Source organism: Coptis chinensis, chromosome 8, assembly GCF_015680905.1.
Source record: "Coptis chinensis isolate HL-2020 chromosome 8, ASM1568090v1, whole genome shotgun sequence".
NCBI lineage: Eukaryota > Viridiplantae > Streptophyta > Magnoliopsida > Ranunculales > Ranunculaceae > Coptis > Coptis chinensis.
In genome coordinates, this window is record NC_141463.1 from 89,484,972 (window position 1) to 89,598,412 (window position 113,441).

Sequence of the window (113,441 nt, forward strand, 5' to 3'; positions counted from 1 at the left end):
TGATCACTTAAAGATTACTAATATAATACCAATTTCTTGAAAAGCAGGGATTTACGCACAATGCTCAGTGAATGACATTATGGTTACTACAACTCCAACTGAAACTAGAAAAAAGGGTCCTGTTACGACAGTAGTTTACGTGGTGACTATCAATAACAATTGTCGGTGTACTCAACTGAACGTCACAGCTGCTTGCCCTTGGATTGCCAGTATTATTGATATTGACGAATCTGTCATCACCGTTAAGGATCACGAAGACTGCAGAATCAAGCCGGATCGCCCGTTTTATGGCTTTGAACAACTTCAGTTCAAGTACGAATGGTTAGAGCCTTGGCCACTTACTCCGAAAAGCTCTCAAGTTTCTTGCTAATGGCAGTGATCGCGAAGGATCTTGACCTTGACATGTTCAAATTTTGTCGAATCAACATATAAATAAATTTGCTGTCAAGCTTATTCAGCAGTTGTTTATGTGCTATATTCTTATTTCCCTTGTTACTGTTGTCCCTTTTTTGGAGTTCAGAGGCAGAAAGCCAGGGGATAGACCCACGGTGATGGTGAAACAACAGGGGCACAGGGCAACTTTAGGCCGCACTCTAGGTGAAAGTCACATACCTTACAAGCTGTGTTTCTTTCCGTTTGTTTTTTGAAAGCAAGCTAATTGTTTCAGCTGCGATTTACATTCTATCGTATTATACACCTACAGCACATACCGTTCATATTAGCAGCTGTTAAATTAGTCGAGCAATAGGGGCAATATGCTTGCGAGCTAGTTCTTAGGCGTTACACTCAATGAAGCCACTTTCAACAATATATAGTGCACCTTTCGACTAAAAAGCTGAACATTTCTCACTACAAACCTTAAACAACTCCCCCATAAACCATATATACACAAAACTATCTTCACTTTTGGCTGCCCAAAGCCCCAAACAACACTCCTACGAGAAATCTAATTTGCAATTGCACACATATTCATCGAACTTCCCATTTTTTTTCTTTTTTTCCCCCCCTTGAGAACTACTATTCTGTATTCAAAATTGTTGGAATAAACCGTTAGCTACCCATTTTCCAAGAAAGTTCATCTCCAAGACTAGCATTTATATCGTGCAATAACGCAGACGTCCGTGGACTGTAAGTTCTCCAAAAAGGTACTAGGTTTTTCCCATAAGAAGTCATCAGGCTCTACTTCATCAGAACTGTCAATCCACTCATCGGTATTGTCTCTGTCCTCTAAATACAAAATACGCATCTTTAGTTCATCGAGAAAATTGTGAGGCACAGAGACCCCTTAATAGCTGTCAAGAGATGACAACGCTCTTGAACCATTGGAATTGGATCCGCCCAAATTGGTGGGATTATCGTGCTTCTGAAATTGCCCGTTTCAACATTTAAAGAAACTAAAGATCTGATTGGAACAAGTTCCGCTAGCATTAGCTTAAATCAGATGATAGTGTATAGATCTTGATTGCTACTATTCCTGTTATACTCCAAAAGGCTTCCATTGGTACGATCAGCCACTGCATGTGCTGTCCTGGTTACCAGTAGCTATAATCCTGCCAACCGGGTGCCAAGCCGAGGCAAAGGAATAGTCCAAATGTCCTCTAAGACTCTCAACCACCTGCAACGACTTTCTCGGATACCACCATAAAAATACTAATTAAGATTATACTAGCTGATTATGCAAGTATTGCGCTAACCTTTACCCGAATGGGCATCAGCAATCAGGCAATTCACGTTGTCACCGAAGAACAGCAAGCAGCTTTTCGTCAGGGCTAACAGAAGTATTCTACAGCAAACAGTAAAGAGTTGGCAGAATATTGTGAATATGACAGCAAGTTGCTTGCCACAAATTGTGTTTAAGTGGATGATGCTGCAGTGTACTCACATTCACGGACCAGGGGAAGGTGAACAGACCAAGGCAAACAAAATTTTCAGTGTCAAAGACCCATAGCAGCATCATTGTTTACCATCATCAGTCTTGTTGTGCCGCTGCAGGAAAACAAGTTAGATAATGGCAGTAAGTTCTATTTTGCATACCGTGCATGCAAGAGGAACTTAGAGAGGGGTAGAGGAGAGGTGGTGAACATGTTCTCACTTCGCAGCTTGGTACAGGTCAATAGCATTGGCGACAGTTTTTTTTTTTTTGATTGGCAAGCCTGTTTTAAATGAGATCAGTAACTCTTTGGGGTGGGTTCGAGCCCCAGACCTCTGGTATCATCACCCAAAGGTAAAGTTTTACCGACTTTGCTAGTCGGCACCCGCGAAAGTGACAACATTCTCACCATCAGTAATTTTTGTACAGAAGGCAACTCCAGGATACTGGCAAAGATAATAAATCGACAACTAGAAAAAATGTAAGCTTGATACATGCCTAAATTATTGAATTCTGAAAATTCTAATACATTATAAATAAGTTCCCCGTGGAAACCACGAGCCACCATTAGATTATCCTTAACAGCCATGGATCCAGCACGTCTCTGTTGAAGTACCATTAACCAAATCACTTTATGGATGTCTCAATAGAAAGGAAGATTCCAGTGTAATATGATCCTGCATACCATGGTGGGCACAATCAGTCCGGCTGCATTGAGTACTTCGGAGCAGAGATGACCAATGCATGACAGAGTTGTTCTCTATCAGGTATGCATCATGCTTTGATGTTGCCCACAACAGATTCCTTAGCTACACATGAACAAGCATCATTGACAGACATATCATGTACATCTAATTACATAAAATAATTGGTAGTAAAAAAAAAACCATATACAACATCCCTAGTAGATCAGTACTCTATTTGTTCCCTGCTTTCGTAAGTATTATGATCCAACCAGATACTACAAGTTCCACAGACTGCAATAGTTAGCTAAGTACAACTAATGCGGTTTTATTAGAAGACTGCATTTTAAATCAGTTATGCACAGTCATACCGGTCTACAACTGCAGTCAATTTTTCATATATTCATCTCTGTTCACAGTACTAAACGTTAAAGACATTACATACAGGCAAAAATCTAAACAAGTTGTGCACTTGTGCACCAACTGCTCAAGTGCTCAATATGTAATCACCATCCAAACATACACTATTAGAGTGCCAGTAAGTTTTATCTTTTTGTCTGTCCACTATCAGTAGTTCTAAGTTCTAACAATTAGAGCTCCTGTAGCAGTCAAAGAAATATTCGAGGTTCCACAACGAAATTTAGAAGAAGAAAAAAAAGGTACCAGCAACCCATATCATCAGATTTTGGTACCGCCACTACTGCGTAGTGGAAGCTAGTTCAGACTTCAGAGTACAAAACTCCCAGTTTGACATAGCCATAGCCAAAAATCCAACAAGAAAGAAGAAGCTCTTAACAATGGTGGACTCAGTTTGACATAGCGAGTTGACTCGTTGTAACTCGTATATGGGCCTAAACCCGTTCGATTGGGGCCTAAACAATTAGTTTATGGGCCTACAGTTGTTGGATATTTTGCAGCCCATGTTTCAGTAAGGTGAACAACAATTTGATGGCGCATTTCACAGTTCAGGTCTCATTAGTTCATTTGAGAACTTAAACGTTAATTAAACTAGAGTGTTCAGAGACATTGAATAATTGATTTTAATTTTTGATTAAGGGCATTTCATGGTAGAAAAAAGGTTGGTCTAATTTAAAGGTCCATGTTAATTATGGTATACTATACTAATAGAGATGTGATGCAAAAAGTGCACATTATTGTTTCCTCCTAACTAATGTTTTTTGGTCCCTTCTTTTACCTTGTAAAATTGTTTACAATTAAATACAAAATCATCTTTAAAAAAAAATATTCAATTAAACAAGGAATTGACATTGTTTGGTAGAACTTGTTGGTGCATTTTTTTTAGTACGTATAGTATTACTCAATAAATAGAAGTCTTGATTCGACATTGAGAATACAAGAAGGCGAGCACGGATGAGAAAAGGGTGGCGAGGAAACTGTGTAAAATTTTATTGATTATTGTTAGAATCTTTCTACGTGAACAAACTATTTTGAACAAACTCTAGAGAACAAACTGACGTGGCAAACAGAGAGACCTTGATTGCAGTATTTCTTGGAGCAATACACACGCACCCTTGCTTGATGAGTGCCACATCAGTTTGTTCAAGAGAGTTTGTTCAAAAGAGTTTGTTCATATAGAATTTTTGTTATTGTTAAGTTGTAAATAGACATGCATGATACATGCATGATAACTAAGGCAGGCAGTTTTAATCGAAATAAAACAGTGTTAATCGAAATAAAACATAATCAATTTGTATTCTTTTCATAGGTAAATCTATGACCGAACTTAGAACAATGCTCGCTAATTTCTGCTATTGTGTTCGCTGCGTTTTTACAGAAAACGCATCTGTATTCCAAATGCCGATGAATCTACACAAATAAAACAAAAATAATTTAAAAAATAAATAAAAATAAAAACATATATATATATTAAAAAAAACAATAAAAAAAGTTTTAAAAAAAAAAGTGTTGACTAACGGTTGATGAGTGAGTGGCTACATCATTTGTGGAGTCAAAACGTCTTGTTTGGGTACAGACTACGCATAGCCACGGTCTCTCGGCGCCAGGGACCGGAATTTGATCCGCCATTTGTGTTTTGAAAATATTTGTTTTTGACTCAGAAAGGGTGCGACTGATGGTGCTTATATAGTGACATTATGATTTAAATTCATCACACAATTACCTTCATCACACAATAAGGCAGACCATGCTGGTCATCTTTTTCATGTTGATTACAATAACGTAAGAATGAATAAAAGAAACAGAAAGCAGTAAAAACAGTCACATAGATAAAAATATACAATGTACAAAGAATGAAAAATTGATTGCGATCAAGAATATCCCTCGCTCTCAAGGAAGAAAAACACCAGAAGTTAAAGCATAGATGTGCACCGACATACATAGCATATTCCCCATAATATTCCTGAGGTCATGTTTAGTTTCCTAAAAGTTGCTATTTCAAATGACAAATATATTGAGACATATAGCAAGAAACTTGGAATATAAGCCCAGTTACCACAACTATTCACAGTAAACCCTCTTTACAGAAAAGAACACATCTCTTTTAATTTTTATAATTCTAAACAAAACAATAGAGGAACAAATGACATAGAATAGCATTGTTAAGAATCATCATGGTAGGTGTGCCAACCGGCCCACAAATGCACTTACGATAAAATTATAAAAATCCCTTATTGTTTGTAATGTTAATAAAAATTATTTTATTTTCCAAAAATAAACTATATATCGTATGTTGACTTTCCAACAATAACATGTTTTACTACATGTACATAGATTGTTTTACGAGGTAAGTTGAAATAAATTTTATTTCTCAATAAAATTAATGTCATCAATTTTATTTATTATCTTAGAGTAATTACTTTATTTAATTTGTAGCGGAAAAAAAAACTTTATTTAATAAGTTAACTTTACTATGGATTTGTTAATGATAAATCTTTCGCTTCCTGATTGCAAATCTTATATGTGGTATGAAAATAAATTAAACATATTATGATGCAACATTTATATGAGAGTAAAGGTTTCTGCATGCAACGTTATTGAAAAAGAAAATTAAAAAAGAAAATTAGTGATGTTAATATGTATCACCATCCAAACTTTTGTTAGACATGTACTCATACAACAACATCTTCTATTCGTTATCAATATAAAATCCTAGAAGCCTCACAAGGTCTCTTCACTGCAATCTCTCAACCGTTAGATAGCTTATCTGAAGAAATATAAACTAAATTTATCAATATATTGTTGAATAATTTAAATAGAATTGACTTTACTTGGTAGAATTGATGTTACCCTGTAAACATGACCATATCACCCTTGCCCAAGTCTTTACTTGAAGTTTTTTGTAGCTATTGAAACTGCATTGAAGTCTAATGATTGTAGTTATGAATTACTATTTGGAGTTGCATCTTTTGCCAAATTAATCATCCCATTACTGTTATCTACTGCATCTTTATTATGCCTATACTATGATCTGGAAAATACTGTTTCATTCGGCAAATTTAAATCAACCATATCACTGATGTATAATTATTAGATTTATTAATTTATGCTCTGGATACTCATACCAAGGATATTTTGATGCATGAACACAATTGTTAGTTTATTTTGTTCATTTTAGAAGATAACAGACTTGAAGTTCCTCTTGTCCATAGGAAGATGGTTACACAATAAGAGTGAATGATGTACATGGTTAGCAAGTCTCACACCAGCATACGAAGAAAACTCTAGCATTAAATTGACTTGAAACCCCGAGGGCTAGCGGTCCAATGAAAAAAAAAAGTTTATTGTATAGTTTATTGTACAAAATAATACACTGACTAGTCTTTGCTCTCACTCATCCACCCTGCCGAGGTATGTGGAATTTTGACTTGAAGGTATCTTTTCTACCAGTTGAGGGTCCTCTTTTACAGTCCTTTCTATTTAAAGGTTTTCTACTGCCTCCTGTCCGCCGGCCCTCTGGCGTGCCCAAATGTTACAGAACTTTCACAAAGATACACAACATTTAAATTGTGTCTAAGCAACATGTATATAACAAAATAAATTCCAAAACTTGGAGAACTCACTTTTATCACTTCCTTTGCTTTGCTTTGCAACAAAATCAAAACAGATGGAACCAGCTCTGGTACCAAGAAACATAAACTACTATTTTTGTAAATCAACAATGAAAGTGCAGCAACTGCTGCACTCTTAATGGGAGGAGGTGCTTCAGAAAGATAGCCCAGTATCTAAAGAAAGGCAAAATATTAGAACGGTATTCTGAGAATATTGAGACACAAACGTATAAAACATCAAATATCCAGAAATCACCACATACGTTTTTTAAATAATAAATAACAAATAGCAGTAAAATACCATATTGAACAATTCTTGATGAGGTGAGCCAGATATGGTCGAGGACAAGGCGTGCAAGCTATCACTTATGTTGAGAAGTACATCATAAGCCGCTTTTCTGGGCTCTTCATTGCACTGCAAACTCAAGGCATTAGTAAAAACTCATTTAGCATGATTCATCATTCATCAAGTTGGATATAATGGATGATAGTATAATTCATTAGTGTAAAATCATTTAGTGTGATAAAGCAATTTGAGAAAGGACATTTATATCAATGCGGAAGTCGGAAGTAGTAAGATATTTAGGCAAGTGTAGATCATGTCCTCCTCCAAAGGACGGGCAAAGGAGAGCAGGAAGTAATTAGGAAACAGAAGAATTACGTAAACAGAAATTAGGCAATAGAGTAAAGACGGCGTAGAATTCCAATGTACTGGAAGGGTTTAAATAATTATATACTTCACTTCTAGTTTGACCAGCTTTTTAGCAAGAATTCCTGTGTGCAAAAATAGGCTAAAATCAGTCCTTTCACCGAAATTGCCTTTATATGAAGATGCCAGGCGCCATGTTTTGTTGCTGACATGATTTTCTTGTATGTGAATTTTGTTACACAAAGTAAAACTAGTAAGCAATTCATAATTTGCATAGTAGAAATACATTTCAAATTCTACTTTTTATGGAAAACAAAATTTTGTGTAGTTTCTTCTAATTCATTAAGCTGTTTGGCGGTGTGTTCCTGTAGTGTGTTGCCATGATCTAGCTGTGTCATGCTATGAAAATTAGAGTTTCTGCTATGAAAACAGTACATGAACTAGTTTTTCACTCCCAAGAAAGACTAAGAGAACAGACATAAAAGAACTAGGAAAAATGAAAAGAAATCATATAAAAATTTCAGTACTTACATCCTTCAATGCCAGTATAATCTCGTTGAGAATAAGAAAAGCTTTTGCAGTTCTATCCTCCAGATCACTCTGCAGAAAACCTTGAGTAGTTAAATTTAAGACATCACCTGAATCTAGCAATGTACTCTATTCACAATGACATCAATGTTAAGAGCCTGAAACATCAATAGTGCTGTGGCTAGATACATTTATGGCATGAGATATTTTCCTCAAAATATTTAAAAGTAATGAATAACTAAATGGCTACATGCTTGACTGCAGGCACAAATTATGTATCATTAACAGTTCCTCTTGATGCATATCGTCTCTTTGTGCACTGCAAATTTTTTCCTAAATAATGTTCTCATATGACAATACTATACAAGGTTGCAGTAAATATTAGAGTAAAGAGGGGCTCGAGATATCCTGGAGTTGAGCTGTGAAATGTGACAATTGGGTAAGCAGGTCCAAACTAGTTGTGATGTCTACTATCTATATACTAAAGCAGAGACTTTTAAAGGAGGATTTTCTCTCTCCTATGTGGCACTCTAATATGAGAGTTAGTCTTTTCTTTATCCTATGTGGCATTTTAATATCAAAGATAATATTTTCTAATAGCCTATAATCCCACGTACATTGAATCTCTTTGGACAGTTTGAGTGTATTTCTAATTTTTATATTTAGAGAGTTTGAGTGTATTTCAAATTCTTATATATTTGATCAAATAAAAAAAAAATTGCTAAAAAATAGGTGATTTGTAGAAAATAATTTCCTATTACGAATCAAACACTTTTAGTGTTTCAATTCTTATATATTTGATCATATAAAAAAAAATTGCTAAAAAATAGGTGATTTTTAGAAATTAACCCTATTACAAATCATACAATCTACTATCTATATACTAAAGCAGAGATCTCTAATTGAGGATTTTCTCTTTCCTATGTGGCACTCTAATATGAGAGAGTTAGTTTTTTCTCTCTCCTATGTGACACTCTAATATGAAAACATAGAACCTAGAGTTTGAGTGTATTTCTAATTATTATATTTGGAGAGTTTGAGTGTATTTCCAATTCTTACATATTTTATCAAATAAAAAAAATTGCTAAAAAATAGGTGATTTGTAAAAGGTAATTTTCTATTTTGAATCAAACACTTTTAGTGTTCCAACTAGCTTTCGAACCCGTCCTACGAACGGGTGCCGTTATATTAAATTATTGTAAAAAATATTAGCAACTATGCATAGCTATGAGATATGAAAATTATATTAGTCAGTCATTCAAATTTCTTGCACCACTCTCTATAAAAAGGAAACATCAACTTCTTTTTGTTGTTAGGTTTAATAATAGAAGTTTGATTGAAGTTTTGTGAGAATGCCTAATGTGACGAAGATAATATTGAAGCTACTTGAATAGCATGACATTCTTAATCATAATAAAACAATTATGATAAACATTACTTAAAATGCAAAACTATATTTGTCGAGACATTTATTCCCCCTACATATAATACAAACATGTTTTAGGGTTATTAGTTCAATGCATTTGCATCAAGTTTCTGATTTTCCATTAATTATTCTTTGAGGTTAGTTCAATGTAGTACATTACATTCAGTTTCCAATTTCTTATTAATTATTCTTTGAGGTTAGTTCAATGTAGTTGCATTAAGTTTCCGATTTTCCGTTAATTATTATTTGAGATTAGTTCAGTGCAATTGCATCCATTTTATAATTTCCCGTTAGTTATTCATTAAGGTTAATTCAATATAGTTGCATCCAGTTTTTGATGTTCCATTAATTAGTCTTTGAGATTAGTTCAATGCATTTGCATCCAAGTTCCAATCTCCGTTAATTACTTTTTTGAGATTAGTTCAATACATCTCAGATCCAGTTTCTAATTTTCCGTTATTATATTTTGAGGTTAGTTGAATGCAATTGCATCCAATTTCATATTCCGTTATTTATTTTTTGAGATTAGTTCAATGCTGATTTTGCATCCGGTTTCGATTTCTCGTTAATTATTATTTGCGGTTAGTTCAATACATTTGTATCCAATTTTCAATTTCATGTTAATTGTTCTTTGAGGTCGGGTTTAATGCATTTGCATCCAGTTCGATTTCCAATTAATTATTCGTCGTGAGATTAGTTTAATGCATTTGCATCAAGTTTCCAATTTCTCGTTTATTATTTGGTAAGATTGCATTTGCATCTAGTTCGATTTCTAGTTAATTATTGTTTGAGGTTAGTTCAATGAATTTGCATCAGGTTTCGATTTCCGTTAATTATTTCTTGAGGTTAGTTCAATGCATTTGTATCAAATTTATTATTTATGCATTGAGATGAGGTTAGTTCGATACAATTACATCCGGTTTCTGATTTCCCATTAACTATTCTTTGAGGTTATTTCAATGCATATTTGCATTTAGTTTCTGATTTCCCACCAATTATTTTCTGAGGTTAGCTCAATGCAGTTGCATTCGATTTTTTATTTTCTTTTAATTATTTTTTAAGTTTAGTTCAATGCATTTGCATCCGGTTTACAGTTTCCCATTAATTATTATTTGAGGTTTGTTTGATGTATTTGCATACCATTTACGATTTCCCATTAAATATTTTTCAAGGATTTGCATCCAATTTCTAATTTTTCGTTAGTTATTCTCTGTCGTTAGTTTAATGCAATTGCATCCAGTTTCCGATTCCTAGTTAATTACTTTTTGAGTTTAGTTTAGTTTATTGTATTTGCATAAAGTTTTCGATTTCCCGTTAATTACTCTTTGAGCTTAGTTATGTATTTGAATCCAGTTTTCTATTTCTTTTTAATTATCTATTATGGTGTGTAATACCAACTTCTACTGATCCATCTGTAGTGTTCTTGCAAACATGACATAAAAAATAAATTATATTTGATTTATTATGTTGGATCATCAAAGATTATCCAGTTCCCGATTTCCCATTAATTATTCTTTAAATTATGCATGACTTATTATGTGGAATCTGCAAAGATTATCTACGAATGGGTATTGTTATATTAAATATGCATAACTATTATATATTAATATTATATTGATCACTCATCCAAATTTCTTATAATGTAAAACCTCACTTTCCATTTAAAAAGAACTCACATTTGATAAAACCCTTCAATTTCATTTTGTTGTTTAATAATAGAAGTTTGATTGAAGTTTTGTGAGATTGCCTAATAAAGCGAAGTTCATATATATTGAAGCTATTTTAATAGCAAGGAGTTACCAATCATACGGAAAGAGATAAGATAAACACAATTTTAAATGCAAAACTATATTTATCGAGACATTCTCACAACATATAATTCAACTATGTTTTGAGATTACTTCAATGCATTTGCATCCAATTTTTGATTTTCTGTTATTTATATTTTGAGGTTAGTTCAATGCAGTTGAATCCAATTTCCGATTCCCATTTTTTTTTAGGTTAGTTCAATGCGGTTGCATCTAGTTTCTGATTTCTCATTAATTATTCTTTGCAGTTAGTTCAATACATTTGTATCCAATTTTCAATTTCCTGTTAATTGTTCTTTGAGGCCAGCTCAATGCATTTGCATCCAGTTTCTGATTTCCCATTAATTATTCGGTGAGATTAGTTTAATGCATTTGCATACAGTTTCTAATTTCTTATTTATTATTTGATAAGGTTGCATTTGCATCTATTTTCCGATTTTCCGTTAATTATTGTTTGAGGTTAATTCAATGAATTTGCATCCAGTTTCCAATTTCCCGTTAATTATTTCTTGGGGTTAGTTCAATGCATTTGCATCCCGTTTATTTTTAAGATTAGTTTAGTATTTTTTGCATCCGGTTTCGATTTCCGGTTAATTATTCTTTAAGATTAGTTCCACGATTTGCATCATGTTTCCAATTTATAATTAATTTTTCTTTTGAGATTAGTTCAATGTAGTTGCATCCAGTTTTCGATTTTCCATTAATTTAATCTTTGAGGGTTAGTTCAATGCATTTGCATCCGGTTTCGATTTCGACAATTATTTTTTATATTAGTTTGATGTATTTGCATTCAAGTTTTGATTTCCGTTAATTATTCTTTGAGGTTAGTTTAATGCAGGTTGTATCCATATTCGATTTTCTATTAATTACTTTTTAAGATTAGTTTAATGCTTGCATTTGCATCCGATTTTTGATTTCCGTTAAATATTATTTTGAGGTTAGTTCGATGCATTTGCATCCAATTTTCGATTCCCCATTAATTGTTCTTTGACATTAGTTTCATTCAATATTATATATGTTTTAAAATATTTGTCATTATTGCTTTGCCATTTTTTTTTCTTCATTTTCTATTATATATTTTGTGATGTTATTTTCTCGTATAATTTAATTTTCCACATGTAATTTGTTTTGGTTTGGTATATAATTTATTTAAGCCCAACATCCACACTTTTAATGAATCTCAAGTTATTCCTTGAATTATATATATATGAAAATTTATATAGTGTTGAAAATTTATAAATTTAATTGGAATATGTCGTAATTATTGTATTTAATTGTGATTTTTTGAATCCTTAACTATGAATAAATGTTTAAATCCCATTATGGATGGCGATCAAATCGAAAGGGGTTTAGGAAAATCGTTTTCGGTGGAAACTATTGTTTTTAGCAATTTAGTTTTTTGTCTCATATTTTTTTTTTTCGTAATTAGCTATATTATTTAGGAAAAGTTGGAGACTCTGTGAAACTCTAGATGAGATTATTTTTTTGTAATTAGTTATAGTGTTTATGAAAAGCTAGAGACTCTCTAAAACTTTAGATGCGATTGTTTTCTTATTTATATTATACTTTTTTATAAGAAATAATAGAGTTTAAAAAACCTGGAGTGCCTGCGAGTGTTCAAAAAATAGATTGGTGAGGGGTATAACTATAATATATATCTAAGGAATTGAAATATGTCCGTGAATTATGATTTTTGAATCTTTAACTGAATAAATGTCTAAATCACATGGCGCATAAAATCGAAAGGGTTTTAGGAAAATCATTTTCGGTGGAAATTATTGTTTTTAGCAATTTAATTTTTTCTCTCCTATTTTTTTTTCGTAATTAGCTATATTGTTTAGGAAAAGTTGGAGATTTTGTAAAACTTTAGATGGGATTGTTTTTTCGTAATTAGTTTAGGAAAAGTTGAAGAGTCTGTGAAACTCTAGATGGGATTGTTTCCTTATTTATATCATACTTTTTTATATTTAGTAATAGAGTTTAGGAAAAATTGGAGTCTCTATAAGGGTATAACTATAATATATATCTAAAGATAAAGATAAATATTTGTTTTCTATTTTATCTCCTACTTTTTCTTAATTAGCCATGACACGTGGACACTCTAGAAACGCTTTCTCAATTGAACAGGGTAGAGCTATAATATATATATAAAGATTCTTATATATTTGATCAAATAAAAAAAAAATAGGTAATTTGTAGAACTCCTTATTACAAATCATACAATTTTAGTGTTTATGATAAAACACCGATTTATTTCGAATATATTCTTAACACGGCCTTAAAACATAGTTAAAAACAATTATACAAAAAATAACATCACAAAATATATAATAGAAAATGAAAAAAAAAAAAAATAACGGCAAAGCAATAATGACAAATATTTTTAAAAATTGCTAAAAAATAGGTGATTTGTAAAAAGTAATTTTCTATTACAAATCAAACACTTTTAGTGTTCCAATTCTTATATATTTGATCAAATAAAAAAAATTGCTAAAAAATATGTAATTAGTATAAACTAATTCTTTACTACAAATCATACAATTTTAGTGTCTATAATAAAACACCGACTTATTTCGAATATATCCTTAACATGGCCTCAAAACATAGTTAAAAACAATTATACAAAAAATAACATCACAAAATATATAATATAAATTTTTATTTTAATATAAAAAAAAACGGCAAAGCAATAATGACAAATATTTTAAAATATATATAATACTGAATGAAACTAACGAAAAAAAACAATTAATGGGGAACCGAAAACTGGATGCAAATGTATCGAACTAACCTCAAATAATATTTAACGGAAAATCAAAAACTGGATGCAAATGCAAACATTAAACTAATCTTAAAAAGTAATTAATAGAAAATTGGAATATATATGGATACAACTGTATTAAACTAACCTCAAAGAATAATTAACGGAAAATCAAAACTTGGATGCAAATACATCAAACTAATATAAAAAAATAATTGTCGGTAAATTGAAAATTGGATGCAAATGCATTGAGCTAACCCTCAAAGATTAAATTAATAGGAAATCAGAAACTGGATGCAACTGCATTGAATTAACATCAAAGAAAAATTAATTATTAATTGGAAACATGATGCAAATGTGTGGAACTAATATTAAAAAATAATTAATGGGAAATCGGAAACCGGATGGAACTGCACTGAACTAATCCCAAAAAATAAACTTGATGCAAATGCATTGAAGTAACCTCAAGAAATAATTAATGGAAAATAGGAAACTGGATGCAAATTCATTGAACTAATCTCAAACAATAATTAATGAGAAATCGGAAACTAGATGCAAATGTAACTTTATCAAATAATAAACGAGAAATCAGAAACTGGATGCAAATGCATTAAACTAATCTCACGGAATAATTAATGAGAAATCAGAAACTGGATGCAAATGCATTGAACTGACCTCAAAGAACAATTAACATGGAATTGGAAATTGGATGCAAATGTATTGAACTAATCGAAAAGAATAATTAACGAGAAATCAGAAACTGGATGCAACTGCATTGAACTGATCTCAAAAAATAAATAACGGGAATTGGAAATTGGATGCAACTGTATTGAACTAACCTCAAAATATAAATAACGGGAAATCAGAAACTGGATGCAAATGCATTGAACTAACCTCAAAACATAGTTGGGTTATATGTTGTGGGAATGTCTCGATAAGTATAGTTTTACATTTAAAATGATGTTTACCTTATCTCTTTCGGTATGATTGGGAACTCTTTGCTATTCAAGTAGCTACAATATATATGAACTTCACCTTATTAGGCAATCTCACAAAACTTCAATCAAACTTCTATTATTAAACAACAAAATGAAGTTGAAGAGTTTTATTAAAAGTACATGAGTTATTTTTTTTTAATGGAGAATAAGGTTTTCACGTTATAAGAAATTTGGTTGAGTGATCAATATAATATTAATATATAAAAGTCTTGCATATTTACAAATATTTTTCAAAATAATTAATATAACAACACCCGTTCGTAGATAATCTTTGAAGATTCTATATAGTAAGTCATGCATAATTTAAAGAATAATTAATGGGAAATCGGGAACTGATAATCTTCAATGATCCCACATAGTAAATCAAACATAATTTATTTTTTATGCCATGTTTTGCAAGGAAGGACACTGATTGGATCAGTAGAAGTTGGTATTATACACCACATTGGATAATTAAAAGGAAATCGGAAATTGGATTCAAATGCATAACTGAGCTCAAAGAGTAATTAACGGGAAATTGGAAACTTTATGCAAATGCAATAAACTAAACTAAAAAAGTAATTAACTAGAAATTGAAAACTGGGTGCAATTGCATTAAACTAACGTCAGATAATAACTAAAGGGAAATTAGAAATTGTATACAAATCCTTGAAAAATATTTAATGGGAAATCGAAAACGGTATGCAAATACATCAAACAAACCTCAGATAATAATTAATAGGCCGAGAAATCGGAAACTGGATGCAAATACATTGAACTAAACTCAAAAAATAATTAACATAAAATAAAAAACCGAATGCAACTGCATTAAACTAACCTCATAGAATAATTGGTGGGAAATCGGAAACTAAATGCAAATGCATTGAAATAATCTCAAAAAATAATTAACGGGAAATCAGAAACCATATATAATTGCATCGAACTAACCTCAAAGCATAAATAATCAGAGACTAGATGCAGATGTATTAAACTAACCTTAAAGAGTTATTAATGGGAAATCGAAAACTAGATCCAAATGCAATGAACTAATAAAAAAAAGACTAATTAACGAAACATTGAAAAATGGATGAAACTACACTGAACTAACCTAAATGAATAATTATCGGGAAATTATAAATGTGATGTAACTGCATTGAACTAACCTAAAAAAATAATTAACGGGAAATCGAAAACTTGATGCAAATGTATTGAACTAACCTCAAAGAACAATTAACATAAATTCGGAAATTGGATGCAACTGCATTGAACTAACCTCAAAGAATAATTAACAAAAAACCAAAAACTAGATGCAACTGCATTAAACTAAAATAAGATATTAACTAACGGGAAATAAGAAATTGGATGCAAATGCATTGAAATATCCTCAAAAAATAGTTAACTGAAAAATTGAAAGTCGAATGTAACTCAAGATCGCGACTAACCTCAAAGCATAAATGTCGTTTTTTTTTAGCCTTCTCACATGAGTAATTACGAGTAATTAGGAACCCAAAATGAAAGTGAGTTTAAAAAAACAGACTCTTACATGTATGCAAACTGTATAGAAATTGTAAACTATCGAACTAACCTAGAAAAACAATTAATTGAAATCGTAAATTGGATGCATGATGTATTGAACTAACCTCAAAGAGTAATTAACGAGAGATTAGAACCGGATGCAAATTCAATAAAGTAATCTCAAATACTAATTAACGAAAACATAAAAACTGGATACAACTGCATCTTTGAATTAACCTTAATGAATAAGTAACGGATATTATAAAATGGATGCAATTGCAATCGAACTAACCTTAAATAATAATTGATGGAAATCGGAAACTTAATGCAACTGCATTTAACTAACCTCAAAGAATAATTAATGAGAATTTGGAAACTGGATGCAACGTACTACATTAAACTAACCTCAAAGAATAATTAATGAAAAATCATAAACTTGATGCAAATGCATTCAACTAATAACCCTAAAATATATTTGTATTATATGTAGGGGGAATAAATGTATCGACAAATATAGTTTTGCATTTTAAGTAATGTTTATCATACTTCTTTTATTGTGATTGGGAATGCATTGCTATTCAAGTAGCTTCAATATTATCTTCACCAAATTGGACATTCTCAAAAAACTTCAATCAAACTTCTATTGTTAAAACTAACAATGAAAAGAAGTCGATGAGTTTTATCAAAGTTTGATGCTTCCTTTTTATAGAGAGTGGTGCAAAAATTTAATTGAGTAATTAATATAATTTTCATATCTCATAGCTATGCATAGTTGCTAATATTTTTTAGAATAATTTAATATAACGGCACCCGTTCGTAGGACACGTTCATGTGATAAATCTTTTCAAGTGGGAGTAGTGTATTCTTTGAGGATATGGAAACAATCAATCTATTTTAGTGATTTGTACACATTAGTACGTAAGCTGAGCGGTGATGATTTACCGTTAAATCACCATAAATCTAATAAAACTATTATACAAGCTAGATCGAGTTTAAGATAATTCTATTTGAAAATTACGGATTAATATCCTAAACCACAAAGTGAAGAGGCTATCTCAATTTGATCCCTTAGTTTCCAAGTACTTATACACCATAATTGCTGCTCGGCTATCTCAATTTGATCCCTTAGTTTCCAAGTACTTATGCACCATAATCGCTGCTCATTAACGTATTTCGGTTGATTTTCAATAAAAATATATTTTGATTTGAAAATTTGCTGCTAAATCACCATAAATCTAAAAAAACTATTATACAAGCTAGATCGAGTTTAAGATAATTTTATTTGAAAATTATGGATTAATATCCTAAACCATAAAGTGAAGATGCTATCTCAATTTGATCTCTTAATTTCTAAGTACTTATGCACCATAATCGCTGCTCATTAACATATTTCAATTTATTTTCAATAAAAATATATTCTGATTTGAAAATTTGTGTGAGACATTTTATAAAGCCTTTTCAGCACACAAAATATTTAATAGATCCCGGGCGTATGCCCGGGTCCAAAATCTAGTTTTAGTGTCTATGATAAAGCACCGACTTATTTCGAATATATCCTTAACACGACCTCAAAACATAGTTAAAAACAATTATACAAAAAATAACATCACAAAATATATAATAGAAAATGAAAAAAAAAAATAACGGCGAAACAATAATGAAAAATATTTTAAAATATATATAATACTGATTGAAACTATCGTAAAAAAAAAACAATTAATGGGGAACTGAAAACTGGATGCAAATACATCGAACTAACCTCAAATAATATTTAACGGGAAATCGAAAACTGGATGCAAATGTAAGCATTAAACTAATCTTAAAAAGCAATTAATAGAAAATCGAAATATGGATAGAACTGCATTAAACTAACCTCAAAGAATAATTAACGGAAAATTAAAACTTGGATGCAATATATCAAACTAACATCAAAAAATAATTGTCAAAAAATCGAAAACTGGATGCAAATTAAGCTAACCCTCAAAGATTAAATTAACGAAAAATCAGAAACTGGATGCAACTGCATTGAACTAACCTCAAAGAAAAATTAATTATAAATTGGAAACATAAAACAAATGTGTGGAACTAATCTTATAAAATAATTAACGGGAAATCAGAAACTGAATTCAAACTCATTAAACTAATCTCCAACAACAATTAACGGGAAATCGGAAACTAGATGAAAATGTAACTTTATCAAATAATAAACAAGAAATCCGAAACTGGATGCAAATGCATTAAACTAATCTCACATAATAATTAACAGGAAATCATAAACTGGATGCAAATGCATTGAACTGACCTCAAATAATATAACAATTAACAACAGAAAATTGAAAATTGGATGCAAATATATTGAACTAACCGAAAAGAATAATTAACGAGAAATCAGAAACTAGATGCAACTGCATTGAACTGATCTCAAAAAATAAATAACGGGAATTGAAAATTGGATGCAACTGTATTGAACTAACCTCAAAATATAAATAACGGAAAATCAGAAACTGGATGCAAATGCATTGAACTAACATCAAAACATAGTTGGGTTATATGTTGTGAGAATGTCTCAATAAGTATAGTTTTGCATTTAAAATAGTGTTTATCTTATCTCTTCCGTATGATTAGGAACTCCTTACTATTTAAGTAGGTTCAATATATATATGAACTTCGCCTTATTAGACAATCTCACAAAACTTCAATCAAACTTCTATTATTAAACAACAAAATGAAATTGAAGGGTTTTATCAAAGGTGAGTTCTTTTTTTTTAATGGAGAGTGAGATTTTCACGTTATAAAAAATTTGGTTGAGTGATCAATATAATATTAATATATAATAGTTCTGCATATTTGCATATATTTTTCAGAATAATTAATATAACAACACCCGTTCGTAGATAATCTTTGAAGATTCTACATAGTGAGTTATGCATAATTTAAATAATAATTAATGGGAAATCGGGAACTAGATAATTTTCGATGATCCCACATAGTAAATTAAGCATAATTTATTTTTTATGTTATGTTTGCAAGGACATTACAGATGGATCAGTAGAAGTTGGTATTATACACCACATTAGATAATTATAAGGAAATCGGAAACTGGATTCAAATACATAACTGAGCTTAAAGAGTAATTAACGGGAAATCGGAAATTTTATGCAAATTGCATTAAACTAACTATAGAGAGTAACTAACGGGAAATTAGAAATTGGATGCAAATCCTTGAAAAATATTTAATGGAAAATCAGAAACGGTATGCAAATACATCAAAGAAACCTCAAATAATAATTAATGGAAAACCAGAAATTGGATGCAATTGCATTGAACTAAACTCAAAAAAATAATTAATATAAAATCAAAAACCGAATGCAAATGCATTGAACTAACCTCATAGAATAATTGGTGGAAAATCGGAAACTAAATACAAATGCATTGAAATATTCTCAAAGAATAGGTAACAGGAAATCAAAAACCGGATATAATTGTATCGAACTAACCTAAAAGCATAAATAATAAAAAAACTAGATACAGATGTATTGAACTAACCTTAAAGAGTTATTAATGGAAAATTGAAAACTGGCTCCAAATGCAATAAACTAATCTGAAAGACTAATTAACGAAACATTAAAAAATGGATGAAACTGCACTGAACTAACCTAAATGAATAATTAACGGAAAATTATAAATTTGATGTAACTGCATTGAACTAACTTCAAAAAATAATTAACGGGAAATCAGAAACTTGATGCAGTGCATTGAACTAACATCAAAGAACAATTAACATAAAATCAGAAATTGGATGCAACTGCATTGAACTAACCTTAAATAATAATTAACGGAAAACCAAAAACTGGATGCAACTGCATTAAACTAAAATAAGAGATTAACTAACTGGAAATAAAAAATTGGATGCAAATGCATTGAAATAATCTCAAAAAATAGTTAACTAGAAATCGGAAGTCGGATGTAACTGAATCGCACTGACCTCAAAGCATAAATGTCCACTATTTTAGCCTTCTCACATGAGTAATTACGAATAATTAGGAATCCAAAACGAAAGTGAGTTTATAAAAACAGACTCTTACATGTATGCAAACTGTATAGAAATTGTAAACTATCTAACTAACCTAGAAAAATAATTAATGGGAAATCAGAAACTGGATGCAGATATATTGAACTAACCTCAAAGAGTAATTAACATAATATTGGAACCTAGATGCAAATGCAATGAACTAATCTCAGAGACTAATTAACAAAACATCGAAAACTAGATGCAACTGTACTGAATTAACCTTAATTAATAACTAGAGGGAAATCATAAAGTTGATGCAATTGCATTGAACTAACCTCAAATAATAATTAACCGGAAATCGGAAACTTGATGAAACTGCATTGAACTAACCTCAAATAATAATTAATGAGAAATTGGAAACTGGATGCAACGTAATACATTAAACTAACTTCAAAGAATAATTAATGAAAAATCAAAAACTTAATGCAAATGCATTGATCGAACTAATAACCCTAAAACATATTTGTATTATATGTAGAGTAATAAATGTCTCGACAAATATAGTTTTGTATTTCAAGTAGTGTTTATTGTAAATTTTTTATTGTGATTGGGAATGCATTGCTATTCAAATAGCTTCAATATTATCTTCGGCACATTGGGCATTATCACAAAACTTCAATCAAACTTATTTTATTAAACCTAACAATAAAAAGAAGTCGATGAGTTTTATCAAGGTTTGATGCTTCATTTTTATAGAGAGTAGTGCAAGAAATTTAAATGAGTAATTAATATAATTTTCATATCTCATAGCTATGCATAGTTGGTAATATTTTTTAGAATAATTTAATATAACGACACCCATTCGTAGGACATGTTCATGTGATAAATCTTTTCAAGTGAGAGTAATGTATTATTTGAGGATATGAAAACAATCAATCTGTTTTAGTGATTTGTACACATTAGTACGTAAGCCGAACAGTAATGATTTATCGCTAAATCACCATAAATCTAATAAAACTATTATACAAGCTAGATTGAGTTTAAGATAATTTTATTTGAAAATTACAGATTAATATTTTAAACCACAAAGTGAAGATGCTATCTCAATTTGATCATTTAGTTTCAAAGTACTTATGTACCATAATTATTGGTCATTAACGTATTTCGGTTTATTTTCAATAAAAATATATTCTTATTCGAAAATTTGTTTGAGACATTTTGTAAAGCCTTTTCACCACACAAAATATTTAATAGATCCCGGGCGTATGACCGGGTCCAAAATCTAGTGGTATTCTACAATGAGGAATCCCATGTCACCACATCTCTGTCATCCTATACCAACCAAAATAAGATGGTACAACCAATCTTCAAACTCTCAAAGCCTAAAACCTAAAATTTTGAGTTCTTACACCACCCTTTTCTTTCACCAAGACCGCACACTGCTTTGAAAAAGTAGTGATATGCGGGAAACCTTGCATTGTTTGCATTCCTTAGAAGCGAATGTGCAACCACAAATTCAGGTGACATACTAGAAGATCCTACAGAGTATAGGTCTTTGGTGGGAGCTTTATTTACAATATTTACAATACTTGTCATGGACAAGGCCTAAGTTATTCTATCAACCAAGTTTGTCAGTTCATGACTCAACCAAGGACAACACATTTGCAAGCAGTAAAAAGGATTCTCAGATATGTAAAAGGCACAATGACACATGGTATATATACAGATACAAAAAGGTTCAGCTCATGTCATACAAAAAGGATAATTCGGCAAGAAACAACAAAGGACGGATTTTTGTAGGATTTTTTTTTTATATGTTGAAAAAAATTGAGACACTTTGAACCTAGCTATAGCTAACATATTCAAGTATGCACAAGGTGCCTAATCCATCTCAGTGACCTTTGAGCACGTAAAAAAACATTTGAAAATATCTGTATTTTCAATATCATGGACGACATCTTTCCATGAGCCCCAGCTTCCACATTTCCGTATTTTCGATACTTACGGGCAAGACTGAAAATATCAGTTGCAATATCGATATACCACCTGTATATATTGGTTTTTGAGGTGTCTGATTACGGCAGGGAATTGGTCTGGTTCGGGTCGTGGTGGCGGAGCCAGGGGGCCAGGGTACACCCTGGCGTACCCTCAACTTCACCAAAACAAAAAAAAAAATTATCATGTATTTCAGAACTGAAAGTGACCTTTCTGTACCGATTTCTCCTGCACTAGGTATTGAAAAGGGGAAAAGGAAGAACTTCAAGCGAAGGCATGAGTAAGTGCCTCACTGGATGGATTGTAAGCAAGCGGAGTCTAGCTCTCACTAATAGTTAGGGCAGCGTCAGCAACTACCTGAGAACCATGGCTAAGAACGCCTGACTATATATAGTTAATTTAATTATCCGCTTATTACAATTCACCCTTTGGAGTCTTTTCACTTTATGGGAGAAGAAAACCATGTTAATCAAACCCCGACATGGGCGGCATTTGAGTCGACCTTTTTAAAAATGAAGCGAGAAAAGAAATAGGCTTTCTTGAACCCGCGAAAATGGATCGAGCATGCATAGCTAATCAATCTATTGAACCCTTTTTTTCAGGGAGCGGGATTCATCCATGCTACCAAGAGCCTGGGGCAAGGATGCCCGTTATCCCCGTAAGGAGTTAGTGGCCGAAATGTTGAACAGAGCCCTCAAGAAAGAACAACGATAGGATAGGGGAAACTTATGGGACTAAAAAAACCGGGGATTCCGGCTCCCCTGATTTACCAATTTGCTGATGACACTGTCATCATAACGTGTATAAATCAAGCCACAATTACCCCGATGATTTTTCATAGATAGATCAGATGGAATTAGCGGATCAGCTTAAGAATTATATCATTGATGTGCGTTTCGATATTAAGTTTGGTAAAGTAAATGGAATTAGTGCCTAGCCAAAAAAATGGTTGAGACAAAGAAAGACATTGTGTACCCACTTGTATATTTGTTAATTAAGTTGGTGCTGATTTTACCTGTTGCTACTGCTACCATGGAAAATGTATTTTATGCTATGAATATCATAAAAAATCGTCTGTGCAATTGGATGATGGATGAATGGTTGAATGATTATTTAATAACATACATTGAAAAAGAAGTTTTTGATAGCATTGATACCGAGTTGATCTTGCAACGCTTTCAAAAGATGAGGAAGAATGACAAAAAAGAAAGCCGCCAAGGACAACTATGAATAAATACTTGTTTAAATTGAATTATTTTTTATTTATTTTTATTTTTTTATATTAAATTTATTGCAATCATTTTATATAATTTTTTTATGTTCGAAATATATTTGTTTTGTGATCAGATTTGAATTTTTAGTTAAAAAAAATTAGTGTATTTTTTTTTTATGCTTGGTTTCTGGGTGGCTCACCCTCACTTAAATTCCTGGCTCCGCCAATATTTCTATCAGAATCCGAATTCGATGTTGATATCCGATAAGATAACACTAAAAATTTGAAAATTTACCCCGAACATGTATCCGACCTGAATCCAAAAATGGATATGAAAATAGACCCGAACCCGACTCAAATTAATCAGTTCGGGTTTGAATTCGGGTCTACCCAACCCGATTCCTTACCCTATACATGATATAGATATGTTTGATATTTCGAAGCCAAATATTCAACCTTTTTTAAGCCGATATATATATATATATCGGATTTTCCATTCCAATATATCTTATATGTGTGGTATATATCGATTGATTTGGCTTGATTTTTTTATTGTTTGACCGATTTTTTTTTATTGTTTACCGATATTTTCAACACATATCGTTATATATCGGCGATATTTATGATATATATAACAATATATGTCAATATTTTCACTGTTTTACCAAAAAGATTGATATTTCCAACATATTCTGATATATATTGTTTTTTTGGGTATGATATATCAGTCGATATGGAAAAATTGGGCCTTGTTTATGGGTATATTTATGTCCTTTGCCACTTAGACTTTGAAAAAATGTTTAAAAACGTTTGTGGAAAATTTGTGTTCCCAAAATTATTAAGACCCCAAAACCAAAAAAACGAGTGGGCCCTACTTTTTCAGAATTAGAGAATGGTTTTATTTTTTTTTCAACCCGGTGTGCTATGATTTCCAATTTCATTTAGAGTGGTCGGCTAGCTTTCAATGATCGTCCCTCCATTTTTCTCTATAATCTCTTTGAAAAAAAAGAAAAGCATAAGAAACCACAGATAAGAAATTACAAAACTCATCACAAGTTAAATTGTCTAGTTGCAAAAACAAATTACCTCAATTTTTGCTTATTATACATATACCCACAAAACATATCAAGACTACTAAAATAGTTAACCAGCAACGATTGATGTAATGATGAATGCATTAGGTTTCTTCTTACCTTATTATGATAAAATGTAAATAATATGATTAGACAATCTCAACATACCACATGTCAACAACAGATAACTTTGGTAAAAAGAAATATTCTAAAAAAAAATATATATCTTTTAATTTTTATAATTCTAAACAGAACAATGGTTCACAGGTTAGGATCATGTTCTTCAAACAGAATCCTGTCCCATAGTTTGGGCGACTCTCAGGAGTTCTTGCTTTAATAACGACTACAATATGTTTCATTCTCTCATAAAAATCTTCCATCACTGCATGGTTTTAGAAAGTAACACAATCATCATCATATTTAAATACTAATTTGGACATTTTTTATGCATGGCCAAAAAACAATTACAGAGATAAACAATATAAAGAAGAGAAACAAAAATATATATATATATATATATATATATATATATATATATATATATATATATATATATATATATATATATATATATATATATATAAATGCATGTATACCCCTCAAACTTAGAAACCTATATTCCTTACCAAGAGTGTGCCTGGACGTGCTAGGACGGTTGAAAACATGTGCTTCAGTGCTTCTTTTACTCTCAACCTAATACATATAAGACATCAAACCAATTGTTGGATACATATTAAGCATAAAAGACATGAAAATGAAAAAAGTAAATAGTCTTTTAGTTTCATTATACAAATTATTTTATCTGTACCACTATTATGATTTACATATCTTGCTGAGGGGTTCAGGTTTCAGTTCAAAAGCTAGATGCTTTCTTATGAACTGCCTAACTGCATGAACGTCGCCTGGATCTTCAACTTCCAACATACTCGTTATCTTGCCATCTCCAGAAACTATACATATAACCACAAAACATATCAAGACTATTAAAATAGTCAACCAACAACGATTGATGTAATGATGAATGCATTAGGTTTCTTCTTACTTTATTAGGATAAAATGTAAATAATATGATTAGACAATCTCAACATACCACATGTCAACAACGGATAATTAACTTTGGTAAAAAGAAATATTCTAGAAAAGAACATATCTTTTTTAATTTTTATAATTCTAAACCGAACAATGGATGAACAAATGACATAGAATAGCACTGTTAAGAATCATCATTGTATGTGTGTCAACGGACCTACAAATGCACTTACGATAAAATTATCAGAATCCCTTAATGCTTGTAATGTCAATAAAAATTATTTTATTTTTCAAAAATAAACTATATATCGTATGTTGACTTTCCAACAATAACATATTTTTACAAGGTAAGTTGAAATAAATTTTATTTCTCTATAAAATTAATGTCATTAACTTTATTTATTATCTTAGAGTAATTAGTTTATTTAATTTGTAGCGAAGAAGAAAAAAAATTATTTAATATGTTAACATTACTATGGATTTGTCAATGATAAATCTTTTGCTTCTGATTGCAAATCTTGTATGTGGTATGAAAATAAATTAAACATATTATGATGCAACATTTATATGAGAGTAGAGGTTTCTACACATGACGTTATTGAAAAAAAAAAAATTAGTGATGTTAATATGTATCGTCATTCCAACTTTTGTTAGACATGTACTCATACATCAACATCTTCTATTTTTTATAACCATACATAACTCACAAGTCAAGTTGTCTAGTTGCAAAATCAAATTGCCTCTTTGCTTATGCATACATAAAACCAGAAAGCATACCATGACTATTTAAATAGTCGACCAAGCAACGATTGATGCAATGATGTATGCATTGGGTCTCTTTTTACCTTATTAGGATAAAATGTAAACAACATGATTAGACAATCTCAATAACATACGACATATCAACAATGGGTAACTTTGGTAAAATAAATATTCTAGAAAATAACACACCCTTTTTAATTTTTATAATTCTAAATAGTACAATGGAATAACAAATGACATATAATAATAGCACTGTTAAGAAACATCATGGTAGGTGTGTCAACTGACCTACAAATGTACTTATGATATCGAGAAGTGTTATCGAGATTTTCCGTTGTGTAGATTGTGATTTAAAATCCAAACCAACAAGCTACAACTAATTAACATTTTTTTTTTTTTTTTAGTAACAAAGCAACTCCTTTAAAACAACTTAAATACATTAATTAAAACTCTCCTAAAGACTCTTAAAGAGCTAAACTCTCTTAAAACTCTCCAAAAGACCTAAACTCTCTTAAAACTCTCCAAAACAACTTAAATACATTCTCTTAAAACTCTCAAACACATTTCTCTCAAGACTTTTTCAGAAGATAGTGGACACATTCTCAAATGCATGGCTTGTCCAGAAGATAGTGAAACAACATCACTCCAAATGAAAACGTAAAGAAAACAGAGAAAGAGAGAATCAGTAAATTACTTCGGACCATGTCGAATGCGCCCCTCTTTCTCCCCTTATAAACATCAGCATACACATCGGTCTCCACTATTGCAGCTTCAAGTCCACCAGCTTCAAGTCCACCATCTAGTTCCCTTTTGAACTGCATTAACTACGCTGCGCGTCTGAAGTACAGCAACTCTCCCTGAGCTAACATTGACCGCATAATTTTTGCGAATAACAGACAATACAGTAACTTTCCAAAAACTAGAAATGCATACGCATAAGGTTTGACCGAGCACGGAAAATTATCCGATTGAAAAAAAAGCCAGCAAACCTACCGTTGTTGCAGATGTTCCCACTTGAATCGCTAGAGATTTTTGAATCTCTTCCTTCAATCTTTGTCCAACAGCGTCACCTAACCAACGGGTTTCGAATAACTTTTGGTCCGATTTGGAAAGAGGCACCTCTACAACTAACATTAAATAACTAGCTAATGCAAATAGTGGGGATGAGTTCAACAGCATTTACAAACACATAATAGACAATATATTCTCTAACATTTATATCAAAATTCAATCAAAATCTATTACCTTTCATGTGAAGCATAGAAACATCCTCGTAGAACTTGTATGTATCAAAACGACATAACTATATAGACACTTAGATCATATAGATATAGTAGTATCAATTAATGGCTTAAGTGTTTAAGTAGTTAACTTCATCAGTCTATATTAAATTCTTAGTAGTCAACGCACTCTAGTTTTGTGAATTGAAATAAATACATAATTTTATTGATCTTTATTGTTTAGAGCTTCTGACCAAAAAAAAAAAAAAAAAAATTTGCATATTTTTTTTTTGGGGATGGGGTGGGGTGTGCACATAATCTCGCACCCCTTGGCTTAGAATCTTGGCTCCGTCCTTGAATTACTATAATGTCGGTTTTATCTATCAACTTTACCTCTTGACGACGGATTTCTTTGTGATTTGAAAACTGTATGAGGCAATCCTCGTACTAAATCGATTCGGATTCTGAACGTGAACACTTTCGCAGAATTGCAATAGTTGCTTTCTGAATGCATGATCGGCAGTGGGGTGGTGATTGCATTCATAGTGAAACTGGATCCATATCTTCTTGCACCATAAGCAAAACCCGAGCTTGAAAGGTTGGGCAAAATGATTTCGAGAATAAGCGTATCAAGGTTGATTGCTCTTTTGACGGTGTATTGTGGTGGGGAATCTTCAGAGCATTGGAATGTGAAAGCTGAACTGGTAGTGAAGCTTATAAAAATGAGGAAAACCAAGGTCTTGAAACCCATTCTAGATCTTCTTCTTCTTCTTTTTCAACTAATGAACTGAAGAAAGTTTTGTTAACGTGGTTTTCTGTTTGGTTTTTACCAAAAGCTCGACACGAGACTTGTTTATTAATTTAAAAAATAATGGGACTTGCCAATATTATACATATTAATTCAAACTAATGGGACCCTTGGTGATTCAAAACAAGTAACTCATTAGACATATACTAGCAAACTAGTAAACTAATGGGACCATTGGACAACATCTTCTATTTTTTATCAATACAAAATCCTATAAGCCTCACAAGGTCTCTTCACTGCAATCTCTCAACCGTTAGATAGCTTATCCGAAGAAATATACGTTAAATTTATCAATAAATTGTTTAATAACTTAAATAGAATTGACTTTAATTGAATAACTTAAAGATACAACTCCAAATAGAATTGCCCAAGTCTTTCAGTGAAGTTTTTTGTAGCTATTGAAATTGCATTGAAGTCTAATGATTGTAGTTATGAATTACTATTTGGGGTTGTATCTTTTGCCAAGTTAATCTTCCCATTTTATCATTGATTTTAATTAAATAATAATAATAATAAAAATCTCCAAATAAAAAAATTAAAAAAACATATGGATAATAATGAAAACCATACATAACTCACTAAGTCAAGTTGTCCAGTACGTTTCAAAATCAAATTACCTATTCGCTTATGCATACATATAACCAAAAAGCATACCGCCGTGATTATTAAAACAGTCGACCCAGCAACGATTAGTGCAATGATGTATGCATTGGGTCTCTTCTTACCTTATTAGGATAAAATGTAAACAACATGATTAGACAATCTCAACATACCACATATCAACAATGGGTAACTTTGGCAAAAGAAATATTCTAGAAAATAACATACCCTTTTTAATTTTTATAATTCTAAACAGTAAAATGGAATAACAAATGACATATAATAGCACTGTTAAGAAACATCATGGTAGGTGTGTTAACCAACCTACAAATGTACTTACAATATCGAGAAGTGTTAAGTTATCGAGATTTTCTGTTGTGTAGATTGTCATTTAAAGTCCAAACCAACAAGCTACAACATTAAATAACTAGCTAAGGCAAATAGTGGAGATGAGTCCAAGAGCATTTACAAACACATACTAGACAATATATTCTTTAACATTTATATCAAAATTCAATCAAAATATATTACAAGCATAAGAACATCCTCATAGAACTTGTATGTATCAAAATGAACTGAGCATCTAGGTAGAAGGATTTTGGCACATACTTTCCCTCCACAACTGGGAAGTGGATCAATCGGTTGTCCAAAACAATTACCACAAAATTGCGGTGATAGATCCTTTGAACAAGCTCTTCACTGAAGTCTAATTTGAAGCACTTTTGATGTTACCCTAACCACTATTGGAGGAATGTGATTGTCATTTTTAAATAAAGGTGTAAGAACGATTACATATTTGTAGATTTGTAGTAAACGATGTTCAAGAAATTTAACTAGACTTGGAACCTTAGCAGAACACGAAATTTGTTGTCCCAAATCCCTTATTGCTTGTAATGTCAATAAAAATTATTTTATTTTCCATAAATAAACTATATATTGTACATTGACTTTCCAACAATAACATGTTTTACTAAATGTACATAGATTGTTTTACGAGGTAAGTTGAAATAAATTTTATTTCTCTATAAAATTAATGTCATCAACTTTATTTATTATCTTAGAGTAATTATTTTATTTAATATGTTAACTTTATGTACTATGAATTTGTCAATGTATGTATATGGATTCTTATGCCCCTCAAAACTAAACTCTCTAGCCTCATAAAACATATCAGAATAGTTATATGAGGAATTAGGGATTTCATTATAGAGCCAGGCATATTCTTCTTTACTACCTCAATCTTATACAGTACATATCAACCAACACATTATTGGTAATTACAATAACTTCTCTTTGGTATGTGTCTTTCTTATCAAGTTTTATGCCTATACTATGATCTGGAAAATACTGTTTCATTCGGCAAATTTAAATCAACCATATCATTGATGTATAATTAGATTTATTAATTACTACTCTAGATACTCATCCCGAGGATATTTTGATGCATGAACACAATTGTAAAGTTTGTTTTGTTCATTTTAGAAGATAAGAGACTTGAAGTTCCTCTTGTCCATAGGAAGATGGTTACACAATACAGTGAATGATGTACATGGTTAAAAGTCTTAGAACAGAGCAAGTCTCACACCAGCATACGAAGAAAACTCTAGCATGTGCTCCAATGATTACAAAAGTTTATTGTACAAAATAATACACTGGCTAATCTTTGCTCTCACTCATCCACCCTTCCGAGGTATGTGGAATTTTGACTTGAAGGTATCTTTTCTACCAGTTGAGGGTCCTCTTTTACAGTCCTTTCTATTTAAAGGTTTTCTACTGCCTCCTGTCCGCCAGCCCTCTGGCGTGCCCAAATGTGGGATATTAGCTTTCCTCACAAATTGCCTTCCCTTGGCAATAGTAGTGGACTTGTTGGGCTCATCCGCAGTCCGCTTATTGAATTTGCGTTTCTTGCTTATCCTCTCCGTTCGAGTTGTGTTGGTTGCAGGTGAATTGGTTCCCTTGCCTTGGTTAGCAATCTCATGCCTCCTCTTTTTCTCCCTGTGCAAGAAATAAGTTGAGCAAGAATTAGATACACATTACTAGGCACTCCAAAATTTGGATTAACTAATATGTCAGACCTTTCCTCAAATGAAACTGCTAGTTTCGGCGTGGTATCAGAAGTTTCAGTTTCTTTAGAATTCATCTTGCTATGACGTTGCTACACAAAGAGATTCACAAATCACAATAAGGAATCAGCATTGAACTTTGGGCTAAGAAAAGTGTTTAATCAAGTTATCGTTGAGGCTGATATTTTAAAATATTGGAATAAGGGGAAAAAGTTGTCACCTCCTTGACAGTCTTCATAAAGCCTTTATATCGGTCTGGTACAAGTAACCCAACTGAAGCGTAACCACATTTTCTTATGATAATTTCAAATATGGTTGTCACCTGCATTATGCAATATAATCAACAACAAAACTGAAAACCTGTCAAACTTTAGAAAGTTTTGTTACAACTATTTCATATATATACCTTCAATCTGAAATGATTTCTTGAGACAGATGACCATGGAAGAATTCCATTAACAATTTCCGGAAGAAGATTTTGAAGGTCACTTCTTTGAACACAAGATACAAGAACTTTCACAAAGCCCAAAACAGCCTGGTACCAACATTTAAATTGTTACAGAACTTTCACAAAGATACACAACATTTAAATTGTGTCTAAGAAACATGTATATAACAAAATAAATTCCAAAACTTGGAGAACTCACTTTTATCACTTCCTTTGCTTTGCTTTGCAACAAAATCAAAACAGATGGAACCAGCTCTGGTACCAAGAAACAGAAACTACTATTTTTGTAAATCAACAATGAAAGTGCAGCAATTGCTGCACTCTTAATGGGAGGAGGTGCTTCAGAAAGATAGCCCAGTATCTAAAGAAAGGCAAAATATTAGAATGGTATTCTGAGAATATTGAGACACAAACATATAAAACATCAAATATCCAGAAATCACCACATACGTTTTTTAAATAATAAATAACAAATAGCAGTAAAATACCATATTGAACAATTCTTGATGAGGTGAGCCAGATATGGTCGAGGACAAGGCGTGCAAGCTATCACTTATGTTGAGAAGTACATCATAAGCCGCTTTTCTAGGCTCTTCATTGCACTGCAAACTCAAGATAAAAGCATTAGTAAAAACTCATTTAGCATGATTCATCAAGTTGGATATAATGGATGATAGTATAATTCATTAGTGTAAAATCATTTAGTGTGATAAATCAATTTGAGCAAGGACATTTATATCAATGCGGAAGTCAGAACTAGTAAGATATTTAGGTAGTGTAGATCGTGTCCTCCAAAGGATGGGCAAAGGAGAGCAGGATGTAATTAGAAAACAGAAGAATTATGTAAACAGAAATTAGGTAATAGAGTAAAGACGGCGTAGAATTCCAATGTACTGGAAGGGTTTAAATAATTATATACTTCACTTCTAGTTTGATCAGCTTTTTAGCAGGAATTCATGTGTGCAAAAATAGGCTAAAATCAGTCCTTTCACCGAAATTGCATTTATATGAAGATGCCAGGCGCCACGTTTTGTTGCTGACGTGATTTTCTTGTATGTGAATTTTGTTACACAAAGTAAAACTAGTAAGCAATTCATAGTTTGCATAGTAGAAATACATTTCAAATTCTACTTTTTATGGAAAACAAAATTTTGTGTAGTTTCTTCTAATTCATTAAGCTGTTTGGAGGTGTTCCTGTAGTATGTTGCCATGATCTAGCCGTGTCATGCTATGAAAATTAGAGTTTCTGCTATGAAAACAGTACATGAACTAGTTTTTCACTCCCACAAAAGACTAAGAGAACATAGACATAAAAGAACTAGGAAAAATGAAAAGAAATCATATAAAATTTTTAGTACTTACATCCTTCAATGCCAGTATAATCTCGTTGAGAATAAGAAAAGCATTTGCAGTTCTGTCCTCCAGATCACTCTGCAGAAAACCTTGAGTAGTTAAAATTAAGACAACACCTGAATCTAGCAAAGTACTCTATTCACAATGACATCAATGTTAAGAGCCTGAAACATCAATAGTGCTGCGGCTGGATACATTTATGGCATGAGATATTTTCTTCGAAATATTTAAAAGTAATGAATAACTAAATGGCTACATGCTTGACTGCAGGCACAAATTATGTATCATTAACAGTTCCTCTTGATGCATATCATCTCTTTGTGCACTGCAAATTTTTTCCTAAATAATGTTCTCATATGACAATACTATACAAGGTTGCAGTAAATATTAGAGTAAAGAGGGGCTTGAGATATCCTGGAGTTGAGCTGTCAAATGTGACAATTGGGTAAGCAGGTCCAAACTAGTTGTGATGTGGTATTCCACAATGAGGAGTCCCATGTCACCAAATCTTTGTCATCCTATACCAACCAAAACAAGATGGTACAACCAATCTTCAAACTCTCAAAGCCTAAAACCCAAAATTTTGAGTTCTTACACCACCCTTTTCTTTCACCAAGACCGCACACTGCTTTGAAAAAGTAGTGATATGCGGGAAACCTTGCATTGTTTGCATTCCTTAGAAGCGAATGTGCAACCACAAAACATAATAATAAAATATTTTTTTTAATTGCTTGATATCCATTGAAAGACCAATGCTGTGTTTGCCCAGAGTGGGAGAGTAACCTAATCAGATGCTTTCCCCTAAGAGACTAAAGTTCAGAGCATTTCTACAGCATAAATAAATTACAGTACTTGTAACCTAACAGCGGAAATTGCCATCTAACTGCCCAAACTACAAACTGAAGGTCTCCATGGCCTACTGGTCAAGATTTGGGAGGTTGGGCCCAAGGTCTTGGGTTGATTGCACCTTCACCAAGGAAGGGATTAGGGAAAAAAGTTCTTTGTTCTTAAAAAAAAAATCAACCACAGAAATAGTTATAAAGAACCTCACATTCTATCCCTAAAAATGGATAAAACAAATAGAAAATAAAATTGAGAAGTATTCTGACCTTCAACATATAAACCAATAAATTGTGGAAGCATGAAAATTGACACCTTAAAGTCATAATGTCCACAGGAGATTTTACACCATGCAATAAATCCATCATCTCATCAAATCGTGAAGAATAAAACCACTCGTGTTCCTGGAAAATACTATTTCAATGTCAAGTATTTGTTCAATGTCCTGACAAAAAAATTACACAGTATGGTAATCACAATGCCCACACAAACCTCAAAAATTCTGCTCAAAATCAAGAACGCTTCAGATTGACCAACTCCAGTAGTGGCCTGAAAACAAGAGGCAAGTGTCATAACTCATAACTCATAACTCATAACTCATAAGCATGTCTGTTTTCTAATCACATATTATTTGTTTATTTGTTCAAGGTTGCCCACCACATAATTAAAAACCTCATTCACTGAGATTACTCTTGGAAGGTCTGCCGTTATCTTTTTCATGAAACTGGGGTTAATTGGGTTGCTCCCTGGTTGGTGAAAGATCTCTTGGCATCCTTTTGAGGGTACATTCTTCAAGGTGGTGCAAACTGTGGAACATACTACCCTTTGTGATTATATGGGGTCTGTGACTAGAGAGGAATAGAAGACAATTTGAGGATAAAGCCCTAACTATGGAGCAGATAGTCATTTCAATCAAAGGTTTGGTGGCTCGCTGGGATTTGATTTGTGATGAGGGAGGGATACTCCTTTTGGTAATTTTTGTTTATATGGGACTCTCTTTTGGGTCATTCTCATTATCTCATATGGACACTTGATATACCCCACTACTTTCTGTATTATTTGGTTTTCCCGTTACTTTCTGTATTATTTGGTTTTCTTTTCTTTTTTCTCTTGAATCTTGATTTTATAGGATACCTCATCCTTAAACTTTCATACTATATATATTTGTTTGTTTGTTTGAAACGGGCAGACCCCAACCTGTTTTATTGCAAAATGTTAAACCTTACAAAGCCTCCCTAAGAGTTAGATCATTAAAGGGAGGCACATGCTGACTACAAGATAAACAGGCTTCAAGCCTAACAAACATGAGATCTCACTCCATAACACAAAGGACCTCAAGAAGAAGAAAGAATTGAGAAGGCCAGATCACATCTTACCTGCAATGTGGGCTTAATAAAGTTAAATATTGTGTCTATGAGATCTTCTTTAGCTCCTGCAATAAGCGAGTGTGCAAACTCCATTATCATCAACCTGTGATGAGTGGAAATTCTGTTATTCATAATTGTCTTATTAGGACATAATGAATGCTATGAGTTTAGATCAATCAAGATGATATAGTATGTAACTATGTACGGAAGTTATATATTTTGTTTCTACACAGTCCATTGTTGATGATTACTAGAAAAGCTTGTGCATTTTCTTACTAATTGGGCCTTGGAACTTAAATTTCCTTTTTGAAAATGCGTAGAGTTGTTGGAGCTCTTGGATAAAAAAATTATCTTATAGGCTTCCATATAGTGCATACAATCTTCAAACACTACATTTTCCATTCAGTCTTACAAAGATTAGGTGGAAATAAGTGATAATGGATGAAGCATTCTTGATTGCATTTGGGATCTCATTTCCTCCACTAATGGAATCCTACTTTTCAATCCCCGTGATCCTTACTATCATACATAAGCAGTCAGATGTTCTCTCCAACATGTTTTTGCACCATATTGAAAAACTAAGAATAAACTATATATCATAGTATTCAGACTACAACTTTTCTAGTGATCTTTGGAACTTTTCTTTCTTTTATTTGGTAACTTTTAGGGGTTTCAAAGGGATATAATTGGGAAGAATGGTTGTTCTTTGGGAAAATTGATCCCCAATAAATTTTGATTTTGGGCATTGTATGGAGCAGAACTTGCTCAGAGAAGATACATGATATGACTATTGAACTCTTCATAGGCAGCACTATGTTTAAAGTTTTAAGACTGTTGACATGACTTTAATGAAGTTTATGGCAGTTTAATGAGGTTGAAAATTAATCCTTCCATGGTTCTTTTTACTCCTTTCTTTCAGGGACATCTATTTCTTTCTCTTTCTTCTTTTCTTTCATCACAAAAGTTATTATCTTCATATTTTTATAGAAAAATATATTACTGAATTTAAAAAAAAAATTAAAAACAATTGAAACTTCAGTTTCACAATTCAACAACTAAAACAGTTGTCAAAACAGCTCAAAAAGAATAACAAAATAACACAAATGACGAGAAAACTTGTAAAATTACAGGAAAAAATCGCTTATACCTCTTTCCTTCTTGCTCTTCTTTCTCTGCATTTCCACCTAGATCTTTATCAACCAAAGTGCAACCATCACCCTCCACTTTTTCAGATTCACTCTCAATATCTATGACTCTAAACTTTTGCAATGATAAAATGAAAAGATTTTTCACTTTGGAACTCTCAGTGATAGATGCCAAACATCCAATAGCCTCCTGGAATGAAAAGGAAGAAATTGCAAATGATTTTCTACTTGAATATCAAAATATCCTTACTAGAAACAGAATCCACAACAAAGTAAGAATTATGCAAATCAGGAACCAAACTGCTCACAAACCTTTAAATATTTACGGTTCTTTGGAGGTGAGTTAAAGAATACGTCAGTGAGGGCCTGGAGAAGGTCCACAGAACAGGATGCCAAAGCCTGAATATTTCTGGTTGCGATTTCTTTCGAGTAGTGTGAGGGCACAGTTCTAAATTCTCCATTATGATCCTCTTCGGTGAAGGTAACCGAAGTCTTTATACAACCACTTACATTTTCGGTAGATGTAAGTATACTTGTATTTTGATTCACAAGTTCCTAAACATAATAACAAAGTCAGAACTGTGAGATGGAAGATGATATAAAGATCAGAGCATTATCATGACAAAGAACGGAGGAGAAACCGAGTCAGAACTATAGATAAGAACACGACTTCCTTTACCAAATATGTTCAGTAAAACCAACATACCTGCAAGGCTAAAGCTATATTTTCATGCATATGGCAATCCTCCTTGAGGAAAGCTTTAAAACTTTGGACAAAGTTTCAAAACATTGATGAGTATCAGTAGGATAGCGACAGAATGCAGGAAGCAAGTCCCAGAGACTACCGATACAAGCCTGGAGATCTTTCCGAAGGGATGACTTCTTAACTGAAGACAGCACATTGAGATATCAGATATGGTAATTTCCATGCATATTCTGACATGTGATCCAAAAAATCACATCCAAATTGCAAACAACTAACTAATAAAAGGGTAGGAGATGAAGTGCATCCTATAATAGTCATATACTGATACAATCCAACAAACTTACAAGGGTGCACCATCCAGTTAACATTATAAACAACTTCACAAATATTATACACAATACTCCCAAAAGAAGAAAAATGTCATCCACACAAAGCATGCTAGAATGCATAAATTTTACTTCAAGCAGAAATGTTAAGAGTAAAACTTCCTGATCTAATAAAACAAAATCTCTTGAATGACAAAGTTTATTTGGAAACCCTACCAGGTATAAGTTATTTTATGCTTTCAGGAAAGGTTGCATCTTAAAGTTTGAATTATGGCATAAAACAGTCTCTGAGAGCATGATCAAGCATGTATGCAACGTAATGAATGAAGAGTGTCAGAAAATCTCTGAAACACATTGGGACCAGAATTAAAGCTCTGATTTTATATGTTGATGTGTTGATGACATTTTCATAGTCCTTTAAACATTAGGGCATCACCAATGGGACCTTGATATGGACTGGGCAGACTCTATATTGGCCCCAGCCAAACTTACCATTTAAAACTGTCTCTATTTCTAGGACATTTATAGAGGTCCCAGTCCGTTTCTAGGAGAGATAACACCAAAATGGGTCATAATAATTTCAGTTGAGTGGTACCAACAAAGTCAAAATTGTCATATATTGGGAAATATCCTGGGTTCAAAACCATTATTTCACAAGAACAAATAAAAACAAAACAGTCCAAGGAGGCAGTTTTATCTCAAGGAAACCATTATCAAATAAAAACAAAACAGTCTAAAAGGCAATTTTATCTCACATAAAGCAAGGCTAGCTTATACTATTGTTGTGTTCACCTTTTACAAGTAAACATCTTTTGCATGACATATATACTTTTTAAATGCATAAAAGAAGAGAAAGATAATCGAAAAGAAATAAAATAAGAAGGAAAATGATTAAATGATTAAGGATAAAGTTATACAATAGGTCTGAGGTATACTGAAGCTAATCAGAAGAAAAGACATTTTCACGTTTGAGGTGGATACCTTTTCGGTGAGCTTGCTGGAGAGACTGCACTAGAGGCACAATATTATCCAAAAAATATTCAAGTGATGCTCCGGCCACATACTTCTTCAAAATTGGTACAAACCAAATGTTGGAACAAGTAAGCCTTTCTAGATCTAGAGAGACAGGAATCAAGATCAGCGTCTTCTCTGGTCCTATAGTCACGACAGCAGACCCGATGCATTCTTCAAGCTGCAGATGCCAATCAAAGTAAACCTTAACTGTCCCAAAGAAATAGAATATAATGTGATGCATGATGCATGAAGAGTTCAGGGAAAAGGCATAGTACAAAATTTTTAAATGCATAGAAAGACACATAATATTTGTCACCAATTGCAAAACAATATATTTCAAATACAAGGTTGAAAATAAATACAGAATCAAGACAACGAAAAAAAAAAGAGGCAAAATAGTTAATAGTATCATTTGAAATGGACAAGTGGCGCTAATATAAAAGATGAAGAACAATAAAAGGAGAAATTTTTTATTCCACAATGACTTCCCATGAATGAAAATTAATTAAAATATCTGAGTGCACACAGTCACAAAAAAAAAAAAAAAAAAAAAATCTTTCTTACTTTATTTACATATATTACTATTCATCAACACACTGAAAAATGGTCTTACATGCTTTGTTTCCATCACATCTCTTTTTGCAAGCATCATCAAACCCGCAAGTTTAAGCAGAATACCATTCATATAGATGCAAGAGTGCTCTCCTGCAAAGCAAGTAATATTCATCAGACAACCTTGTTAAATGGAGAACAACATTGATTGAGTAACCTACAGCCGTACATGTGAAGAACAGATTAACCATTTTTTCTTCTGGTTACCATGATAGTTATCAAGAGATAATAGGAGGTAGAGGATGTCTACTTTCGAAGGGGAAATAATAAAGATAGCAAAAGTAAATCTAGCTATCACATCCAAATAAGGGGAAAAAAATTGTTGGGCCAAAAGTACAAAGAAAACATTTTAAAAATCTTCAGGAAAACTCCACTGCCTTGGGGGGGGGTCTACTATTGCAGTCTTTTCCAACACCCGATATAGGCCTATTTGTTCAGTTAATCACCAAAGATGAGGAAAACCACTCTGAATGAGACCCCCCTCCCTGGCCTTGATTCTTTTCCATAATCCGGAAGCCTGCCATAGCAGAGAAGCAGGGTAGTTACAATGGAAAGATCCAATGGAGGAGATGAGATTCACCTATAGCCCCACCCACCCCCACAAAGAAAAACTACTAAAAGTAAATGATTGAAACACACACACGTGGCATAGGCTCCAAATAGTAGTCTTTGTATCATTGATATTCTTATCACAACATAAAGAATAGTAATGAAGACAGGAGAACTTCAATCAATGAAGAAGCTACAATGTCAATAAAATGGAATTATGCATTGTTGAGATAACAAACCAAGCTTGAGGAACAAAAGCGATATGACGGCTAACATGTGCTCATTTGGAACTCCATTCAATGTACAAAGATGTTTTTCAAACACAGCACAAGTAGACTTGATTGCCAGAGATTCTTCTGTGGTCATAAATTCCTCATCATGTTCTTGATGCTCACTGCTCAAAGTACTTCCATCCATATGTTTGTTGACCATTTCTTTCAAAATACTCGCAGCTTGTGAGGCAACAGAATCAAAACTCAGAAGACCTATCAATATGAAGTGGGAACAAGTGGGTGAATGAAAAGATTGCAAAAGATATTATTCTTTACCAAAAATAAAAAAAATGTTACACTATAATAAGAGTTGTTTGACTTGATTGTAGACAGATAGCACATTTCAATATGCTCGCAAGCAGTGCAGCAATGTTCATAATATTCATAAACAGTGCATTTAAGGAAATTCCAAAAACTTGACAATCTACAGGTTTTACAATAGAAAATTAGAGACAGCATACCTGCTATGGAAACAAATACCAGAGGAAGATTCCTGATACACACGCTTGGTTCTCTACCATGAAGTTTACTCATAACAACTTTCAACAGCCTCGACGCAAACATGACACTGTCCATGGGATTCTTCTGACCGGAAGACACATATGATGCGAGTGAGACAATTATTTTGTCTGCATCTGGAACAATAACTTCTACTTTTGAAGACTCAAAAAACACTTCAAGGATATTAAATATGTGCCTTGTGACAGGTGAGAACTGGCATGTCAAAAGCTTATACAGATCAGACAATATTATCTGACTAGTTTTCTTCGATAGGTATGGGGCAATAAGCTTCACTGAATTTAGCATATGAAAAACCTCCAAGTGCTCAGGTTCTGAAAGCATTTCATCATCAATAGACCTTTTTACATTTAACTCAATTAAACGAGGCATATAACTTTTGAACAAAGATAGGAACAGTTTGCTTGCTTCCTTAACAACAGAACCAGGAAACGCCTTAAAGACCATCTCAATACACACTTGGGCACATTTTCTAACCTGCAAATATGAAGAAAACTAAATATAATTACCCAGTCAAATTAATTGCTCTCCCAATTACCAAAACCAGTAAATGTGTTACCTTTGGGCGCTTATCAATCGAGAATCTCAATATGATATCGAACGGCACTTTTATCCTACTCCAATCTTTCAAATCACAAAACAAAACCAAACTCCCTAAACACTTAATAACAGACCTTATTAAAGTAGCATTATTCCCATCTTGTTTCTTCATCAATAAAACAAGAACATCAACAGCATTGGCCGCTTTATTCATCGGTAAAGCTTCTTTAGGAATAAGAGGAAGTAAAATGGATAAAAAAGAAGCAAGAGGTGAAACTGAATCAAAGCCTGGTAAAGTTTGACAAGTAGAAGAAGAGTAGTCTATAATAGCATCATTAATGGATGAGATTGTTGCAGCGAAATAAGAAAGTGGTGTGAATGGGAGTTTTTCTTCTTGTAGAATGGTTTTCATGGCGGCTGCTGATGCACAGAGATGAATGTGTTGTGAAGCTGATGATTTGTTGTAACGTTCCATTAAGGTTTGGCAAATATCTTTGTTTTCTTCTAATGTAGTTTCTTCAATAATCATCTTCTCTTCTTCTTCTTCTTCTTGTTGTTGTTGGTGGTGGTCTACTTTCATGGTTTTTTTAGCTTTTTTCTTCATTGTTTGGGGTTTTAGAGTTTTGAGGGTTTAACTCGTTTTGTCTTTAGAAATTTTTACAAACAGACGAAACTGCCCCTGGGTATTCTTCTTCTATACTTGACATGTATTTAGGTTTATTTCATAAGTTTATATATAATAAAGGTCTGTTTAGTTAGCTACTAGTTTTAGTGTTACATTGTTTCTTCAACCTAGTTACTCGGCCTGCAGCTACTTACTACTAGTATACTGCATGGCAGTGGAACTTGGTTTTCGGGGAGAGAGAGTTGGGTGATGGGGGAGAGAGAGATGGGTGAAGGAGAAAGGGTATTACCTAAGAAAAAATGAGAGAGAAGTGGAGGAAAACAGACCAACTTGGTTTTGTCCAAGATACCCCCTTCGCCAACATCGTTTGCTTGCTAATACTTGATTAAGGCATTAAGGCAAGGCAGATGATCACTAGTTACACTGTACCAAGGGGATGGATTCAATAACTCTTTCATCTATATCAATAACTGTATCTTTTCACAGATTACTACCCACTGCATAGAAAAGCACTGACTGATCTCTAAACCACCTATCCTAATGGCAGCAAGCTAGCTCCACGCATATTGGACTTGAATGTCAAATTCGGGATGATTACGACATGGTTAACAGCAATTTGGCTAACTCCAACTTACCAAGGCAATGCAAGGCAGATGATCACTAGGGAGCTTGGATGTTTAGAAACATCCACAGACCTTTGGTTGGGGGTTACTGCAGCCGTGTCAGATAAATCCAGTTCCATTCTCACTGATTGCACAAAACACACAGCACAGAAATAAAAAAGAAAACAATCCAATATTATTACTAGCATTGGATACAAAACATTGAAATAATTCTCAACTGTCGTAGAATGATTTAAGCTTCTACAAGTGAAAGAACAAGGTGAAAATTTGGAACAAAGGTGAAATTAAAGCTCTCCATACATGATTAGAGCACTTGGAAGTAACTATAACTAAAGGACATAATAGTTCTCGAATGGTTCAGACTCTAAAGACAAATTTAACTCAGCGGCCATGCCTACAGCCGAATTTACAAACACTCGTTGCAAGAACCCTATATAGTTCAAATACTAGGTGACAAACTGACCATACAGCTTATTTTCTAGAAACAGATAAGACAACCTGATCTAAGATTGGACCACAGAGCGCACCGAAGTCATCAACTTTTGTGTGGTAAAATGTACTGTAGAATGTAATCCTTGTTCTGCTTGAAGTTGCTTTGAACTTCAAGTTAACTGTCTTGAATGTACCCTTTCCCTGTGATGTGAATGGGACTTTTAGGGTGTCTCTACCAGCAAATGCTTCTACCATCATGGCACCATGACACCCATTCTTTGCATCTCCTACAGAGAACGTGAGCTTGTAGAGTTTGTTGGGAACTGTCCTAACAACTTGAGCTATTGCACTCTCTCTCCCAGCAAGAAGTTCAACGGCAGCAAGTCCAAATGGGACATTAAAGTGCTTAGAGTCGACATATTTTACAGCTTTCAGAGACTCAATGATCCAACCAGGTAAGGGAGATGTGACGCCCCTCCTGTTTTGGTGGGAGGAGCACGCCCTGGGTGGCATTTTTGAATAGATGGGGACCCTCTTCGAAACCACCATTCTTAATAAAGTTAACTGCAATAAAATTATTAATCAGAACTAGTAAAAACCTTGTGATTCTTGAACGGTAGAAACCAAAAATAAGCAATATGTTTTGATATATAGGACTCAAATTCAGAAACTGAAGCTGTAGACACAAAAGAATGGTTTACATCAAACTATGGATAATGCTCAACAGAGATGCAATTTTTTCCAATCATTTTTACTAAACAATGTCAGTAGTATACATTCTCTACCACAGAAGTCTTTAAAGCAGGGAGTATAGATCCATCATCCAGATCTATAAGCATCCTTAAATCTTGGGCAGCATTGAGAGCCTATTCTCTCATTAGAGATCACATGGTCCATAAACCATCTTAAATGATCCAACCACGGATTTAACAATTTTAAAAATGACAGGATTTACATTTGTTTAACCCTAATGTGTCACATGGTCCATAAACCATCTTAAATGATCCAACCACGGATTTAACAGTTTAACATATCTTTGCCGAACGTAAGCATCCTTGGCCAGCACCCCCAATCATTCCTATTTCCTCCATAATAAAACTCAAGTTTGGACATCCCTTTCCAAATCCATATTTGGCCCTATATAACACTAACAGCTAGTATATAGTTTACCATTTGGGCATTTAGTGTGTACTTAGTCTGAATAATCCAAATCTTTGGTGAACCTAGACCAGTCAACTAGATATAAGTTGTTCATAACATTAAAAGATAGTTGTTTTCAATGTGGAACCAATTTATGATCCAGACGTGCTAATATTCAGGATCCCAGATGAAATACTAGGAGTTTTAGATCAGAGATCAATCAATAATTCACAAGTAAACAACTTAATGTAAAATTTATACCTCTTGTTGGCCTGGGAGGGAAGAGTTCTTTTATGGCAACCACATCAATGAGAGGACCACAAGCAGGATCCTCTTGAACACCTGGGTTGTGGAATGTCACCTTGGCGAACTTAGACGTAGCCCTGAATCCAAAAGCATAAAGGTCACCACCATTGGTGCTATAGAGTGTTTGAAGAGGTAGATCTCCGGATTGGGGAGGAACAGAGACTCTCAACACTTCATCCTGAGCACAAGTTCTTGAAGCACCAAATGTGAGGGAGTAAAGGGGTAGCACAATGGAAAGATCCAATGGAGGAGATGAGATTCACCTATAACCCCACCCACCCCCACATAAAAAAAAAATACTAAAAGTAAATGATTGAAACACACACACACACGTGGCATAGGCTCCAAATAGTAGTCTTTGTATCATTGATATTCTCCATATCATCACAGCATAAAGAATAGTAATGAAGACAGAGGAGAACTTCAATCAATGAAGAAGCTACAACATCAATAAAATGGAATTATGCATTGTTGAGGTAACAATCATAACATACCAAGCTTGAGGAACAAAAGCGATATGACGGCTAACATTTGCTCATTTGGAACTCCGTTCAATGTACAAAGATGTTTTTCAAACACAGCGCAAGTAGACTTGATTGCCAGAGATTCTTCTGTGGTCATAAATTCCTCGTCATGTTCTTGATGCTCACTGCTCAAAGTACTTCTATCCATATGTTCGTTGATCATTTCTTTCAAAATACTCGCAGCTTGTGAGGCAACAGAATCAAAACTCAGAAGACCTATCAATATGAAGTGGGAACAACTGGGTGAATGAAAAGATTGCAAAAGATATTATTCTTTACCAAAAATAAAAAAAAATGCTACACTATAATAAGAGTTGTTTGACATGATTGTAGAGAGATAGCACATTTCAATATGCTCGCAAGCAGTGCAGTAATGTTCATAATATTCATAAACAGTGCAATTAAGGAAATTCCAAAAACTTGACAATCTACGGGTTTTACAATAGAAAATTAGAGACAGCATACCTGCTATGGAAACAAATACCAGAGGAAGATTCCTGATACACACGCTTGGTTCTCTACCATGAAGTTTACTCATAACAACTTTCAACAGCCTCGACGCAAACATGACACTGTCCATGGGATTCTTCTGACCGGAAGACACATATGATGCGAGTGAGACAATTATTTTGTCTGCATCTGGAACAATAACTTCTACTTTTGAAGACTCAAAAAACACTTCAAGGATATTAAATATGTGCCTTGTGACAGGTGAGAACTGGCATGTCAAAAGCTTATACAGATCAGACAATATTATCTGACTAGTTTTCTTCGATAGGTATGGGGCAATAAGCTTCACTGCATTTAGCATATGAAAAATCTCCAAGTGCCCAGGTTCTGAAAGCACTTCATCATGTATAGACCTTGAATCATTTAACTCAATTAAACGAGGCATATAACTTTTGAACAAAGATAGGAACAGTTTGCTTGCTTCCTTAACAACAGAACCAGGAAACAACTTGAAGACCATCTCAATACACACTTGGGCACATTTTCTAACCTGCAAATATGAAGAAAACTAAATATAATTACCCAGTCAAATTAATTGCTCTCCCAATTACCAAAACCAGTAAATGTGTTACCTTTGGGCGCTTATCAATCGAGAATCTCAATATGATCTCGAATGGCACTTTTATCCTACTCCAATCTTTCAAATCACAAAACAAAACCAAACTCCCTAAACACTTAATAACAGACCTTATTAAAGTAGCATTATTCCCATCTTGTTTCTTCATCAATAAAACAAGAACATCAACAGCATCGGCCGCTTTATTCATCGGTAAGGATTCTTTAGGAATAAGAGGAAGTAAAATGGATAAAAAAGAAGCAAGAGGTGAAACTGAATCAAAGTCTGGTAAAGTTTGAGAAGTAGAAGAAGAGTAGTCTATAATAGCATCATTAATGGATGAGATTGTTGCAGCAAAATAAGAAAGTGGTGTGAATGGGAGATTTTCTTCTTGTAGAATGGTTTTCATGGCGGCTGCTGATGCACAGAGATGAATGTGTTGTGAAGCTGATGATTTGTTGTAACGTTCCATTAAGGTTTGGCAAATATCTTTGTTTTCTTCTAATGCAGTTTCTTCAATAATCATCTTCTCTTCTTCTTCTTCTTCTTCTTCTTGTTGGTCTACTTTCATGGCTTTTTTAGCTTTTTTCTTCATTGTTTGGGGTTTTAGAGTTTTGAGGGTTTAACTCGTTTTGTCTTCAGAAATTTTTACAAACAGACGAAACTGCCCCTGGGTATTCTTCTTCTATACTTGACATGTATTTAGGTTTATTTCATAAGTTTATATATAATAAAGGTCTGTTTAGAGCATCTCTAGGTGGACGTATCCGTGGTCGCATTCTTCAAATTTGAATAAATGCGTCGGAATTTCCCGGAATTCCAACTCTAGGTGGTCGTGATTCGTGGTCGTGATAACCGCGTCTGTTAAAGATTCTTGTTCGCGAATCTGAGGTTTGGATGCGGACGCGGAGTTTAATAATAGTAATGTCGCGCCGGTACTAATGTCGCCCAAGTTTTTTTTGACTTTGACCAACACCACGCCAAGAGTATCGGGCGCCGCCACCACTACTAATGTCGCAAGTTTTTTTTTTTACTTTTTCAATTTGACGCCGATTGGGAATGTCGCGTGAGTTTTTTGAACTTGGGGCTTAATAGTTGTAATGTCGCTACGACAACGATAATCTTGGCGCTGCGTGCCAATACTAATGTCGCAAGCAGGTCATCTCCAATGAATTTTATGACCATTTAATTTCGTAACCACCTAGAGTTGGTCGAAATTTGCTATCAGATTTTGTGGTAGCATTCTTCAAATTTGAAGAGTATGCTACCACCACCTAGAGATGCTCTTAGTTAGCTACTAGTTTTAGTGTTACATTGTTTCTTCAACCTAGTTACTCGGCCTGCACCTACTTACTATTAGTATACTGCATGGCAGTGGGGAGTGAGCGGAGCTGCGGGGAGAGAGAGAGTTGGGTGATGCGGGGGAGAGAGAGATCGGTGAAGGAGAAAGGGTATTGGGGGCGAAGAAAAAATGAGAGAGAAGTGGAGGACAGACAGACCAACTTGGTTTTTGTCCGCATACCCCCCTTCTGCCAACATCATTCGCTCCGCTTACTTGATTAAGGCATTAAGGCAAGGCAGATGATCACTAGTTACATTGTACCAAGGGGATGGATTCAATAACTCTTTCATCTCGTCGTCAACGTAACTGTATCTTTTTCACAGATTACTACCCACTGCATAGAAAAGCACTGACTGATCTCTAAACCACCTATCGTAATGGCAGCAAGCTAGCTCCACGCATATTGGACTTGAATGTCAAACTTGGGATGATTACGACATGGTTAACAGCACCCCTGCAGGCCCTGCTCCAACTTACCAAGGCAATGCAAGGCAGATGATAACTAGGGAGCTTGGGTGTTTAGAACATCCACAGACCTTGGGGGTTACTGTAGCCGTGTCAGATAAATCCAGTTCCATTCTCACTGATTGCACAAAACACACGGCACAGAAATAAAAAAGAAAACAATCCAATATTATTACTAGCATTGGATACAAAACATTGAAATAATTCTCAACTGTCGTAGAATGATTTAAGCTTTCTATAAGTGAAAGAACAAGGTGAAATTAAAGCTCTCCATACATGATTAGAGCACTTGAAGTAACTATAACTACAGGACATAATAGTTCTCGAATGGTTCAGACTCTAAAGACAAATTTAACTCAGCGGCCATGCCTACAGCCGAATTTACAAACACTCATTGCAAGAACCCTATATAGTTCAAATACTAGGTGACAAACTGACCATACAGCTTATTTTCTAGAAACAGATAAGACAACCTGATCTAAGATTGGACCACAGAGCGCACCGAAGTCATCAACTTTTGTGTGGTAAAATGTACTGTAGAATGTAATCCTTGTTCTGCTTGAAGTTGCTTTGAACTTCAAGTTAACTGTCTTGAATGTACCCTTTCCCTGTGATGTGAATGGGACTTTTAGGGTGTCTCTACCAGCAAATGCTTCTACCATCATGGAACCATGACACCCATTCTTTGCATCTCCTACAGAGAACGTGAGCTTGTAGAGTTTGTTGGGAACTGTCCTAACAACTTGAGCTATTGCACTCTCTCTCCCAGCAAGAAGTTCAACGGCAGCAAGTCCAAATGGGACATTAAAGTGCTTAGAGTCGACATATTTTACAGCTTTCAGAGACTCAATGATCCAACCAGGTAAGGGAGATGTGACGTCCTCCTGTTTTGGTGGGAGGAGCACGCCCTGGGTCGCATTTTTGAATAGATGGGGACCCTCTTCGAAACCACCATTCTTAATAAAGTTAACTGCAATAAAATTATTAATCAGAACTAGTAAAAACCTTGTGATTCTTGAACGGTAGAAACCAAAAATAAGCAATATGTTTTGATATATAGGACTCAAATTCAGAAACTGAAGCTGTAGACACAAAAGAATGGTTTACATCAAACTATGGATAATGCTCAACAGAGATGCAATTTTTTCCAATCATTTTTACTAAACAATGTCAGTAGTAGGGATGTCCATTCTGCCCAAAACCCGAAACCCGCCCAAAACCCGAAAAAAAACCCAAACCGAACCCTGCCCGAGCCCGACAAAACCCGAACCCGAACCCAGACCGAAATACATAGGGTCGGGTTTGGTCACACTATCTAAACCCGGACCGACCCGAACCCGACCCGATAATTTGGCCCTAAACCCGTTAAAAGGGTTAAAAAGCCCGAAACCATATCCAGACCGAACCCGAACCCAAAACCCAGTTATATAGGGTAAAAATGCCCGACCAAAACCCGAACCCGAACCAGACCATAATTCCCAACAACTATATTTTCATTTATTATCTATTTATCTTCAACAAACTTTTAGTCTTTTGCTCATTACTATTTACTTTTGGTCTTCAAGACAAATTACCTTTGACCGTACCCTTACTACTCTTCTCTCTCTTCCCTCCAACAACTCTCCAAGAACAAGACAACCCAATCACACGTTCATGATGAAGAGATTGGTGGGTTTGATGGTGCTGCTAAGTTTGCATTCACTCAGAAAATTTGCAGCACCTCCTCAAATATCTCTTTCTAAATGTGGTCACCAAGGCTGAAAGCAAATCAATAGTCGGATTCACACCACCACAAGAAACTAAACTCCCAAAAGCCATCAATCTTATTGTCAAATCAACAGTCGATTCACACCACCACAAGAAGTTTTAAACTCCCAAAACCATCAATCTTATTGAGTTATTGTCTGGAATGGAATTGCTTTGCTTTCTACTTTTTTTTTTGCTTTTCAAAAATGCAATCATGTGTGTTTTGAATCTTTCATGATTTGTTGGGTGGCTTTACGATGTTAAAAGTTAAACGAGATCAAATCCAATAAAAGTTAAGATGGCTTTTGATTAATTAGATGAAAAAGAGGTTTTTTCTTGAGATCTAATAACTGAAAATGGCGTTCCTGATGAAGAGATTTAATATTCTTTTATTTCATATATTTCGGGTTTTACCATACCCGAAACCCGAACCCGAACCCGACGGGTACCCAAAATATAGGGTTAGGGTAGGGTTTGGTCACATGTATCCAACAAATACCCGAACCCGAACCCGACCCGCAAAGAATAGGGCCGGGCCCGGGTAACCCGATACCCGTTCAAAACCTGAAAAACCGGGTTCGGGCCGGGTCGGGTACCCGTTTGGACATCCCTAGTCAGTAGTATACATTCTCTACCACAGAAGTCTTTAAAGCAGGGAGTATAGATCTTGGGAAGCATTGAGAACCTATTCTCTCATTAGAGATCACATGGTCCATAAACCATCTTAAATGATCCAACCACGGATTTAACAATTTTAAAAATGACAGGATTTACATTTGTTTAACCCTAATGTGTCACATGGTCCATAAACCATCTTAAATGATCCAACCACGGATTTAACAGTTTAACATATCTTTGCCGAACATAAGCATCCTTGGCCAGCACCCCCAATCATTCCTATTTCCTCCATAATAAAACTCAAGTTTGGACATCCCTTTCCAAATCCATATTTGGCCCTATATAACACTAACAGCTAGTATATAGTTTACCATTTGGGCATTTAGTGTGTACTTAGTCTGAATAATCCAAATCTTTGGTGAACCTAGACCAGTCAACTAGATATAAGTTGTTCATAACATTAAAAGATAGTTGTTTTCAATGTGGAACCAATTTATGATCATTTAGGATCCAGACGTGCTAATATTCAGGATCCCAGATGAAATACTAGGAGTTTTAGATCAGAGATCAATCAATAATTCACAAGTAAACAACTTAATGTAAAATTTATACCTCTTGTTGGCCTGGGAGGGAAGAGTTCTTTTATGGCAACCACATCAATGAGAGGACCACAAGCAGGATCCTCTTGAACACCTGGGTTGTGGAATGTCACCTTGGCGAACTTAGACGTAGCCCTGAATCCAAAAGCATAAAGGTCACCACCATTGGTGCTATAGAGAGTTTGAAGAGGTAGATCTCCGTATTGGGGAGGAACAGAAACTCTCAACACTTCATCCTGAGCACAAGTTCTTGAAGCACCAAATGTGAGGGAGTAAAGGGAGCCTGGTTTCACTGATATGGTTTGGGAAACTGAGGCCTCATTCCCAAGCCTTACAGCATGGACACCATGTGCCACGGCGAAAAACATTCCCCCGGGTTGTGGTCCTCCATGGATGTACTCAACAAGGCCATTGATCTCCCAATTTGGTAACGAGTTCTTTCCCACAATAACTGTTTTCTTGAGGTCAGATGGCTTAGGCCCTAGTTCAAAGTTACCATTTGGGAGAAATCCTGAAAAGATACATGCAAAATGAGGAACAATGAGAGACAACTACGATATCACTCAAAACAATTGAAAGTGAAGCAACTAAAAGAACACCTAAATGCATAAATCAAATAGGAAGAGAAGGGTTTGTCATCAGTATCACTATTCACTACTAACAAAAGCAAAACACAAACTTTTCAAAACAGATTAGAACATTCATTGATTCAATGCATCCTTAAAAATGTGTTCTTTTAAGCTTTATAAACAGATCCAAACACTACAAAATAGCTAAATGCACACAAGAGTGAGTGGAAAACAAGATAAAGCCCAACACTTGAAAACAGATTAGGATACCAAAATGCACCAAAGAGAAGAAACAGAAAACACCCAAGTCCTTGAAACACTCACTAAAAATGTGTTCTTTTAAGTATACCGAACTTTATAAACAGATCCAAACACTAAAAAAGAGCTAAATGCACACAAGAGTGAGGAGAAAACAAGATAAAGCCCAACTTGAAAACATATTAGGATACCAAAATGCACCAAAGAGAAGAAACAGAAAACACCCAAGTCATTGAAACACTCACTACTCAGAACAAGTATCAAACTAAACATTCTAGCTAGAAAGTTGAAATAAAACAATGTGCAGAGGTGAATGTGAATGTTACCATCTAATGGAAGTTCAGCAGCAAAAGCAGGAATACTGAAGAGTGAGGAGCAAAGTAGCAAAAAGTTAATACCACCTCCATTTCAACACAAGCTATGGAATGTGTGTATGGAGTATGGACTATGGAATGAACCAATATTTATATTGGAAAAAAAAAAGATGATACGTGATAAGTGATAAATTCCATAAATCACGTTAATGATACATGGAAAATGGCAGGGATTTGTCTGTTTGTCTCAGTTTTTTCAAACCTACTATTCATTATACTAGGAAAAAGTTATAAATTGCACCACCCACCCATGTTCTTTATCCCAAGCAGCATAAAAACATTTCATGTTACTATGAGGTGTGCACGTGGGTCTTTAAATATCTGTTTCATGTGTTGGTTACTTCTTTATTTTGTTTTTGTTACTGCCTTACCGGTCTATTAATAGAGCATGGTGCATATGAAGCAGAATTCATGCACCAGTGTATATTGCTAAGAATAATTCTAATCGAGAGGTGCTAAATTGTGCTGCTAAAAATGTTATATAGGTTTTTTAGTTTGTCCAGTTAAATTTGGCTCTCCAAAATCAAAAACCAATCTAATTGTATTTTTTGTTTTGAAGTGATAAATGATACGAACGGCATAGTTTATGCCGTCCGTCCATTATTTTTTAAATTTTTTTTGAACGTACGGTACAGTTTCTGCCGTCAGAGAAAATTTAATACATGGTGCTAGCGAAGGTCTTAAGTTTGACTGGATTTTTTACTTTTTTCAAATTTAAGACCCTTTTAGCAACCCTATTGGAATGACATTTTTGTGGTTGGAGTACTATATTTACCTTTAGCATCCCATATAGCCCTCTATTGAACTTGATCTCATACTAATAATGACAATTAAGCTTGCTGCTCAATCTTCGAATCCACTTATTAGTATCAAGTTATCAACCGACTCTCTTGATGCTCTAAACTCATCCTCTAACCTATTCAATATAGGTTTAAATTTTAACTCAGACTGCATTTTCTGTAAAAACCACCCAAATACCTTACAACACCTGTTTAAAGAATGCTCTTTTACTCATACAATATGAAAAATCAGCCCAATCTCCCAAATTGCTAACTCACCTTTCAATGACACACCGTAGAGATAGATATCAAAGACTCGAGAATTATTGAGAAATCAACAGAGCTATATACCCTTTATTATGGAACTCTTTGCAATCATCTGTTGGAACATCTGGAAGAGCATAAATGAAATGCTTTTTGAACAAAAAAGGGTGACCCCTCAAGGCATAATTAGAGCTAGTCTTGTTTTTAGAGATGCACAAAGGATGCCCAGACACTACTCTTTAAACCCAAGAGACCGAAACAACTCCTCCATCTCTGCTGGAAGTCTCATTCAGCTCCATACATTACTCTAAACATTGATGGTGCAAGTCACGGAAATCCAGGCCCTGCGGGTTTGGGATATGTATTAAGGAATTATGACGGGGGTTTTGTTGCTGCATCAATGGATTATGTCCCTATCGGAACATCTTTCCTGGCCGAAGCTTTGGCCATGAGACTAGGTCTATACCTAGCAATCTCCTATGGCATCACCCACATACATATCCAAAGTGACTCACAGGCTTTGATCAATTGCATTAAGGGAGAAGACAAGAATAGTCCATAGGAGGCAGCTGGGATTATTGAGGATATACGTCAACTTTTCTCCTTATTCGAAAACATATCCATCATCTACATATACAGAGAAGGAAATGCAACAGCTGACACACTGGCATAGTATGGCATTTCTTTAGCTCGTCACATGAGTTGGCATGGCAGGCCTCCAGATATCATCTGTAAAGATCTCTTTTTCGACTGTATGGGTGTGTCCACTCCCCATTTAGTTAAAATAATATGAAAATATTTGGGAAAAAAAAAATTGATACTAATCAAATAGTTTGATCAGCTAATTCTTACTCTAATCCGTTGGAAAACAGTGTTAAATTGAACTTGACTTATCGGTTGAAAGTTTCAAACTGGTAGATTTTGTGCAGGCGCAACAGATGCATTATTACAAAAGACACGAATCATATAACCACATATCTCTACAGCTATAGCCGGGTTTCCCGCACCAACACCCTCACACTCGATTCGAATATGCATATTTTAAGTTCCATATTTATACAACACCTCCCTCACTAAAATTAAAACAAACTCCCCTTATATTAATAATTTAAAAGAGCCTCCTTTAGGTCACTGAAATTATATAATTAATTCCTATTTTTAAAACAATTAGAATAGCTTCCCTAATGTTAATGAAATTATACAATTAGCCACTTAACGTTTTTATACTACTTTTTGAATTAAAATTAGAATCCAACAAAGACTACATATCGATCTCAATGAACATGTTTGAAGAATGAAAAAACCAATGTATAGCACAGTTTACATACTTATTTCATACTAATATTTTCGGAGTCCCTATAAAGGAGATCGATCTCTTCAACAAGTATTGTGCGCAATGTTATAATCTTCCAAAGACACACTAACAGTGACTTTTAAACCAAAAAAAAAATAAATTTATTTATTTTCTCATCTTCTTCCCTTGTCTTGTGGTTGAAAGCTATTTTCAACTTCTTTATATTTTGTTTTCTAGATAAAACATTAAAACATACTTTAAAAGTCAATTTCCAAAATTCAAAACTCACTCCAAAATATTTTTCTTGCACCATTCAATCAACTGTCAAAGTTAACTCATGAAGTTTGTGGCCATTAAGATTATATCTTCCATTGCTGGAACTTTGAAGTCCTAACTAATCCACAAAACCAAAATTATAATACAAAATGGAACTTTATACCACGTCACAATCACCGATCATATACCAAATCCAAGTCACCTAACACCAAACACAGTGGTGCCACTTTTTCCTGATTTTTTCTGAATTTCGATCCGATTTTTTTTCATATTTGGCATCAATATTACTTGTATGATTTTCGAAAATTGGATTTAAATTCGGATCGGTTTTGGATGATTTATGAAATTCCAATTTTTCGATTTTTTCCAATCCAAATCCGTCGATGTTTATCTGATCCGATTTTGCCAAATTATTATTTGAAATTACATATATATCTAAAATTCTAATGTAATTAGAATTGTTTTAATATAACCCCACTTTTTTTTGCTCATTTATTGTGGATTAACTTGTATTAATTAATATATAATATAAACAAACTAAAAACCCTAAAATTAGTATTTATTGTACAAGTTATAAAATAGATTTAATATTAAGATATTTGAATTTTCAATTTTTATCCGAATTATCTGATTTTCATCCGATTCCTGAAAATTCTGAAAAAAAAATCGGATTAGATCAGATTTGGCACAACATATCATATTTTGAAAAACTCGAAACCAAAAACCCATATTTCGATCCGATCCGACCGAAACACACCCTTAACCAAACACCATAAATAAAAACATATGAAGAAAATTAACATGACCCTCCCTATCGTCTCTACCACGGGCCGTTATCTATTTCACTTTGCCAAGTCTCAACTCAGGATAAGAAACCACTAATCTTACGATGGTTCCTAGAGTGGAGTACGCTCCAAATGAAGAGATATCAATCTCTTATTATCATTTGGGCGCGACTACAACACATGATCCAGTACACAAAAAACTTACAAAATCAATTCTTATTGGGCAAATAGAATTACGTGTTAAAAAGAATAAAATAACAACTCATGAGAAAATGAGCTGAAATCCCTCTCGAGATATTTCTCTCTCAACCCTATTCTCTTTCTCTTCTCCTTCTCTCAAAAATCAAAACTAACAAATATGAGTTCCCTTAAAATTAAAATCACCAGTTGACACCAAGGCAGGATCGGATTTTGTATTAAAATTTAGAGGTCTCTAAAATTTATAATTCAGCACAATCAAATTTTATTAATTTAATAATTTTGAGTTGCTAAAAAGATCACTTATGTTGTACTCTCCAATTGCAGTTTCTGTTTTGTTTCTTTCTCTCTATTATTTTTATTTATTTTTTATTTCCATTTGCAGAAGTTAAAGAAGAAAAAAGTGGTGAGAAAAGAACTAGAGAGAAATTTTTGTTTGAGTGTTCACTTTTGGATTTTTGGGATTATTTTCTCGTGAGTTTTGTTTTTATTGAGACGTCACTAACTACAACCAATCAGGACAGACGACAACCAATCAGTAGTAACTTCTTAAACTTTGACTGTCCGTGGTGACAGGTCATGTGTGGTAGTCGCGCCCTTATCATTTGCCATATTTTCGGTGTTACTTTATACTTTTGTAGTCAAACCAAACAGTCAAAAAGGCCAATGGGATTGTGTTTTGCACTAACTAGGGAAGTGGGTCAGTATATAAAATCTTCGTTTTTCCTGAAAGAAGTTGCTTGTCTTAGCCTATTGGATTACGAGTCTCATCTTGGTTCCAAAGAACATAGATAACTGATCGCCAAGACCAAGACATTGTCACATTGGGATCTTGTTTTTGTTCAGTACACTATGTCGTCAACACAATTGACTGTTTCAGTTATATAGTTCTATGATCTATCATTAAAGGCTTAACTAAAGCTCCGGGAATTGGAACAAGTACTGATTTTATTGGTTCGAGTCCCTACTATTCTCGGGTAGCGTAAATGCGTAATTACTAACCTAGCAGCACAAACTTGTTATGTCTACTTTAGTTCCAGAATATCGTAGCTGATAAAGGTAGTTTTTGCCTAAAAGTTGTACATGAAAGTGTATGGGAATTCTTTATGATTTGATCCGAATTAGGGTATGGGGGGAATTCTTTGGGATTTTTACACCTCTAATTGTATGATTTGATCCTAATCCCATGAAAAGAATTTTAAATGATAATGGTAATTGGTTAAAAAATAAAGCTTCAAACGTGTGTTTTATCTCGGTTAAACAAATTATTTTAAGTCCACGTCCTTTTTATTAACTAATAGCGAGGAGGAGAATTTCATTTCTATTACAATACACTATTACCTACGGTTTAAGCACCCCCATTGGAGAGAGTTTTTTGATATTTGGAGTGTAAAATTTCCACTCTATACGGTTTACACCCCCCATTGAAAATGCCCTTAAGAATATGATATGGTAATTGGTAAATACTTTATCTCGGCATTATTTATGTCCAAATCCATTTCTATTACAAACAAAAATGACGTACGCCGATCTTAATCCAGCCTTCTATAGTTCTATGCAATATTAACATATTTCCCTGCTTGATGCAGAATTTCTTCAAGCTCAGCTATTATTTTATCCTTCTCAACAATAATATCCTGAAGTTGTTGATTTTCATTACGGAGCGCCTCAAATTGACAAACTACACCCTCAATTTGTGCCTCAATAGCTTCATCACTGAGCTCAAAAGCACTTTCAATTATCCTAACAACGCGCCACAAGCTGACAACCACCACTAGCCCTGCCCCTTTGGTCTCCAACAGTGACTCCAGCACCAACGCACCACTCACTACGACGCCATCAACTACCCTACCTGGGCGTTTAAAAAATGTTTTACCTAATGCGACAACTAGAGCCAACATTTTCGTGGTTAGGACACTTAAGATTGCGATCCCTCCCCAATGGTATAACATGCCCTCTTTCTCATTTTTCTTGGAAGAGCAAGATAGTAATGAAGAAGACAGGTCTAGAACAGTGAAAAGAAGATCAAGTAGGAGAAGTAATAGAGCGAGAACATGCAATGGTGTTGATTCAAGGAAATTGGCTAACTGAATTCTCCATGGTGCTCTTTTATGATGGTCATTCTGTTGGTCATCTATATTGAAGCAACGATGCCATCTCTCCCTTCTTTGCCACTTTCTTAGTAGCTTTTGTACGGAGGATTCAGTAATCTCAATAGACAATGAACTAGGTGGCTGTGGCTCTTGGGTTTGAAAGGAATTCATTGAAATAATTGGATTAACAATTCTATATATTATTAAAGATTGAAGCTGTGATATTTGATTAATACATAATAAATTCTTATTAAGGATGGTACATGCGTGTACGTGGTTGTTAGTTGTTACTTAAAGCCATATGAAATGCGAGATTGAGTGTTTGCATGCTTTGGGGTCACGTTGAAAAGCCATAAGCCTTTACCGTCTCTATCAATGGTACTTGAAGGAGGGTGACGTACACGGTAGCCTTATTCGTGGTGGAGTAATCCAGTTTGGCTCACGAGCAAGAGCAGCCATATAAACCTGGGCATCTTTCAATCTGCACTTATTTGGCACCATATGCAGAAACCGCTATTTTAGTTGAACTTGGTCATCTGCACCACAAATTAGTAGACCAGCCTCCAGTCCAGCGTGTTGCCACAAAACAGTTCATTTTGATGGCGCACCAAAATGTTAAATGTAGGTGGACTTGCATGAAAATAACACAGGAGGCTCAATATTTGGTCCTAGTGTCTTACACAATCCAAGCTCTAGGAGAAAATTTTGTATGACACTTTCTTCGCGTGCTCAAGTGACCCAACCCAAAAGCCCATATCCAAGCCTAATGAGCTTGTGCATTTTAGAATTTAGAATTTTAGAGTAAGAACTAAAAATCAAAATTTCTCTTGAATTACAAATCATAATCCACGAAAGTAACGAAACTTTGCTACTTACTGGAATAATGGTGTCAAAATTGTTTTGGTCAATAATCTAATAACCAAATTTTTGGTCACATCTTGCTAAAATATCAAGAAAATACTTAAGAATTAAGAAGTTAATTTTATTGACTGGTGTTAGAAGGTCTCTTTCGATAAAGAAGCGAAAAAAACAAATGTCTGCCCTAAACAGCTAAACCCCAACCCCAACAACAACTTTTGATCTATCGACAACTTTTTATGGGTCCTGTATTGGGCAGTTATGAAATTGCATTGAGCAGTTTCCGACCCAAGCCCAACAGAAACAGCCCAATACATCCCCCCACACCTCAACGCATATGGGAAGTTTTGTTTTGTAACCGCTTGTACCGGTATCATCTCTCTCGCGAGTTCGAGTTTCGCATCCAAGAATTTTGAGTTTGCATCCAAATGAATTTTGAGTTTGGCTGTCCAATCTAACCACTTTAATACAAATTTTGAGTTTAAGTTTGGGTGGAAGATTAGGTTGATTAAACTTGATGATTTCAAACTCAATACAAAGTGTTTTTTTGGATGATTTCAACCCAAATATTACAAACATGATGACTTCAATACAAACTTGATGAGTTTGAGTTTGGGTAGAAGATTAGGTTAATTAAACTTGATGACTTCAAACTTGATGTTTTTGGAGTTTGGGTGGAAGATTGGGTTAATTAAATTTGAGTTTGAGTTTGCCCAAACTTGATGATGTCGTTTCGAGTTTGATTTGATTAAGTGGAAGTTGATTTTTAAAATGAACTCGTGACAAACAAATTGAATTTTTTAAGTCCAAACGACCCAGCCATGTTGCCCACAAGAGTCCCCAAATGACTCCGCTATATTGTCCTGGAGACTGCTCAAATGACCTCACTATATTGTCTAGCTAAAAACCCAAGAATTTTGTCTCAAACGACACGTGAAAGACCCGTTTTTACCATATAGTTTGGAAAGACAAACCATTAAACAAACTATGACAAAATCGTTTGAGTGTATACTCAAACGATAATATGGCGAGACCGTTTGAATGAACACTCAAACAACTAGAGAGTTTCGTTATGGCGAGACCTGTTGAATTGGTTGTTAGGCATGGGCTTTAATGACAAGCTTTTAATATGACAAACTTGTAATATATATATAAATATATATATTTTTTAGAGTTGTCCAATACTCCAATCCAATTTGATGAGTGCCCAATTAAATCACCTTTGTTTTTCTTTTTCTTCTCTAATATTGGTATTTTATTAGCCGTTTTCTAGGTATACTTTCGCAAAATCTCCAATTCCATACCAAACATAGTAGTATCCGTGCAACTCTTTTTCTCTCATTACAAGTTTACAACTTTGCTTGGACAACAAAAAACAACCACGTCACTACTTCCACGTGTCATCGTCGGTTACCCAAACTCAACAAACCCACCCATCCTTCTCTATAAATTCTCCCCTTCCTCCCTTTCTTCATCCTTCTTTCGCCCCCCCTCTCCCCCAAAAAAAAAAAACTTAAAAAGAATAAAAATCACATAAAAATAAAACAAAAATAATAATTAAAAAAAAAAATGGATTCATATTGTACAGATTGCAAGAAAAACACGGAAGTAGTAATGGATCATTCAGCAGGTGACACAGTATGTTCAGAATGTGGACTAGTATTGGAAGCACATTCAATAGATGAAACATCAGAATGGAGAACATTTGCAAATGAATCAGGTGATAATGATCCAAATCGTGTGGGTGGACCAAGTAATCCATTGTTAACTGATGGTGGTTTATCAACTGTGATTTCTAAACCTAATGGGGTGGTTCTAGTGATTTTTTGTCTTCTTCTTCACTTAGTCGTTGGCAGAATCGTGGGTCCAATCCTGATCGGAGTTTGATTATGGCTTTTAAATCCATTGCTGTTATGTCTGATAGGTTTGGTGTGATTTGGTATTGTAATTTTTTTTAGTGGTGTAGATTTGATTTTTAGGGTTTTGATTTGTTTTTGTGTTTTTGCAGGTTGAATCTTGTTGCCACCATTAAGGTAAAATCTCAACGGTGATGATGATTGGCTATTTGTGTTTATGAGTTTAATTTGTTTGTATGGATGTTGATGATATATGTTGTGAAGTATTAGGGACTATGTCATATATTGGCAAAATGGTTAAGGGGTTTGTTACTCTTAAGGAACGGGAGGAAATGGAATTAAATTGTCAAATCTATAAGATGAAGAAGTGGTGTCAAAATGCATAAAAATTTGTATTGTGGAAAATGTTGTCTTTGCATTTAGAGCTGTGTTTGTGAGGATGAAGTTAAAGGACAGTGACTTCAAAAGTAAGATCCTTCTTAATTTAATATTGCATGGACGCGTTCCTTTCTTGTGAGCTAGGTTATCTTCATCTATTGTTCTCTTTGTATAATCTTCAATTTTCACATAAAAAGATAAACGAAAAACTTAACAGTTTAAAGCTGAGTCTGTAGAAGGAACTTTGCTTGAGTGAGGTTGCTTACAGATTCACAGTGGAATGCATTACTAAATATTTTATGCGTAGTCAAGAGTTTACATCATGGATATTGATGATATATTGTGGTACACTGGATTTTTGTGGGTATGCAATTGTTTGTTATGTGTGATTTAATGTTGTAGCGTATGGAAAAGAGAGTAATGTGGAGGTAGAGCCTATTTAGTTGGGGAAGTAGTGTGGTAATGGTGAGGACTTAAAGTAAACTGTATGTTGGTAAAATTGTTCAAGGGTTTTCTAGAGAATGGGAGAAGTGGGGAGAACCTATAAGACTAACAGTGCTGTTGAAAGTATAACAAGTTGGAAGATATAAGCTTTAAAATAACTGCTTTGAAGTTTTAGGTGCTAGATGTGTCATGTATGTAAGGTGCAGGCATTATGATTTGGTTCATCAAGGTCTCGTTTTTTCATCATTAAAGAGATAATTTTTTAAAAGTTATTCTAAAGACTTAAGGAAGCATGAAGAGTGAATAATTTACATTTAGTGTTTTAGAAGTGCTTACACGTTACAAACATTGGTGTCTGCACCTTTACACTACTAGTATTGATGAGGAAGAAGTTTAGGGAAAGTGAATTATGGGAGAGATGTCAAAGGCAGGCTTTTGGCAGGAGTCCATCCATGTGATCATTCGAAAGCAAGGGCCTACGGGATTGCATGAACATGAGTTTAGGTGATAGGGGTATTCATTTCTTGTGAGTTAGGTTACTCAACCTATAATCTTTGTATCCCTTGTTTTATCTTCATTTTTCGTTCAAAAAAAAAACACCTAAATGGTTAAGCCTGACTTGTGCAGAAGGACTGTTGCAACAGTGAGGATCATAGGACTGGTAGTTGGTTGCTTTGGTACCGCATTATGTGATGCATTCCTAGATTTTCTTGTGACAGCATTTGTTCTATGATGCATTTCTACTTTGCATGAAATTTCTTCTTTTATGTTAATTATATTTCTTCATCTTTTGGTGTATTTTTTTGTTCACTAGCAGCTGCATTTGATAAATTTCAGTTCTTTGCACTTGTTGAAGAGATCAGTTCTAGTGGTGATTATTATGGTTCATTGCATGTGTTTCAAGCAAGTGCTTGAGTTTTGTCCTTGAATAATAGGTCTGTATTTTTCTTCTTAAAGGATCGCGCCAATGAGATATATAAGAAAGTAGAAGATCAGAAGTCCATTAGGGGAAGAAATCAGGATGCAATTTTGGCTGCTTGCCTGTACATTGCTTGTCGACAAGAAGACAAGCCTCGAACTGTTAAGGGTACAGACTAAGCTTCCTTATAATATGGATGCTTACCTATTTTTATTTCTCAATTCCCTGAGCTTCCTGAATGTGTGGCTGTCAAGTAGAGATCTGCTCTGTTGCCAATGGAGCCACAAAAAAAGAAGTCGGTCGAGCAAAAGAATATATTGTGAAACAACTGGAGGTTGAGATGGGTCAATCAGTCGAGATGGGAGCTATACATGCTGGAGATTTTCTGGTGAGATTAAGAAATTTTCTCCAGTTTGTTCTGTAGTTATTAGTTCGTATCATACCTGTTTTTATGCTTTGCTTTCTATTGTAATATGGAAATTTAAGTTTGTAATGACAGCCTTTAGAACTAATCCCACTTCATCTCCAGAGGCGTTTCTGTTCCCATCTTGGCATGGCAAATCAATCTGTTAAAGCTGCTCAAGAAGCAGTTCAGAAATCAGAGGAGCTTGATATAAGGTAGCACTGGTTTTTCTTATTTTATTTTATTTATAACTGGTAAATAGAATATATTAATAAGAGAATCAGGATCACAAAAGTAGGCGGAGCTAAGCTACACTTGTCTACATTCTCGTAGAAATTCGAGACAAATAGTAATCATCCAATCACAGCATATTAGGTTCACATGTGATGGCTGGAATAAATCTATTGCACCTTGTAGGTTTCATTTATCTGCTTATTTGCCTCGTTTTATTGAACTGTTCTTGGTGTGTTTTTTAACCAATGTTTTGCCTCAAATGTAAAGCTGATCTGTTTCTTTTCTTGTTTACAGGAGGAGCCCTATATCAGTGGCGGCAGCTATTATTTACATTATATCTCAGTTGTCTGATGAAAGGAAGCTTCTCAAAGGTTAACCTTATTTTACAAAAAATACTGAAGGCAGAATCTATTTAAAGAGAAGAGACATCTAATAACAAATACACATTTCTCAGGATTGTACATAGCATTGACTTGCACACATCTTTTGTCTTAGAATCTTTGATAAATAGCTTAAATCTCCCTGTCTCTGCAGATATCTCGTTGGCAACTGGAGTAGCGGAAGGCACAATCAGGAATTCGTACAAAGACCTATATCCATACGTATCAAGGCTGATACCTAGTTGGTATGCCAAGGAGGAAGACCTCAAGAATCTCAGTAGTCCTTGAAATAAACAACCAAGTGATAAAGACAGTAATGAGAATAATGTCTTGTTAAACGGCAGCCATATCAGACTTTTTTTGCTAAATTATAACGAAGAGAATACTTTTATCATTATTGAATTTTTCTCAATGAAACGATTTTTTAGTGGAATTACTTTGTCTGGTTGGCTCTCCTATAAATCTAAAAGAACTTGCCTGTTGGTGCACTAACTAGCAGCGCGAGCAAAGAGAAGGATCTTGTAAGATTGCACCTATATAGGCGAGCAAAGAGAAGGATCTTGTAAGATTGCACCTAGGGGTGGAACCTTGGGTGGGGTGAGGCCTAACCCGAGTCTAATCCGAGTTTCAAATGTTTCAACCCGAGTCCGGGACCAAATCTTAGTCTGTTTTTAAATTTTCAACCCAAGCCCTAGCCCAATTAATTTGGAACCCAAGCCCTAGCCCAACTAATTTGGGTTGGGTCAGGTTGGTCAAACTTTTTGGGTTTTTTTTTGAATTAAGAGGTAAAAAACATTGAAATTAAAATATTCAAATGAAATCAAAGAGATTTGATTATTTGAAAGAGAAAATAACCTTGTTGATTACATTATTCTCTTTAAAATAGATATTCTAAATCTTATTTTCTACAAGAATAGAAGGATTGAAAGAGATACATACACATATGTATACGGATTTGGGTTTTCCGTTTTTGATATTCTAACCCGAGTCCAATCTAAAATCGAGTCGGGTTTTGATTTTACAAAACCAAGTCCGGACTACGGATCTGACATGTTAGCCTAAGACCAACAAAAATCGGATTTTAGTCCATCAGGCTTGGGCTAACCCGACCCATGTTCCACCCCTATTTGCACCCTTAATCAAATGGAGATCACCAATTCACCATGAGTGAGATCATTTTAGACTTTATAATCAATCCAAATTCAGAAAATATCTATCATTGATTGATGATATAGGAACAAGTCTAATGAGGCCAATCATCAATCAACAACTTTTCTTAGTCTTCGTTCAAAGTTCAAACCCCACCTGAAATTATGAAGCAAACAACCAGAACCCACAACTTAATTAACAATCTTTCAGTGTCTCACATTCATTAGAAAAATCACTTGAAAGTAATAGGATTTTTGACAAAAGTCACCCTGAAGTTGCCCCGATAACCAGTTACATCCCTAAATATTTTTCTAAGTGAAAAAAACCCTGAAGTTGCTAATGCCAAACGCAATTGTTAGATTGTTTGACGCTGTTAGCAACATATAACGTATTTCATTTTTTAGATGACGTCATATATAATTGCTATAAGGATTTTTGACAAAAGTCACCCCTGAACTTGTCCCCGATAACCAGTTACACCCTTAAATTTTTTTTTAGTGAAAAAACCCTGAATTTGCTAATGCCAAACACAACTATTAGTTTTTAAGTTCATTTTATAATTGTTCTTTGTTTAGTTTGTTGTTTTTAAGTAATTTGAGTGATTTCGATGCAGCATTGTGCCTATGCTCTGCCCTTCATGGGCTTCATTTAAAAACGAAATACGTCATATGTTGCTAACGGCGTTAAGCAAACTAATAGTTGCGTTTGGCATTAGGAATTTCAGGGTTTTTTTCGTTTAGAAAAAAGTTTAGGAATTGCTTATCGGGGCAAGTTCAGGGATGACTTTTGTCAAAAATCGAAAGTAATAAATGGGCCTTCTTCTGTTGATCACGTGGTGGACCGATGCACGCTACCCAGTTCAAATACCCGCCGACTTTGGACCTAAGTCTTACGAGTCCAAATTGAAGTCGGTAACCCAACCAACCTCTATAAATAAAGAAGCTAGGGGATCTATTAAATATTTTGTGTGCTGAAAAGGCTTTATAAAATGTCTCACACAAATTTTCGAATCAAAATATATTTTTATTGAAAATAAATCGAAATATGTTAATGAGCAGTGATTATGGTGCATAAGTACTTAGAAACTAAGAGATCAAATTGAGATAGCATCTTCACTTTATGGTTTAGGATATTAATCCATAATTTTCAAATAAAATTATCTTAAACTTGATCTAGCTTGTATAATAGTTTTTTTAGATTTATGGTGATTTAGCAGCAAATTTTCGAATCAAAATATATTTTTATTGAAAATAAACCGAAATACGTTAATGAGCAGCGATTATAGTGCATAAGTACTTGGAAACTAAGGGATCAAATTGAGATAGCCGAGCAGCGATTATGGTGTATAAGTATTTGGAAACTAAGGGATCAAATTGAGATAGCCTCTTCACTTTGTGGTTTAGGATATTAATCCATAATTTTCAAATGAAATTATCTTAAACTCGATCTAGCTTGTATAATAGTTTTATTAGATTTATGGTAAATCATCACCGCTCAGCTTACGTACTAATGTGTACAAATCACTAAAACAGATTGATTGTTTCCATATCCTCAAAGAATACACTACTCCCACTTGAAAAGATTTATCACATGAACGTGTCTTACGAATGGGTGCCGTTATATTAAATTATTCTAAAAAATATTAGCAACTATGCATAGCTATGAGATATGAAAATTATATTAATTACTCAATTAAATTTCTTGTACCACTCTCTATAAAAAGGAAGCATCAAACCTTGATAAAACTCATCGACTTCTTTTCATTGTTAGTTTTAACAATAGAAGTTTGATTGAAGTTTTTTGAGAATGTCCAATTTGGTGAAGATAATATTGAAGCTACTTGAATAGCAAGACATTCCCAATCACAATAAAAGAAGTATGATAAACACTACTTAAAATACAAAACTATATTTGTCGAGACATTTATTCTCCCTACATATAATACAAATATATTTTAGGGTTATTAGTTGAATGCATTTGCATCAAGTTTATGATTTTTCATTAATTATTCTTTGAGGTTAGTTTAATGTAGTACATTGCATCCAGTTTCCAAATTCTCATTAATTATTCTTTGAGGTTAGTTCAATGCAGTTGCATCAAGTTTCCGATTTCCCATCAATTATTATTTAAGGTTAGTTTAGTGCAATTGCATCCATTTTATGATATCCCGTTACTTATTCATTAAGGTTAATTCAGTACAGTTGCATCCAGTTTTTGATGTTTCGTTAATTAGTATTTGAGATTAGTTTATTGCATTTGCATCTAGGTTCTAATATCTCGTTAATTACTCTTTGAGGTTAGTTCAATATATCTGCATCCAGTTTCTGATTTCCTATTAATTGATTTTCTAGGTTAGTTCGATAGTTTACAATTTCTATACAGTTTGCATACATGTAAGAGTCTGTTTTTTTAAACTCACTTTCATTTTGGGTTCCTAATTACTCGTAATTACTGCGTGTGAGAAGGCTAAAAAGCGGACATTTATGCTTTGAGGTCGGTCATGATCTGATTACATTCGACTTTCGATTTCCAGTTAACTATTTTTTGAGGATATTTCAATGCATTTGCATCCAATTTTTGATTTCCCGTTAGTTAATATCTTATTTTAGTTTAATGCAGTTGCATCTAGTTTTTGGTTTTCTGTTAATTATTCTATGAGGTTAGTTTAATGCAGTTGCATTCGGTTTTTTATTTTATGTTAATTATTTTTTTAGTTTAGTTCAATGCATTTGCATCCAGTTTCCGATTTCTAGGCCCATTAATTATTATCTGAGGTTTGTTTGATGTATTTGCATACCGTTTTCGATTTTCCGTTAAATATTTTTCAAGAATTTGGATACAATTTCTAATTTCCCTTTAGTTATTATCTAACGTTAGTTTAATGCAATTGCACCCATTTTTCAATTTCTAGTTAATTACTTTTTTAGTTTAGTTGATTGCATTTGCATAAAGTTTCAAATTTCCCGTTAATTACTCTTTGAGCTCAGTTATGCATTTGAATCCAATTTCCGATTTTCTTTTAATTATCCAATGTGGTGTATAATACCAACTTCTACTGATCCATCTGTAGTGTCCTTGCAAACATGACATAAAAAGTAAATTATGTTTGATTTACTATGTGGGATCATTGAAGATTATCCAGTTCTCGATTTCCCATTAATTATTATTTAAATTATGCATGACTTACTATGTAGAATCTTCAAAGACTATCTACGAACGGGTGTTGTTATATTAATTATTTTGAAAAATATTTGCAAATATGCAAAACTATTATATATTAATATTATATTGATCACTCAACCAAATTTCTTATAACGTGAAAACCTCATTCTTCATTAAAAAAAATAACTCATGTACCTTTAATAAAACCCTTCAACTTCATTTTGTTATTTAATAATAGAAGTTTGATTGAAGTTTTGTGAGATTGCCTAATAAGGTGAAGTTCATATATATTGTAGCTACTTGAATAACAAAGAGTTCCCAATCATACGGAAAGAGATAAGGTAAACATCATTTTAAATGCAAAACTATACTTATCGAGACATTCCCACAACATATAACCCAACTATGTTTTGAGGTTAGTTCAATGCATTTGCATCCAGTTTCGATTTCCGTTATTTATATTTTGAGGTTAGTTCAATCTGTTTGCATCCAATTTCCAATTCCGTTATTTATTTTTGAGATCGGTTCAATGCGGTTGCATCCAGGTTCGATTTCTCGTTAATTATTCTTTTTCGATTAGTTCAATACATTTGCATCCAATTTCCAATTCCATGTTAATTGTTCTTTGAGGTCGGGTTCAATGCATTTGCATCGGGTTTTCGATTTCTCATTAATTATTCCGTGAGATTAGTTTAATGCATTTGCATCCAGGTTCGATTTCTCGTTTATTATTTGATAAAGTTACATTTGCATCTAGTTTCGATTTCTCATTAATTATTGTTTGAGATTAGTTCAATGAATTTGCATCCAGTTTTCTATTTTCCATTAATTATTTCTTGAGGTTACTTCAATGCATTTGCATCAAGTTTATTTTTGAGATTAGTTAATGCGGTTCCATCCGTTTCGATTTCGATTAATTATTTTTAATATTAGTTCCACACATTTGCATCATGTTTCCAATTAATAATTAATTTTTCTTTGATGTTAATTCAATACAGTTGCATCCAGTTTCTGATTTCCTATTAATTTAATCTTTGAGGGTTAGCTCAATGCATTTGCATCCAATTTTCAATTTACCGACAATTATTTTTTTATATTAGTTTGATGTATTTGCATCCAAGTTTTGATTTTCCGTTAATTATTCTTTGAGATTAGTTTAATACAGTTGTATCCATATATATTACAATTTCCTATTAATTACTCTTTAATATTAGTTTAATGTTTGCATTTGTATCCAGTTTCTGATTTTCCGTTAAATATTATTTGAGGTTAGTTCGATACATTTGCATCCAGTTTTCGGTTCCCCATTAATTGTTTTTTTACGTTAGTTTCATTAAGTATTATATATATTTTAAAATATTTTGTCATTATTTTTTTTTTTTTTTTCCAATTATATATTTTGTGATGTTATGTTTTGTATAATTGTTTTTAACTATGTTTTGAGGCCGTGTTAATGATATATTTGAAATAAGTCGGTGTTTTATCATAGATACTAAAATTGTATGATTTGTAGTAGTGAATTAGTTTATACAAATTACATATTTTTTAGCAAATTTTTTTATTTGATCAGATATATAAGAATTAGAACACTAAAAGTGTTTGATTCGTAATAGAAAATTACCTTTTACAAATCACCTATTTGTTAGCAATTTTTAAAAATATTTGTCATTATTGCTTTGTCGTTATTTTTTTTTTCATTTTCTATTATATATTTTGTGATATTATTTTTTGTATAATTGTTTTTAACTATGTTTTGAGGCCGTGTTAAGAATATATTCGAAAGTCGGTGTTTTATCTTAGACACTAAAATTGTATGATTTGTAATAAGGAATTCTACAAATTACATATTTTTTTTTTATTTGATCAAATATATAAGAATTGAAACACTAAAAGTGTTTGATTCATAATAGGAAATTACCTTTTACAAATCACCTATTTTTTAGCAATTTTTTTTATTTGATCAAATATGTAAGAATGAAAATACACTCAAACTCTCCAAATATAATAATTAAAAATACACTCAAACTCTCCTAAGAAGTTCTATGTATGTGAGATTGTAGACTATTAGAAAAGACTATCTTTCATATTAGAGTGCCTGAGAGAGAAAAAACTAACTCTCTCGTATTAGAGTGCCACATAGGAAAGAGATAGTAGATCTCACTTAAAAATGCTATTAGACTTTATAATCAACCCAAATTCGGAAAATATCTAGGATTGATTGATGAATCTAGGAACAAGTCTAACGAGGCCAATCATCAATCAACAACTTTTCTTCGTCTTGGTTCAAACCCCACTTGAAAGTAATAAATGGGCCTTCTTCTGTTGATCACGTGGTGGACCGATGCACGCTACCCAGTAAATACCCGCCGACTTAAGTCTTACGAGTCCAAATTGAAGTCGGTAACCCAACCAACCTCTATAAATAAAGAAGCTAGGGGGTCAATTTTTCACTTCTCATCACAATTTGCCTCAACAACGAGAGCCAAAAAAAAAAAAAAGTGCAGCGATCATATTAGTCAACTTACGTAAAATTAACTAATCAAAAAATTTTAAAAACATAAACAGGAAATTTAACAACAACAAAAAACATAATGGAAGATTATTGTTCAGATTGCAAGAAGACCACAGTGGTAGTATTGGATCACTCAAGTGGTGACACAATATGTTGCGAGTGTGGTCTAGTTCTTGAAGCACGTTACATAGACGAAACATCTGAATGGAGAACGTTTGAGAATGATACTAATAATAGTGATCCGAATCGCGTTGGGGGTCCTGTAAACCCTCTTCTTGCTGAGAATGGTGGTGGTCTTGTCACTCTTATATCCAAACCTTCTGGTGTTAAGTCTCTTGGATGGAACCATGTTGGTTCTAATAAGGATCCTGATAGTTCACTTATCCAAGCCTTTAAAAGCATCGCCGCAATGTGTGATAGGTTGGACCTTGTTGCCACTATCAAGGTATATATTGTGACAACTATATCTGCTATGGATTTGTGTATTATGCCTGATGTTCTTTTGACGGTATTCATCAGAAAATTAACGTAAAAGGAAACACTACTTGATGAATATGTTTACCTGACTTAAAAAAGAAACTTGACAAGAAACTTTTTGTGAGGTTGTAGAACTTGATATGTGATTGAACTAGTCCTTGCACTCATCAAGTAGATTAAATTCTCTAGGTGATTAGTTGGCTTCAATTCACTGCATGTCTTTGTATACACCTTGGTGAACTTGGGGGATGTATCTCAGATGCTAGGTAGGTACAGGGATTGATTAGTTGATACCCTGCATCTGCACATCGACGTTTGTACTTGTTTAGGGATGATTTCTTGAATGTAGTTCATGTAGTTGTTCAATTTTTCGTTGAATGATAATGCTGTGTTTATTTACATCTATTATTGTTATTGGCTTTGTGCAGGATCTGGCGAATGAGATATATAAGAAAGTAGCAGACCTTAAGTCTACGAGGGGAAGAAATCGAGATGCATTTTTGGCTGCTTGTCTGTTTGTTGCTTGTAAGCAAGAACATAAGGCTCGCACCCTAAAGGGTACAGGCTAAGCTTCCTTAATATGTGGATTTCTTCTCTATTTATCTTACTTTCAATGTGATTTAGTTTCCTGACATATGTGACTTCTGTCAACTAGAGATTCACTCTATTGCCAATGGAGCCACAATAAAGGAAATTGGCAGGAACACATTCTTCATTGAGAAACAATTGAAAGAGATTGGTGAATCAATGGAGACCGGAGCGACAGATGCTGGAGATTTTATGGTGAGATTAAGTTCTGTTGCTTTATTACCAGTTTATTTTCATGTAATTGGAATTTGTATGTACAAGTATTTAAAGTTTTAAACTAATCCCAACCTCCTTGATCTGCAGAGGCGCTTCTGTTCCCGTCTAGGCATGAATCACCAAGCTATGAAAGCTGCACAAGAAGCAGTCCAGAACTCAAAAGAGCTTGATATAAGGTAGCCTAGCGTCTCTTATACTTTAATCACGGCATCTTGCTTGGATACAGACTTGTAGTCTAAACTCTAAAGTTGTTAGACACTGGCACCATGTTGGTTTGGCATTATCACTTTTGAAGGTGTCATATAAACTATATCTCTACCATTTTACCAAACTGTTAGCTAATCTTTTCAATTCTTATTTTTGCAGGAGGAACCCCACCTCAGTGGCTGCAGCTGTTATCTACATGATTACGCAGCTCTCTGACGACAGGCAGTTTCTTAAAGGTTAGCATTTGCTGCACAATATTTGTTACTTGAGTTTATAATCTGAAGTTCTCACAAGGAATGCAAATAGCATTGCCTCACTGTCTCACTCCCACGTTAGGATTGGAATTTGTGTTACAGAATCTTTATAAATAACTAACGGGTTTTATATATGCAGATGTTGCAATAGCAACTGCAGTGGCGGAAAACACCATCAAGAAGTCTTGCAAGGACCTTTATCCATATGCATCAAGGCTGATACCTAATTGGTATGCCAAGGATGAAGACCTAAAGAATCTTGACACTCTTTGTCAATGATGAACTCATTCCAATGCACAGTGTTAAAACGGAGTAACTGGTGCAATGTCGTGGACAGCACTATCCATTTTGTATGCTCTTTGTATATCTAATGAAAATAGTACTTGATTCCACAAGCGCAATTTGTTATGGTCTGGCACTTCTGAGTGAAAAATCTTTGTCGTCATTTAAGCTTAGATTCTTCACAAAAAAATGTGTTCACAAGAAACGCTTCTCGCAAGTCGCAACAACCAAACACACCTCGTGGGGTGGGGTGGCATTGTAAAAATAAATAGCAAGTTAGCAACTGCAATTTTCGTGTTCCAAACGTAAGAATTATCTCAAAATTTGTTTATCATTCAAGGGCACTTTAAACATCTTTGGTACATCAAACTGGAAATTTAGTCAAACTCCTAGAGTACTCATTATCAGTAGACTAGCCAAGAGCCCAACTGCCCAAGACCCCTGAAGTAGGATTAAGCCACCCTGACTAAATTGGCACTAGATGCCCTCGACCAATCCAGGGACTGCCCAGTACTCAGTCTGCGTGCATCTGGAAAACTTGTACGCTGAACTTAACCATCGATGATGGCCGTATATGTCCCAGTGCTTCTAAATCAACAATATATATCGAAGATTCAGGTACCATTAATAATAATATTAATGAGACAATTGTGTAGTTATTATGTCACAATAGCAAAGAGGTTGGGATGGCTTCTATCGATTTTCTGGTTCTCCAACATTGAAAAATCTTGACCCACCCTTGTTCTTGAGAATCTCATGAAAATTCTATTGAAAAATGACGCGTTAAAGCTCTTGGTGTGGAATCTCAAAAGGTTACCAAATAATTTGGATGAGAAAAAATCTTACGTTATTTATTCTAGAGGAATTTTTTGAATTGATTTGTCATGAGACAGACATGGTGTATTGGATTCTAAAGAATATTAGTCTCAAAACTTTTGGTGATGTTGAGCAATATTCATCATGGATGTTGTTTTGTGTTTTGAATGATGACTTTGATATCTATACAACAAAACACAGCATGATTTGTACTCTGCAACAAATGTCAGATCATCATATAGTTAGTTATATATATATATATAAAATGTACTGTACAACAAATGTCATATCATCTAACAGTCGGTAATGTGTAAAGAAATTATTTTACAGTGTGAAGCATAAAACAACTCACGTCCGTATGAACTCCACGGACACCATGTTCCTCCCAATAAAGCCACCTAAAATAAAAACAAACAATGGCTCTTCAATGCATATGATTATGTTTTTAGCGACATTTCATCCATTTTATACACAATGCATAGTTCCACGAATGAAAGTTATTAGAAAAAACTAATTGTATGTTTTTTTTTTTTTTTTTTTTTATGTGTTTCTATTCAAATTGTATATATACCCCATCATAGTCCCTACCTTAATCACATGTCTACTTTTGCGTCTAGATTCTCTCCTATAAATGCTTCTGTCGTAGCGGGTATGACATCCATTATTTTACCAAACAATATTTTCTTACGCATCGCCTCAACTTCCAGCATAACAGGTCATTTCCCCTTGCACAAAAATTCATAGAGAAACCAAGAAAAATGGATTGCCTCAACGATCGTCAGTGTTGTTCGGTGATGATGTCTTCCATTGAAGATACAAGGTTAGTTTTTTTCTTTTTTAAAAAAGTTTTCAGTTCAGACAGAATGGCTTTGACGGATTTAGTAAATGATGTTTTCCCTTGATTGGTTTTAAAGTTTCAAGATAACGACTTTATTTAGTTTCAGGTATAAGGTAACAAGGACGGTCGGGCGGTGGTAAGATTCTCCGATTCAATGTCCATGCATTATTTAATTCTGATTGTTTTCGTCTCAACATATAGTCTAACTTCCAATGTATATCTAATATAACCTTATATTTGTTTTCAGTATGCTGATTTAAACAAGCACACAAACTGATTCAAATTTACTCCGTAAGTTAAACATGGATTGTGAAACACCAGCTCCAGTGAATCCAGAAATAGTGCAAGTGAACATTCGAACGCAAACAACAGCATAAGTTGAGGTCAACCCGCTATCAAAACTTAGTTTTACTTTGTATAACTTCAACTCATGTGAAATAAAATCATACTGGTTTTAAAGCTACTGCTACTACAGATTCGTCATGGTTCTATTTCCGACCAAATTTGTCAGAGTAAAACACCCCAATTGCAAATACAACGTCAAAGAGCAGATAAGATTGTAACTCCAACATTATGCCCAACAACAGAACATCCACAACCATTTGAGGTCGTCACCGTTAATCGTTCTTCCGTTATTGAACGACCAAATCATTATGAACTAGCTCAACATTCGCATAGAGAAAGGGAACAAGCTTTGCGATTGCAACTAACTTCTCCAGTTGGAACTTCTATTCCTTCGTCAGTTACAAACTACGTTTCAAGGAGGTTCCACACATGATCCCGTGCTGATATCACTGTGTCCAAATGAGATGCAATTTGGCAATCAATTGTCAACATTACATTCTACCTGCGAAGACTGGCCCCACGATATGATTCTCCAGAATCGGTACATAGTTTTACCTTCGGCCCCTAACTTGGATAATCTCCCTTGCAAAGTAGCCAGTAAGTCTAATATTACTCCTATAAACTTTTTATATTGTAATTTTATTGTGATTAAAACCTCATTGGTGCCTCTATTTTGAATTTCATATTAGTTAATACTACTCCTGTGAGTACGTCTGAGATAGACTTACATTCTCAAAAAGACATGAATTGTGACGAAAACCATCAAGGCCTTCATCAAGTCATGATAGTCAATCGTTCAAACATAATTGAACCACCCAATCGGTATGCACTAGCTCAACGTCTTGGCCAGAGAGAGAGGGAAAGAACTTCCGCGATTGCGAGGCGTTTCTTAAGTGGCAAGTGTTATTTCTTCATCCACTACTAACAATGTGTTCAGAGATTCCCAACATTCTATATTGCCCCCGTTTTGCCAGAGCGACAAAGGAAAAAATGTCGTTGATGACGAGACACAGATTTTACAACGTCCAAATGATAGGCAATTTGTCAGACAATTGTTTGCATCACATTCTGGCGCCGACAATATGTGTTATTATTCTCCGCATTCTACACGTAATATCACTTCTCCTTTCCAACTTGGATCTCCGTCGTTGCCTAATAGCCAGTAAGTCTATTATATATTACTATTGGAAACTCTTTTTTTGGTGTCATTTGGTCAATAAAATCTGATTAGTTATATTTTGAATTTCATACCAGGTGATACTACTCTTATGAGTATGTCTGATATAGACTTAACCCATTCTCAAAAGGAGGTGGATTTTAACCAAACCTCTAAAGGCAACGCAGAAACGTCTGACGAAGAAGATTATGATGTATTTGAGTTTGGGCCCCCATTTGAACCCTTGCCTGTTGTTCCAGATGTGTGCCATGATCTTGGTGAAATGAACGTCCAATGTCAGTCTTGCTCTGCCCTCCATTGAGCTACCGAGCAATTGATTGACGTGTCTACCAAGAAGAAGCCTTTATTTGGGTCGTGTTGCCTACAAGGAAAAATAAAAGTCCCTTGCCTTCAACCTTTACCCCAACCCCTCGAATCACTATTCGAAGGTGGTGATTGGCTAGCAAAAGATTTTTGTAAAAATATTCGAGGGTACAACGCATGCAATGCCTTGACAAGTCTGGGTGTCAAAGCAAATGATCGTGTCCTCAGAGGTCGTGGTCCAAAAGCAGTCACTATTCATGGAGAATTGTGCCATAAAATTGGCTCACTATTACCAAACAGTGATAATGACCCAAAATACACACAACTGTACATTTATGATGCAAGTGCCACTTTGGAATATAGAAGGCAACGCAATCCACATTTGTTAACAGAGGTGTTAAGTATTATTCAGGGGGTGATTATTCAAGCGAATGCATGGTCCAAGTTTTTCAAAAATGCAAGTGACATTTTTAGGTCAAATGCAATTGTAAACAATAATATTCCTACATACATACAATACACTCCTGGTACTGATCGACGTCGGTGCAATCTTCCATCGACTTCTGAAATTGCCGTTGTGTTGCCTGGGGATGAAAGTAAATGTGACATGTTACGAGACATCATTCTGCATTATAAAGAAGGTGGACTGCAAAGGATAAGTGAGTGTCACCTAGCATATTCACCTCTACATTATGTGCTACTTTTCCCTAGAGGAGACCTTGGTTGGGCACCAGATCTGCGCCAATGGGATATTTCTAACAATTGTCCAGGTGAAGCCCGTTTGACTCAAGTGCAATATTACGCTTATCGTTTATTCGATTGCCCCACAGAATACTCATCTATTTTGAGGGGAGGTTCTCTATTTCAACAGTGGATAGTGGATGTTTGGGCTGCAACTGAACAGAACCGTTTGCGTTATGTTCGGATGAACCAAAACCACATTCGTGCGGATTTGTATAAGTGTTTGACGGACATTTCCATGGAAGGGTTGCCTCTAGAAGAGATCGGCCAGCGTTACATTCTCCCGTCGAGTCATACAGGGAGCCCAAGACAAATGTACGAAATTTACCAGGACTCAATGGCCATAACGCATTACAATAAACATCCAGATGTGTTTCTTACTGCTACGGCAAACCCAAACTGGCCAGAGATTAGAAGAGCACTCAAGCAGCACCAAACTGCTTCGGACCGTCCAGAAGTGGTCGCTCGTGTATTCGAGTTGAAAAGGAAAGCCATCATGGAAGAAATACTCATAAATGGTGTGTTCGGCGAAGTCGTTGCACATGTATATACAATAGATTCCAGAAACGAGGTCTGCCACACATGCATGCCCTCATCTTTCTCAAACAGGCTGATAAGGTACGCAATGCAAAACAGGTTGATAAGATAGTGTGCGCAGAATTCCCTGACCCTGTCTCCCAACCAACACTTTTTGAAACTGTCAAGAGGTGTATGGTTCACGGACCCTGTGGCGCCAAGAATCCGTAGGCCCCATGCATAGAGAATGGAAAGTGTACCAAACATTATCCACGTGCATTCATCGATGAAACAACAATGGATCAAGTTGGGTATCCTATTTACCATAGGCACAATACTGGTAAGGAGTACGAAGTTCGGGATTATCAAGTTGATAACAGGGATGTAGTGCGTTACAACCCATTCTTATCAGAAATGTTCAATTTCCATATAAACGTTGAAGTATGTTCATCAGCTTGTGCCGTTAAATACATTCACAAATACATCTACAAAGGCCACGACAGGGCAACTATGGTGTACTTGGCACTGATGACGAGATTCAACAGTATATTAATGCAAGGTATGTGGGACCACTGGAGGCAGCATGGTGTCTGCTTGAATTTCCTTTGCACAAGGAGTACCCAAAAATTGAAAGATTAGCAGTTCATCTTGAAGGAATGCATCATGTCGTTTTCAATGCAAAAGACACCAGGGCTGCAGTTCTTGCTAAAGTAGACAAACAGAAATCAACCCTGATAGCTTTTTTGAAATATGCGTGTACTTTCGAGATGCGAGAGGCCGTGCATTTACTTATCGAGGGAATTCCACAAAGACTATGTTTGGAAAAAAAAACATAAAAATTTGGAAGAAGAGAGACCAATGTTGCGCTATTGGGAGAATGTACTTTGTAAATCCAAATGGTGGAGAACATTTCTACCTCGGCTTACTCTTGACAATAGTCATAGGTCCTACATCCTTTTCAGATCTTCGTACTGTCAACGGATCTGAATATAGTACATTTAAAGCGGCATGTGTTGCACGTGGTCTTTTAGAAGACGACGATGAATAGAGGCAATGTCTACAAGAGGCGTCTATAATCAACACTGGCTACCAACTGCGAAGGTTGTTCAGCATTATGCTTTTGGAATGTTCCCCAACAAGTCTTGTGTTATTGTGGAATGAATTTGCAACAAGTATCTGTGATGACCTTGCAATGAAAATACGTAACACCTTCCCAATTCCTTACCCAACCGAAGAACAAGTAGATGATTATGGGTTATATTTGTTGAACCAATTGCTTTTTGAAGTAGGAAGAACATTATCTGATTTCCCAGACATGCCTAAACCCAGAAGAAATTGGGATGAAGTTACAAAAAATAGACTCATTTGGGAGCAAAGACAGCTCCAACATGATGGGCTCCACGCAGAGGCCACCTCGAATGTATTGCGTCTGAATGATGAACAACGTGACGCCCATACCAAGGTAATAGATTCAGTGGTAAACAACCGGGGAGAAGTTTTTTTCTTGGATGGAGCGGCAGGGGATCGGTAAAACATTTGTGTACAACACAATTCAGTAACTGTCATAGATCTGGTGACACGCTGCCGTCATACCCGAATTTCGGTGAAATTGAGGAAAAACAATATTTGTTCCCGACTCTTCGATCTCCGAGGTGTGACGCACTCTCAACTTCCAAAAACCCATAAACAGTTTAAATATGCGGATAATTAAAAACCAATAAAATTTTTAACTTAAACAAAAGTCCTCTTCATTACAAAAATTAACAAATGAAAATGCAAATAACTTTATCTCAATTGAAAATCTATATCACCTCAAAGGAAAACAAGGCCTATCTTGAAATGTGACGCTAACGCAAACCACAAGCAGCAACCAATCTTCTTCAACATTAAACCTGTCAAGACTTATCAACTGTGTTCATTTAATGAACACACCCGATAAGCAAACATGCAAATCGGGTCAGCATTATAAAAATGCTGGTGTGAGTAGCTCTAAAATATAACATATAATTATACATATATATACACCATCCAAAGTTAGTTCCTCTACCGAAAGCTTTAACTTTCAACGACTAATCTGACAGTCTTAACTACAATAAATAAGGCGGTGTAGTTCCTCCATGAGGCGCCTTAACCTCCAACAACTAATACAACATACCATACGCATAATAAAAAGACATTTAGTTCCTCCACGAGGCGCCTTAGGTTCTAACTAAACTACTAACCAGCTAAACATATACCATCATCTATCTAAAGATATATCATTTACCAACATATTACCATAATTATATTAATTAAGGCTTTCTTTGCGTGTCCCAAAAATCACGTTGTATCTATGTCTTACCTAGTTTCCCTGACTACCACAATCGCTACCCAACGCTGAACATGTACATCCACATGCCTCCCCTTATATAATGTACCACTCCGTGCATAACTACCCTGAGCGGGATGCCGCACACCAGGTAACCCTCACACGGAAGCTATTATGCAAGTACTGCCACTATTCGGCATAAAATATCGCGTGTCTCGTTCCAATATTTGCGAACGGAATAATCAAGCCACTATTCGGCTACGCCAGGAGGGCCATTCAGATTCACTGAAACGTCAGAAAGGCCAATCACATTACTTACGCCCGAAGGCCATTCAGATTCACTGAAACGCCAGAAGGGCCAATCATATCACATACGCCCACACAGGGCAAATCACATGAGTTGCGGTAGCTAGGTTCTAAGATTTTCGTTACGTAATTTATTCAGGTGTCATACATCTATGACTCATAATAATCCACTATATCACGTGCATGTCAAATACATTATTGCACTAAGCCACAATATTTAGAAATATCTTAATTATATCTCGTAACCACTTTCATTCTTTCACGTGCCAATATATTATTGCACTAAGCCATAATCCCGTGGGAAAATATCCACACATACTATACTACCTCATAGATAAAATAATAGAGTGTCTATACATTTATTTCTCCAAAACTATTGCCTTTAATATATATATCCCAACATATTATATAATGTCACAATATCAACGTCAAATCTTAATTAGATAATGACAACCAAAATTCATACAAGCTTCCACAGCATTTTAGCATTTGATTTGTCCATACAATTTACAACATAAAATGAAGCACAATTAAACAGTCCACAGTCCACAATCAAAGCCCAATATATATATATATATATGGGGTGGGATATAGGCACAGTCACTGTAGCCACATTCTAGGCACAGTTAATCTAATCCCTCGATCTGTTACTAATCCTACGGTTGGATCAGTTTAAATCAAACACCGAAATATATCTAAACGCGAAGGGTTTTCTCTCTCCTATTCTTCTCTCTCCAAATTTCTCCGAATCTAAACCAACACCTCCAAATTCAACACCGAAACACCTCCAAATTCAAACCGAAAAGCTAGATTTGTCCTTCTCCTTTCTCCAAATTGAGAAAATCAAGCACAAATTGGAAAAAGGTTTGTATTTTGTTGATTTTCAATTTTTTATTTTCGATTTTAATGAAATGGGTTCGGTAATAGTAGAAGAACAAGTTGTGAATTGTTTTTGTTTGTTTTCGTTGCAAGTATAATTTTTATTTTTATTTATTTTTTCGATTTTTAATCAATTAACTATTTTTTAGACCTCGATGTTTTTACTTTTTCGATTTGGTTGTTATTTTATTTTATTTTTAGTTGCAAGTATAATTTTTAATCAATTAACTATATTTTAGACCTTGATTTTTTATTTATTTATTATTTTTTTCAATTTGGTTGTTAATTGTTTTTAAATGTACCGAAGCCATATACCGTATACCAAGTTGACAAGGTAAATCTTCAAGACAGGTATTTGCAACAATTTCGTTTTCCCTAGTCGACTGATTCCATAGGTAGATGGTGTTGTTCTCATTGACAACTTATCGAGATTGGGGTAGTAATGTTACAAATTAAACATGAAAGTGTTTGGGCCTTTCGAAGTGGTCCATCGGGCTTGCTCTCTTCTGTCAAGTTGCAAAACGATGTCGTGGGTAGTATTGAACTGTTGGTTCCTTCTTTGCAAAACAATGGAACTTTACCGAGCGATGGGACGTTATGCAAGTTTGGAATATGGGCACTATGGAAATCCTACTACTGAGTTTCAGGAGAAAAAGATAAGGTTTGTTCTACTTTTGGATGTCTGTATATTCATTCATGAAAGTCAGACTCATAGCTTCTATCATAGTTTATAACGCTAGGAGATTAATAGCGACCATTTCTCTTGTTATGTGCTCTCTTTGTATGCATAGTGTTTGTGAATTGAGGTCCAGGATTCTTGTTTAATGTCATGAAACTTGATCTTTTTAGGTGGCTCCATCGGGATGGTCTGAAGGGGAATGCAAAGGTAAAGTTGGATGGTTTCCATCAGATTATATTATGTAGCAAAACGTTAGAGGATTCCAACTAGTAATGTATCCACTGAAGTTGGATGCTAGGTGCCCTTTCACATTTTGCTTATGTGATGTGTCATTGTGGTAAGCAATATTTCTCTGCCATTAATATAAACATTGTCGAGACGAAGAAGTCCACTCCTCAAGAGATAGGGTTCGAGAGACTTAAGATTTCTAAAAAGAAACAAAAACAAAAAAAAAATTGAGAGTTAGTGCCCAAGGATTAAAACTTAGAAATTTTTAGTTATTGAATCTCCTTAGGTTAGATGTCACGATTGGTCTGAATTTGTTTATTTATTTCCCTAGAAGCTTTTCGGTATATCTTTATATTGTAGCATAGCCACTCTCGAAGTTTTGTTAACGTAGTGAGAAAAAGAAAAAATCTAGTAAAGCTCACAGGGCTTTTTAGCACCTTTTTTCTGCCCCTCCTCTAAATGTAGAGGTGAATAATGTTGTGGAGAAACTCAAGTGAAGAGTGTAGATAAGAATGTCATTTTTTTTTTATTAGTTGTTGTAGATGCCTACCTAATAGCAGCTGATCTTGCCAAGCAAGCGTGAAGTAGCTAATCTTGCCAAGTAGGCGTCTACCTAATAAATGAGTGATAGTTTGTCTTTATTAAATTTAATTAACCTCATTTATTTCCTAGTCTGTCTCAGTGAGAGAGGTTTGTGGGTATCAAACCCAATTCTACTGATTAAGGTAATATTACTAATAATGTTGATAAATAAAAAAAATAGATAAGTGGTTGACTCAATAAAGTAAAGAATTTTGTTATATCACTCTTTCATTCTTCCTTTTCGTTGGTTTTACTATTAAATTTGCTTATTTTCTACATATTTTCTTCCTTCGCCCTTTTTCATGTACAGCACGTTGCAAGCGTGCTGTTCAAAAGTTGTAGATGGAAGCCAAATTCTTTCGCTTTCTAAAGATTGTTGGGGTTGGATTCAAAGCCAGAGCTGAGTCAGAGGGCCGCTTACTGTATTTGAAATTGGGTTACAACCATGAAGTGGAACTAAGTGTTCCACCCATTCGCGTGTTTTGTTTCAAACCCAACATAGTTTTGTCGCGACCGACGGACAAGCGAGAGGGTGCACCAGTTTGTTGCTACTCGTTTCACGGTTGTAAACCTCCCGAGGTTTATAAAGGCAAAAGGTATCATGTATGTTGATGAAGTCATCAAGAAGAAGCAAGGAAAGAAGTCCAAATGATTGTTGGGAACTGTTATAGGGTTGCACTGCTCGAGGATGGCCTTTGTTTTGTTTATGTTACCTGTTGCAGTGTGTTGTTCTAAAGATCCTCAGACTTATGAGAATGTAGCCAGAAGTATTTGCAGCTTAGTTTGAAGAGTTTTTGTTTAGTTGTAATAGGTACTGTTTCGTAAGATTTTAATCCAAAGGTCCCAACGTCAGTTTCTCAGTTATGATTATCAATAGTGTTTTTTTATATTTATAGTAATTCACATTACAAACCCTTTTTGTCAGGGAACACCTTCATGTGAATCACTTGCAGCCCACACAAAAAATATTTGTATTGTTCGTGTAAAAAAGAGAAGTGTGGAAAGGAAATTAGACATGTTCAAAAATTTGCACAGAATAGGGGGACATAAAGCCTTGCCCCATTGACAAGATCAAGCTAACACGTAGTTATTTTTTCAATTACAAAAACCAAAAACCTTGTCTAAGTCGGCGTTTTCTGATATCACGTTGATCGATCGCCCTTTTTGCTGGAGATTTTGGCCATTAATATCTTTGTCTCCCTAAATTAGCCATTTTAGAAGATGCTTCAAAGAGAAAAACTTTCCTCCTCGTCCTCAATAAGGGTTGCATGTGCCTTTAGTTCTTCGATATCAAAATTCCAGTTGCTTACTCCCCTTACATACTAATTATGCGATATATCTCCTCCTTTTGCACATCCTGAATATTACTAGGTGCTTGCATATGTTCTACGTTCACCTTCACTGTTTTCGGCTTTTTTCCAACAAATTCGTATAACTAAACTTGTGATTCTTAAAGAATCGATCCCTCAAAAGTGTTGTTCTTTGAAGGTCTTTTTGATGGATCTTTTACTAAGCACTTAGCAATCATCTGTTTAAATTGCTTTGAGAACTTCTGGTCTTTTATATCATCTAAACGCGGTGGATCATCTATCAGGATTGTAAGAAACAGTTTCACAGGAGGATACTCTGAGAAAGGAGCATGACCGTGGGCAAGCTCTATGGCTGTGATGCCAAAGGACCATATATCTGCTTTGAAGTCGTATCCATGCCCTTCTTCCATATCCAAGATCTCCGGCGCCATCCAGCAAGGTGTCCCTGTTATTGTATTTCTTTTGCGCCACCAATCATCAGAATAAAAAAAGAGAAGTAGACACACCAAGATCTCCGAGCTTACTTGCTCCATGTGAGTTGACTAAGATGTTTCCAGCCTTGACATCTCGATGTATACACCCTTGCCCGTGAAGATACTCCAAACCCTTCAACGCCTCTTGGATCAATAAACTCAATGAAGCCACCCCATAGGTGACTGAATTTCCCGATTCTGATAGGGCTAGAAACAATCAAACATTAAAAATGTAAATCCAAAGTCCAAACAAATAACAATATAAAACATTCGACCCACGACACGCATGAACAAAATTTATCAACTCACCAGCCAATCCCTACAAGCTTCATATATAAGTAGCCTCCCTAATTCTGCCATAGCATTCTCTAATTCAACAAATAATAACATAAAGCAATTAAAATACTAACAATACCAACATTTTACTATTACATAAACAAAAACAAAAAAAAACACTTACTGAAAATGGGTTCAATACCTTGTGAGAGCGAAGAAGCAACTAGAGCGAAGCGACTACGCTGCTGCTAACTTATTTCTTAGGTCTAGAAAGCGTACTATTCGCTTCAAGGTCTAGAAAGCTTACTATACACTTCAAGGTCTCAAGGAACTTAACTCTCTAAGCCTAGGTATGGTCTTGAAGAACTAAACAACATTGTGCAAACTCACTTCTAACAAGGAAAGGGGGGCGAATAGCAGCTAAAACGAACGTGCAAGCCAAAAACAAGCAGCAGGTGATGAGGAGTTCAAACGTGTGTTCGATCGGTTCAAATAAAAATCGAAGGCTATCATCGAAGAAACTTAATATGTGAACTTGGTAACTCCTTAAGAACCCAAGATAAAAAGTGAGTCGTCTCTTTCCTCTCAAGAGAAACAAGAGTATCTTGAATTCCTCAAGCGAAATGTCCAAACCATTTGTTTTACTCAACAAAGCTAGCTTTCCAATGCACCAAAGGCGCTTGACCTCACTTCCAAGATAAAGAGAAGCAAGGAGCTTGGGTAAGCATCGGTCAACGGGAACTATTTCACGACAGATCGAGATCGATCATATATATCTATTTTAACGAATTTACTGCTCCAGACCAATCAAAAGAAAAAAAAAAAAAAAAAGAATCGAGAATTGGTTCAAATCGAATTTTAAACCCCAAATCAGAGATGGATTCTTCAAATTTGGGTGCTGAAAATCGAAAAAATAGTTGGTTGCTTGCTAAATTTGTTGTTGTTTGATTTTGTGTTGTTGGAGAGAGAAGAATAGAAGAGAGAAAACCATTCGCGTTTAGATATATTTCGGTGTTTGATTTTAACTGATCCAACCGTAGGATTGGAAACAGATCGACGGATTAGATTAACTGTGCCTATAATGTGGCTACAGTGACTGTGTCTCTATCCCACCCCTATATATATATATATATATGTTTTACGCACTACTCACGTCAAATCTTAATTAGATAATGACAAACAACGTTATATAATTTCTGACAATATTTTATTACTATATTTGTCTATAGTCTTAAATATATGAAAAACTGGAAAAAAAGTCAATGGTCAAAGGTCAAAGTCAATGGTCAAAGGTCAAAGTCAACGGTCAAATGTCAAAGTCAATGGTCAAAGGTCAAAGTCAACGCATCATGGTTGAAGTCAAACTGTCATTGTCAAAGTCAAACTGTCGTTTCCATGTTCAACAGGTTCAAAGTCATAGCCATGGTTCATAGCTAAGGTCAAAAGTGCATGACTCAAGGGCTCATGACTAAGGAAATGGTTCGGACCCAACTGGCCAAGCCCAAACCTTAAAACCCGGAAGCCTAAACATTGAAAGACCCATTTGGATCTCTATTAAGTCCTATGGGCTGGCCCCAAACAATATTAGAAACTGGCCCAAAAACTTTAGATTGAACTGGCCCAAAACACAACTGAGTTCGGCCCGAAAATTAAACTGAAACCGGCCCAACAAAACAAGCAAGTTATGGCCCAAAGACTTAAAAGAAAATGGACCAAACCAACTAAAATAGAATCCGGCCCATCCAAACAAATAAAAGGTTGGCCCAAACAACGAAAACAAATCGGGCCCAAACAAAACAACCAAGGCTTTGGCCCAGGCCCAAGCCCTAGGCCCAAGTCGTCATCTTCTCCAACTGCCACCACCGGATCGACCACCGTCGACCTCGACTCGACCACCCAATACAACCCCGTGGTTTTAATCCTTGTTACAAACCCTATCACATTAACAAAAGCAAAAACTCCATTCACTAACTCGATAACGTACCCATCCTCAAAACTAGATCTAGTTCAATCCGCCATTAATGGCTTCTTGGAGCTTTCAACAGCCCACACACACAACAGTACCACGGTTCATAGTGTATTTGGGACTGGACGAGGTTCGGGGCTCGCGCCTCCATTGACAGCCCAATAAGCCTCAACAGTATTTCTACAGTTAACCAAAATTTAACAACGACCATTTTAACAAGTGTTTAACAACGATAGGACAAACAATAATGACCGAAGAATGAGCGAAAACTTTGAACAATAAAATTATACGTGAAATAGAAAACTAATCTACTCACTTTAATGAACAGCTCGACGAATTCCTCCTAGTCCGAGTCGTCGCACTCCGACGCTCTAGCCAACGAACTTTCATCTCCGCCTCCATTTTTATCATTTTTTTATTCTCCAAGAACCCTATTCTCTAGAACAATGCGTTTATATATTTGGGTCTGAAACCCAAGCCCAACACAGACTCGGGCCCAGAAACCAGGCCCACATATCCAAATCCAATCCAATCGATTTTTAAATAAATAATTAAATTAATAAATAAATAAATAAATAAATATGTATTTTAAATACGGGCGTTACACGCGCTCCTTTTGTGTATGAGATGGTGTATAGAGGATGTAGATAGATGATGGTCGTTGAACAAATAGAAGCGTATCAAAACCTAATTATCCCTCAATAAGTAAAGGATGAGTAGGGTATTGTTCCACTTTTAAGTGTATATTTATATGAAGGACATGACTGGAAAGGGGGTTTGAGGGATTAAAAACTATGATTATAGATATTGTAGATTCTAATGCTAAACTAAACTAAACTAACTAAACTTATACTAAAGCTAAGAATTGGAAATAGGGAGAGAATATAAGAGAGATAGATTCAAGAGATTCAAATCCACCAATGCTTTTGATTCAATGACCTTTTGCTTCATGTTGTTCTCCAAGTAGACTACAATCCGGGCAATCGAGCGAGTGCCGATGCCCTCTTGGATGAAACATCATTAACAATTAACTCTACTCAAGGTTGTTCCTATGTTCATGTTACTAGTATCTTCTTTTATGTGAGCTTGGGAAGCTATTTAATGAATCACCATCTAAGGCAAATACAAGGAATAATTTCCTTACTCTAAAACACTACACAACTAGAAGAAAAGTAGAGAATAATAGTATAATATTCAATTACAATAAATAAAATTCTATTCTAGCATTATATTCAATTGCAATAAATAAAAGCATGTTACTAGCAAATATTCAATTGTAATAAATATAATCCTAAATTAGCATGATATTCGATTGCAATAAATAAAAACCTTAATCTATACTTCTATCCCCTGGTCTGGGCAATGGAACTAATAACTAAGAACATAAAGAACTAACCTGATTGAAGAACACCATAAACCAGAAGAATCATTAAACCTTAAGCACCGGCTTCATCTCTTCCCTTGAAGTAGAAGATTAGCTTTCTATATAGAAGGAAGAACACGAAGAACGAGAAGAAGAAGAGTCGAAGAACATAAGACTAGAAAGACTAATTTATTAAGACTCAGCTAGTTAAAACCGATCTTTTATTATTAATCTTTCTCTGCCTCAAGTTCTGGAGACAAGAATATAAGTGAATTGGCAAATTACATGAGGCACTTAGGTCCTCTATTTATAGGGGTTACAATGAGCTCTAGAAGCATTCCAAACCGTCATTTGTTTCCTAATACAAATCAACCTCTTTCAGAGTCCAACTTCATCTCCAAAACTGAGAAGGAATAAGCTACAGTGTTGATTCATGCGTCTGGACGCACTATTCATGCGTCTCAGATGCGATCAATGCGTCTGGACGCTCCATCCATGCGTCCCAAACGCATGAGTCGCGTCTGGACGCACTATAGTCGTGTCTCAAACGCGAGACTCTATTTTTCCACTTTTGTTTCATCTTTCTTTCCTCTTTTGCGGGTTTTGGTCCAAGTAACGAATTCTTTTGCCTTGAGCTTCCAAATAGGCTTTAAAATAGGTCCAAGTCGCATCTTTAATAGCTTCAATTCCTTGGCTTTCTCCATGATTGTCCACGGGCTTCCCATGTGATCCTTAATGCTCCGAATTGCTTTGTTTTACCTCATTTTCTCTAATATTCCACAAAACTCACTTTTTCACTTGTAGAATCTTAAAACATAACTTACAAACACTATTAGTCCACTAAGATGACTAAACAATAGGCATAATCGATGGTTGAATTGCACTTTTTGAGAACTTATCACTTGGCCATATAGTAATAATGGTTGCTTCATCTGGAATTGCAGCGTTGTTGTTATCTGCCGAAAGAACGGCCCATTCAACTTTTAAAATTCCTTTAAATGTGATGGATGAAATATTCTACAGACTCAATACATGCTGATCTTTTCAAAGAGACAAGCTTAATAATTTGGGATGAAGTGCCGATGCAACATAGACACATGTGTTGAAGCTGTCGAAAGGACGCTTCGAGATATCAGGGATAATTCAAATCCTTTCGGTGGAATAACTGTTGTTCTTGGAGGTGATTTTAGACAAACCCTCCCTATTATACCAAAAGGGGTTCGGGAGCAATTTGTAGGTGCATCGTTGAGGAGATCTCAGCTATGGCGGCATGTGAATGTTGTGAACTTGGTCCAAAACATGTGCCTTGATGTGTCAGACCCTGATAATGCAAACTTTGCCAATTACTTGGTCGAGGTTAGTTGTTAATTCAAACGTTTAGTTATGGTGCTTTACTATAGATATATGTTTAGTCAAAGTTGAGTGACAGCTAATTTTGTTTTTTTATTGACTTTTAGCTAGGAATGACTCCTATGGAAACGGTCGATCTGTCTACATGCATACGTAAGTGTGGAAATCAAGAAGAACTCATTTCTTCAGTTTATCCAAATTTGGATGTGGCGGGCACAACATCACCAGCTTTTCTAAATGAACGAACTATACTCTCTGCACGAAACGAGGACGTCAGTTTAATCAACGAAGCAACTCTAAATTTGTTTCCTGGAGAAACGCTTTCTTACTTAGCGGCAGATAAAATCATTGACGATGCTAACAATTCTAAAAACAATGGATCCCGTTATCCAAGTGAATTTCTTAATTCTCTAGACCCCCGACTTGCCACCTTTTAATCTATAATTGAAGGTCGGTTGCCTTATAATGCTGCTTAGGAATATTGCACCAAGGGATGAACTCTACAACGGGACAAGACTAATCGTGCACTATCAATTTTATCATTATTAAATTTTTCTCAATGAAACGATTTTTGAGTGGAATTAGCTCTCCTATAAATCTAAAAGAACTTGCAAAGCACCCCTAGTGTTTCCTGTTGGTGCACTAACTAGCAGCTCTATATAGGGAGCAATGTCGAGTGTAAAGAGAAAGATCTTGTAAGATTGCACCCTTAATCTAATGGAGATCACCAATTCACCATTTTCACCATTAGTGAGATCATTTTAGAGCATCTTTAGGATTTAGGAGAGAAACCAAGAAAACACCAAATTTTTTAACCAAACCAAATACACCTAAAAAACACCAACCAACTTCAGGAGAAACATCAAATATTCGACATCAAATGACATATAACGCTTTCTCAAAACCGCGTCACTGAAGCCCATCTTAAAAGCCAAAGGTGTTCTAAAAATTGCGCGGTTTTGGAAATGCTGAAACCAAATTTTAGCCGATTTGGTGTTTTTATCAACATGTGTCTCTCCATAATAAAAAAAACACTAAATTATTAAAAATTTAGTATTTGATGTTAGAATAGTATCTCACTTAAAAATGCTCTTAGACTTTATAATCAACCCAAATTCGGAAAATATCTAGGATTGATTGATGAATCTAGGAACAAGTGTAACGAGGCCAATCATCAATCAACAACTTTTCTTCGTCTTGGTTCAAAGTTCAAACCCCACTTGAAAGTAATAAATGGGCCTTCTTCTGTTGATCACGTGGTGGACCGATGCACGCTACCCAGTTCAAATACCCGCCGACTTTGGACCTAAGTCTTACGAGTCCAAATTAAAGTACAATTAGAAGTAGAATTGAAGTCGGTTCCCAAAATTAGAACCCAACCAACCTCTATAAATAGAGAAGCTAGGGGTTCAATTTCTCATCACAATTTGCCTCCACAACGAGAGCCAAAAAAAAAAAAAAGTGCAGCGATCATATTAGTCAACTTATGTAAAATTAACCAATAATCAAAAAATTTTAAAAACATAAACAGGAAATTTAACAACAACAAAAAACATAATGGAAGATTATTGTTCAGATTGCGAGAAGACCACAGTGGTAGTATTGGATCACTCAAGTGGTGACACAATATGTTGCGAGTGTGGTCTAGTTCTTGAAGCACGTTACATAGACGAAACATCTGAATGGAGAACGTTTGAGAATGATACTAATAATAGTGATCCGAATCGCGTTGGGGGTCCTGTAAACCCTCTTCTTGCTGAGAATGGTGGTGGTCTTGTCACTCTTATATCCAAACCTTCTGGTGTTAAGTCTCTTGGATGGAACCATGTTGGTTCTAATAAGGATCCTGATAGTTCACTTATCCAAGCCTTTAAAAGCATCGCCGCAATGTGTGATAGGTTGGACCTTGTTGCCACTATCAAGGTATATATTGTTTATCTTGATTATGGTATAGTGACAACTATATCTGCTATGGTTACCTGATGAATATGTTTACCTGACTTAAAAAAGAAACTTTTCGTGAGGTTGTTCATTGTTACCTAGTAGCATGCCTAAATTTGTATTTTGGTATAAATAAATGCAGAACTTGATATGTGATTGAACTAGTCCTTCCACTCACCAAGTAGATTAAATTCTCTAGGTGATTAGTTGGCTTCAATTCACTGCATGTCTTTGTATACACCTTGGTGAACTTGGGGGATGTATCTCAGATGCTAGGTAGGTACAGGGATTGATTAGTTGATACCCTGCATCTGCACATCGACTGTTTATACTTGTTTGGGGATGATTTCTTGAAAGTAGTTCATGTAGTTGTTCAATTTTTCGTTGAATGATAATGCTGTGTTTATTTACATCTATTATTGTTATTGGCTTTGTGCAGGATCTGGCGAATGAGATATATAAGAAAGTAGCAGACCTTAAGTCTACGAGGGGAAGAAATCGAGATGCATTTTTGGCTGCTTGTCTGTTCGTTGCTTGTAAGCAAGAACATAAGGCTCGCACCCTAAAGGGTACAGGCTAAGCTTCCTTAATATGTGGATTTCTTCTGTATTTATCTTACTTTCAATGTGATTTAGTTTCCTGACATATGTGACTTCTGTCAACTAGAGATTCACTCTATTGCCAATGGAGCCACAATAAAGGAAATTGGCAGGAACACATTCTTCATTGAGAAACAATTGAAAGAGATTGGTGAATCAATGGAGACCGGAGCGTCAGATGCTGGAGATTTTATGGTGAGATTAAGTTCTGTTGCTTTATTACTAGTTTATTTTAGTTGCTTCTTTAGGTATTACTTATGAGGCTATTTAACCTGTTTCATGTATTTGGAATTTGTATGTACAAGTATTTAAAGTTTTAAACTAATCCCAACCTCCTTGATCTGCAGAGGCGCTTCTGTTCCCGTCTAGGCATGAATCACCAAGCTATTAAAGCTGCACAAGAAGCAGTCCAGAACTCAAAAGAGCTTGATATAAGGTAGCCTACAGACTTGTAGTCTAATCACGGCATCTTGCTTGGATACAGACTTGTAGTCTAATCACGGCATCTTGCTTGGATACAGACTTGTAGTCTAAAGTTGTTAGACACTTGCACCATGTTGGTTTGGCATTATTACTTTTGAAGTGTCATATAAACTATATCTCTACCATTTTACCAAACTGTTCGCTAATCTTTTCAATTCTTATTTTTGCAGGAGGAGCCCCACCTCAGTGGCAGCAGCTGTTATCTACATGATTACGCAGCTCTCTGACGACAGGCAGTTTCTTAAAGGTTAGCATTTGCTGCACAATATTTGTTGCTTGAGTTTACAATCTGAAGTTCTCACAAGGAATGCAAATAGCATTGCCTCACTGTCTCACTCTCACGTTAGGATTGGAATTTGTGTTACAGAATCTTTATAAATAACTAACGGGTTTATATATGCAGATGTTGCAACAGCAACTGCAGTGGCGGAAAGTACCATCAGGAAGTCTTGCAAGGACCTTTATCCATATGCATCAAGGCTGATACCTAATTGGTATGCCAAGGATGAAGACCTAAAGAATCTTGACACTCTTTGTCAATGACAAACTCATTCCAATGCACAGTGTTAAAACGGAGTAACTGGTGCAATGTCGTGGACAGCATTAGCCATTTTGTATGCTCTTTGTATATCTAATGAAAATAGTACTTGATTCCACAAGCGCAATTTGTTATGGTCTGGCACTTCTGAGTGAAAAATCTTTGTCGTCATTTAAGCTTAGATTCTTCACAAAAAAATGTGTTCACAAGAAACGCTTCTCGCAAGTCGCAACAACCAAACACACCTCGTGGGGTGGGTGGCATTATAAAAAATAAATAGCAAGTTAGCAACTGCCATTTTCGTGTTCCAAAGGTAAGAATTATCTCAAAATTTGTTTACCATTCAAGGGCTCTTTAAACATCTTTGGTACATCAAACTGGAAATTTAGTCAAACTCCTAGAGTACTCATTATCAGTAGACTAGCCAAGAGCCCAAGACCCCTGAAGTAGGATTAAGCCACCCTGACTAAATTGGCACTAGATGCCCTCGACCAATCCAGGGACTGCCCAGTACTCAGTCTGCGTGCATCTGGAAAACTTGTACGCTGAACTTAACCATGGATGATGGCCGTATATGTCCCAGTGCTTCTAAATCAACAATATAAATCAACAATAATATTAATGAGACAATTGTGTAGTTATTATGTCACAATAGCAAAGAGGTTGGGATGCCTTCTATCGATTTTCTGGTTCTCCAACATTGAAAAATCTTGACCCACCCTTGTTCTTGAGAATCTCATGAAAATTCTATTGAAAAATGACGCGTTAAAGCTCTTGGTGTGGAATCTCAAAAGGTTACCAAGTAATTTGGATGAGAAAAAATCTCGCGTTATTTATTCTAGAGGAATTTTTTGAATTGATTTGTCATGAGACAGACATGGTGTATTGGATTCTAAAGAATATTAGTCTCAAAACTTTTGGTGATGTTGAGCAATATTCATCATGGATGTTGTCTTGTGTTTTGAATGATGACTTTGATATCTATACAACAAAACACAGCATGATTTGCACTGTGCAACAAATGTCAGATCATCATACATATATATATAAAATGTACTGTACAACAAATGTCATATCATCTAACAGTCGGTAATGTGTAAAGAAATTATTTTATAGTGCGAAGCATAAAACAACTCACGTCCGTATGAACTCCACGGACACCATGTTCCTCCCAATAAAGCCACCTAAAATAAAAACAAACAATGGCTCTTTAATGCATATGATTCTGTTTTTAGCGACATTTCATCCATTTTATACACAATGCATAGTTCTACGAATGAAAGTTATTAGAAAAAACTAATTGTATGGGTATGCTTCTTCTTCATTTTTTTTTTTTTTTTTTTTTTTTTTTTTTTTTTTTTTTTTTTTTAATGTGTTTCTATTCAAATTGTATATATAACCCATCATAGTCCCTACCATAGTCCCTACCTCAATCACATGTCTACTTTTGCGTCTAGATTCTCTCCTATAACTGCTCCTGTCGTAGCGGGTATGACATCCATTATTTTACCAAACAATATTTTCTTACGTATCGCCTCAACTTCCAGCATAACAGGTCATTTCCCCTTGCACAAAAATTCATAGAGAAACCAAGAAAAATTGATTGCCTCAACGATCGTCAGTGTTGTTCGGTGATGATGTCTTCCATTGAAGATACATGGTTAGTTTTTTTCTTTTTTTAAAAAGTTTTCAGTTCAGACAGAATGGCTTTGACGGATTTAGTAAATGATGTTTTCCCTTGATTGGTTTTAAAGTTTCAAGATAACGACTTTATTTAGTTTCAGGTATAAGGTAATAAGGACGGTCGGGCGGTGGTAAGATTCTCCGACTCAATGTCCATGCATTATTTAATTCTGATTGTTTTCGTCTCAACATATAGTCTAACTTCCAATGTATATCTAATATAACCTTATATTTGTTTTCAGTATGCTGATTTAAACAAGCACACAAACTGATTCAAATTTACTCCATAAGTTAAACATGGATTGTGAAACACCAGCTCCAGTGAATCCAGAAATAGTGCAAGTGAACATTCGAACGCAAATAGCAGCACAAGTTGAGGTCAACCCACTATCAAAATTTAGTTTTACTTTGTATAACTTCAACTCATGTGAAATAAAATCATACTGGTTTTAAAACTATTGCTACTACAGATTCGTCATGGTTCTATTTCCGACCAAATTTGTCATAGTAAAACACCCCAATTGCAAATACAACGTCAAAGAGCAGATAAGATTGTAACTCCAACATTATGCCCAACAACAGAACATCCACAACCAGTTGAGGTCGTCACCGTTAATCGTTCTTCCGTTATTGAACGACCAAATCGTTATGAACTAGCTCAACATTCGCGTAGAGAAAGGGAACGAGCTTTGTGATTGCAACTAACTTCTCCAGTTGGAACTTCTATTCCTTCGTCAGTTACAAACTACGTTTCAAGGAGGTTCCACACATGATCCCGTGCTGATATCACAGTGTCCAAATGAGATGCAATTTGGCAATCAATTGTCAACATTACATTCTACCTGCGAAGACTGGCCCCACGATTCTCCAGAATCGGTACATAGTTTTACCTTCGGCCCCTAACTTGGATAATCTCCCTTGCAAAGTAGTCAGTAAGTCTAATATTACTCCTATAAACTTTTTATATTGTAATTTTATTGTGATTAAAACCTCATTGGTGCCTCTATTTTGAATTCCATATTAGTTAATACTACTCCTGTGAGTACGTCTGAGATAGACTTACATTCTCAAAAAGATATGAATTGTGACGAAAACCATCAAGGCCTTCATCAAGTCATGATAGTCAATCGTTCAAACATAATTGAACCACCCAATCGGTATGCACTAGCTCAACGTGCGCGTAGAGAGAGGGAAAGAACTTCACGATTGCAGAGCGTTTCTTAAGTGGCAAGTGTTATTTCTTCATCCACTACTAACAATGTGTTCAGAGATTCCCAACATTCTATATTGCCCCCGTTTTGCCAGAGCGACAAAGGAAAAAATGTCGTTGATGACGAGACACAGATTTTACAACGTCCAAATGATAGGCAATTTGTCAGACAATTGTCTGCATCACATTCTGGCGCCGACAATATGTGTTATTATTCTCCGCATTCTACACGTAATCTCACTTCTCCTTTCCAACTTGGATCTTCGTCGTTGCCTAATAGCCAGTAGTCTATTATATATTACTATTGGAAACTCTTTTTTTGGTGTCTTTTGGTCAATAAAATCTGATTAGTTCTATTTTGAATTTCAGACCAGGTGATACTACTCTTATGAGTACGTCTGATATAGACTTAACCCATTCTCAAAAGGAGGTGGATTTTAACCAAACCTCTAAAGGCAACTTAAACGCCCGGACGAAGAAGATTATGATGTATTTGAGTTTGGGCCCCCATTTGAACCCTTGCCTGTTGTTCCAGGTGTGTGCCATGATCTTGGTGAAATGATCGTCCAATGTCAGTCTTGCTCTGCCCTCCATTGGAGCGTTGAGCAATTGACTAGGTCTACCAAGAAGAAGCCTTTATTTGGGTCGTGTTGCCTACAAGGAAAAATAAAAGTCCCTTGCCTTCAACCTTTACCCCAACCCCTCGAATCACTATTCGAAGGTGGTGATTGGCTAGCAAAAGATTTTTGTAAAAATATTCGAGGGTACAACACATGCAATGCCTTGACAAGTCTGGGTGTCAAAGCAAATGATCGTGTCCTCAGAGGTCGTGGTCCAAAAGCAGTCACTATTCATGGAGAATTGTGCCATAAAATTGGCTCACTATTACCAAACAGTGATAATGACCCAAAATACACACAACTGTACATTTATGATGCAAGTGCTACTTTGGAATATAGAAGGCAACGCAATCCACATTTGTTAACAGAGGTGTTAAGTATTATTCAGGGGGTGCTTATTCAAGCGAATGCATGGTCCAAGTTTTTCAAAAATGCAAGTGACATTTTTAGGTCAAATGCAATTGTAAACAATAATATTCTTGTATACATACAATACACTCCTGGTACTGATCGACGTCGGTGCAATCTTCCATCGACTTCTGAAATTGCCGTTGTGTTGCCTGGGGATGAAAGTAAATGTGACATGTTACGAGACATCATTCTGCATTATAAAGAAGGTGGACTGCAAAGGATAAGTGAGTGTCACCCAGCATATTCACTTCTACATTATGTGCTACTTTTCCCTAGAGGAGACCTTGGTTGGGCACCAGATCTGCGCCAATGGGATATTTCTAACAATTGTCCAGGTGAAGCCCGTTTGACTCAAGTGCAATATTACACTTATCGTTTATTCGATTGCCCCACAGAATACTCATCTATTTTGAGGGGAGGTTCTCTATTTCAACAGTGGATAGTGGATGCTTGGGCTGCAATTGAACAGAACCATTTGCGTTATGTTCGGATGAACCAAAACCACATTCATGCGGATTTGTATAAGTGTTTGACGGACATTTCCATGGAAGGGTTGCCTCTAGAAGAGATCGGCCAGCGTTACATTCTCCCGTCGAGTCATACAGGGAGCCCAAGACAAATGTACGAAATTTACCAGGACTCAATGGCCATAACGCGTTACAATAAACATCCAGATGTGTTTCTTACTGCTACGGCAAACCCAAACTGGCCATAGATTAGAAGAGCACTCAAGCAACACCAAACTGCCCGGCCGCCCGTAGGAAGTGGTCGACGCGTGTATTCGAGTTGAAAAGGAAAGCCATCATGGAAGAAATACTCGAAATGGTGTGTTCGGGCGGCCGTTGCACATGTATATACAATAGATTCGAAACGAGTTCGCCACACATGCATGCCCTCATCTTTCTCAAACATGTGATAAAGTGTACTTAATGCAAAACAGGTTGATAAGATAGTGTCGCGAGAATTCCCCGACCACGTCTCCCAACCAACACTTTTGAAACTGTCAAGAGGTGTATGGTTCCGCGGACCCGTGGGCCAAGAACTCAAGTAGGCCCCATGCATAGAGAATGGAAAGTGTACCAAACATTATCCCGTGCATTCATCGATGAAACAACAATGGATCAAGTTGGGTATCCTATTTACCATAGGCACAATCATGGTAAAGGACGAAGTTCGGATTATCAAGTTGATAAGTGGGGATGTAGTGCCTTACAACCCATTCTTATCGAAATGTTCAATTGCCATATAAACGCGTTGAAGTATGTTCATCACTCGCGTCGTTAAATACATTCACAAATACATCTACAAAGGCCACGGCAACCGATAAGCACCCAAAACTCGTATTATAAAACACGTAGAGACATAACATTTCGGTCAATTTTGTGCTTAATAATCATGAAATAATCGCGATCTTCGTGCTTTTTGCAGGTTGGAGCAACTAATGTAAAAATTATGATAAAGCCAAAGATTTAAGCACGGAATAGGGAGTATACACATGCCTTCCCGATCAAGCCCATGTGAAGCCCAACAAATTCGGACTAAAGCCCAAAGACTCAAATAGTACTGAGAATCCAATCGAAGCGGGATTACACGCGTAAGCATCAAACTTCCGGCTCATATCTCTTGAACCGGGACTCGAATCGACGAGTGAGCTGTTCGACGATCGGTCGCGATGAACTCTACAAATAGGCGGAAGTTGTAAAAATGCCAAAAGACCGGACTGCCATGGGATCAGACGTGGACCCACTAGGCGGGCCCATAAGATTTGATGAGTCATCATGCAAGTCAAGACAAAGGTGTAAATAATTGGTGCAATTTTGACACCTTGCATGAAGTTAATGAGTTAGTTGGATTTAGGTGATGATTATCTAAAAAAATGAAAGGTGTCAAATGGGAGTTAGTTATGGATAAGTGAGAAATAAATGAGAGGAGAGTGTTTCACGTGGGAGAAGAGAAAAATGCTCTCTTATGTAAAGGGGGGCTGATTTTGGGAGTTGGAGGCTTTTACTTCTTTGACTTTGACTTTTTCATTTACATCCATGTCTTTAATTTTGTTTTTTTAGTTCTTAGTTTTTAGAGAAAAGCTTGTAACTTGTTAATGGGGAACTCTCTCTAGTTTTTAATAAACTCTTCTTCATTTAGGTAAACAAGGTTGTAGTTTTCTTTGTTTCATTCTCTTTCTTTTTCATTTCACATATCTTCTTGTAGTTTAATTCAATCCTAGGATCATGAGCTAAAACTCTCCCAAGGGGAGGGTTAATGATGCTCATGTGAGGATCATGCTACAAATTTAGGATTCCAAAATCACTACTTAAAAAGACTTAGGTTCTATTTTTCATCCCCGTCCCAAAATGACGAGAGATTGACAATTATCGATCAATTGTTGTAAAAAGTAGAACTAGGAGTTGGAATGATATTTGAGAGATAAAATATCATTTCAATTCTACATGCTAGCATGATATGTTTAGAGATAGGTATATTATGTTAGGGATTTGAGATGGTAGTGACTGTTTCTAAAAAGACTTGTAGCTAGGCCTTGCATGAGTAGGATTAATCCTTCCTATCTCTCTCTCTTTCATTTAACTATAAACAAACTTACAAATTTTAGATAACTTGTGTAAAAAAAATCTATCTATAAAATCCTTCTCACTTAGTTCTCCAAAGTGTAGATTCGGTTGTGATCATTTAAATTCTTGTCTTAGAAGTTGGAGCGAAATCCCTACTCGAACTAGTGACATTCTCAAAGAAAAAAAAAATAGTGAGTAAGGAATTATTGAGTTTTAGCGTAGTAAAGTCAACTTCTAAAAACACCGAAAAGTGCAAAAGATCGAACTATGGTGTACTTGGCACTGATGACAAGATTCAACAGTATATTAATGCAAGGTATGTGGGACCACTGGAGGCAGCATGGCGTCTGCTTGAATTTCCTTTGCACAAGGAGTACCCAAAAGTTGAAAGATTAGCAGTTCATCTTGAAGGAATGCATCATGTCGTTTTCAATGCAAAGACACGGTGGTTCGCAGCTAGAAGCTAGAGACAAAAGTAAATCAACCCTGATAGCTTTTTTTGAATAGTGTACTCGAGATGCAGAGGCCCGTGCATTTACTTATCAGGAATTCCCACATCACTATGTTTGGAAAAAAAAACATAAAAATTTGGAAGAAGAGAGACCAATGTTGCGCTATTAGGAGAATGTACTTTGTAAATCCAAATGCTGGAGAACGTTTCTACCTCCGCTTACTCTTGACAGTAGTCAGAGGTCCTACATCCTTTTCAGATCTTCGTACTGTCAACGGATCTGAATATAGTACATTTAAAGCGGCATGTGTTGCACGTGGTCTTTTAGAAGACGACGATGAATAGAGGCAATGTCTACAAGAGGCGTCTATAGTCAACACTGGCTACCAACTGCGAAGGTTGTTCAGCATTATGCTTTTGGAATGTTCCCCAACAAGTCTTGTGTTATTGTGGAATGAATTTGCAACAAGTATCTGTGATGACCTTGCAATGAAAATACGTAACACCTTCCCAATTCCTTACCCAACCGAAGAACAAGTAGATGATTATGGGTTATATTTGTTGAACCAATTGCTTTTTGAAGTAGGAAGAACATTATCTGATTTCCCAGACATGCCTAAACCCAGAAGAAATTGGGATGAAGTTACAAAAATAGACTCATTTGGGAGCAAAGATGACTCCAAAGATGATGGGCTCCACGCAGAGGCCACCTCGAATGTATTGTGTCTGAATGATGAACAACGTGACGCCCATACCAAGGTAATAGATTCAGTGGTAAACAACCGGGGAGAAGTTTTTTTCTTGGATGGAGCAGCAGGGACTGGTAAAACATTTGTGTACAACACAATTACTGCAACTTGCCGCAGTCTTGGTGACACGCGCTGTCATACCCCGAATTTCGACAGAATTTGGAAAAACAATATTTGTTCCCGACTCTTCGATCTCCAAGGTGTGACGCACTCTCAACTTCCAAAAACCCATAAACAGTTTAAATATGCGTATAATTAAAAACCAATAAAATTTTTAACTTAAACAAAAGTCCTCTTCATTACAAAAATTAACAAATGAAAATGCAAATAACTTTATCTCAATTGAAAATCTATATCACCTCAAACGAAAACAAGGCCTATCTTGAAATGCGACGCTAACGCAAACCACAAGCAGCAACCAATCTTCTTCAACACTAAACCTGTCAAGACTTATCAACTGTGTTCATTTAATAAACACACCCGATAAGCAAACATGCAAATCGGGTCAGCATTATAAAAATGATGGTGTGAGTAGCTCTAAAATATAATATATATATATATATAATTATACATATATACACACCATCCATACGGCAGTTAGTTCCTCTACCGAGGCGCCTTAACTTTCAACGACTAATACGACATTCTTAACTACAATAAATAAGGCAGGTAGTTCCTCCACGAGGCGCCTTAACTTCCAACAACTAATACAACATACCATACGTATAATAAAAAGGCATTTAGTTCCTCCACGAGGCGCCTTAGGTTCTAACTAAACTACTAACCAGCCAAACATATACCATCATCTATCTAAAGATATATCATTTACCAACATATTACCATAATTATATTAATTAAGGCTTTCTTTGCGTGTCCCAAAAATCACGTCGTATCTATGTCTTACCTAGTTTCCCTGGCTACCACAATTGCTACCCAACGCCGAACATGTACATCCACATGCCTCCCCTTACATAATGTACCACTCCGTGCGTAACTACCCTGAGCGGGATGCCGCACACCAGGTAATTAACCCTCACACGGAAGCTATTATACAAGTACTGCCACTATTCGGCATAAAATATCGCGCGTCTCGTTCCAATATTTGCGAACGGAATAATCAAGCCACTATTCGGCTACGCCAGGAGGGCCATTCAGATTCACTGAAACGCCAGAAGGGCCAATCACATTACTTACGCCCGAAGGCCATTCAGATTCACTGAAACGCCAGAAGGGCCAATCATATCACATACGCTCACACAGGGCAAATCACATGAGTTGCGGTAGCTAGGTTCTAAGATTTTCGTTACGTAATTTATTCAGGTGTCATACATCTATGACTCATAATAATTCCACTATATCACGTGCATGTCAAATACATTATTGCACTAAGCCACAATATTTAGAAATATCTTAATTATATCTCGTAACCACTTTCATTCTTTCACGTACCAATATATTATTGCACTAAGCCATAATCCCGTGGGAAAATATCTACACATACTATACTACCTCATAGATAAAATAATAGAGTGTCTATACATTTATTTCTCCAAAACTATTGCCTTTAATATATATATCACAACATATTATATAATGTCGAGTTTAGAACTCTCTAAATTGAAGCAAAAGAAATCAAGGTTCCTTACTCACGATCTTCGCTGAGTAGAGTTAGAATAAGGATTCGAACTACCTAAAGTATAGAACAACTACAAATTGGATGTTACAATAAGGGAACTAAGGAGTAAGGGTCTATTATAAATGTTAGATTTTTATCATTCCTACTTAAACATTAAGAAAACATTAAGTTGAAAACATGCACTTGATACTAAAAAATAGAAATTTGGAAGAGAAGTTGGAGAGTTAATCCTCCCTCATGTGAGCTACCATTAGTGTTGATTTGAAATAGGTTTTATTCTTCCTAAACTCATAGACAAGTCCCTAACGGAAAAATATAATTGATCCCTAGCATGCATGGCTCACTTAAGAGCTCATACATGCTAGCAAGTGAAACCAAACAATGACTTATCTCTAAGCTCATTGTTTGATTTCTAACTAGACACTACACCAACTATCATTTTGGGATAGGATGTAGTGTTAGTTGTTTATCCTAAAAACCTACCAAACTCACAACCAATGTTTTTCCCTCACATGAGTTGGATTAACTCCCCAAAAGGGAAGTTAGCTCATGATCCTTGGGACAAGGACTTATGAACTACTAAAAACTCAAAAGAGAAAGAGAGAGAGAGAGAGAGAGAGAGAGAGAGAGAATCCACAACCAAACTCACTTATATATTTCTAGAAGAACTAGAAGAACAAGTGTTCCTCCATTAAAACTATTACAAGCTTTTTGCAAATTAAAATAAAACTTACTTCTCATTTTCACTAAGGAACTAAAATAATGCCATGTGAGGAAAATAAGTCAAGGGAGTAAATGGAGTATCCCCCACCTTTGTCTAATTTCTTCTCCATTTGAGAGAAATCTCATTTCCTCCCACGTGAATTATCAAACCACATTGATTCATTTTATCTACCACATTAAAACAAAGTGACACCTTGCCTTTTTCTCACTATTAACACCTAATCTAATTTATTACATGCAAGGTGTCAACTTTGCACCAATAATTTGTTATCTTTGTCTTGACATGCTCCATGATTGATGACTCATCCAATCTTGTGGCCCCAAGATAGTGGGTCCATGTGTAGTCCAGATGGCAATCCGGGTATTTTGGGCGCTTTTACAACTTCCCCCCCTACGCGTAGAGTTCATCGCCTCGATTGTCCGAAAGCAGCTCTCTTTGTCGATTCGAGTCCCGGTTCGAGAGGTAGGAGCTTTGGAAGTTTGATGCTTCTACGTGGATTTGGGAAAATTCATATATATACTGCTCCTCGTGGCTTTTATTGCAGTTTAACCAATATTTCCATGTTTACCGCAAATACCCAAAAAAAAGTATGAAAACATATTTATTTCATGATTATTAAACACATAATGAACCAAATTTATATGTCTCAATGGGGTTTCATAATACACTTTTGGGTGCTTATCACACTACCCCCCCTAAACAAAGACTTTGCTTGTCCTCAAGCAAAGAAGAGACACTAAAATAGATAAGTGGCCAAAAATGTGTAGTCCTAAACTAATTCTCGCTTTCAAGCAGAGTGCGATTGCATTGACCATATGCAATGCAATAGGCTTTAAACCACTAGGAATTCCCTAGTGGACGAAGTTATAGCCTCGCGGAGAGTTTTTCAAAAAAGATACTCACAAACTTCATTTATACTACAACGACTCAGTGATAGAAACTTGTTTCCTAAATTAATCTCAGATATCCATACATCTCCTTAGCAGGGAACGAGGATTTATTTCTTTGAAACTCAAGTTAATATGTATTCAATAATTAAAACATCTACTTATGATTATTCATGCAGTGAACTTTTCATTGAAATATACTAGCAGGGTTGTTTCTGGATCCTTGGAGAGCATACCTAAATGGGTTCTCATGTGTATGTGTTGAAACACATATTCACTCAAAAATTTTTCCACTCAGGTTTTGTTAACTCCAAAGCAGGCAGTGGGCACACATTTCCTTACATCTCAATGACAAATGAGGAGCCGATGTCGATCAATCACGTCTACTACTTATTATCACACCACCCTACTCCTAATTGAGCTAGAGGTCTTTATTAGGTATTGTGGGGCTTAGGTGATAGTGTACAAGAAAATGGAAATGGATAATCAAAATTTACGAAAGTATGAGAGAATAGGGTCTTCATATATTTATACTAGAGAAATCTTTTTTTTTTTTTTTTTTCTTTCCTTCTTCTAACCGAAGTTTTTCCAACCTTGTTCTTAAGCCTCCGGATACTAAGGATTTTTTTTTTTTTTTTTTATAAAGGCTTAAGAACATGATTCTATTTTCCTTTCCTCAAGCAAGTAACCGACTTATATTTGGGACAAGTCTTTCTCTTTATTCTTTCCACATTTCATCCTATTTTCATACTCATCACTTAGGTAGGTTCTTTTATTTGGTTTAATAGATGGGTAAGGAATTTTTGGTGAAAGTGAAAGGTTTGATGAAAGGTTCAAATGGAGTGACTAGCGTAATATTTGTAATGTAAGAATTTTTAGCTATGTCGATCCAAAGAAGGCCTAAATTCTCTTTAGGGTTCGGGTGGTGATCAAGTAAGTAGATGCGTAATTTCCTCTAATCGAAAAACTACTCTCCTCCGCGGTCATCACACACAAATCACTCATATCAAGGTTTTTTTGGTTAGATTCTCACAGGGTTTATAGTTTAAGTAACTAACCGTTGTTTCCGTAAACTTACCGCTATGTACAATCAATGATACTCAGCATACATGAATATTCATGAAAAGATGTATAAAACTATTGCGTACACGATTATCTAAAATTTCTTAAAACAAATCCTAATTCGATACTAATGTGAGATTTCTAGACAATTTTCATCATTGAAAAGGAAACAAGACTTTGTCACTAAGTACAATTATTAATATGAAAATAAAAACTATATATAGGCTACAAGATGCCTAATTTTTTTGCTATAGGTTTAAAGCACCCCCAAACAAAATGATGCTTAGTCCTCAAGGATCAATAATTAAAGAGAGAAAGTACCGAGAACCGCGTGGAGCAAAATTAGGGCTAGATTGTCGGAACCGAGAGGTTGGAGATCATAATATATTATTCAGAAAAGAACAAGAAAATGTTCAATAGCACACTAAACATAGCACACCATATAATAAACCACAAAGATATGAAACATGAAAAAACAATAGCACACCAAACAAAAGGTTTAGCTAGATATATGTACAATGGCAAACTCAAGTTTACCATCCAAGCCAGACGGAAGGTCTCAAGGCCCCTCTTTAAGGAAATGCATTTCCTTAGCATCGCCAATAGATAATAGTCCGCCAAATTTCTGCCCATTCTTTGTCTCCGATTCTCTCAAATTGGTCTTCATCTTTTCATCCTTTGGGTAACATCAACATGCCTCGTATCGAAGCGGGACGACTTCCATTGATTTAAACCTCAATGAGCTTAATGATTCTCGTTTGTCGGGCACATGGAATCCACCTTGACCTACCATGAAAAGTAGCCGCAAACCGTGGGAAATGTGTCTTCATGATTCGCAAGCGGTGCGGATCGTAAAAGTATATACTTATCCCGAAAAGCGCGAGCTCGCTTCAGCCGGAGACAACACAACCTAAAATGTTAAATAATGCATGACCTCGAAGCTAGTGCAATCAATACAACGCAAGCAGCCCTCATTGGCGAGAAAAATGCCAATCTCCCATAATGTTTAGGAGTACAAATAACATGGCAGTCCCCCATGTTCATGGTCATGCTTGCTAATGGAATGGTGATGTTTCGCCATGGCACATGGCCATCTCCTTCCCGCTTGATCTCAAGACCATCACCATAAGAGTCGCTAAACGCTTGCCACCGAAAAGGAACGGTAAGAATTATGAAAGATGTACCGCCAAGATGCAACCGGGTTCGCGGATATGGGAGGTCCAAAGATAGAGCAAGTTGTTGTTCGTAAAAGATATGAGGTGTGTCATCAACTCGGATTGTGAACCCGTCTAAGTAGAAACCATGCGATGGTTGAATGCTGGTGTGTCATCCATATTAGCATAAAGTATGCAGCCAAACTAGGAGAATAAGTTTGGTCGTTGAAGAATTAGGGAAGACCACCCAATGTTTGTGATGTAATCATGGAAAAGATGGCCATAGGCATTGGAATCCATCATAGACCGAAAGGATTGCTCAGAATGAGTTTGGGAGGGACCATGGATGATGAAGATGTTGTGGTTTGATGAAGATGCCATGGTGGATGAAGTAATAAACTAGGTAACGGCAACCGGATGGAAAAATGAGTATGTAAGAAAATAGACCCTCCTCAGAAAGCACATGTTAAAATTATATTAGTCACAATGGAAATGATGACAATCCTACTAAGCATTTCATACAAAATAAAACAAAAGGATAAGATAAAATACATAGTACGACGGAAAAAAACGTAATAACATATATGATTATATACTTATTGACTTAGTAATATCATGGATTCTCGATATTGATCTAGGAGATGCATATTTTGCACCGCATCGCTTAGGTCTTCTATTTGTTGGCCGAAATGCGATCCGAATGTCCCCTTGGGGGGCAGAGAGTACGCTTTGATTTTCCATTAGAGAGCATGATTTTGCAAGGATTGAGAATGAGTTTCCAAGATCTCTCCTCCGCGCTCAACATCATGAGTTGCTTGACGATCTTGGAAACTCAAGAGTTGTGGATGATGATATTCGACGAGCGCAGTAGTTCCCCAAACCCCGATGAAGGAGTTTAATGCCGCCCATAGGATTAATAATATTCACCATGGCATTTTCATCAAATAAATGGTCAATTTGAGCTTTGGGGTGTTCTCGCTTCATCTATCGAGTATTGTGGGTCCAAAACCAACAGAGTAGTCCGTTTGAAAGACCTTTATATATGCTCTTTGAAGGGGTGTCTCGAGAAATTTTCGATAACCCCAACGATCATAATCTGCGAACCAAAGTGGGTAAAGTGCCGACCTTCTTGTTTTTTTGGTGATTACGCTCGTGAGGTGTTGGATCATACACAAAAAGTCATCTCTCCGAGTTTGCAAAATCCAAAGTAGGTGAAGCCGGTGCTTTGTGACTTCAGATTGGTGTGATGTACCTAACACATTATGTCCCAACCAGTGGAGCACAACACGCTGATTCTCGTTTCAAAAAGAGCGTTGAAGAACAATGTGATGTGTATTTTCGACGCCGCCATGAGATACGGTAGCTCGCAAAGAAAGTTTTTTTATGAATCAAATGATGACTCTTGAAAAAGGGACTCCCCGGTTATTTATTGGGATTTGAAGTATGTCTGAGATCATGTCCTTATTCAATTCCAAACGTTGTCCATAGGCATTGAAGTAGAATCTTCCATCTTCATAACCGCTTAAATTGGTAGAACATCAAAACCAATTCTCGGGAATAACTAGTGATGAATGATATAGAAGAGGCCCATCCCGACGATGATTTCAAGTGTCAAAATAAGGAGAAAACCGCCCTCTTCGAAAAGATTTTAGGTAGTCTTTCGCCGCTATTTTTCTTGGTTGAGCCATTATTGAGGGAAGGATAGTGAAAAATTGTATGAATAAGAATGGCTTAAAAAAGAAGAGATTTATAGCCAACTGAGTCCAAGTGTAGTTAATGACCCATGTGATTATGAACAAAGATCATAGGGGATCCACAAGAAGTCTTTTGTCATGTCGATATCCAAATATAATTAATGAGATTGTTGAATGTTTAGAAAATACGGAGGAAAGTTTCACAGGTAGTTAAACTTACACGTAATTTCAGAATTGATGATCATAACTCAAGAATAGAATATGGATAGAATAATCGAAATGCGATCCCGCGGACAAGTGTTATGTGTACCTTGTAGCGCATGGATTTTCTCCGAACACCATGTGTATCCATTAATGATTTTGTTGAATTTTTGGATGGCCTTTCGTTTGTTATGGTTTTGTTTATTTATTTATTATTATTATTTATATATATATATATATATATATATATATATTTTTTATTTTTTTTATTTTTTTTTTTTTTTTTTTTTTTTTTTTTTATTTTATTATTATTATTATTATATATATATATATATATATATATATATATATATTAGAGACGAAAAAGACAACTAATAGACACAACTAATTAATAATGGAACTTCTCCATTTAATAATGAACCCGCATAAATGTGTGAGAATTATTTAACACACCATACTAATATACAAAATGAAAATCAAAAAAAAGAAAAACGGTTACATAGATCTAGTTATGCCGATCGCGGTTATGCATGAGTGACAAGAGAATGATGATAAACACCGCCATCACAATTAATGTGATAGCCCATTCGCTGTTGCTCCTTTTCCCATCGCCTAGTTTATTCATTATTGTCAAGAAATTGAAAATTTGTGAAGAAGAAGTTGTGAAGATTGAGAGAAGGGAATGAGTGAAAGAGGAAAGGAGAGTTGTATTTATAACTTGGTTTCACGACCGTTGGGCATGTGACCGCTTTGATCAGTCCATTGGGTTCGACCATTGGGGCTTTGAGAGTAGGCCCAATGAATCAAGGAGCAAACTCATATTTTGAAAGTACTATATTCGTGATAACATAAATAATTTCTCATTTAAACCGGTCCGAGATACAAAATTATGAGAAATCAACCGATATATAATAATTTAGCACTAAAAATAAAATGCAATGCATTAGGGAAATAAATGACATAGTCATTTTTAAACCAAAGAAAATAAACAGCTATCGAATCCTCCTCCGGTTAGCGTAAGATGAACCCGGTTTCTACGCCTTCGCCCATTTAATTTAACTTCAGCCGAAGTTGATCGGGGTGAATGTGGCCTATAGATCAGAAGTAACCGATCTTGAATTGCCGCCGATTAGCCATCATCATTCTCTCGAATTGGCCTTGGCGATTTCTCATTTCTTGCCGGAATTCATTCTGGAAGTAATCATCTCTTCCTCGGGCGAAGAAACATCCCGCGATACTAGAATTCATGTTCCTCAAGGCATCCATAGGAGTATTTATTCGGGCGATGGTATCTTCGTTAAAACAAACCGGGTGGTGAAGGAGGAGGAGGAGGTAATACGCTATCATGCTCAATGTCATCTCTAGCTACCGGGTCCCAATGGTCCAAAACACAAGTCTCAAAAATTCCAAAATTCTCGAAAAGCCCTTTGTTTCAATGAAAGGCGAGTAGATCGAACCCTAAATTAAGCATAAGCCGAAAGTAACAAGTACAAAAAGAAGAGGAGTCAATTCTATTTGACGCGGGTCGTAAGAATATGGCCCGTGAAATGGACCATACGAAAAGTGTGCTTCCTCTCCCGTAGGATCCACAAAGCAGGTGCAAGAAAGTCTTGTTCACGCCGACGCCTTTGAAGTTCCAATGACGCCAGGCGCCAACCATCGAAAGTGACGGCTAATTGGTTACGCCCGAAGCGAATGCCGGTACACGCAGCATTCGAGAGCAGTGTTGTACTCCCTCGAGAAGCGGTCAAACATCAAATCCCTCGTGGTCGGATACTCGACAATAACAGGTCGGGCTATCCGAAGTTAATCCGAATCTCCGCGCTGTATTCAAATCAACTCCAAAGCGTGAGTTCACGCTCCATCCCATCCGCCGAATCCAAAAATTGCCACCCCGAAACCTCCATTGTTATAAAATTTCAACACCAAATCTTCGGAATATTGAGCTGGGATTCGATGCAAAAGATATTCCCAATTCTCTACTTTCAATTTCCTCATCAAAAAATGGGTGAAACATCCCGAATTATATAGATTTTCAAATTTCTCTCGATCGTAATTCGCCTTCGGCTGCCATAGCGCCGTTTAAATTGAATTTTGATAGTGCAAATAGTAAGAGGAGGTGGAGGAGGTGCTGGAGGAAGGGGTGGAGTTTGGTGGAGGTTGACGCGCGGCGCGTCGATTTTTCTGGTGGAGGGGTCGCTACGGGGGTGTATGTCAGGGGACCAAGATCCGGTTTTTGTGGAAGAAGAAAATAGGGGGGGAACGCTGGGTGCCCCCCGCGGGCTTTAAAAAACCCGGATCTTGGGTTTTGGGTCGGGTCAAAATTTTGGCCCAAGTACAAATGAATTACAGAAATTCCTCGTTATGTCCCTAAATGTTCAAACTTCAAACTTGGAAATTGATTCGCTTCAACCCGAATTTTAACCGATGAGATATCAAAACGATCAAGATTAAAATGCCATCCATTAGAATATGAAAAATCACATTCAAAAATTTTTTTTTTTTTTTTTTTTTTTTTTTAACAATTTTGGTTTTATTTATTTATCCTTTATATACAAATGTACAAGTCGAAGAACGCGGTCAACAACACCGAAATCCAAATAAAACAACACATCACAAACAGCCTTTAACTCAGTAACTTTCATGTCGGCTCGGTGAACCCAATCCCGTGATCGCGGGTTTATCCTTTATGTTTTGGGGCCTAGTGGTTTTAGATCGGCATTCATCCTTGAACCAATGTGCAATGGTCTAATAATAATATTACCCTTAGTACATATGGTATAGCCTCAAACCGCTCAAAACACAGTCATACATAGAAAACTGAATGGGTTGGCCGGGGGGAATCCATTGCCCGCATTTAACTATGAAATATCCGATGGTGCATATCACGACTACTCTTTGGGCACCACCCGGGTGCTAATAAAACAAAAACGGTATATACATGTTGAGTCTTTTAACGCCGATCCTCAAGACTTAATGTGAGTCTTTTAACGCCGATCCTCAAGACTTTTAACGCCGACGTGAAGTGAGTTTTTAACGCCGATCCTCAAGACAATGAGTCTTTTAATCCCAAACGCTAATCCCCAGTCTTTGGACGCCAATCCTCAAGTTTATCCTTTTTCGAAGTTTATCCCGCTGAGTCTTTGTAACGCCGGTGTCGCATAATAATATACCTTTATACCGCTCATCATCTCGATAAAAGATCAAGACCGGTGTCGATAAAGGAGTTTGACGCTCATCATACACCACCCCATCCTTTTCGCCATACACCACCCCATCCTTTTCGCCCGCCGCTGAAAGCAAAAGTACTACGCACCATTACCAATTCGAGATGGGTGAGATTTGGACCAAATGATGAGTTGGAGTTCGCGAGGAAGAGAATAGAAAAGGGAAGAGAAAGAAGGAGTTGAAATTTTGGTACCCATTGTTTTCCGAGGCACGCTTGCTCGATTATCGTAAGACATTTATACTCGGCTCTGAATTAGAGTTTTGTGGACTAAGGTTCCGCTTTTGCAAACCACACACTCTAGGGAATTTTAGAAAAGAAAATAGAAGAGGGCCCCGCTACCCTAATGGCATACTTTTCCCGTTTAAATACATGGAAAGAAGTACACCAAATAATCTATTAGTCCGGTAGATCGGATCATCGGAGAAGAGTCTCTTCGACATCCGGAGAGCGCTTAACTCATGATAATGTTTAAGGCTACCGCCATTTACTTGGAATTCGCTACCATCATTTACATTTTTTCACAGAGATAGCCCCATAAGTGGGTGACAAAGCAGAGACAAAGTGAAAGGACCGCACCATCGAAGTTTTAATTTTCCGAAAAATGTGTAATCTTGAGTTGTACATCAAAACTTTTTGACCGATTTTAAACTTTTTTCGCAATATGTGCTTGTCATGCACACTTTTCATGTTGGCTTTATAGGATTTCGAGAGATCATAGGCATCAATTCAATTTCCTCAAGCTCATTTAACCGCAAATTTTTCACCGCCACGCTAGTGTTATAATTGAGGCTTTTGATGGCCCATGGGCACGGTGCTCAAGTTCAACCGCAGATGACAAGGTTTTCCAAAAACGAGGCGATACGGAGACATCCCTATAGTGTCTTAAAAGTCGCTCAGATGCCCACAAGGCATCGATAATCGTAGAGACCAGCCTTTCCTAGATGGATTGACAGCTTTTTTCCAAAATGGATTTTATTTCTCGATTAGAGACTTTCTACTTGACCATCGGTTTGAGGATGATACGGAGTTGCCACTTTGTGCGGACTCCATATTTCTTTACTAATGATTCAAAATTTTATTGCAGAAATGTTTCCCCCCCATCACTAATTATAGCTTTTGGAACACCAAATCGAGAGAAAATATTTTCTTTTACAAACAAAACTACCGCTTTTATGATCGTTAGCACGACATGCCAATGCCTCAATCCATTTTGACACATAGTCAACTCGCTACAAGTATGTATAGGAAGCCATGAGAATTTGGAAATGGACCCATGAAGTCGATGCCCCATACATCAAAGATTTCCACAATTAGAATGGGATTTAAGGGCATCATATTCGCTGCTGAGTAATGCGACCTAACTGGCCGGGCAACGATTGCATGCTTTGCAATGCTCATGTGCATCTCTAAACAAAGTGTTGGCCAATAAAAACCACATTGTAGAACCTTGGCCGCAGTTTTCTTACCACTAAAATGACCACCACAAGATTGTTCATGGCAGAAGGATAACACATCGCTGTGTTCCTACCGGGAATGCAACGGCGGATTAGTTGGTCCGAACAATACTTGAAGAGGTAGGGATCATCCCGTAAATAGAATTTCACAAAGGATAAAAACTTTTTCCGTCATTACGAGACCAAGATAAAGGAACTTCCTCGGTAACTAAGTAATTTTTACTATGTCCGCGTACTCAAGGGACTAAAAAAATAGAGTACAAGTGTTCATCCGAAAGGAATCACAGATAGGTTCAAGATCGCGATCAACATCACCGACAAGTCTTGATAAATGGTCCGCAACCACATTTTCGCTTACCTTTTTTTATCTCTAATTTCGAGAGTAAACTCTTGCAAAAGGAGAATCCATCGGATCAACCTTTGTTTTGCATCTTTTTCGCTAATAGATAACGGCGCCGCATGGTCGGTGTAGACAATAGTTGGAGAACCCACTAGGTAAGGGGACTAAACTTATCTAAACGATATACAACAAATGAAACTCTTTTCAGTGGTGGTATAGTTACGCTGAGCTTCATTAAGGGTTTTACTCGCGATAGTAAATGACAACCGGCTTATCTTCTCGGCGCTGTTCTAGTACAGCTCCAATAGCATAGTCGCCAAGGCCACACATTAATTCAAAAGGTTTAGACCAATCGTGGTTGAATTATAGGAGCGTAGTTAATGCGGTTTTAATACCTCAAAGGCTTGTTTGCAACTGAAATTGAAATCAAAAGCCGCATCTTTAAGCAGAGATTGGTTAAAGGTCTAGCAACCTTTGAGAAATCTTGAATAAATCTCCTATAGAAACCTCGTGATGTCCTAAGAATGCGCTAATGTCTCAACAGTTTTGGTATAGGAAGTGAAGCAATTTTTTCTATCTTAGCTTTGTCTACTTCGATTCCGGCCCTTTGAAACGATATGTCCTAAAACTATTCCTTTAGTAACCATGAAATGGCATTTTTCCCAATTAAGAACAAGGTTTTTCTTCACAACAACGTAAAGACCTTTTCAAGATTTGATAAACAGCTATCGAAAAGAATCTCCATAAATTGAGAAGTCGCCCATGAATACCTCCATAAACCGCTCAACCATATCACCGAAAAAATATGAAGCATGCAGCCATTGAAAGTACTGTGCATTGCAAAGGCCGAAAAGGCATTCGCCTATATGCAAATGTTCCAAATGGACAGTGAACGTTGTTTTTCTTGATCGCCAGGATCTATGACTATCTGAAAATAACCGAATAACCATCAAGAAAACAAGAATAGGCATGACCGCTAAACGCTCGAAAGCATCCGATCGATGAATGGAAGTGGAAAGTGATCCTTACGAAAGTGACGGCATTAAGTTTGGCGATAGTCAATGCATATTCGCCATTTTATCGATACGAAAGGAAATGCATTCATCTTTATCATTTCGCATAAACCAGAATGCCGATTTCTTTGAACTACGGTACAGACTCACCCAAACACTATCGAGATAGGGTAAATAATACCCGCGATCTAGTAATTTTAACACTTCTTCTCGCATTCACATCTTTCATGGTAGGGTTTAGGCGACGCCGTGGTTCACGCGACGCCTTAGCATTTTCTTCCGTGTATGCGATGGGTGCACACATTAGGTTCAATGCCTTTAATGTCATCGAGGGACCATCCAATAGCGTAACGATGTTGTTGAATGACATTAATTAAACGAGCTTCCCCGATCGCCGCTTAATTGTGAAGAAATAATAACCGGTGACGCACCATCAAAGATCAAGTCAGACGATTTTAATTCAAGGAAGTGGTTTTAATTCAGGGGGGCGGATGGGTATTAAAGATTCTTGAGGAAGGTCATCATCCATGTAGTAAACGAGGGATGATCATCCAAGTTACTAGACATCACCGTTGTAGGTCAATTAATGGTATCGACTCTAATAACTCATTTACTTCGCTTTGTATAATCATCGCCCTCAAACTCGAGTCGCTAAAGGAAAGAAATTGGTACACTTCATCCTCGTGAAAAGAGTTTGAGAAATACTTCATGGAATGTCATCAATCCCGCTGACTTCACCATCAATGTCGCTCGAATTTGTTTCATTAACTTGAACACATTCACCTCGACGAAAAGATTTTCGGCGACATGGTCATGGAACCATCTCGACAGCTTAATAAGAGCATTAGCAAAGGGCAAGGAACGGACGCCCTAAAATGATAGGAATGGAATCACAAGCAACTTCAGATCCAAAATAACAAAGTCTACGTGGAT

General features: G+C 35.5%; 8 protein-coding genes and 2 pseudogenes across 9 annotated transcripts; 6 read left to right on the forward strand and 4 right to left on the reverse strand.

Annotated features, from left to right (window-relative positions):
- Positions 1-30,393: 30,393 nt before the first annotated feature.
- LOC147484128 (ARM repeat superfamily protein) lies at positions 30,394-46,037 on the reverse strand. Its single transcript, XM_086576799.1, is given in 19 exon segments — positions 30,394-30,952; positions 31,033-31,112; positions 31,241-31,342; positions 31,427-31,555; positions 31,668-31,829; positions 31,957-32,070; positions 32,831-32,899; positions 33,931-34,065; positions 34,154-34,210; positions 35,038-35,131; positions 36,176-36,363; positions 36,486-36,728; positions 36,880-36,935; positions 36,938-37,060; positions 38,187-38,397; positions 38,833-38,924; positions 44,332-44,577; positions 44,827-45,361; positions 45,444-46,037. Coding segments are annotated over 19 exon segments (3,537 nt in total). The 5' UTR covers positions 46,023-46,037; the 3' UTR covers positions 30,394-30,630.
- Positions 42,293-42,860, reverse strand: LOC147484129 (protein TEEBE pseudogene; annotated as a pseudogene).
- A 1,346-nt stretch (positions 46,038-47,383) lies between the features above and the next one.
- On the reverse strand, positions 47,384-51,649 carry LOC147484130 (protein TEEBE-like). Its single transcript, XM_086577143.1, has 3 exons — positions 51,351-51,649; positions 50,211-50,708; positions 47,384-48,204 (listed from the first exon to the last, which is right to left on the reverse strand). Exons 2-3 carry the CDS (start codon positions 50,563-50,565, stop codon positions 47,681-47,683), a joined length of 879 nt encoding a protein of 292 aa, XP_086433269.1. The 5' UTR covers positions 50,566-50,708; positions 51,351-51,649; the 3' UTR covers positions 47,384-47,680.
- Positions 51,650-56,436: 4,787 nt separating this feature from the next.
- On the reverse strand, positions 56,437-57,271 carry LOC147484131 (voltage-gated hydrogen channel-like protein). Its single transcript, XM_086580019.1, has one exon. The coding sequence runs from the start codon at positions 57,256-57,258 to the stop codon at positions 56,548-56,550; it is 711 nt and encodes a 236-aa protein (XP_086436145.1). The 5' UTR covers positions 57,259-57,271; the 3' UTR covers positions 56,437-56,547.
- A 2,148-nt stretch (positions 57,272-59,419) lies between these two features.
- Positions 59,420-62,992, forward strand: LOC147484132 (transcription initiation factor IIB-like). Its single transcript, XM_086576538.1, is given in 8 exon segments — positions 59,420-59,751; positions 59,754-59,869; positions 59,954-59,978; positions 61,581-61,710; positions 61,800-61,930; positions 62,072-62,160; positions 62,474-62,550; positions 62,714-62,992. Coding segments are annotated over 8 exon segments (939 nt in total). The 5' UTR covers positions 59,420-59,514; the 3' UTR covers positions 62,848-62,992.
- Positions 62,993-69,369: 6,377 nt separating this feature from the next.
- LOC147484133 (transcription initiation factor IIB-like) lies at positions 69,370-71,511 on the forward strand. The gene is made up of 6 exons (XM_086577878.1): positions 69,370-69,827; positions 70,288-70,417; positions 70,515-70,642; positions 70,751-70,839; positions 71,030-71,106; positions 71,264-71,511. The coding sequence occupies exons 1-6, from the start codon at positions 69,462-69,464 to the stop codon at positions 71,401-71,403; spliced, it is 930 nt and encodes a 309-aa protein (XP_086434004.1). The 5' UTR covers positions 69,370-69,461; the 3' UTR covers positions 71,404-71,511.
- A 2,884-nt stretch (positions 71,512-74,395) lies between these two features.
- On the forward strand, positions 74,396-76,373 carry LOC147484134 (uncharacterized). Its single transcript, XM_086579713.1, has 4 exons — positions 74,396-74,567; positions 74,660-74,857; positions 75,011-76,170; positions 76,263-76,373. The coding sequence occupies exons 1-4, from the start codon at positions 74,396-74,398 to the stop codon at positions 76,371-76,373; spliced, it is 1,641 nt and encodes a 546-aa protein (XP_086435839.1).
- Positions 76,374-81,094: 4,721 nt separating this feature from the next.
- On the forward strand, positions 81,095-82,100 carry LOC147484135 (large ribosomal subunit protein uL6m pseudogene; annotated as a pseudogene). Its single transcript, XR_015205034.1, has 2 exons — positions 81,095-81,267; positions 81,435-82,100. The product of XR_015205034.1 is annotated as a large ribosomal subunit protein uL6m pseudogene (transcript).
- Positions 82,101-89,280: 7,180 nt separating this feature from the next.
- Positions 89,281-91,594, forward strand: LOC147484136 (transcription initiation factor IIB-like). The gene is made up of 6 exons (XM_086577808.1): positions 89,281-89,785; positions 90,243-90,372; positions 90,470-90,597; positions 90,750-90,838; positions 91,056-91,132; positions 91,289-91,594. Exons 1-6 carry the CDS (start codon positions 89,420-89,422, stop codon positions 91,426-91,428), a joined length of 930 nt encoding a protein of 309 aa, XP_086433934.1. The 5' UTR covers positions 89,281-89,419; the 3' UTR covers positions 91,429-91,594.
- Positions 91,595-94,874: 3,280 nt separating this feature from the next.
- Positions 94,875-96,062, forward strand: LOC147484137 (uncharacterized). The gene has a single exon (XM_086579714.1). It carries the CDS (start codon positions 94,875-94,877, stop codon positions 96,060-96,062), a length of 1,188 nt encoding a protein of 395 aa, XP_086435840.1.
- Positions 96,063-113,441: the final 17,379 nt, after the last annotated feature.

What these genes read in the sequence shown, in the direction of transcription:
- LOC147484137 (XM_086579714.1), top strand. Translation starts at nt 94,875, where the DNA reads ATGATCGTCCAATGTCAGTCTTGCTCTGCCCTCCATTGGAGCGTTGAG.
- LOC147484136 (XM_086577808.1), top strand. Translation starts at nt 89,420, where the DNA reads ATGGAAGATTATTGTTCAGATTGCGAGAAGACCACAGTGGTAGTATTG. An exon ending in ACCTTGTTGCCACTATCAAG is followed by an intron (nt 89,786 to 90,242) that starts GTATATATTGTT and finishes GGCTTTGTGCAG; the next exon opens with GATCTGGCGAATGAGATATA. An exon ending in CAGATGCTGGAGATTTTATG is followed by an intron (nt 90,598 to 90,749) that starts GTGAGATTAAGT and finishes CTTGATCTGCAG; the next exon opens with AGGCGCTTCTGTTCCCGTCT.
- LOC147484130 (XM_086577143.1), bottom strand. Translation starts at nt 50,565, where the DNA reads ATGTTTTTCGCCGTGGCACATGGTGTCCATGCTGTAAGGCTTGGGAAT. An exon ending in CCCTCCCAGGCCAACAAGAG is followed by an intron (nt 48,205 to 50,210) that starts GTATAAATTTTA and finishes ATTTTATTGCAG; the next exon opens with TTAACTTTATTAAGAATGGT.
- LOC147484133 (XM_086577878.1), top strand. Translation starts at nt 69,462, where the DNA reads ATGGAAGATTATTGTTCAGATTGCAAGAAGACCACAGTGGTAGTATTG. An exon ending in TAAGGCTCGCACCCTAAAGG is followed by an intron (nt 70,418 to 70,514) that starts GTACAGGCTAAG and finishes TCTGTCAACTAG; the next exon opens with AGATTCACTCTATTGCCAAT. An exon ending in CAGATGCTGGAGATTTTATG is followed by an intron (nt 70,643 to 70,750) that starts GTGAGATTAAGT and finishes CTTGATCTGCAG; the next exon opens with AGGCGCTTCTGTTCCCGTCT.
- LOC147484134 (XM_086579713.1), top strand. Translation starts at nt 74,396, where the DNA reads ATGTCGTTGATGACGAGACACAGATTTTACAACGTCCAAATGATAGGC. An exon ending in CCGTCGTTGCCTAATAGCCA is followed by an intron (nt 74,568 to 74,659) that starts GTAAGTCTATTA and finishes ATTTCATACCAG; the next exon opens with GTGATACTACTCTTATGAGT. An exon ending in TCGGCGAAGTCGTTGCACAT is followed by an intron (nt 76,171 to 76,262) that starts GTATATACAATA and finishes AATGCAAAACAG; the next exon opens with GTTGATAAGATAGTGTGCGC.
- LOC147484131 (XM_086580019.1), bottom strand. Translation starts at nt 57,258, where the DNA reads ATGAATTCCTTTCAAACCCAAGAGCCACAGCCACCTAGTTCATTGTCT.